General features: G+C 47.8%; 3 protein-coding genes across 4 annotated transcripts; 2 read left to right on the plus strand and 1 right to left on the minus strand.

The window, feature by feature from the left end:
* Positions 1 to 25,058: 25,058 nt before the first annotated feature.
* Atg9 (autophagy-related protein 9) lies at positions 25,059 to 81,024 on the minus strand. 2 transcript variants are annotated; one of them, XM_077657714.1, is made up of 20 exons: positions 80,771 to 81,024; positions 70,489 to 70,633; positions 69,762 to 69,805; positions 66,038 to 66,102; positions 63,481 to 63,627; positions 62,957 to 63,092; positions 61,971 to 62,073; positions 60,996 to 61,239; positions 60,657 to 60,851; positions 57,473 to 57,547; positions 56,110 to 56,395; positions 51,176 to 51,355; positions 47,182 to 47,301; positions 46,061 to 46,127; positions 43,783 to 43,874; positions 39,149 to 39,363; positions 36,555 to 36,660; positions 31,944 to 32,143; positions 28,195 to 28,211; positions 25,059 to 25,951 (listed from the first exon to the last, which is right to left on the minus strand). In XM_077657714.1, exons 2-20 carry the CDS (start codon positions 70,595 to 70,597, stop codon positions 25,896 to 25,898), a joined length of 2,457 nt encoding a protein of 818 aa, XP_077513840.1. In that variant the 5' UTR covers positions 70,598 to 70,633; positions 80,771 to 81,024; the 3' UTR covers positions 25,059 to 25,895. The 2 variants fall into 2 exon arrangements, with proteins under 2 accessions (XP_077513840.1, XP_077513841.1); XM_077657715.1 differs by lacking the exon at positions 28,195 to 28,211.
* A 147-nt stretch (positions 81,025 to 81,171) lies between these two features.
* Positions 81,172 to 98,267, plus strand: LOC144124817 (coenzyme Q-binding protein COQ10 homolog B, mitochondrial). The gene is made up of 5 exons (XM_077657716.1): positions 81,172 to 81,274; positions 81,905 to 82,078; positions 85,419 to 85,611; positions 96,819 to 96,920; positions 97,229 to 98,267. The coding sequence occupies exons 1-5, from the start codon at positions 81,216 to 81,218 to the stop codon at positions 97,394 to 97,396; spliced, it is 696 nt and encodes a 231-aa protein (XP_077513842.1). The 5' UTR covers positions 81,172 to 81,215; the 3' UTR covers positions 97,397 to 98,267.
* Positions 98,268 to 107,864: 9,597 nt separating this feature from the next.
* On the plus strand, positions 107,865 to 112,158 carry LOC144124818 (uncharacterized). Its single transcript, XM_077657717.1, has one exon. The coding sequence runs from the start codon at positions 108,043 to 108,045 to the stop codon at positions 110,182 to 110,184; it is 2,142 nt and encodes a 713-aa protein (XP_077513843.1). The 5' UTR covers positions 107,865 to 108,042; the 3' UTR covers positions 110,185 to 112,158.
* The last annotated feature ends 32,021 nt before the right edge of the window (positions 112,159 to 144,179 follow it).

Raw genomic sequence — 144,179 nt, forward strand, 5'->3', positions numbered from 1 at the left:
GAAACCAGCCAAATCGCGGCTTAAATACAGTGGATATTCCCTAGGCACCTAGCTAGGGAAACCGGTGGCTGATCAAGCGTCCAATGGGCAGACACACTCTTCATAGTCTCTTCCCTAACCCCGTGACCGCTCCGCCCCCACAAACACGTGCACAGGCGATAAGGAATCCTGGCGCCTTGAGGTCCTGGAATTGTTTCCAACCGGTTGAGCAGGTGCATAAGGTCGTTGACTTAGCAGGCAGTGACCTCCTCCGTGGGAAAGAGGCGTCCTGGAATGTGGTTTCCGATGGGTTGATGATGTGCATAAGGTCGTTGGCTTAGCAGGCGGTGATGCCCTCCGTGGGAAAGAGGCGTCCTGACGGCCCCGGGCATTCCAGAGGGTAAGATGAATCAGCCGTGTCCGCCCCCGCTTTGTCTGGCCGCACGTGCAAGCTAGCGAGGCGGGTCCGGCGCCTTTGTTCGCGTCTTTCTGCCGGTCCACGTGAGGGCGCAGTTCTGGAGCAATGCCGCATTCCATACTCCGGACGAAGGGATGAGAGGCCTTTCGTCACAGCTCGCCGTCACCAGGAGCCGTTCCTAATTCTCTTCTCAGGACGACAGCACCTTTGGGTCAAACATAGTTCGATGGCGCCTGCCGGGCTCGTGTGTTCCCGCTGTCGGGGCCTCCGATCACAACAATCCGTCCGCCGCCAAGAAGACGCCACGAAGTGGTTGCAGCTGGTCGGTGCACCACGAATGGGCGTCAGAGTCCCAGTCGGCCTCGTAGTAGTCAGTCCACTTGACCTGCACAGCTGGCAAGGGTCCTTAACGGAGCATTAGCGATACGATCTGAGCTCAGCCCCTACCTCCGGCTAGGCAGCACGCGGCCAGCCTCAGAACATTGCCAGGTCTTTAATACAGAGCAATATGGCTGCAAATTTTGGATGACTTAACCCTCGCCAACAGCTCACGCCCGGAAGTCTGCCGAACCAAAACTAGTTCCTCTTTGTTTTTTCCTTTTTTCGCAAAAGACATGCGTCTGAAATTTGGTAAGAAACTTTTTTGTTCAGCAATGAGGTAGGTACGGAGAAGGAAGAAAAAAACAAAACAAAAACCAAAAATGATACGGTAGCTTTTCTCGAGCATTAGGGCATTTTAGGCCAGATTATGCAGGAAAGCTACGACTGAGACCGTCGGCATTCCCGTTTTCCCGCCCTTTTCGGTAGCGGTAGCCCGACTGAGTCACTGGTAGAGGACCGACTACGTCCCCCACCAAACGACGGAAGGGTTCGCTAATCACGGGCATTAGCTTCATCGGAGCCTTCCTTAAACCCCCTGGCTTTCCGACACGCTGACAGGTGTCGCAGGACTTTACAAACTGCTTGACATCCCTGACGCAGCCAGGCCAATAAAACTCCTGTAGAAGCCTAGCTTTAGTTTTCTTCACTCCAAGGTGGCAAGACCAACCCCCACCATGGCACAATTTAAGGATGCCTGCGCGGTATTTCTGCGGCACCACGAGCTGATCGAACTGGACCCCCTTTGAGTCCTTGTACTCGGCGTCGCATCTGTTCCTGCCGCGAGCCTCTCCGCTCGTCTCAGAAGCATCGCCTCCTGGGTTTGCCCCTGCCCGACCCGTCGTAGGAGAGCCTTCGTTCTTCCTACGATTTACTTCAGCTGCAATCTCGCGAGCCTTCGCACGAGTGAGCGCCTGGACGGTTCGATCGTCGAAACTACGACCCCCTTCTTGGAGCATCTGCTCCGACCGATTTGAAAAGAGGTACGGAAATTTTCCCGGCAGATTCCGTGATACCGCTGCCTCCGTTTCCAGAACGCCAAACGGGCCCTCTATTCTAACTCGTGCGATCGGCAAGCATGCGCTATTCTCTTCGGCCACCTGCCTAATCCCTGCACATTCCCCAGTAAAATCAGCTACGTTCACGTACGTGGGGTGGATTAGGTCCATGGTGGCCGCGGAGTCCCTCAGAACCCGGCACGGTTTTCCATTAACCTGCATGTCTTTCAGGTATGGCTCTAGCAGGCGCATGTTCTCATCGCCCGCCTCCACCAAGGAGAGAACGATTTCCTGCTTCCTGCAAGCGTGGGCGAAGTGACCGGGCTCGTGACAACGGAAACACACTGGTTTCTTTCTGGCTTCGAAAGCCTTATCCCTCTCTTTTTCGGTCGCCCCCTTTGTGGGGTTGCTTGATTCTGCTTTGTGGCTTACGGGGGCACGCGCACCCTCTGCTATGCGCTTGGCATAGAACTCTTCTGCCAGCTCTGCTGCACTTTCTAGGGTTTTATTACCCGGCCTGTCCTGCACCCACACGCGCATTTCTTCCCTCGAAGAGCCAAAAAACTGCTCCAGGCAGATCACCTCTATTACTTTATCGTGAGTTCCGTAAGCCTGTTCTCCCCTTAGCCATTCCTTCAGGTCTGCCTTAAGGTTATACGCAAAATCCGGAAATGACTGATTAGGCTGTTTTCTGGCTTCCCTGAAGCGGCGCCGAAAGGCCTCTGCGGTCAGGCGATACTTTTTTAGGAGTGCTGCCTTTACTTTAGTATAGTCTGCCGCCTCTTCTTTTGCCAGACGAGCGAGTACTTGGGCCGCCTCACATGGAAGAATGGTCAGAAGTTTCTGCGGCCAAGACTCGGTCGGGAACTAGCAACTTTCACATGCCCGCTCAAAGTTCATGAGAAAGAGCCCTATGTCCTCTCCAAGTTTGTACGGTTGTAAGAGATCCTTTATTTTTATTTTTGATGCTGCCTGGCTTGCCACTGTGTTCGGCACCTCTAGCCTAGTGCGTTCTGCCTGTGCGGCCTGAGCTATCTGTAGATCGAGCCGTTTTTTCTCGATCTCTCTTTCCTGCTCTTCGCGCTTCCTTTGTTCCTTTTTCTCCAACTCCTCCTTAATTAGCTCCCAACATTCTACTATCTCCTCCTCGTACGCACCGAAATCCTCAATTGCCCTAATCAATTCAGGTTTTCTACGGATCGACCCACAATCAATGCCCAATTCCCCGCATACGAGAACTAGGTCTGGTTTGCGCAGCTTCTTCCAGTCCATGACTATTTAAGCAACGGCAAGTCTCTACTCACGTGGTCAGAGGAGCCCCGGCTGCCTCTTATACCAACCTTCGATTACCTAGGCTAACAAATTTCCAAAGTTGTAAAACCTGGCAATGCTCCAAGAGAAAGACCGCGCACTTACCATACCAGAGTCAGGACCAGGCGCAGACCATCCCACCGCTGCCAACTAGTTGATATGCTTGGGGTATCGGGACCGAGGTCTTCGCCGCATGACGATGAACTCTGCAGACGACGGAGGGAAGCCTTCAAAAGGGTTGGTGAACTTGAAGGTTTATTTACATATTTACAACAGAAGCAGGGAGAGCAAACGTCAGAGATGAAGTGCTACATATTTACAACAGAAGCAGGGAGACCCAAAAGTCAGAGATGGAGTGCCGTGAAACCAGCCAAATCGCGGCTTAAATACAGTGGATATTCCCTAGGCACATAGCTAGGGAAACCGGTGGCTGATCAAGCGTCGAATGGGCAGACACACTCTTCATAGTCTCTTCCCTAACCCCGTGACCGCTCCGGCCCCACAAACACGTGCACAGGCGATAAGGAATCCTGGCGCCTTGAGGTCCTAGAATTGTTTCCGACCGGTTGAGCAGGTGCATAAGGTCGTTGGCTTAGCAGGCGGTGACCCCCTCCGTGGGAAAGAGGCGTCCTGGAATGTGGTTTCTGACGGGTTGATCATGTGCATAAGGTCGTTGGCTTAGCAGGCGGTGATGCCCTCCGTGGGAAAGAGGCGTCCTGACGGCCCCGGGCATTCCAGAGGGTAAGATGAATCAGCCGTGTCCGCCCCCGCTTTGTCTGGCCGCACGTGCAAGCTAGCGAGGCGGGTCCGGCGCCTTTGTTCGCGTCTTTCTGCCGGTCCATGTGAGGGCGCAGTTCGGGAGCAATGCCGCATTCCATACTCCGGACGAAGGGATGAGAGGCCTTTCGTCACAGCTCACCGTCGCCAGGAGCCGTTCCTAATCCTCTTCTCAGGACGACAGCACCTTTGGGTCAAACATAGTTCGATGGCGCCTGCCGGGCTCGTCTGTTCCCGCTGTCGGGGCCTCCGATCACAACAGTGCATCAAGCGAGGTTAGATAAAAGATTATTGTTTCCGTCTTGAACGCTTGGTTAACGGTGATGTGCAGGGGTAAACTGCAGGGGTAGCCCACTGTGAGGGTCGTACGGGCTGGTAGACGCCTTCCTGCACTAGGACGTCGATGGCTTCTTCTATACTTTGGACAATAGAGCCACTTTAACTTGACGTGCCTAAAAAATATGGGAGTGATTTCAGCCTTGAGCTCGATGCGAACGTAAGGTCCATTGTCCTTCTCTAGTCGTTCAGCGAAAAGTTCTGGGTATTCAGAGACAGTGTTCGAGAAGGATAGCAGCACTTTGATTCGAGGTGCGTGGTTTATATACCGCAGAGTGATATTCCCAAAGCAGGAAACCAGTCTCGTCCTATCAGGCTGGTGCCATTTCCGCGAACAACGACAAGATGAAGGCGGCTGCTCTTCGTTCTGCACGAACCGATTACTTCGAATGATCCCGCATGTCTAAACGTTTCTTTATATAGAACCGCAGCTGTAGAGAACATGGCCTTATGTCTTGCCTTGACAACCGAATTAAGTTTCTCCATCGTACTCTCGCTGATGATGCTGCAGGCAGTCCTGGAGTCGGCCTGCAGTTTATCTGGACGTCCACGGAGACTGGCGGAGAAGTGACGTTGTTGGTTACAACACTTCTCTTTTTTGTGCGGTCTTGGTTCTGGCGATTAAAACTGACTGATGCTGTGAAGCTTACATCCTGAGCAGGATCAGCTAACTGCGAGATTTGTTGCTTGCGTACGCGAGAGTGCGACTTTTTACGGAAAAAGCACTTTCGATGCTGATTAGGCTTGAAAGTATTTTCTTTCGCGTCCTTCTTTATGCACGCCTTCTCGAGGTGTTCTTTGTTACCGCAGTAGTGACAGATTGCGGGGTGGTATAGGAGCAAATACATATATGTGTCGCGCTCACCGGTGCAATGCCAGCATTGCGGACTCGGAGAATGGTTGGCTGGCTTGGCTTCCTGGTGCTTGGGGTTCATTTGTCCTTGATGTTATTCAGGAGGCGAACTCGACTTTGAGCGGCGAAGCTCTTCTATCTTGGCAGCCGCTTCTTCCGCCGCACGCGCCAGTAGGATGGGGACAGCTTGAGATCCGCTTCAGCCAGGATACGTCTTTGCATAGGTTCTTCACGCAGGTTACTTAGTGGGTGGTCGCTGAGAAGACAACCTAGCCCAGCCAATCCCCAAACTGACTGTGGCGGCCCAAATGTCGGAGAGCGGCGAGGTGTATAGTTCGGTACCGATTCGCCAGGCCGCTGGTACCGCTTGTTGAATCGGAAGCATTCCATTGTGACGGAAAGTTTGCCAGCGAAGTGAGCGAATTGAGCTTGGTAATGATGTGCAGGAAGGGAACCCCAGAAAATGCGTTGTGTGCGCAGAGCGAGCGTCAGGGTATACACGCGTCGGCGCAGCATTCGCTGCAGAGGAGAGCCCGTTTCTTGTCATCAGAGTGATGTCGTTGGCAGGGGCCCCGGAAGTTTTTTCGAGTGTGTGTGTGTGTGTGTGCGGGGGGGGGGGGAGCAGGTCTCCGAGTTTTTATTTGTTTGTTTATTTATTCCATGTTTTATTTAAATGTTTAATTTATTTACTTTTTGTTTATATTTTCATACTTCGCTGTTCAAAAGTGTACTTGTAATGCATATATAACTTGAAATGGGCAACTTTATATACATAAAGATGTACACTTGAGGAGTGATTGACTGCATCAAAAAAGCTTGTTCATACTGTTTCAATGCTAATAATCATGCTCATGAACAGAGTTCAGTCAATTAACAATTTCTGCTGGCAGATGATTCGTTTAGGTTACTGAAATTAAACGTTTTAATAAAAGGCTGGGTATGAAGCGAACGAGCTCAGCCTCACTGTGATTTACATCTATAACGTCCTAAAATTGAAGCGTTTGTCAGAAATATGATCTGAGTGCGAGAAGTTGGAGACTTGGTGGGGGGGGGGGGGGCGCTGCCCCCTCTGGAGAAATGCTGGGGGAAGGGAAGCAGGCGCCCCCCCCCCCCCCCCCTTCCCTGTTCCGGAGTCCCTGGTCGTTGGCTTGGAAGTAGAACTCGAGGCGGTCTGGTAGGCTGGCCAGGCAGCTCGGCAGGCGAGAATTCGCCGATCGGAAGAAGAAGCGCTACCATGTCGACGGCGGTGTGCAGAGCTGGAGCGGATACAGCAGGAGTTTTATCAGGGACGGTCCATATATTGACTGAACTTGCGCCGCGGATCGTCGGGATCCCATCCTCGTTGTCAGTGAAGTGTTCTCCGGTCGGAGACTGCGGTAAAACTCCTTATTAGAGCGAAAACATGCAAACATGGTTGACAGTCACGTGATAAATAGGAGAGGGAGTGAATAGAGTTCAGTGTCCTCATGTAGCTGTGCCCGGAGCCGCGGAATGCGCGGGGATGAGGCGGTGAACAAATACGGTGCTCGGGCCAGACAGAAAGGCTATACGTGAAGCGGCGCTCGGAACGGCAGTAGAGCTGTATGCAGTGCGGAGCGGCAGAACCGCGATACACAGCAATATACAAATGTGCTCTCGCACAGAAAGTATTCCTGTCGTTAAAGGGGCTCTGAAAGGGGCTCAAATAAAGCTGCAGTATGCGTGGGATGTTAAAGTACGCCGATCCACGAATATTGTCCATCAAGATTTTTTTTAATGCGCTTTGTAGAAGCTGAGCTATCAGTAGTCAAGATTTTAATTTCAGCATCTTCACGCATTTCCCTCTCCTCTCTCGTCACTTTTTGCACGCCGGAAGGTCGGCGCTCCTGCGCCAGCCCCACTTCCGGGGGCGAAGCCTCCCGAGTCCTGCCGGAGCTACGCGCGGCTTATTGGCCGCGGCCACTGCAGCTGCTTGAAGTTTGAAAGAATCGAACCAATAACTGTCCCTCAACTTGTATACGCAGGTGCGAGCGGCAGAGGAGGGCGCGAGCATGAAAAAGTCGCCGGAAAGGGCTCACCAGTTTTCGCGCGTGATTGTCGGTGCTGCGTGCATAAGTGTATTATTTGGCTCAGGTGTTCATGCCAACACAATGCAGTGATTGAGTCAGTGAGAGAGTTGATGTGCTCTACTCGGAAGGTGTTTCGGAGCCCCTTTAAGCTTCATACATCCAGCTGGAATCTCTGCTTATTAGCGCTCTAAACGAGTTCCGCGAGAGGGATGACGTTTAGCTTGTAATTGCAATCACCTTGTTGAAAAGAGCGGTCGTATCACACGAATAAAGTTTGACATAGCTGCGATAGCTCCGCTATGACGTGCTTCGGCATTTCGTTATCATTGACAGGGCGCGTGCACCTAGTCTTATTGTCCTGGACTTCACTGCTCTGCGTAGGTGCTTATCGCTTGCAGATAACAAGATAACCATTTCTTGTTCCCTTTCGGCGGCTTGAGCTCGTTTTACTCCTACGGTAGATATGTATCACCCTGATCACTCTTACCATCTAGATAGTCACATGGAGTCCAAAATTCTCAATACTCAGAATCGTGTGCACATGTTTTTTTTCTATTTATTGCGCCCTATCATTCATGCCAGACACCGAACACGAAATAACTCATTAATCTGCGACTTGTGCGCTTTACACGACCGGGCCAGTCGCGTACGTGTCTATTAATATTGTCACGGACTAGACAAAAACAAAGCGGGCAGTGTGGCGCGGGCGGGAGCGCTGAGCCTGCAGCCATAAAGTTATGCCATCCCCATCAGTCATGTCGTTCTGTATTCATCGGGTTGCCGTCACGTAATATTTGAGCAACGCTAAACAAAGAAAAATGTCTAGATCTCGCCGTCGCCATTGTTTTGAACTGTTACCAACAAGTGTCTGTAGCCACGCACGGCTCGAAATATATGTTCGGCGCGTGCTCTGAAGCGAAATTTTCTTTTCATTGCAGGTTTCTTGCTGGAACGACGGTAGTGGCTGCGAGGCTGTGGTAAGCGCTTCGGAGATCTCCCGACATTTTCAGCACGAATGTGGACACCACTCGATCTGCTGCCCCAAGTGCTCGGCCACTGTCCTTTGCAGGGACGTGTGTGCTCATCTGAGATCAAACTGCAACGAGCTAATCGTGCCTGTCAAACAAGAATGCGACGGAAGGTTAAGCTGCAAGAATGGAGTAGCGTTATTGTCTTCTTTCAGGCGAGCTTTAGAACAGCAGGCTTGTGAAACGAGAACATTTCTTGAGCGGCTGTTCGTTGAAAATAGCCCATGCGACGAAAGACTGAGCGAAATTTGCCACAGCATAAACGCTTCCAGGGAAGCGCTGAAAGAAGAGCTTTCTCACGGCATAAGCAACTTAAATGACTCGCTGAAAATTGATCTGCAAGAAGCTAAACAGGATCAGAAGATTTTGGCAGTAAGTGCGCGCGAAATTGCCACTTCTAACGAAGAAATCAAGGAACGCTTAAAGACACAGATGGATGCAATCGGCAATATATCCAGCCGTACGAGTGCACTCGACAAAACTCTGAAAAGGAGTACTTCCTTTCACGCAGAGACAGGAAGCAGTGACAGTAAGTTGTTGCACATTGTGGCTGCCATAGAAAGATCCAAAGCTGAGGCAAAGGAAAATCATGAGAAGACAATGGAGTGCATTAAGAAAGTGCTCCGGCATGCTGAATTGGGTGTCTCGTATTGTGTCTTTTTTGTACCAGCTGTGAAATCGCTTCAAGAAACTGCAGTCAAAGTAGGCTACGTTCGCTTTTATAGCGCACAGACATATCTGTGTGGCTACTGCGTGTCGCCTGGACTAAGATTTCATAGGAAAGGCAGCTCTGTCTCATTGTGTGTTTGCTTGTCTCTGCACAAGGGTGACATGGACGACTTTATTCAGTGGCCATTAGAGCACAAAATAAGGCTGAGCATCATACATCCGAAAGATGGTGCGGAGCACACCATCACAGTGAAACCATACAGCTCGGCCGAGGCTCTCAAAAGGCCCCTGCGGAAGAACGTGGGAGCTTGGTTCCCTGCTCCCTCACCTGATCTGGACGATCTCATCAGAGACGGCTACGTGGAAAACGACCAACTTCGAGTCAAGTGGGAGCTACTGCCGTGACCTGCCGTAACTATACAGACCGAAACCAACAACACCTTTTGTTACTGGAGCACATTTACTAACAAGGACTCGTGTTAAGGACGTGTGAGCATACATGCAGCCAGGAGCTCCGTTATTAGCAACCGGCTCGAGACAACGCTCATGGAAGTTATGAGTCAAATGTATACATGATCTAATATGTCCTAATAAAATGTGGCCACCCTGGTGTAGTACTTGGCCACAACCTTCTGTGAACAAACCAACTAACCCTCGGCCCTCAGTCCCCAGTGGCTGCGAAGCAACTGACCAAGGCGGCGGTCAGACCTGTGGCGCATCTGAGGGTGCTAAGAATATCTTAAGACCAAAGTAATGCTCAATAGTCTAGCTGCTAAAGGGAACATTACGTAGTTCACATTGGCACCGATATGCTAGAAGTGGTAAGGGAATATATTCCTTAGGGCAGGTAGTGACAGCTGATCCGGATCATGAGAGGGAAATAACTAGAAGGATAAGAATATGGTGGAGCGCATATGGCAGGTTCTCTCAGATCATGAATGGCTGTTTACCAAGATCCCTCAAGAGAAAAGTGTACAACAGCTGTATCTTAGCGGTACTCACCTACGGGGCAGAGGCTAACGAAAAGGGTTCAACTTAAGCTAAGGACAACGCAGCGAGCCATGGAAAGAAAAATCATACATGTAACGTTAAGAGACCGGTAGCGGGCAGAGTGGGTGAAGGAATAAACGCGGGTTAATTACATTTTGGTCGAAATCAAGAGGAAGAAATAGGCTTGGGCAGGGCATGTAATGCGAAGGCAAGATAACCGCTGGTCCTTAAGGGTAACGGAGTGGATTCTAAGAGAAGGCAAGCGTAGCAGGGGGCGGCAGAAGGTTAGGTGCGCCAAGTCCACGGGCCCTTCCTGGGCGTACGCATTCAGCGTCGGCGCTCTTGCCAAAACCGGTCTGCACTGCAGGAGACGCCAGTGAGCCTCGGTGAGGCGCCGATATCTACATGTCCGTGCTAGATATTGGCGTCAGCGCACGGGCGCTCGTGTACGCTTCGGAAGAGGGGTCCGGTTTATAACAATGGAAGGATCGCGGGGCTCTCGGTGACTCTTTTCTTCATGGCTTGAGACTTTTTCAGGTTCCCCTAACTTTTCTTCGTGGTTTAAGTTGTCCTTTCATCGCCCCTCAACCCCTTCCTTTCACGGCTTGAAATTCTCTCCGTCAGCTCGAGAAGGGAAGCGAGCCAGCACAACACCCTGCAGCTGAACATGGAGATGCATGCCCCTTTTCGACGCCCGTGCCGGCGTACGCCAAGAGCGCCGACGCTGGGCGCGTACGCCTAGGAAGGGCCCTTGGAGTGGGCACTTGAGAAGTTTTCAGGCGTAGGGTGGGCGCAGCTGGCTAAGGACAGGGTACGTTAACTGGAGAGACATGGGAGAGGCCTTTGCCCTGCAGTGGGTGTAGTAAGGCTGCTGCTGCTGATGATGATGAATAAAATGAGATGAAGGTTGCAAAATACTGTCTCAGCATTTCATACGCTCTCCGAACGTTCTGGAGACGTCTTTTCTGGTTAATTCCTTTATCATAATCATGGTGATGATAAATTTTATGGCGCAAATGCATCTGTCTATATAGCCAAAGAGCGCCATGGCACAAGGTTTCTTTTCTTCTACTCAAGGTGGGGTTAAAGACACCTTCCCAAGAATTTGACCCTAAAGAAGCTGGTCACCGTCTCCCCCCCCCCAGCAATGTTTTTGTTAGGCATGGGCGCAGAAAATCAGTGGCCTCTGTTTCCACTGCTTTTTGAACGACGAAGACGTGCGAAAAGTGTGTGTTGAGAATCTTGCAAAGAGCAAAGCTGGCAGCCAGAAAGGGCTGACAGAGTCGGCGCCATGCGCTTCATTAACGGCAATTAAGCACAACGCTTTTTCCACAACTGCTATAGTGTTAGGACGCATCTCAGCGAACAGCTAGGCCAGGTAGATTGTTCTTTCGTGCTGAACGAAGTCAACTCGAATCACGACGTTCACACTCTGGGTTGGCTCTACTTAAAGACATCGGTAACGCGCAATTTCAGGCAGAAAATGAGCATCATCCGAGAACGCGGTGCCTTTCCGCTTCGCTGAGAGTTCCGACTGGAAAGCGCGCTGGCCCAACTAAATAGTTTTTGTGCTCGCCCATTTTGCCCCCAGACATCCCATTGTTTGTAAACAGCTCGAGGTAGTCGCTGTTACCCTTTATTGTAAAGCGGTTACGAACCATTTATTTGCTAGAGGTAAGGTATCTCCACTCTTTAACTTCCTTTCTCACCCCCCTCCCCCTTTCCCCTACCCTTTCGCGCCTGCAAGGAGTATATTAGCCGAAGGGAAGAGCGACAGCTGATCTCGAACGATAAAGTGAAAAGCGTTAAAGCTCAAGCTCTCTGGACTTGCCTAGGGAATGTGCTTCTACGGCCGCAATCATACTAATCGCCCAGGAGCATCCAGTCACTACCTACCAAAAATTTGATGCACTGAGGGCACATTTTCGTCACATCTCCCGGGTTCCCTCTCACTACCTTGCCAGTAATCCTACTGCCAGGCCGCGCACATCGTTTACAAACGCAACTGATGCACATTGCGCCATTCTGCCGTCCCATTTACACCCGCCTCTAGACCGTCCTCTCCACTATGGAGTCTACACCAACCCCGTGTGCTTCTTTCAACACCCGGCATCAGGAAGAAGGTCGATTTATCGCCGATAGAACTAAAACAAGTCACTCTGAGCGCCATGCAAACCGGCTGCGCGTCTACACCGATGACTCAGTGAACCCAATCAGTTCTTCGGGCTCCATGGTCATCCCCGCAAGGACTGCAGAAATCAGAGTTAGGACGGCTCACCAGACTTCTTTGACGGGCGCAGAACTAACCGCTCTTCGTGTCGCCGTTGTAATGAGCATATCAAGCAGCACAACCCCCAGCAGTGGGCTACCTGTATTTTCACCAACGGCACGACATTATTTACCAGCGGCTACCAGGAGACAGCGGCATAGCAGGCAATCACCGCACGGACGAGGTCGCGCGAACTAGTCACTACGACTGCGATTATGTGTCGATCCCTATTTCGAGAGCAGACGCAGTGGGGCAGGCTTCGTGCATTTGCGCGGGAAATAACGTTTGCCACGTAGAATTCCGGCCAATTTTTGAACTCATACACGGTTAAAATCCCTGAAGCTTCGGCTTCCACCATGCCTACCACGACATGAAGCAACTTTGCTGTGTCGCCTATGCATGGCTTGGTGTAGCTTTCATAAACACTTACTCCTATGTAATCGGCATCCATGGCTAATAGTCCTGCATCTACCATCTGCGGGTGCGACGAGACTATGGCCCACATTTCCTGTGAATTTCGTGCCCTGGAGCGTCTAGATCCACGCCCACCGACGGAAATGAAGATTATCGGCCACTGGCCCCGGCGATCGTCGGCAGTGAAGGCCTCCAAGGCACTGCTCCGCTTCTTGAGAAGTTCGGGCCTGCACGATAGTCCGTGATTGTACCGCACGCTTCCCAAACAATTAACGCAAATACATCCTGAGTATGACCTCAGGATGTCCGCGTCCGGATTTTCAGACGTCCTCAGGTTGTCTGTATTTGGTACTCAAGCAGTCCAACTGGGGTCCATTTATCCATCCGTTGCGCATACTCATGGACGTCCTGGGGGTCATGTTTGGGGACGTTTTCAGTATTACTTCTGGATTTGAATCAAGATCGTTTTTTTTCATGGGAGTGCAGTATTCAGAGCTAATGTAAGCGAAGGTAACCATAATAAGCAAAAGAACGGTTTTACCAACGGCCGCAGAGAGTAGCTCTCTATCTCGACTTTGACCTTGACCTCCGGTCAAGCAGGAAAGCGTCTGCCGGCATCGCATGCGCAGGTCACGAAAGTGGGTAGGCCGTGTGAAAGAGCGCGCGCACCCCTCGAAGACCGGCCGAGGTCTGAGCTGACCAGTATAGCCTCCCACCGCTCTATAGAGAAGGGACTGCAGGTAGTAGGTCCGCCGGTGGCGGCGCCTTTTTGCAGCTCCATAGAATGTGGTCGTATCCGGCTATCTCGCCGCATTGTTTGCAAGTCGGATTGTATTGCGCAAGATACATGTGTGCTATAGTCTCGACGGGCTAAAGAAGGCTCGCGTCTGGAGCCGACGCCACGTTACCTCCTGGCTTTTGTCGTTTTTTTTCTGGTGGCGGATAGATCCTCCTTTCCATGTTAAACTGATTGGTGTAGTGAAAGGATATGAATGCATCTCTCGTGAAATTTGGGGACTCAACAAGGCTCACTGCTCGGCTGACATAACCTCGACCAATACTGCGAGCCAACTCGTTTCTGTTCCCCGAGTGTGCCGGCACCCATATTAGTTCCACCTCTCTTTGGTCCCAGTCTTGATGTCTTAGGATTCGTTCTGCCTCCTGGGAGATCATACCCCGCGCGAAATTGTTTATAGCCACCTTGGGGTCGCTAATTAAGGTGACTGCTTTGGTGCTGGCCATTGCCATGGCGATAGCCGCCTTCTCCGCTGCCCCCGAGTCCTCGAGATGTCAGACAAATACTGCGCCATTTTCTTTCCCCCAAATAATAATTGGTTTTGGGGGAAAGGAAATGGTGCAGTATCTCTCTCATATATCGGCGGACACCTGAACATCGCCGTAAGGGAAGGGACAAAGGCGGGAGTGAAAGAAAGGAAGAGAGAGGTGCCGTAGTGGAGGACTCCGGAATAATTTCGACCACCTGGGGATCTTTAACGTGCACTGACATCGCACAGCACACGGGGGACTTTGCGTTTCGCCTCCGTTGAAACGCAGCCGCCGCGGTCGGGTTCGAACCCGGGAACTCCGGATCAGTAGTCGAGCGCCCTAACCGCTGAGCCACCGCGGCGGGTTTTCCCCCAAATAATAATAATAATAATAATTGGTTTTTGGGGAGAGGAAATGGCGCTGTATCTGTCTCATATATCGTTGGACACCTGAACCGCCAATTTTCAATTTCGCGGTGACCAGCGTTGCCCGCGCAACGCATGTAGCGCCCGTTACGTCAGCAGCGGAGGGCTATCATTGGTTCGCCATGCATGCCAAATCTTTCACACGTTACGCAACTACCATGACCCATGACCACGTCAGGAAGCTGCGCCCTCGCACCCCCTCCCTCATCCCGGGAATTAAGGTGCGAAGACGCAAAAATCCGAATTCGGAGGTAAGATAACTCAACTTCTACAAAACGCATTAAAAAATTCTTGCTTGAAGAGGTTTGTGAAGCAGCGCCCTTTAACGTCCTAGGCAAACCGCAACTTTGAACATGCCTACATACCAGTCGTTTGCACTCAGTAATGAACCGCAAGGGGGCGGAGGAAGATAAAAAATTCAGAGCGAATTTACGACTGCTTATGTACTGTGAAGGTGAAAGCATTGTGTGTCATCGTGAGCGTTCGACCTCGACGTGCCGCCGAACGCCGATTCCATAAACGCTGAACCCATAGAGGTCCGAGTGAAACATCTGGACACTTGGTTCAAATACCTGTCGCGAGCTAGCCTCCAACCTAAGAGGAGCAAGCTGTATGCAACGAGAAGTCTTACGACACCGCCCGCGATGGTGAATGAGGGAACCGTTGCCTCACAATTTCGATAAAAAAATTGGTTTTTGAGGAAAGGAAATGGCTCACTGTCTCCTACCTCGGTGGACACCTCAACCGCGCCTTAAGGGAACATGTAGAGTCTGGGAAGGCGCACAAGTGGAGGTGAATACGTAGTGGGTTTGAATCCCTGTCCCAACCTAGCTATGCAAGCTATATGCAACAAGAAATCGTACGACACTCCGGAACGCTGTACGACAAATGGCTTCTCACAATTTTGGTACGAATGTAGACAGGAAAACTCGCGCCACAATGAGGTTATCCAATGTGGTTATGTATACAGATGAACATAGGATTGTCTGAAATGACTTGTGTGCGTCTTACAGCTGCTTGATGACTTCACCCATTGTTTCTTGCCATCACTGGGATTTTCTGCACCATTGCGAGCACACAAACTAACATATACTAACGCCACCAGCTTTTCGCGTGGTGGTGGTGGTGCAAACTTTATTAGACACAAGGGAGTTTAGGACGCGCAGGTCCTCGGGCCCCGCACGGCCCCACTGCACTCAAACGTTCTTGTCCCGGAGGCTCATGACGCTGGCAGCCCGGCCTGTGGCGATGGCTTGCTTGGCCGGGTCCTCGGAGCGCAGTAGGGTCTCCCAAGCCTCCCAAGTGGTAAGGTGATCCAGGCCCCGCGGGGGGGGGGGGGGGGGGGATCTGCCGGGCAGAGGAAAAGGATATGATCGAGAGTGGCTTTGGGATGGTGGCAGAGGGTACAGGAGGGGTTTGTGTGGACTTGGTGATAGCGCGAGCGTATATAACGGGAGGGTAAGGTGCGTGTTTGGAGCCGCCTCCAAAGTGTCTGGTGATAATTGTCGAGGGAGGGATGGGGTGGGGGGTACAGCCGACGCTCGGCTTTGCATGCCTGCGTCAGTTCACTGAACGAATGCATGCGCTCCCGTGAGAACCCCAGATCGGAGGCCGCTGGTGCCCGGTTGAGAGAAACTCGGGCTAAGGCGTTGGCAGCATCGTTTCCGGGATTCCCGGAGCGGGCAGGCACCCATGTGGCGGGGCGGGTGTGCGGCGAGGGAGTTCAGTATGCGAAATGCAGGGACGTGGACTCTCCCGCGGGCGAAATTTAGTATGGTAGTTTTAGAGTGCGATAATGTATACCGGGCCTCCGCGCGCGCGTGATGGCTAGGGCAATGGCAGCCTCTTCAGCCTCCTCCGACGTGGCAGTGGGGATATGTGGAGTTGCAATCGGTTGTAGGGAGGGGTTCGGGATGGCTACAACCGCGTCCTCGTCTGTGTATGCGGCATCCACCCACACGGCATCCGTTTCCATGCCATAGTGTTTATGCAGCGCTCGTGTGCGAGCTCTGCGGCGGGGTTCGTGGTAGGTGGGGTGCATGTTTTTGGGGAGAGGTTTAATAAGTAGTTCGCGGTGAACGTGGTGGTGGACCTGGAGCTGTGTGGGATCCGTGGCTGGTATCCTGATACCGAGGGTGTGTAGGATGTGTCTGCCGGTGGTGGTTCTCGCGAGACGTTTGTATTGTGTCTGTCGGTGGGCCTCGATAAGCTCACCTATCGTGTTGTGTAGGTCTGGATGGAGGAGTTTTTCGGTTGAGGTATTTAGGGGTAGGTGTAGTGCGGTCTTAAATGCTGTTTGGATCATGGCATCCAGGGTGGAGATTTCTGTGCCCTGGAGTTTCAGGTATAGGGGAGCGTGAAGAGAAAGCGGCTGAGAACTAAGGCATGAATGAGACTACATAGGTCATGCTCCTTCATGCCACGGTGGTGTCCAGAAACTCGGCGGATTAGGTGGGATATCAAAACCGCCGTCTGCTTGAGTTTCTGGATGGTGAGAGTGTTTTTCCGTTGTTACATCCTTTATTGCTGGAGGCAGGGTACAGACTGGCGGGAAAGCCGCCGTCACGTGACACGTGGTAACACAGGGTTGCTTGGCCCCAAGATTGTCCCGCTATAACATCCGTTGTTCTGGATGTGGAGGCCGAGTACCGGGAGAGTGTGTACCTCCGGGATGTACCGGTTTCCCACTGTCACGGTTATGGGGGCTGTGGGGCGGATTATGAGGAGCTCCGACTTCTCCGGAGAACATGAGAGTCCGATACTCCGTGCATGCGTTTGGGTGAGGGTAGCTGCCGACTGCAGGGTGTTCTGTCTCCATCACTGCCATGGGTGGTCCATAGTGATATCAGCATAGAGCGTATGCCGAAGGTGAGGGATGGTTTGTAGTTTGCGGGCAAGGGGGATGAGTGTGACATTAAGAGGAAAAGGGAGAGGACAGATCCCTGGCGGATGCCAACCCCACTAAGGGTGTATGGGCGGGATGTGTGGGCACCGAAGTGAATTTCGGCCATGCGATTAGTAAGGAATGCTTAAAGGTGTACATATGTTCACCTATGTTCAAGCGCCGCCATGATCGCTTGATATGATATAGGCGATCAAAGGCCTTGGAGAGATCCAAGGCGAGGACAGCTTTTGTGTGGCCCGGTATGAGGGGTCAAAAATATCCTGTGTGAGCTGGAGCACGGCGTCCTGTGCCGATAGGTGGGGACGGAAGCCCACCATGCTGTGCGGGTAGAGGTCTTGCTCTGTCATGTGTTGGGTAAGTCGGGCGAGTGCGACATGCTCCAAAAGCTTGCCCAGGCATGATGTTAATGAGATGGGACGAAGATTTGCAGGTGTAAGGGGGTTGTGGAGCTTGGGTATGAATAAGATTTTGGCGCGACGCCAGGATTGCGGAAGGGTGCCCTCCTGCCAGCATGTGTTGAAGTACCTCGTGAGCTGGGCAATCGACTGATCGTACAAATTGCGGAGCATGCTATTGGAGATATGGTCAACTCCTGGAGTGGAGTTAGAGCGGAGAGTCAGGAGGGCCGCTCTGATTTCTGCTTGCGTAATCTCCGCGTCGAGATTGGCATTCGGGGTGCCGGCATAGGGGGGCAAGGGGTTTGAGGTACCGGGAGTTGTGTGTTCCTATGTATGTTGATGAGTGCGTCGGGAGAAAGGTCGGTCCTGTGTATAAGGCGTGTGACGTGGTGTTGTGTGGCTGTTTTTGGATTGCGTGGGGTCAATTAAGTGACGGAGGAGTTGCCAACTGCATTGGGAGGACAGATTGCCAGCCATACTATCGCAAATCTGTCCCCAGTTGGATCAGCACAGCTCCTCAGAGTGCTCAGTAATTTGTGTTTGCAGAGCGGCTACCGATTGAGCTTTTGCCCTTTCCAGCGCTATAGGATGCTATGGTGGGCCTCCCATAGGTGGGCCAGGCGAGTGTCGAGGGTGGGCGTATCAGGTGTGGTGTCAAGGGTTCGAGTGTGTGCGGAGACTTCGTTCATGAGTGATTCCACCCACTGGTCGACGTCTATAATGGGAGCGTCAAGAAGGGCCGCCCGTGCGGCGCGGGCCGCATCCCAGTTGGCGAGTTTGTGTGTTAGGTGAAGGGTCATTCTTTGTTTGTACGGTACTGTAACGGAGAGGATGTAATGATCGCTCCCTAATGTGTGATGTGTTGTGTTCCACGTAATACCCGCAAGGTCGCGGCTCAGTGTCAAGTCCGGGCTGGTGTCCGCGCTGACACTGTTGCCAATTCTCGTGGGAGTGTTAAAGTTGTGTATTGTGAGGCGGAGCTCTTGTACCAAGGATCAGAGTCGCATTCCTCGTCCCGTGGTGGTGCGGTAGCCCCAGTCAGTATGCTGACTGTTGAAGTCCCGTCCGATAATCAATGGATGCCTGCCTGCAATACGATGGAGATCGCGCACTAGCGTTTCCAATGAAGCCATCGGGTGAGACGATGGGTGGTATATATTTGCAATAAAAATAGATGGTGTGGAGTGTGCATCTGGTATGATTTCTGTGATCACGCAGGGCGTCTCGGAGGTGATCTGATGTGTTTGGTGTGCAATTGAGCGATGTATGAGTGTGGAAGCCCTGGGTGTATTCGTTACGTCCGAGTGAGCGTATGTGCAGCTGAGAAGTGTGGCAGGGGCATGTGTGTCCTGAAGGAGCAGGATGTGGGGCGTGGGAAGTGTGGGGAGGAGGAGTTGGAGGGGTGCTCGCTCGCCCCGGAAGCGGCGGCAGTTCCACTGCAGAATTGATAAGGAATTGGGTGGTCGCACCGCCATACTGTAGCTTGTGTGGGTTGGGTAGGCGGTTCTGTGGGGTAGGTGGGCGGGACTGATGGCGGTAATTGGGTAAGTGCAGCGAGGGAGGGGCCTGCTCTCTTGTTTGGAGGCGGGTGTAGTACTGTGCAAGGTTCATCTCAAGGGTGTGCACGATGAGCGTAAATGCCGCTTCAGTTTGTTGCTCTAAGTGTTGGGACAGGTGGCCGATGAGGTGATTGAATTTTGCCTCTAGACGCGCGTCCATTTCGCCGACTTTAATGTCCATGCGGGCCTCTAGGAATTAAGGGTCGGTCTTGGTGACGGGTGGTTGCTCTGTTGTGCGTTTTTTTCTTGGGTGGGGGTTTGGGAGTCCGATTGTTCAATGTTGTCAGTGGGTGTTTGAGGTAGCAGCATGGGTTGCGTGGGAGGGACTATTGGCGGAAGCGGTAGAGGTCTTCATGAGAAAGGTAAGACGACTCACCTCCTCTCGCAGGGCCTGGAGCTCCCGGTCACGGGCGTCCACCTGCTTGGGCGGGGGGGGGGGGGGGGGGGGTTGATGGCTGGCTGGTAGCTTTGAGTCTGTTGCCTGCTACTCTGTCCACCCAGGAAAGTTGTGGAGACTGTTGGTCCCGGCGGCTACGAGACGATGAGCGAGACTTGCTGGAGCGACGAACGCTGGCGCGGTCCGCGTCTCGCTCCGGTTTGCGGGAGATGTGCTGTTGCGGTGAAGCGGGCAGTGAGAGGCGTCCCCTCGCTTTGCAACCTTTAGTACACGTCATGTGGGCGCCTCCACAGAGTATGCAGGCTGGGGTGCATGTCGGGGTGTCCTCTCGGGGGAGCGGGATACCGCATCTTGAACAGTTGTGCGTACGCTGAAGGGTACACACATCTGCGCGATGCCCTGGTTTTCTAGTTTGTGCAAGCGTCCAGGTGTCCTCTATATAAAGTGCAGCTGTGGAGTCCGCCTCCGTAGGAGATGGTTCGGGGCACCGGACCCGCCCGGAAGGTGATGAGGATCGAACGGGTCTGTCCCATGCGGCGTGCATCAATGATGGGGACGCCAGGGTTGCCCGTGATTAGGTCTTCCAGAATCTGTGCTGGGGTTTCTTCCTAGTAGGCGTTAGTGATTACTCCTCTTACTGCACCATCCGGGGCGGCGATGTAGGCGGTGACGGCGTAGGCTTGGGTTCGAATGGAGATTTGATGGCGACCAGGCGTAGCGCGTCGGCTTGATGCGGGGTACTCATCGTGCAGGTATTGTTTAGGGGGTGGATACGCAAGTTGGTGGCGTCTGGGGCTTGGAGGTCCTTGGCTGCCAGGCGAAGCTGGCGCGGTTGAAGGTCGTTTAATGTAAGTCCTCCTTTTGAACGAAACACCATCTGTAGGCATCCTCAGGCAACCGCGGCTGGCGTTGCGACCTTTGCGCCGCGAGACGCGTCGCGCGCAGCTGGGACGCTTGGTGTCCGGAACCTAAAGGTCGTGAGTCGGTGGTGGCGTTCGCCTGGTCCTGGATTTTCGGTGCTCCTCTCTGACGGGCGGGTAAGCTCAGGATATGGTTCGTCCCTGGGATTATAGTGCTTTGGGTTGATGGTCTCCGATCACTTGGACCTCCAGACTGTCGATGTAGGGGAGGTCGAAGCGGCTTAGGCTTAGCGCACGGCCTAGTGCGGCAGCTGATCGACAAAGGGAGGTTTTCAGCCCGTGGGCCCAATTAGGGGGGACCGACGGCCGCCAAATTTGAACAGATGGTAGCGCTCACCTTTACGAACGGTGCAGTGAAGAGATGGGCACTGCATGGGTCGAAATCGCCGTTTGTACAGAGCCGATGCGAAGCGCGTTCGCACTCACCGGCCCCCTAGCAGTCATTTTCGCAGCGGGTCCTTAGACCTAAGATATTACTTATTTTTGGAATATGGCGGAGTGCTTGGTTTGAACCACTCTGGCACGGGTCGGCCCGGTACTGCACTGCCTCCGGGATCGGCCCGGGGCATATTAGAGCGGCGCGTCGTTGTTGTTGACCTCACACAATGGCACATACCCACAAGGGGGATTGGCCATAACCAGGCGGTGACTATTCTTTTCTTTCACTCTTCGCTCTCCTTTCCTTTACCCCTCCTACTTTCAGCACACTGCAGCGAGCGTGGCTCGGCTTGAGTCAGTAGGCAGGCCCGTGCACTTTCCTTTTCCTTCTTCCTCTCAGCAGCATCAGTCAGTTTTCTCGTATTGAGACTTGTAATGCATTTTCAATAAAACTATACACACCTGGACAGTGCTTGTTTTTGCAACTCAGAAATATTGTAACGTGCTACGATTCTCCAGCAGTCATCTGATCAATTGATACACAATAAATTTGGCACCCTGAACGGGTTACACATTTTCTGCAAAACAACATGGTTTGTCACCTGCTTTTATGACCACAAATTAGAGGAGTATGGATGCAAAACCTAGGGCAACTAGTACAGGAGGAATAACCGGGGTGGAAAACATTCAAATTAGCAGATGTCATAAGTACAGTAAAAGCTATGAATATTGAAACCACAAAAACATTGGTCGGTCATTACTCTCTGGTTCCCTTAATCTGAATGCCTAAACTGCAACAGGAATATCTAGTAGCCAGGCCTTAATGCCACTAATGCAGAAACACTCATAGCATGAGAATTCGAAGCAAGCTAGTCTAATTGTGCTGTACCCGCGTAACATTTTCCCAAAACCACATTCTTAGGCTCCAGAAGTCTACCAAGGTTTTGCGACAAAACTGCTAGGTTTCTCACGTAATTCACATCTCATTTGGCAACGCGCATGACGAAATTCAACTGCCTATGGCAAATGACTCGTAAGATTTCTCTGTTGTCTATTACTGAGACTATTGTTAGCAAATATAATTATTATTTAAGTTCGTATTTTTGTTTTCAACCCGTTATGCCTACCCTACCCTAACACATATATCGACATGTCCCCACAAAGCCCATCTAAAGCTGAGTAATGCGGCCCTCGAGCAGTGGGAGGTGAAGCTGATCAACGCACGCCTCGACAACCATGCAGGCAGCACTCCTGATTGCCAGGTCAGCAGAAAAATCCACAGCCCTAGACTGAGGGCCCACCTACATGAGCTCCAGCCACCATCCTCTTCAATAAACGTTTACTCCTCTCACAATTTTGCATATTACAGCCCAGCAGGCTGGTGAGGAAAAGTATAATAAAAAAATTCTAAGGGATCTTGAAAAAACCAACCGTGCGCAATATACGCATTTACACGGTTGTAAGCCGACCTATTCTTTTTTAATTCAAAATTTGAATGGGGGGGGGGGGGGGTCAACTTGCAATCGAAACGAAAACATCGCACTATAAGTAAAGGCGAGACAAACGAGATATCAGGCATGCTACCTCGTGGTTGCATTTTTGCTGCGCGGCTCCGTCGATCGCATCGCTCTTGGTGCTGGCCTTGAGCAGCTGCTATGGCAACGCGCAGAACTGGCATACCCTCCTCGTGCGCGCGGGCGGCGGCCGATGGCGGCTATCGATAAGAAGCAAATTGGCACCCCACACGTGGCAGCTGACTGCGGTTGCTGATAAGCGGCGGCGGCCCGATAACGCAATCGCTTTCTACGGGAAGCTCAAGTGTCCAAGTTTTCTTTTTACTTTCAAATGCGCACTCGGCGCTCAAGGGAGCGTTGATAGTTGATGGAAGGGCCGCTGTTCCAATCGAGGCAGCACCTCCGCTCGGAACGGCAGCGGTGCCGGGGTGTGTCGGTATACCCGATGAAGAGCCGACGTTATTCACGCGTAGTTTATCTTTGGCTCTGGCGCATTTGACTACTGCCAGCCACGTTTCACAAGTTTTTAATGTAGCGCTTCGTCAGTCATAATTTGTACTCCAGGTCTCGCAAGCTCGACGTTCGCAACGGGTGATACAGGTGTGGCAACTGCAGCGAGGAAAATTTTGAGCTGTTCCACGCGATGTGGCTGTTTGTGAACTGCGGGATTTCGCTGGACGACGACGTTAGGACGACGTGCTGCAGGACCGCAGCAGCGATCACGACGGCAGCTTTAGTGCGGACGATGGCGCAAATGTGGACGTGTAGTCCAGTGACCAATAAATTTTCATTTTGGAATGTGCTCACGGGCACGCCCGCGCGAGGCAGCTGATAGCGGCTGGCGATAAACAGCGGCCGCTGCATAATTCTATCGCATTCAACTATTCAAGACCAAGCTTAAACATCGGAAGTTTATTTTTCGTTTTTTTTTGGGAGGGGGGGTCGACTTACAATCGTGTCTTTCTATGGCCTCCAATTTTCTACACAGCTTTTTGCTTATTTTCAGTGTTTTCCACTTACAATTACCCTAAAGTACATTAGTGTCGAGATAAAAATATGCAATGGTATTTCATGAGAAGTATCAAACTGCATTTTTCTCAATGCATGCTTCTGAAATCTGGAGCCGTGGTTTCACAGGAGGAAGACAAGGATCCCCTAACAGGAAATTTCAATGCATACCCGAGACGCGATAGGGATCAGAAAATTAAGATTAGCCTGTATTAGTGTGTTGTGCATACAAGTGGCACCACTTGTGGAATAATTTGTCCGAAGGATATTTTTAATGCAATTCGTACTGGAAGAGTTACCAGCTACCATATTTACTTGCATGAACACACCACCAAGCCTTTTGAGAGTTTTTTTTGGGAAGACAGTAAGAGTGATGAGAAGAGCTTTAACCTTTGTTCTCGTCACTCCTACTCCACTGGAGGCTACGTTTCCCAGTGCATGCTGCAAGATGTATGCAATGCTCCACCCAGTGGCTATGATTTGTACAGCATATTACCTTGAGCCCTCAAATTGACTTGCAGAGTTTGCACCATCTGTTGCCTTTGCTGCAGGCAGCATGGAAAATGTGTCCAATCGAGAGCTCTGCGGGTCATGTTTTCTTGGAGACTTAACTTTGGACAATAAAAACCCGAGAAGTGCAGCTCAAAGAAATTTTGCACACTCAATAAATATGCCTATCCACAAATGTGCCAAATATGCTTGTTTGGTTAATTAGACTAGAAGGAATTGAGCCTTTAATATGTGTAAATTCGTTACTTTTGGTAGAGCGCCGTTTATAGATAACTGTCCTCGCGGGTCAAGAACTGTTCGGCATTTACCCTGATTAACATTTCACTTACACTCTGCAGGAGCAGCTCTCTTTTTGGTGCAGTAGTCTTTCCAGAAAGAAAAAAAAACTATGCAAGCAAGCAAACTGAACATAAATGCCTTCCTGGACACTTCGTGTTTTGTTCACTTCATACACAGCAACTGAAATTTGTATTAAAATTACATACCACTGAAATGCACATTTTTTCTTTCCAAAGAGCTAAAGCTTCTATCAAGAGCAGGAGGGCCAAAGAGATCACGCTAATATTGTAAAAATATGACCAGTGGCCACACCAAGCATGGAACCCCTGCCTCAAGACTTCTGGAAAACAAGGCTGTTTGATGCCGTTGCCAGCACCTGAAAACCAACAATGTGGAAGGCTGTAGCCAACACATTTGCTCGTCTTTATTTTTTGAAATAGCTCATTTTAAATAGCGGCGCTAGTTTACATAGGGTCCATCGCATTGCCAGTGCTTTAAAAAGCAAGGCTGTCTTTATATTAAGATCTGTGCTTGAGTAGCACGGCCACAGAGGCAAAAAGCAGTACTGCAGCTGGTTAAAAATTGCTACATTAGGAAAAAGCCCGTGCAGATCTTCCCTTTTCTCTAGCACACCATCCTCAGGAAGCACACGAAATGCTGTGCTTTGGAGGTGTTGACTGGAAAAAATAACTGCATTTCCTGCTTGCTTTGCAACAAGGCTCTGCATTGTACAAATTGCATGACCCACAACGGCGAGACTCTGGGCGTTACAAGACATTAATAACAAAAATTCCGTCAAAATGAGACTATACATAAAAGCTTTGTACAAACCAAGAGTGCTTGCACACAGTGTGTTTGCCATTGTAAACTATGCAATCAAGGCAAGACTTGCCCGAGTTCTCAAAACACATGCACAAGAAATCAGTCAGTCCATTGTGCTTGCTGTACATTGCAAATTTTTGCAAGTCCACGACTAAAATGTGAGCTAACAGGTATCTCGCTTGGCCAGCACAAATGACGAGCATTCAAAATACGAAGAAAAGAAAGTCTTTAAAACTGCCTAAAATAATTATATTGTCACTTGCATTTACAACACCGCAGTAACTCCACTATGCTTGGAGGAGGCCACAAACAATGGGTTCACATCTTCGTCTCACTGCACGAATTTGGAGTTGAAGCAGCTGCACAATGTGAAGCACTTGCCTGTTCCAGATTTGCGCACAAACTGCTGCACTCACTGAACCATGAACATGCGGGGGAACCTGACAAGGTCACTACGTGAGAAGAGTGTCTCTTTTCCCCCCAATGCCATGTGACTGAGTTCTGCCAAGCAGGTACTAAAAGATAAAGGGGGCGGGGACGGAGAGGCAGGCAGGGACATCTGCATTTTAGTATTGCTGCTTTGGCAGCAGTGCAGTTCACGCCGCAGTAACTGTCGATGGCTGTTTGGGCACACAGATGAGCAGAAGATGAGGCATCCAAATGCATGCACTCGCCGAAGCACCACAAACAGCTGACGTAAAAGCAGTCTTGGCATACGATGAGTAGCCCGACGACTCGCAGGGGAGCACATCGAAGCAGCACAACGGAGGACGACACGGCAGACTACGATGACGCGCTACAACCGCAGCCAAAGGAGCTGCGCTTTTGGCAAGCCGACGTCTCCGCAGTTTCTTGCACACTCAATTAAGTTAAGCCACCATGTCGTTGCCCAAGAAGAGGCTGGAGGCATTCGTGAAGGAGGCTGTGTTGCCGCCTTGTGACAGGAGCTGCCCTGTGAATGGCTCGCTGCCATCTGGCAAAGTGGCGGCTTGTGACGGTGGAGGCAGTGGAGGGGTGCACTTGAATTTTTCTTTTTTTTTTTTGGACTAGACCCGCACTGTCCTCTCCTGGGCAGAAGAGCCTCTTCTCCTGCTGCCGTCATCTGTCGAAAAGCGAAAGGAAGAGAAGCAACAAAGTCGCGATGCAGAAAGCTACAGTAGTTCTACGCAAGCGTAACGTAAGCATAAAATATGAATACATAAGTTTTATATTGATTTCATGTAGCTTAAAGGCATTTAAGAGGGGTCTAAGGAAGACATCAGTACATGAGAGAAGCTAAGAATAAAATAAATACCAGACAAACCTAAACGTATCTGCAAGAAACCCTACTTGTCCTATCAAATTCAAGCTGTTTGTGCAGTATGTCTCATTGGCACCTAGATAATACCACTTGCAGGGCCATGCGCACCATAGAAAAGCGGCAACCACACAGGTTATCTTCATGGAAGCAGTTAAACTCGAATTTTGTTTCAAAGTCAAAAGCATAAGTGGGAGTAAAGCAGACACATGGACCTCTTAAGCGGAGCACTCATGCAGCACGGCCAAGAGCCCCATGCCTTGCCACCCCTGTCCTCGCTTTCCTGTCCAAATGAAAAAAAAAAAAAAAACCGTGCTTCCCACAAACACAAAAGTGTGTGTTTACACATTCCATTACACGCTGCACGACCACAGAAATGAATGCATTTCCAGGGAAGGAAAGGCAAGGAAAGAAAAGTACAGTCGCCAACCAAAAATTCTGGCCCCCAATTTTTCGAACAAACCCGATTACACACCATATAAACGCGTGTAAGGGCCGGACCCGCTTACAGGCCGCAACCTGCTTTCCCGGAAGAAAATTTTAAAAAGGAAAAGAAAACTTTCCATGACGGGAATAGCCTTAGAAATGCATGCGCCGCGGCCTCCGCAATCAGCTCCGACTGCAAGCAATGGTGCGCTTGATCACGGAGGCCGCACACGCGCACAGGAGTTTCCAGGTGCCGCCCCCGATGGCACCTGAGGCCGCAGCTCATCATCATCATCGTAAACTTTTCCCTCCGCCGCGAGGTCCCGCTATCCTAGCGGCATCGATATTACCAGCTCTAGTTTTTTATGGCTGTCAAAGGCACGGGAGTTGTGGCAGCGTATTAGTGCACCATAGTTATGGCTTTCGTGTGCTTCCGCCGAGCGTTGCAATTTTAGCACAATCTTGGCACAAGCACCTTAATAACTACATGGCTGGGAGCTTGCCAGCAAGCGTGCGGCGGGAAGGAAATTCGATGCGGCCGAGAAGTGCGTCCAACAAAGGTGCAACCAAAAGTATGCATTGAGGAACACAAGCTGCAAAAAGCGCACTTTCCGAGGCAAGCCGTGCAAGTTTCCCAAACTGGAAGAGCTGCTCTGATATGTCATGGAAGTGCGGAACTACGGCTATGCGTTGACAGCGGACATGCTGCGCGGCTTCTTGTGGGATGAGCGTGCACCATAGCACAGCACCAGCTCGGAGTCTGAAGAGTTCGCGAGTGACGCTTGAACGTAGAATAAATGCCGCTCATTCTCCGATTGGTGACTTTTAACTTAAAATTTTTTTTTCGCATATCATGCGCATGGGCTGTACCCTGAAAATTGGTCTTCGAATCTGGAAAAAACACGGCCCTTACGTGCGTTTATACAATAATCGGACTTTTTCGTGCCGCCACCACTGGCCTCATCAAGCCATGTATAAGAGATGACCTGAATTTTTGGACCTCTTCATGTTTGCTGTAGCACCGCCACCAATAGTCAAGCTGCCGCATACAGTAAAACCTCGTTAATTCAAAGCTATTGGGACCATGAAAAATGTCCGAAGTGAGCGCAGCAAATAATTCCATTGTGGAAACGCACTACCATATCTTGACAAACATTGAGATTTCCAATAAAGGCCAAACGCCCTAACTCATAGCTCCTACTGATGATGACCCCCTCCTCTACCTTATTAGCAATTAGAAGTTGAAGTTAAAAAATTTTTTTTTCAGCGAAATTAAATTTTTCGAACCACTCGTCTCATCAGACCTTTTCGGGGTCCCTAGAGGGCCTAAAAAATCTGTCGGCGACTGCATTCATGTAAGCGGGCCACACAAACAGACCAGCACAAAAAGCATAAAATAATGCACACCTTGGACCCTGCTGCATTTTGCCAGATGCAGGCAACACAACTGAGCACAAGCCAGTTCAAACAGCGTGGTGGATGCGATGTCAACATACATACAGGCTGTATGCTGGCACCTCAATTTCAGCACACTGTCCTCACATAAAAGACACACACATCTGCGCATGCACAAGCAGACACAAGTACACAACACTCACTTCAAGCAAAACGTCTCAACTTACCGACGACTGACGATGTGCTACATGAGTAGAAAAAAAGAGAATTCACAAGACAGTGTCAAAATTTGTGCCAGGCATGCCAGTCGTCATCAGCCACACAAAACAAAAAGCAGAAAAAAAAGAGAAAGGGCTCTGGCTAAGTGACCCATAGCTCCAGCATCCCTAAATGCTCGGTTCAAGCAAAGGCGCAGACCATGCAGCAGTTAGCAAAGTCCCGCTCATGTGGGGCTAGCTCCCGAGCAAGAAAGCAGCCATATCTCTAATGCACACAGCAACTGTGAATGCTACATCATTTCCTCACAAATTTTTGGCTAAACTCAATCCAGTTCTGATCATTTGAATGCCGAACTATTCCCATGTCTCCAATCCCGCACAAATGAACAGAGGTTGATAAAGACATCCCAAAGACAAGGTACGTCGCCAAAGCCGGACCCTCTTTACTATAGCTGTTTTATTTGAAAGAAATCTTTACTATAATTGAAAAAAAAATGCACAGTTGTCTATGAGAGGTGAAATGGGACCGCAGTTTTATATCCGAGTTTCCGAGTTGACTATGCAATGGATGTACTATTTACATAATAAATGCACCTGCTACTTTTGCTATCGAAATAAACAAATTTTTTTCTACAACGACGCGTCATAAAAGTGGCCCTGTTTTCATTCTGCGAGAAATGTTACTGAGACCATGCTGTCAGGTGGCACTTTGGTGTTGATGAAGTGTGCGTGCGCTCCTGTCACTGGAATAAGTAGTGGTACATCATATGTGCTTTGAAATCGATGCTTTGGACAACAGGCCAGAAATACAGCTGCTCCGCGCCATCAAATAAGTTTTGCGATGCGTGGTACAAGCATGCCAACGATGAGTCATTCTGTTCAGATGTCAGCTAGGACTGTGCTGCCTAGAACAATGCAGCAGTGAGCAAATTTTGCCTCCAAGAACTGTGAGAGCGTTCAAGGATTCACATGCCGAGCACCTAAATGTCACCACAAACATGGCTAAACTAGATAAATGTGCACCGATCTCAGCCTTATAATGTTGCTATTTGGCTAACTGCTTGTACTCTCTCCCGCACAATCCCATTGTTTGAAAAGTAAAAATCAAATGAATACGAGCAACATACATGACATGAGAGTCTATGGAGTGGAATATAATATCACTGAACATCACAAGTGCTTGACTATCTTTCCCTTCTCGCATGGCAGCGCTTATATGGCAAGGAGTAACAGAGCTCAACAGTCGCATGAATACAAAGACAAAGCATTTCTATTGGAACAGGTAATTAATATAGAGTGCCTTATTTCAGTACGTGTTTTGCAAGTATCATTCAAATTACGTTATGCATGAGAATGAAGTCACTGTCTGATAATTACAATGATAAAGAAATTTTCACTCCATCTAAACTACTTGCATAAGCCTATCTACACTTATGCGCAGTTATTTGCACTGTTTCGCAGGAACAAAATTGCAGCTTGCACTCAAGCATGTTGCAAAACTAACTGCAGAACCTCCTAAATTTTGGTGGTGAGCACATAATCCTCCTGTCGCATATCCAAATTGTCAGTTTCAATGAGCAACACTCATGTTTAGAGTCATTCGTGCTGAGTAGCTGGATTAACTTCACTGACACTGGCTGCAGAAAGTAATCTCGCATTTAGTCAGACGAACTCGATCCACTTGGCTGAAACTCTGCTCACTGTACATGTGAAGAGTCAGCTTCCCTGCGAGATAAAAATTCCTGCACAATGCTGGTGTTACCTTGCTTATAGAGAATAGTTCGGAGCAGTGGTGGCATCACCTATCCAAACCAGTTATATGCGCTCATCTGTGGACACTCCTGCCAGGCAGTACACTGCACTTAATCCACCTACTTCTATACCCAAGGACACTACAGAACCAAACCGTGTCCCCTCTCTTCAGGCAGGTCAGTGCGAAAAGTATGTGTGCCTCTGCGTGGGCTTAGAAAATGTTAGCACAGCATCTAAAATATTGTCCCGCACTTTGTCCTGTCTCTATCTAAGGAAGCACCTGTCATGTAAGACAGGCATAGCGGCTTCGACTGAGAAAAACAGAGGAGGAAAGAAAGCGCATGCGTAAGACATCGCTGAAAAAAAGGGCACTTTTTTCCCCTGCGCAGCACCAAGTATCCACAGTGACATTTTCTTTGCGAGGCTAAACGCACCTGGTGGAAGTCACACTAAACTTGCCTGCCTGACGCCCGTATAACTACATCTCTTCAGCGTCAATAGCCAGTGATGCACACATTGGTTAAAAAATTAACTAAAAACAAAATGCAGTTAGTCAAGTGCAACTCAATAAATATATCAGGCCTGTGAGCGTGGTGCAAGGCAAACGCATGCAAGATCCTGTAACAAGGGTTGTGTGCCAGTCCCTTGTTTTCCAACAATCCGTGCTTACTGCACAAAGCACTTGCTGATCTACTTTACTGTGCAAAATTGGAGCATTTTTTTAGGCAGTATATCACTCATCCATTGCAGAGGGCATGTTTTCTTTGGTAGAAAACCCTCAGTAAACTTGGAAACTAACCGCCGCGGTGTGCCTTTCCGCAAGCACTGCTAACTGCCGATCCACATTGGCGGAGTGACGGTGCTGACCCCTGTAGGTTGATCCCGCAGCGAATTGGGAGCACTGAAACAGCTGTTCCAAAATGGTAAGAGCCTGCCTGGCATCCTTCATGGTGCGGCACGGTAGCAATGGAGCCCCCTCCCAAGCGGCTACATCGTGTGTGAGGAAGCTTCACCAGACAAAAAGGCATGTGATAGGTGTGCAGTTTCCATGTAATGGAAGAACAATGTGGATGGAAGTGAGGGAAACATGCAGCGGAGTGAAATAAGTGCCTGAAACAGTGCGCAGCTAGGTTCGGTTGGCTGGCTGATGTGCAGCTGAGAGCCGTTGTCACTGCAGGATGGCGTGAAGCTCAAAAAAGCGAAACTGAAACTAGGCAGTGACGATTCTCAGAGTAAGAGCCACCCGTTTTTCATCAAATGGGGCTAGAGTAGGGCTACTCCGAAGACAGACCGCTGCGCCGGTCATGCCAGGGCACGGCCTCCCTTCGGCAGCCCATTCAGATCGCCAGATTCAAAACTCGCAGCATCCAAATTAGCGAGCATCCGACGTCATGGACTTCAATGAACGTTGGTTGGGCCAGCAGTTCGAATAATTCGGATCTGCGGATTATTGGGAGTTGAATAAAAGAGCTTTTACTGTGTCTCTAAGGGAAGTTTGTTAGGCCTGAACCAATTCTTCGTATATGCGGGTCACCGCATGAATGAGGGATGCATAATCAGGTTTCCACAGCATAATGTTTCTTCTCCCCGGAGGCCACGGCCTTACTAAGAGTCCTTCCTCACAAATGTAATGCCTGTGCGTTCGCTACAGCCAAGTCCTATTTTTGCTGCCATTGTTCTATAGCTATAATGTGCATCACTTTGGCCATAATGCCTTCATTTCTACTAAGAGAGCGTTCATTACAAATTGGTCTATCATAAGTGGGGCAAGTTGCACCTCGCAAGCCGTAGGATCTCAGACACCAATAAACAGAGCCTGTTTCATCATTCATCAAACAGAGCCTTCATCATTAAGATGAAGTTGCAGTGTGAAAAAAAAAAATGCACTAGAAAAGTTGCTACATGCTGACACTTGTTTCAGGTCCCAAGTAGAACCACTACAAGTGCTCCTCACTACTAACAGTGAGCGAGTGAAATGGTAACCAGTGAGGATGCCCTCTTCTTACCATGGCCTGTGCAGGGGAGGAGGTGCCTGGTGTTGGCTGGGCCTCGCGGGGGCACCCTCCTCGCCGCTTCCCTCCTGGGGGGACTCCAGGATGTGGGGCAGCCCCTGCCAGACCAGCCGAGAGTGCGACTCTGGGTCCAGGAGAGTGGGCGTCGGCCCCGTGGCACGCACCGATGTGCCTCGCAGGTGTCGCTGGTGCAGCTTTAGGAAGGAGAAAACATGTGCAAGAAACAAACATGAACAGAAGAATGGAGGAAAAAAAAATTGTGCCACAGAACTGTTGCCAAGAACTGCAATTGGATGCTAGACGCGGCTCTTTGCACCATCGCTGTGGCACAGTTGGTACGCGCGGCTTCTTTTAGACGCAAAAGGTGTCAGTTCACGCCCCCTTGCTCACTTGCTTTCTTATGCTCAGAATTAACTGAAAATTGTCAATTCTTCTGGATGTGTGTTACCTTTGAGGGCAGATACTGAAATGCTACTCAACTAATATCTCTTCTTAGAAACCTGCAAGATAGGCTGCGAGGGGCAATCAGAAGTTGTGCTGCGCCTTTAAGGGCGGACACTGGTCTTTGGGACCAAAAAATGAACCAAAAATTAATTTTTTAAAAATGACATTTTTGGAGCCTATAGGTATTATTCTTCAACTCCACCAGTTTTCTCTCCCAGGAAATCGGTAATTTGACCATAATATTAAATTTAGATCACTGTGTGGGCTCAATTTGTGCAGGAGCAGGCGATTTAACAACATTAAAATTTTGGACACCTGGCTGTCTTAGTACGTGAATATCTGAACGTCTAGGACAGATAGACATGTCATATTGTTTGCTAAGGGAAGCTGAAGGCATAATGTATGCAATAATTGAAGCACAATTGTTCAATCACGCTTCAAGAATTTATAATTTTGCAAAGTTTATCTATGCACGATATTCACATTTTGAATGCTGCTATTCTAAGTGCTGTAAAATTACTAATGAGGGTGAAATGAAAAAACTGCTTTGATTATTGCACTCTTTACTCACCATACTATGTAGCCATGGGTTAAAAATTATTTTTTATTGACCAATTTTTTTTTGTACAGAGGTACTAATAAATGAATAATTAAAATAAATATCCTAGGAACTAACAAATTAATTAAAAAAGCAATTTAATATTTCAAATCAGTATAAAAAACTGAGTAAGGTATTACAGTTTAATTTGGATTGGATTAAAAATAAGGAAAAAAGGTCTAAGACCAGTGTCCCCCCTTAAAAGAACCAAGCTGCACATGTCTGCCAGTGCTCTATTTACTCCCTTGAACTGCTGCAACAGTTTGCAAGAATGCCATTCTTTCTTGATGGCTTTACCCAGCTTAGTTGGCTCCTGCTATGCTTGACAGAAAAGTATTCAGACTCATGTAGTTCTGCAAGTTCAGCAAATTGCAAGGTCCTGTCGAGGAAAAGCCTGTCAGCTTTTCTCAGATAGGGAGCTCAAAAGAAGAGGATCAGCAGAGAGGCAATAGATACCATATTAAATTGAGTGATTTGGGCACCTCTAATTCATTAGCTGGGTTTACAAAAAAAAAAGCTTTCACTTGCAAATTTTAAGCTTCCTGCTGTGTTAGACCACCAGCATGCACGTGGGTGCACGCAAGGCAGGCTTGGAAAGATTGGCGTGGCCGTGTCGCCTAGTGCGGCTGCGGAATGTGCGAGTGGGAAAGGGACGAATTGCAGCTCTTACCTGGCCCGCTCGCGCTGGCTTTCGCTTTCCCAGACGAACAACAGTTGCATGCACACCGGAATCCGAATCTACCGAACAGTTTGCTATTTGGTTTGCCACTAGTCAGATGGGTCGCACATGAGGGCACGATTTTATCGCCTGTATCTCCATTTACCTCTGACTGCTGGCTTCGCAACTGTATAGTGGCGTGTTTATTGCTTTGAACTGCGCATGCGCAGTCATGCCATCCCAGGGGTGGGGACAGCATAACGTGAGGTGCGGCAGGAGTAGGTATGAGTCTCATTTGGAGTCTTTTTTTTTTTCAAAGGGAGAGGGGGTCAACGAGGGGTGCAAGTTGGAGGTGGCAATCTACAGCACATATTGTGTATTATCACATACAGTCAAACCTCGATATATCGAACACGGATATATCGAATCATTGCGTATATCAAACACTTTCTATATCACGTGGAAAATCGCATGCATTTTTAATTTTTTATTTCGAACAGTGCCAGATGTAAAATTGGATATATCGAACTCCGCCGCCCCAGACCAAGTGCGCTGTGTTGACAGGAGGCAAGCTTTCCCGCAACACCCTCGAAGATAGCGGCGGTGTGATGGGCGTTCCCGACTGCTGCATACAATAGCTGCCCACATCGATCGCGCCGAGGGCGCCATCTGAACGTAGCGGCGTACGCACGCGGCGGCTTCGCGTGGCTTGGCTAGTTTGACAACGTCAACGACACATGCGTCTCGGTGCCGCCACTTGTGCTACGCCAGTCGTTATCGTGTGTGGCTTAGGCCTGTCGTGGCGTGGTTGGTGTGATGGCTGCAAACGCGAAGAAGCGGACGTCCCTGACATTTGCTGCGAAATTGGAAGCAATACAGCGCGTTGAAAATGGCGAAAAAAAGTCAAGCGTCGTCGAAGCTTTCAACATTCCAAGGAGCACTTTGAGCACTCTGCTTAAAAACAAGACTGATATAAAGGCCAAGGCAGAAAAAAACCAGCACTCAGGCGCGCGGCGGGTGCGCAAAGCTGCCTTTGAAGACGTCGAGAAAGAGCTTTACAAATGGTTTATCGACGTAAGGGCCCGGAATATTCCTTTATCGGGGCCAATGCTACAACAGAAGGTCAAGAACTTTGCGTTCGTTCTCAACGCCGAGAACTTCAATGCCAGCAGCGGTTGGCTGCAACGTTTTAAGGCCCGCTTTAACATTGTTAGTAAGACAGTCTCAGGGGAAAGTGAGGACGCCAATGAAGGCGAGATCAAGAAGTGGCTTGAACAAGAGTGGCCTCAGGTTCTCGCCAAGTATGAGCCCAATCAGATATTTAATGCTGATGAAATGGGCCTGTTCTGGCAAATGCTTCCACGACAAACGCTCGACACCCACGGAGACAAGTGCCACGGCAGCAAGCAAGGCAAGGCTTGTATCACAGTTCTGTTGGCTGCCAATATGGATGGAAGCACGAAGCTGCGGCCACTTGTTGCAGGCAAGTTCCAAACCTCGAGGTGCGTGTGCAACTGCCCCAGCCTTCCGGTTACATATGCCTGGAACAAGAAATCGTGGATGACTCGGGATATATTCCAAAAATGGTTGAAGGCATGGGACTCTGAGCTGGCGCGTCAAGGCCGGACGGTTTGCCTCATCGTTGACAATTGCACAGCCCAACACACCGATGTCCAGCTGAGCAATACTGAAATTATTTTTTTGCCGCCGAACACGACGTCTAAGCTGCAGCCATTGGACCAGGGCATTATTCGCGCTTTCAAGTCCATTTATCAACGTCGGCTCATCGACATTTTGCTGATAAAGCTGCGGATGGGCCAAGAGCTAAAGATTGACCTTTTGGGTGCCATTCAAATGCTGAAAGCCTCGTGGGACAGCGTCAAGCAGTTTACAATAGTTCACTGCTTACGGCATGCGGGTTTCGTGAGCTGCATTGAAGAAGCTTCCGAGGAAGCAACCGAAGATTTGGCGTTGGACGGCACAGAGGAAGAATGCCAGCTCGAAGAAACCTCGAGCCAGTTGGAGCGCTTTCTCGGTGCTGAGCCGCACAGCATATGCATTGACGACTTCGTTGGCGGTGACGACAGCACCGGAACAGTGGTGGAGTTAACAGATGTGGAGATCACGGCAGAAGTTACTGCTGAGCAGCCAAACGAAGACGCTGCCAAGGTTGATCCCGCAAACGCTGATGTTGCCCCGCTCCCGACTGCAACTGAGGCTGTAGCTGCCTTGGCCCTTGTACGCCGCTACTGCGGCGCAATAGAAGGCACGGGACTATCTCTTGTGGACCGTTTGGACTGTGTTGAGGACGCCGTGGTCAAGCACGCAGTTGCCAATATGAAGCAGGCTACGCTGCTACAGTACTTTCAGCCCACGAAATAAATACTTTGTTTGAAGCTTCAAGTGAGCATCTATTGCGACACGATTCGTTCATTGATTGATTTATGCTAGTTTTTGACGTGTTTTCTACGTGATTTTATATATCGAATTCTGGCTATATCGAACTATTTTGCGATCACCGCGCTGTTCGATATATATCGTGGTTCGACTGTATATATAGAGTTTTTTTTAGGATGCGCTCACAAAATTTTCGGGTAATTTGCGCACCCCCTTTTTCTGAAGCCTTAATTTAAAGAAAAAAGTGCACAAATTACAAATGGTAAATGCAGCTATGTGTACATGTGTCCACAGCAAAGTTTGCAAAGCTCTGGGTAAAGCTTGTGGAGTTTGCTACAACAACTGGAGCGGTGCACGGCGGAGTGCAAGGCCATACACATGACATGGGTAAGAAAGCATTTTAATGCCCTCAGTTCAACGCTATTCAACAGGAGAAGAATGAAGATGCCTTACGGTTGGTATACAAAGTTGCACTTGTGAACAAGGCAGAAAAGAGAAGTTCACCCACCTCGTGCATGTAGAGGGTGCTGAAGCTCATGTTGGCTGCAGTGGATTCCAGGGACACCTCGGCACCCACCACGGACGAACTGTACGGGTCATTGTTGACGCAGATGCTGCAAGGGGGCATGACGAAAGGCAACCGCATTCATGGCTAGGTCATTTACAAAACTAATCAAGGACTGTGGTGACAGTACACATTCTCTGGCTAAAGGAAGACACAGGTATAGCCACAAGACTGTTTGCTTTAGAACTTGTTCACTTCTTCGCGGTTTGTCACGTGCTGTTGGCCGCTTCGCCGCAGAGAAGTGAACAGCCTCGTGGATACACCGTAAAAAGATGCGCAAAATACGAAGTTTTATTCTAGACTTCAGCATGTCAAATTTCCACCTTGCATTATATGCGGATCCAAACAATTTTCGGCCGCAATCCGCAGTTCTGGTTTCGTTACTGTCAAATGCAGTTACCATCACGCTTTGAGTGAAAGGAGGCACTACCTAGCGGTGACGTAGGTTGGCAGTTTTGATTTCGACACGTGGTCACTATGCTGACTTGCCCTCGCGACGCCCAGGACTATCGCACCTCCCATGGTATCGGGACCGCGAAAGCAGTCCTTGGCTGCCTTTAAAAGGAAAGTAATCGTAGCTGCGGAACAGCATCAAGCGCTGCTACATGGTCTGGATGAGGTAGAGAGAGCCTGCCGTTACTGCCGCCAGACACGGGCCTCTCTAGCCACGCTGTGCAGTTGGATGACGGACGCTTAGGCTAGCATTACCGAGGAGCTCAAGGGTTGTAACTTCAAGAAATGCGGGATATAAAATGCACTCGACGGTACCGAAGACGTGTTTTTGTAGAAAGATATCGCTGAAAGGGGCTTTTTGCAAGACAATACACCAAACGGCGACGACATCACTAAAGCACTGACTACGCACTTGCGAAACCTGCGTGCCCACGCGCGCGCATGTATGCAAGCGGTCTGCGCATGCTCATGGCACGGGACACGAGTAGGCGCGATCGCGGTGCCAGATGTGTATCTTCTAGATATATGGCACCCCCGTTACATGAGTGTCGTATCCGGCGTGCCGGCATACACAAATCTGAGTATGTTCGGCTTTTGCGACTTTTGGAACGTTTTCAAGCTGTCAGCCTTAGTCACATTATATGTGGAAGAAAACTTCTTTTCCGTTTTTGCTATCCCCAAATAACACCTCATATTATATGCCAGTCCATATTATATGCAGGCTTTTACGGTAACCCCTAGTGTTATGTGCTGCTAAGCTCTCACAAGCACTTTTGTCCACTCTATTTACTGTCAATAAACCCCCTTTCCGCAGTCGACAGCCGAACCTTGCTATGAAAACATGGCTGCAACCAATTACTAGCGAGATCGTGTTGCAATGTGCTTGTCTCAATGCTTCAAAGAGGAACGCTGAAGCCACAAAGGATGCGTCTTCATCTGGAGCGGGCCAAGAGGCACGTGGCTCGCACATTCAGACTATCCTGTGCCCATTATAGTAAACGACATGGCCTTCACAAACTGCCCCGATGGCCGCCCATGCATGTGCTCATTGGTGATTTGGCTGCCAATAGATCTTACGCTGATTGCAACACAGTCAACCACACATCTCTGTGGCAATTAACAGGCCCACAATCTTTGCACAAGAAATCATTTTAGCTGGGCAAGGCAGTGTGCCTTTTTTCATAAACACTCACATGTGCGCCGCCTTGCTGGGGTATCTGCTTGCTACCGCATTCGCTTTTGCATAGGTGGTTTCGGTGCAGGCTCTAAGCATGACTGCTAACTGTAAACATGTTCAGGAAGTCATTACACAGCAGCCAGCGCAAACTGAGCACAGCCTCTCTCTCGCCTGCCCTCACCGTCCGTCCCCTCCTCCTCCTCCACTTTCCACCTTACGCTTCTGCCTTTCTCTCTTCCACCCCATCTTCCACCTTCGCATTACGCCGCTGTGGCAGGTCCTCCAGCTTTTCATTCTCTCCCAACCTGCCACAGTGACAGTGGCTGTGGTTAAGGCAATCTGCTTCTGATTGCGGGCACCCGGGTTCGAACCAGGCCACGGTGGCCATGTTTCGAAGGAGGTGAAATGCATCGCATCTGTGTGCTATGCGATGTCAGTACATGTTGAAGATCCCAACGTGACCAAAGTTATTCCACAGCTCTCCAATATGGCACACCTTCCTCGTCTCCGCCCTCCCTTCCCTCGTGGCGCAGTTGAGGTGTCCACCTAGAAGTGATACAGTTATGCTACTGCAGCTTTAGTTCCCTCATAACTAAGCTTCATTCTCGCCTAACCTTAATCTTTTTCCATGCCCTTCACTTTGCTACAGATCTGCCAGTTATGCCGACGACAACGTGCAAGCTAAGAACGGGTGCCTGAGAGCTGCACTCTCATAAATCTAACAAAATCTATTTGCTGAAGAATCGGAAATGCATTCAGACAAATTTACTTATGGCAACATGCTAATGCTTAGTGCTTGCGTTGCACACAGCGTTACTGGTGATGGTCGTGTCAGCATAGTGCGGGCTGTGCGCTACCAAGGTGTAAATGCATCCAAACCGATCACAGCGAGACCAAACTGACCCACCTGTTGAGCAGACTGGTGTGGTTGGGCGTAGCGAGGGGTCCCTCAGCTCGCGAGATGCCACCGCGGATGCGCTCGCCAGCTGCCGCTCCCTGTGCAGCCGCAGTCGTTGAGCCCAAGTCACTGCGCACCATGAGGCGCGATGCTGCCAGACCTGCGCCGATCTCACCACCCAGGGCCCCGTTGTTCCGAAGCACACTTGACACCAGTTCCGAGTACTGCACAGAGGTGGGAGGCACGACATCAAGGCACATGAGAGATAACTACATGGCACGCTCTGTCACCAGGTATGCTGATCGACAATGGTCCAAGCTGGAAGTGTATTGCAAAACTGACATTTCTGGACATTCAACGTGCACCTCCATTGTATAGTCACAAAATATGTTATACAGTCTTTGCGTTGTACAATAACTAAGCTCGTATTGTATTTCCTTGCAATTTGGTTCGACTCAGGTTATGAATGCATAGACTATCCTGGCTTCCTAAATGTGTGATGCTATGTACAATGTATGTGTGATGCTATGTATAATGTAATTTTTTACATTGTTTACACACTCGCACAGATGTATATAATGTACATCATGTGCGGGTTTTGCAACACTCCCTTATAAAAATAACTGGTTTTTGGGGAAGGAAATGGGGGGTATATTAAGGGAATGGATAAAGGAGGGAGTGAAAGAAGAAAGGAAGAAAGAGGTGCCGTAGTGGAGGGCTCCGGAATAATTTCGACCACCTGGGGATCTTTAATGTGCACTGACATCGCACAGCACAAGGGCGCCCTGGCGTTTTGCCTCCATAAAAACGCAGCCGCCGCGGTCAGGTTCGAACCCGGGAGCTGCGGATCAGTAGCCGAGCGCCCTAACCACTGAGCCACCGCGGCGGGTGCCTTTTAAAGTGCTAAAGGAGCTCATACCACAGAAGAAGAAAATCCTTATTCCAATGCTCGACTATTGCAAAAAAAAAAAAACTATGCTAAAAACCGAGACCAATGCATACACTGACGTTACTTAAAAGGCAATGCTTCCGATGCACACCCCACAACGCAGCGAAGCAAGGACTCCAATAGATTAACACACGCAGTCTCCCACAGAGCAGCAGCCCCCATCACCGCTGTGCCATCACTACTCAGAGTGTTGAGCTCCCCAGTACGTGTCCATTTGCCCTTCTCTGCTTTCCCTACTCCACACAACTCTTTTAGCGCCTTCTCTTTCTCAACGATCACACATGCATCCACAATTAAAACGCACTAAAACTGGCATTTGGCACAGGATAGCCTTAGTTGCTTATGTGCCATATAACAGAACACAATATCTTTCTCAATGACCCGTACCACCTTCTTTCCATATCCACAGCTACCTTCTCTTTTCCGCTTGCTCACTGCGTGTGTTGCCCCGAAATCATCGAAAACCTGGCTTCTCCTACTAGCTCGAAAGCCTGGTGACGAAGGTTTCTTTAGCTGCTTTGAACAGCTCGGAGAAAAAACAGTTCACATAATGTACAGTCGCCGATCAATTTTTTGGACTCGAAGGGACCCGAAAAATCGTCCGAATAATCAAACAGTCCGAAAAAATCGAGAAGTACAAATAAAATCACATTATTAAGATGAAATTGGCTTAAAAATGTCACTGATTTTACCTTGTGGAAAATTTCTCTTGCTGGCAACGATTTGCGCCTGTATTTGCGCCAAAGTTGTGCTTTCACAGTACACGCTAGACTGCAAGGTCACCGCGTTTAGTTGGAATACTTCCCACGCTTCTCTGACGGACCCGGCGGGGCCATTTTGTCCACAACCCGAGTGTGCACAACACCGTTCGTTAAACACACGCAGCAAGATAAAGCACTTTTCTTTCAAAGTGGCGGAACCGCCGGACGCAATCACAAAACGGCGAACGGATGTAACTTTGTGAAGACTGAGCGCCACTCGGTCGACGCGGTCAGAGAAACCCAAGTGAAGAAACGGCGATTGGCGAACATATGAGACCCGCCGCGGTGGTTCGGTGGTTAGGGCGAGGCTCGGCTACTGATCTGGAGTACCCGCGTTGGAACCCGACCATGGTGGCCGCGTTTCGATGGAGGCAAAACGCAATGGTGCCTGTGTGCTGTGCGATGTCAGTGCACGTTAAAGATCCCCAGGTGGTCAAAATTATTCCAGAGTCCTCCACTACGGCACCTCTCTCTTCCTTTCTTCTCTCAGTCCCTCCTTTATCCTTTCCCGCCGAGATGAGAGATAGCTCCTGCACAATTTGCTTCCCCCAAAAACCAATTTTCAACGTATGGGCGGTATGGGACAAGCGATAACTGCCCGCGACAACGTCGGCGACAAAAGCAAGTTGACGGTGATGACAATCGGGCTGCCATCTCGAAGTGTCAGAGAGCGCAGGGACCTCTACTGGCAACAATGAGGTACCGAAAGTATGTCAAGCCAATCCAACTGCAGCGTAAATCCACCTCAATCCAAGATGGCTCCTTTTGCGCCGGCGAAAAGCCGATAAGATGGACAATTCTGGCCTGCAGGAGACAAATTAGTCCGAAAAATTGAACTTTCAGACTTTTGAAGTTCGAAATATCCATCGCGAATATGTATGTATGCGCTTCTATGGGGTGATTGACGGTGCCTCATCGAGGTCTGAAATATCCTACAAAGCAATTTATTGGAGTCTGAATTACCTGTCGGCTACTGTATATGCATACTTTGGCACTGAATACAGCATAACCCCCACAGACACATTTGCCGTAAGACAGCGGAAAGAAAACTTGCCAGCCGAAAAATGCAGTACCCAAGAAGTGCGCATGACACAAACAAAAACAAAAATGCGCATTGTTCTCTGCCATTTCTTTTTGAACTTTTAGTAAGGGCAGCATGCTTCTCTGGAATTTGGAAGTTTTTGTGGCTCTGGCCATCGTTCCCATGCACAAACTGTCCTAAACACCGTGCAATTGCCTCAGTCTCAGATGCCAGAGCAGATGTTGGCGGAAAGTGGCCAACAGTGAAAAAGGGGGCACAGGTACCATAAAAACCGGATTATAGGTCGAACTTTTTCTCAGAAAACCATAGTGAAAAGTCGACCCCCGTCTTTTATACCGGTCATTGGCGGAAAAACTACGGAAGTCTTGCAACAATGGGCGGCTGAACTCAACAGCGTCCCTTCATCACCATCGCCATCAGCAGCAGTGCCGCCATTTTGCGTTTCCGTAGTTGCAAACATGGTTGCAAAGCTGTTTCGGTTAGAGGCTGCTTTTTCATTTTGTTTCAAAATGAGCGGAAGCCGACGGCAATTCACCGCGGTGCCGTCGCCTTTAAGAAAAACGCGATTGAGTACGTGGAAGCCCACGGCAACCTGGCGGCACAGCGCGAATTTGGAGTATCCGGAAAGAGCATTCAGTACTGGCGGAGGCACAAGCTGCGCATTACAACTTGCAGCAACCAGAAGAAAACATTTCGTGGGCGGACCGACCGCAGCATATCCAGAATTAGAAGGAAAGGTTGCGCTGTGCTGCGTGCAAGATCGCTGCCTGTGACTGCTGAATACATCCCCGTGAAAGCGGTAGAGATCGCGCTTGCCTCTAGACTCATCGAGGGCGCAATTCAAGGGCGTGCTATTCTGAATGCGGCGATTCGTGAAGAGGAAGGGCTTTGCTTTACGGCGCCGTACTTCTGTGTTCCAGAAACAAACACGCGGGTCGATGGGCGCACGATACTGTTAAAAAATTGGCCGGGTGTACATACGAGCAGCATTTAAATGAAAATAAGTACTGTCATCATTTTGCAACCTGTCAAGTCGCATTTGTTTCAAGGTAAGGGTATCTTTCGGTACTTTTTGCATTGAAAAAGATTTTTTTCATTTTTAGAATTGGTTAGTTGGGGGGTCGACCTATATTCCAGTCCGACTTATAGTCCGGTTTTTACGGTACGTGCTTCTGTGCAGTGCTTGCAGCAGCTGCTTCGATGCTACACAATCCTGATCTAGTGAAACGCACAAATCAGTTTATAAGCTGCAGGTGACAAGACAAACGCGAGTGACAGGAACAAGCTTCAGTAATAACTGAAGAAAGTGCAACTTGTATAGTGTGACCCGCGCGGCATAGTTTCGTTTTTGCACCTGCCGTTGTTTGAACTCGTGCTACAACAGCAATGGAACTGCCCCAACAAGATTCAGCTGCCTGTAAGTGTGCTTGGCGTCTATTGGCTGCAACACGCTAGAAGCCATTGGCGGCCGAGTGCAGCTTTGGCTGGCCTGACTGCATCATTCGGGGCGTGCAAAGCGTGAGCTGTCAAAATGCCACACAGTGTAAGGCAGCAGCAGCACCAGGGGCCATTTGCGATGTAGCATGCGAGAACGCTGCCACAGTTGAGACGTTACAGCTGAGTGTATTGCATGGGTATCAATAGGAGCCTAGACGGGAGTGGCTCACAAAAACCTAACTGCCTGGAATACGCATCACAAGGGGACATAACAGCAGGGTTCTACTGTATAACGCAAGCTGCGTTTGGAAGCAATTCTTTGATGTCTCCCGTGGAACGCGGCAGATTCGTTGTTCTCCGGTAGAGATTTAAAACCTTCTGGCGCAGAAAGCTAGGGGCCTTATACATTGGACACAATAACACTTAAAACTCTTTTTGCAATTCAACAACTTACCCCAACGTTGATGCCCGACAGCGAGTTCAGAGAGTTGAACAGGACATTGTCCTCTTGACAAAGGGTCGGCAGACGTGCAGCTTCGGAGCACACTGCACAAGCAAAAGGAATGCGAGACTGTGCAAGAGGTTGCAGGGCTGAGCTCCCTTTGGGAACACAATAAGGCTGAACAGACAAAACAGGAGCACAGAGGAAACAGGCATGACAAACAAAAGCACTGTTTCTTTGTCTGTGCACCTGTCTAAGTAGTTTACAGCCAAATCCTATTTGGGCTATGTACCAGCTAGCCTAGCAATGAGTGCTACTTCAATGCATTTGGAAAAGGACTCCAGCCTTACCTCCCCAATGTGACTGCACGGTTAGCATGATATTAGTCTCATCAGTGCGAGTTTGGAAAAGAGTTCAGCCATGATAATCATGCAAATTTTGTTCTGCGATGTGTAGATAGCTGCCCACACAAGTGCATAAAGAGTCTTCCCACAACCATTGTACAATTCGAATTAAAATTAAGATAAAATTTGAGTCACAGAAACTACACTACAATGTAATCCACTTATAATGATACCAGGCATAACAATATACTGCCTATAATGATGAAATCCTTTAGACTTACCAATTCTCCCATTGCCCCTATGCAAAAATAAACCGTACATAACTATACAATTATCGGCGAAATAACGGATACAACGATAAAATGCTGGCCGCCCGAATGATGTTTACCACCAAAATTTGTCTGAAAGTTTGATAGAAAAAAAAATTTTTTGAAGCGAATGACGTAAAAACAGTGAACAAACTGGTGTGACGAAATCTGAGAGGAAGGAGCTTGCTTGGCCGCTGCCGCGCAATGCTGTCTCGCACGAACAAATTGCCGCCCGAGATGGACGAGAATTTACTTTAATTAAAGCATTCCCTTTCCCTTTTCTTGCACGTTCCCCTTCCCCCATTTCACACTGTATGCAGCACAGTCCTTAGCAGCGCACCAAGATGCTGTGCACCAATAACATCGCGGTGTATTCATCTTCTGACGGGAGTTTCGGAGGGTGTGGGGTGGCTTACTCCGCGAACTTGGCAGAGCGCCAAGACGTTGCGCTCTCGACAGAAGCACTCTTGGTGGTGGCTACATGCATGGGGTAATACCTACATGAATGGAGGAATAGATGGGTGTGTTCTTTCTGCTTTTTTTTCCAGTCCACATATAATGATAATCAAGTTATATTGATTGGATTTTCCGGCTTTCTCAATATCGTTATAAGTGGTTATAAGTGGAATTTTTCAATGCCTATCTATGGTGTCAGACGCTCGCTAATTCGGAGGCTATGGGATCTCAGACCCATCAATTCAAGGCCAACGTCCTGGTATGACAGGCTCGCCAAGAGACAGTCCCCCCCCCCCCCCCCCCGAGTTCCATGCCAGTCACTCGTGCCCAGACAACCCCACCTCCATGAACCGTCAGACTGCTTAGCTTCGGTTTCGCTTTTGCACTTAAGCCCAGGCTGCAGCAATGGTGGCTCAACCAGACAGCTTCAGCCAGCCAATTTAATCCAGCCAAGCACAGTTCCGGACACGCTCACTGGCTGGCATGTTGCAGGAGTTTCCCCCCTACTTTCTCATTGCTTCAGCTCTTCCTTTGTGCCAGAACAGCGCATTATGGCAGCTGGCTCTGAATTATGTAGGCACTGAAAACGGGTGTATTTTGATGCACCCTCGCAAGTTCCTGCACCATGGCGGCACTATCAGACAATTTCTCAAAAACTATGCGTGTCCTGTACTCCACACTTCACTTGTCAGTGGACAAGAAGCTCACCAATTAGAATTAGACGAAATGGAAAAATCAATATTTTTATCAGTTTTCAGCTCCAAAGACACGTGTCCTCCCTTAATATCTTTCATGTTGCCGTGAAGTGGGGTGTAAAAGTTCAAATTTACGAGTTCATTGCAGCTAATGAATAGTTTTTCAGACCTATACCACACAAGTATAAATGGCCATCAGCTGAACAGTTGATGGCCCAAGGGTAATTATGCATGGCAAGTGCCTTCAAGATACCACTGTGTGCACCTGACATCCCACTTGCAAGCACTCATCACTCATCTCTGTCCTGTCGTTTGCGCTGTAGTTATGGATCATCGTAAACACCAACTCGCCCAACAAATGCTTTTGTCATCACATCAAGTTCAGGTGCACTCAGCAGCCAAGTAATGATTATGAAAGCAAGAGAGATTGAGAGGAAGAAAAATAATCAGAACAAATAAAAGGTGTCAGAAAGAGTGCACCACTGACCGCGGTCCTTGAGGTTGCTGATGAAGGCAGTGGACCCCTCGGGTGGTACCCAATTGGGATTGGTGAGCTGGAGAATGATGAATAAACAATGCACCAGTGTCAGCAATGGGATTCTATACCAACCCAAGCTGAGTGGAATTGACAAAGAATAAAGAACAAAGAAGCCATGCGACAACCTTGCCAGCATGCACTATCAGCAACAAATGAAACGCAAACAAGAAAACTGAGGTGGCAACACAAAAACACGAACGTATCTCCTGGAGAGGAAATGCAAGCGAGGTTGATTAACAGTTCTGAAGAAGAGTCCTTACGCTCTGTAAGTGATATTGAAATGCGCTAGTATTACGCTTCCCCTGGCTCAAATCTTATTTTGCTGTTCGTGTCTCAGTTGTCTTGTTCGCGTTTCATTTTTTGCTGATAGTCCATCACTGTCTCCTGTGTCCCAGTTCCCCGAACATCACTCTTTGAAAAGCATGTGCGAAGTGAAGACATGGCAGGGGTAACATTATCACGTGTTCTCTAAGGAGAAAGTCAAACAAGAGATGTGGGCAAAATGACTCCTGGCACTCAAGTTGTGCCACTCACGAATGACCTCTGCCTAAACAGGGTTCAGCTACAAGCAAATGATGCATTCCTCGTTTTCCATTTTCTTGTCTTCAACTGCTCGGTCAGTTTTTCCCCCTCAATGTGCTTCAACCAGCAGGGCCTCATTTCTGTCAGCATATCATATGGGATACCTTTTTTCAGTAACAGCGCAACACCTCCCTCAACTCAACATCTCCCTACATTGCCCAATCGAGCCTCTCGCACGGGCCTTTCTTAATCTATGCGAAAGGTGGTGCCCAGGTGGAAGTGACGTTGTAACGGGTGATCAAATGGAACCACGAACAAATTAATTGAGTGTTAGAATTTACATCGCTGTGCCAAGACAGTGACCGCTGACACACACATTTCAATACCTCAGTCCATACCTCCTTGCCGGCTTGGTTACACACACGTAACAGAGCGCAAACACTTTTGGCTGGCACAGGCAAATGCACCCTATGAATATTTTCCATGCGAGCTGTTGGCTGTTGACCAAGGTCAAGTCGAAGAGGCACAGCCACGTGATGAGGACCCACCGTGAAGTGCATAAGGGACAATTCCGTCTTGCCGTGCTGGGCCTGCTGGTGCTCGGGCTGCTCCTCTGGGACCATCCTGCTTTGATGGTCCTCGTCATCCCCGCCATCGCCAGGCCGCCACTGCGCAGGACCAAGGAAGAGGACAGGCCACATTTATCAACTCTGACGCACAGATTGCAAGGTGTATTTGTGTACACGACCTTCACATAGCGGCGTACCAAGCGCGAGACTTCCCCAAGCTGAATGAAAACGATGGCATGATGACAGCTACTAAGCCTGGACCGTTGAAGAGTGCATAAGGTACTATAACTTTACAGCAGTGTCTGTTTGGTGCATGATTCTTGGTCTTGCGTTATCGTTGGCACAACACAAAGGAGAAAAGAGGAGGAAAGAGTGGCACCGCAAGCCGAGCCATGGATTGTGGTGCCCTCTGTATGCAGCTATGTGAACTAGTTCCTGCACCATTCGTGCATCCAGCCCCGCATTGCACGAGCGCAGTAACCTGCGGGCAGCTTTTGTTTTCTATGATGACAATATGCAAAGTCAACCGCTTGCACAAGCAATGTTCGATTGCTGATGCATGTAAGAAAGAGCCAAAATGAATTACAGTATAATCTCAATGACATGACACTATAAATACTAGTGTCATCCAAAACGAGCAAAATCTCTTTGCTGAAGCACAGGAAATGCAGCCATACACATCTGTTTACGACTAACCGGATTTATTTTTGGCCCCAGAGCCACAGCTGACTACTCGCGATCACGGTGTCGGCGGTGTATTGGCCGTGCTGAGTGCTCGAGGATGCGGTCGTGACTCATGCATTTATATTAATCCGTAGTGGCACTGAAGAATGTTTGGAAAGTGTACACCCGTATAGTCTATTCACTCAGACATCTAGTCACTAAGCAACAGTGTTGACTATTCTTCCCTGTTCTTCAATTTTGATGCGCTAAATCTGCATGACATTGTACACAATGAACTCCGGCCGGGGAATTTTATAAATTTTAATCATCCCAAAATTCATATGAACCGCATACGTAACATCAGGATTGACACTGCAAGGAGAAAAGTCACTAGCCAAGCCACCAGGCACAAAAATGAAAGTAAACAGTGCTTGAAGAGTGAACTAGAAACTAGAATGCAAGCCAAATAAGAATATCTAAGGTATTCATGATTTTGTCAAAAGTTTTTTTGTTCTGGCAATACTGCAATTTAGCACCAGGACACCTTATCAAACACTGCGGAATGTTTCGCATGCCGCGCTGCCTTGTCAAAACCAACGCGACATACATCTGCGCATCAGCACTTTTTCAATCTCTGCACGACACGTGTCGTCTGCGCCAGTGCAAACCTTTTCAAACGCCATGCTATTGATGCCGGAAGCACTCCGGGGCTACTAACATCATCAGCGCACATGTTAGTTTACAAACGTCAAAAGCGTACATAAACGTTGCCGTATTTTTTTCTCTAATTTCACTCTGCCACTGGTGTAGCTGGAGCATCTTAGAACTTTCTTGTAACATAATGTGCCTAGAAAATTCGTTGTAATCAAGGGCTTCTCTCTGGCTTTCCAATGTTGAAAGTTGGCAGTTGTGCTAGACACAAACGAATACTGACAACCACTAAAAAAAAAACTAAAACGGAAACTAAAACTACAGTAAAACCTCGTTAATTCGAACTCGAGGGGGACCGGAAAATTGTTCGAATTAACCGGAGTTTGAATTAACGAGCGGGCGCTAAAAAAAGCGGCCATCACGCCCGGCAGCATGGGCCGAAGCTAAAACAGGCATATCTGAGATCGTTATCTCTTACTAAGCGCTACTACACATTTGCGGCGGGCGATTGCGCGAATTAAAATCATAGAGCCCGAATGTCGAAGGAAATAAAGTTAATTTGTTTATGCGGTTGGAGCTAACATCAAAATGCATTCGCGTAAGCAGCAAGCTTAATGATTAAATATGACACTATGCTTCAAAAACATGCTTATTAACAGCAGATTGGCAAAGCATATCAAAGAGAAAAATAATCGGTGATGCGCATTTGTTTTCGTTTTCTTTGCCGTGACTCGACAAGCATCGCCTGCAACTTGCCCAACAGCTCCAACGCAGCGTCCGAATTATCATCGGCGGAGAAGTAGCGCGCAGCCAGATCGAGTGCTGACGCTGTTTCACATGCACTCGGGGGTGGCAATGGATCGTCGCCTCCGTCGGACTCGTCGTCGCTGTCAGCTGTGCTCGCCGCGCCGGAGTTGTGCGGTATCTGGTCACCGCAGGCCGCTTCAATAATCTCGGCATCGCTTAACGGCCCCGATGTCTCCACGCCGCTGTCAGCGTCTACGAAGCTCTGGAAGTCAACACCCTCCGATAAAGCAGCGTAGGCAGGGTGCAGCGCGACGGAGTCATCACACTGAGCATCCAGCTCAGCCGTGCTGCAGGCTTCTGGGCCTTCAATGAAGCCGCACTTTCGATAACAGTTCGCGACTGTGTCCGCCTTGACAGCATTCCACGATGTTGCCAGCATGTGGCAGGCTCCGAGGAGATTGACGTCGTACGATTTGCCGCTGTCCATACACACAAGAATCCGCTCTAGGAGGTGGCGCCTGTACAGTGTTTTGAGGTTTTTAATAACCCCAAGGTCCATAGGCTGCAGCACAGCCGTAGTGTTTTTCGGCAGAAATGCCAGACGGATCGCCTTCAGTCCGCTGATGTCGCAATGGGCTGAACAGTTGTCGACGAACAACAGAACATTCCTGTTCTGTGCCGCGAACTTCCTGTCGAGTGTGCGCAGCCAATCCGTGAAAATTGCTCGCGTCATTCACGACTTTCTGTTGAAAGTATAATCAACAGGGAGAGTTTTTAGCCCTTTAAAGCAGCGAGGCTTCGCTGCTTTGCCTATAACTAGCAAGCGGCACCGTTCCGTGCCAGTCGCCTTTGCGCACACCAACACTGTCACTCTTTCCTTGCTTCTCTTCCCGCCTGAACACGTGTCGCCTTTGTAACTGACAGTCTTGTTCGGCAGCAACTTAAAATAAAGCGCGGTTTCATCTGCATTGAACACATCGCTGAGCGAGTAATCGGCAAGGTAGTCCTTTAGTTGACCTGTTGCAACGGCTTGCGCCGGAGCCACCGTGGCCGGAGCATAGGCGGCGCCCGCGGTAGGGTGGCTACCCGCGTGACCGCGCGTCAGCCAAAAATAGACAAGCCAATGCTTCGACGCTCCGGCAGCGAAAACCTGCTACGGCATGCACCGGAGGGTTGGTTCGGGCAACGAAATTCACGTCTCACCTCGTGCGTGCTGACATGCGTGCTGGCTTATTTTTTTTCTCATCATTCTGCATTTTTTTAAAATTTTCAGCGCATTGTATTTGCTACGAGGTGACTTCTATATGCGAGGAGCAATGCCAGCCATCGGCGCCTAGTTTGAATTAACCGACGTGGATACCGGCATATTCGAATTATCGGGAGTTTTGACCCATTGAAATACACAGGGCTTTGCCGGGACCCGGCCGTCAGTTCGAATTAACCGGAAGTTCGAATTAAGCGATTTCGAATTAACGAGGTTTTACTGTAATAACAAGCAGGGACTACTTTACACTGTTTAGGAAGATAGGGAGTGGTTCGGCTCCATAGCTTCAGGTTCAAAGCCAAGAAAAAGTTGTTGTGGAGTATAAGCACTGCGTGCTACCTGACATGTGAGTAACTACAGGAAGCACTGCACCAGAATCTCCTTCATAACGCAAAACAAGTGCAAAAATGGGGAAAGAATAATAAAAATAAATTAACAGAAAAAGCATCAAACACTAAGCATGGGGTTTCAGACAATGTTTAAGCTGAAACAGAACAGCATAGATGCACAAGATACACAGAACAAGCATTACAGTCTGTACATGTCAGGTGCCAAAGAGCAGGCTCTGAACACCGGAAATTTGCTGCAACATTTTCATGCATTTGAGGCAATCCACAGAATGAGAGCGAATAGTACCAAAGGCCTCACCTCTGGGCTCCCATGCTTGCGCACATCCATGAGGGCGAAAGAGCAGACGTCTCCAACGCCCACCACCTCCACAGTGAAGTTGCGCAGAAAGTCCACCAGCTCCAGGGCACGGTGCCGAAGGGCAAATATGAGCACCAGCGGTGTCACCACGGGGCTCAGCACCTCCTCAATAATGCGCACCTGGTTAATGGGCAGAAGAAGGATGCACGACCTGTCTTGAAACCACTGCATCAATGAGCAATGTTCCATGCCGCAACCTAAAATTTCTTGAACTATAAATCCCTTCTTTGGGAGCTTCAGCACTGCACCAGCTTGAAAACTTAGTCTACAGTAAAAGCTCGTTAATTCGAACCGCAAGGGGACGCCATCTCAGTTCGAATTAAACGAAGTTCGTACTAACGAAAGCAATGAAGAAAAACAGGACACCGCGACCAGGAAGCAGCAGGGCATGGCGCCAGTTCAATTTAATGTTTGAAAAAATCCGTAATTGTGGTCTGCTTTTTTTCTTTGAAGGCAACAGCAAGCACTTTTTGCTCTAAAGAGCGAATGTTGCGGAAGGCTTCCTCTTCGCTTTCTTCAAAACTGAAGAACAGGCGGGCGGCATAAAGTCCGGCCATGACTTCCGCAGCGGAGGGCCGCACCGGTGCCTCGTCGTCTTCCTCGTCGTCGTCACTGGCAGCGACAGGCTCTATGTTTTTAACTTGGGAAATGATGTCCTCGTCTGTGGTCACACCACAGACAACTGCGCTCGCATCCACGTCTACGTAGTCGGCAAAGGAAACGTCTTTCAGAACGTCCGACATGGGAGCGGTGACGCTAATGACGCAGTCTCCGTGCGCAGGTGGCTCGTCCATGTGCTCGCCTTGCGTGGTGAAGCCACAGTGGCGATAGCAATTGGCTATTGTAGCCCCTGTCACTTGTTCCCAAGCACGCACAAGCATATGCAGTGCACTCAAGAGCGTCACTTCGTAATTCTGGCATAGAATAATTCTTTCTAGTATGTGGCGCTGATAAAATGTCGTCAAATTTTTTATAATGCCCTGGTCCATGGGCTGCAGCACTGCCGTTGTGATGGCTGGAAGAAAGGCCAACTCAACGGCATTCGTTTGAACTTCAATCTTGTGCGCAGAGCAGTTATCGGCAAGAAGAAGCATTTTGCGGCCACAGCGCTCGAACTTCTTGTCTACCTTCATGAGCCACTGCTTAAACAACTCTCCAGTCATCCAAGCCTTCCTGTTTGCCGCGTAGTCTGTTGGGAGGGACCTGATGTTCTTGAAGCAGCGAGGATTGCTCGACTTTCCTACCACGAACAGCGGTAGCTTTTCACTTCCGGTCATATTTGCCGCAACCATCACCGTTACTCGCTCTTTGCTTCGTTTACCACCCGTACACTTGTCACCTTTGTACGTGATCGTTTTGGCGGGCAGTAACTTGAAAAATAAGCCTGTCTCATCAGCATTAAAAATGTCCTGCGGAGAGTACTTCCGTTGGTAGCCTTGTAGGACCTCGGAGCGCCAACTTTCACATGTTTCCAAGTTAACAGCCTTCATCTCCCCTGACACCGCACGAAACACAAGGTCGTACCTTTCACGGAAGCGGTGGAGCCACCCATCTGAAGCTGCGAAGTCGTCGTAGCCCAGCCGCAGGGCGAAGTCCGCTGCCTTCGCCAATATGACGGGGCCACTCAGCGGTATGTCCTGAGCACGCATCTCCTTAATCCAGAGGAGAAGCGCTTTTTCGAGGTCGGGGTACTTTGCCAGCCGCATCCTCTTCCTTTCGCTGGCAACTTCTGCCTCTAAGGCGTCTTCAATCGCCCTCTTATTTTTTATGTAAGTGGACAGCGTGCTCTTCGGTATTCCATGCTTCTTGGCGATTTCTTCTTTCGACAAGACTCCGGCATCCACTTCCCGTAAGATGTCGCATTTATCCTTCAGTGTTTTGGCGCAGTATTTACCGCGGGCGCACGCCATTCTGAAACCGCACGTCAGCACGGCAAAGCACACCACCAAGGCCTAACTTTTCAAGTGATCCGCACAACAAAGGTCGTAAGCGAGCCGAAAACCAGAAAACTCGAGGCTGCCGAAAGCGGCCGAGACCACCGCGAGTTCAGGACAAAGACGTTGACGAAGGCTCCTCCTATTCGTTCAATTCTCGAGTGCTAGCGGAGCTGCGATGTACTGGATTCGCTGTATTTTTTGTGCTGGTTGCGCCATCCATCGGTTAACAACTGCAGCTACAGTCGAGTGCTAGCGGAGCTGCGATGTACTGGATTCGCTGTATTTTTTGTGCTGGTTGCGCCATCCATCGGTTAACAACTGCAGCTACAGTCGAGTGCTAGCGGAGCTGCGATGTACTGGATTCGCTGTATTTTTTGTGCTGGTTGCGCCATCCATCGGTTAACAACTGCAGCTACAGTCGAGTGCTAGCGGAGCTGCGATGTACTGGATTCGCTGTATTTTTTGTGCTGGTTGCGCCATCCATCGGTTAACAACTGCAGCTACAGTCGTGTGCTAGCGGAGCTGCGATGTACTGGATTCGCTGTATTTTTTGTGCTGGTTGCGCCATCCATCGGTTAACAACTGCAGCTACAGTCGAGTGCTAGCGGAGCTGCGATGTACTGGATTCGCTGTATTTTTTGTGCTGGTTGCGCCATCCATCGGTTAACAACTGCAGCTACAGTCGAGTGCTAGCGGAGCTGCGATGTACTGGATTCGCTGTATTTTTTGTGCTGGTTGCGCCATCCATCGGTTAACAACTGCAGCTACAGTCGAGTGCTAGAGGAGCTGCGATGTACTGGATTCGCTGTATTTTTTGTGCTGGTTGCGCCATCCATCGGTTAACTGCAGCTATATGACAAGATTCTTAGGCCTCTGAGATCGGCGGCTCAAAACCGGAAACTGCAGTTCTCGGAGGTAGAGAGAGGGCGTAGCTGTTGCCACAGCTGCCACCCCTTGCCCTCCAGCCTCTGCGCCGGGTGCTGGCACCGGTTTTACCCGCTTTTACCTTCTCTCCCCCATTTTGGAGGCAACTCAGCCGCTGCAGCCTCGCGACAAGGCCTGCTCTGGCCATGTGCCAGGCGGCACGCCGCCCAGGCGCGGCGGCTCGTAGTTCGAATTAACCGTGGCAGAACCAACTCACGTTCGAATTAACGGGCTTTTTTATACATGGACTTCTATGGAGCTAGGCCGGACCAAGTAGTACGGTTCGAATTATCCCGAAATTCGAATTACTGAAGTTCGAATTAACGAGCTTTTACTTGGAAGAAGGAGTTTCACACCGTGGGCATCAACGCCCCCTGCGAGATTCGCAAAATGACCCCTTCTTTTGCACTGCGTCAATGCTACGTCTACAAATTTCCTCTCCACTTCATTTGGCACAAAAATTGACTGTAGCTAAAACTAAAGCTAAGACTGTGTTGAGCGTTTTCTGGTGTACGATGGTGTGTAGATGGTGCAGAGTGTTTGCGAAAACCAGCCACCACTGCACCCACGCGCAACATCAGCATGATCTTCTGCTAAAGGTTGTTACCAGTTAGCACTCAGAAAAGGGAGTCCTTACAAAACCCAAGTGCTGCAGATACAGAAATGACCATATCTGCAGGTAGAGATTTCGTGCCTGGCTGCTATGTGGCCCATAATTAAAAGCGACACTTCACCACATGATGCACTTTGCCTAAATGTGTGGTACCCGACCACCCTGCAGACTGCGGTGCACAAAGAAGTACCAACCAGCATCAAAACTTTGCCAGGCCAACGGTGACTTGTGAATTCTGCTTCCACAGCATATCCCAAAACTTTGTTTTGCAGCTGTCATCTACCATATAAACGTGTGTAAGGGCCGCACTTTTTTTCCCAGATTCGAGGCCCAATTTTCGGGGTGCGGCACATACACGCGATGTGCGAAAAAAAAATTTGTTAAGTAGAAACACTCCAATTATGGAATTATCGGCATTTATTCTACGTTCAATCATCACTCGCACAGTCTCCTGACTCTGAGCTGGTGCTGTGCTCTGGTGCACGCTCATCCCATAAGATGTCGCGCAGCATGTCCGTTGTCAACGCGTAGCTGTTGTCCCACACTTGCACGGCTTGCCTCGGAAAGCACGCTTGATCCTCAATGCATCCTTTTGGTTGCACCATCGTCGAACGCACCTCTCGGCACGTCAATTTCCTGCCTGCCCACACTTGCCGTGTAGCTATTAAGGTGCTTGCCCGTTGTGCTAAAACTGCAACGCTCGGTGGCAGCACACGAAAGCCACGACTACGGTGAACTAGCACACTATGCAACTCCCGTGCCTTTTACAGCCATAAAAAGCTGGAGATGGCGATACTGATGCCGATATGGATAGCGGGAACTCACGGCGGAGGGGGGAACTCACGGCGGAGGGAAAAGTTTATGATGATGATGACCTGCGGTCTCAGGCGCCATGCGTGGGCGGCACCTGGAAGCTCCTGTGCGCGTGTGTGGCCTACGTGATGAAGCGCATCGTTGCTCGCAGCCGAAGCTGACCACGGAGGCAGGCCACGGCCTGTGCATTCTGAAGGTTACCCCTGCGTGGGTGGCGGAAAGTTTGGGTGCGGTCTTTACACAAATCTTTTTTTGTTAATCTTTCCTTCAGGAAAACAGGGTGCAGCCCTTACACACGTTGATACGCCATAGTATGACCAGTCCACTTACTGCAAACATCCGGATACAACGAACAAACAGCACGTGACTGTCGTGTTTATTAAAGCGGGCTCGGCTGTATATAATGAAACAGACTGCTAAAAGCAATCAACAATATTAGTCCAAAAATAGAGTGAGTAAAGGAATGCTGGGGGTTTATGTTTTTTTTTTTGTGATTTAAGTGCTCAGAGAACCTCAAAAAGCAATCCAAGGTACTTAGCAGTTCCACAGTAAACAGTTTGAAAACCCTTATGTCCTAGAGCACTCACGGCCTTGTACTGGAAGAGGTGTGCAAACTCGTCCCGCACGACTGTCGTGTGACAAAGGCCTTTCCAGTGATCGGGCATGTAGTGGATCTGTGCCAGAATGTTGGTCATGAGTCGCTCGGGGCGCCACACCAGGTGCTCGTCGGGGATGAGGGCTCGTGCACCTGCCACCACCACACCCAGCACTGTGATGACACTGAGCACGTGCTCCACAGCGAGAACGTCCTCATCAATCACCGTCAGAAGAAGCAGCACCGCCAGCAGTGAGCCCGCAAAGAACGTCACATTCCTGCAAGCAGAGGAAACCGAAAGAGAAGCTGGATGCTGGTTGCAGGCCGACACAAGTGTGTACAGTCACAGACAGGTTCTTTGGACTCTGGATATTTCAAACCTGCACGATGTTTCAGACTGCTGAACAGTCACGCACCTGTGTACACATTCATGATAGACTGAAGTCCATAAATGGCTTCTCCAACTATGAATTTGTCGTGAGTGAACACTGTTGCTGCGGTCAGTACAGTTTGCACTGCCGTGGAAGGTGTGCCATCTTGCATTCAAATGGATGCAATGTGCAGGCGGCTTGGCTTGAACAGGCCTGGCAATTCAGGTGCCTCACTGTTTGCATTTGAGGTAACAGTATGCTGCTCTTCTTGAGGTACTATTAGCGGCACAAAGCTGAAGAAAAGCTTGGGGGCCTTCCTAACCACACTCTTAAACAAAAAAGTGCGATGGCATTCAGGTTACCTGCTATGGTGTCTAGAATGAGTGTCTAGTTCTTCTGATCTGGTTTATGGGGTTTAACGCCCAGAAGCGACTTGGGCTATGAGGGACGCCATAGTGAAAGGCTCCGGATAGTTTCGATCACCTCGGGCGGGTAACTATTTTCCTGCCAAAACTCAGGTTGCAAGCAGTTCCACTGCCCTTATATGGTATGCATGAGGTATCCTCTTCTAGAATGTTCCAGTACCTTCCATTGATTAGCATATGGGATTATACTAATCTGACCCACTACAGTAAACAGATTTTTCGAACTCCCAAAACAAACTTCACTGAGGAACTGCATGCAGCTCACAGGAAAGTGTATATATTCAAGACAGATATTTTGGACACTTTGTAGTCCAAGAGTTCGACTTTTCGGACTGAATTAGATGTTGCAACACTGGAGATCACATTTGCGACGGCTCTTGGTAGCTGGAATAGAATTTTGGTGTAACCTTAGAGCAATTTTATCAAAAACCATGAATTTGTAGCAGCATGTTGCAGGCTTAGCGCAGCAGTGCAGGTTGGCGCAAGTGGCGCAGCATTCCCACCACTGCATCCAGATCAGCCTACGCCAGAAGAGATCCCACCAATAGCGCCCACTCACTTTGCGAGGATGATCACGATGTGAGAGGAGAAGATGCTCATGTACTGGCAGGCGGGTCGGTAGCCACGGCACAACCTGGGATACATTCGTGAGGCAAGATCACACAAGCTGAACAGTGCAATGACATCTTTTCATAACACTTAATACAGTAAAATCTCATTATTACGAGTGTCAGGATGTCGAAAAATTATCGAATCATTAATGAATTGAATTACAGAGTGCAAATTATTCAACGACCTTAAAATAAACTGGCCAGAACCGGTTGCATCACAGTAAATTCATTCGGCGATAGACTGGGAAATGGTCGCCTCCAAAGCAGTAAGGGCCTCCTTGACGTCCTTCACGGTGCAACAAGCAGCTGTGTCGCGTGTGAGGTGGCTTCACCACACAAACTTCAAACGGCACATTACAAGCACGTAGTTTCGGCATAATGGAAGAATGTGGATAGAAGCGTGGCAAACTCTCAACTAGGATCGTGTGACTGGCCGATGTGTGGCCAACAGCTGCTGTTACCACGGACAGGTGCGAACACGGTGGATGTGAAGTGGTCGGAATATTGACAGAGATGCGGCCATCCATTTTTCACCACGCCTGCCACTGCACACACGTCAGAGGTGCACGGTAGGCTCTGTCTGCAGCATGCAATTCAGGTTTGAATAAGCCCATCTGCACAATCGCTTGCTGTGCCAGTAATACCTAAACACGGCCGCTCTTTAGAAGCTCAATCAAATTAACTGGTGTGAGACCTGCAATGTCCAAATTAGCTAACGTATGATAACATTGAAATATAGTAATCCCTTGTTATAACGAAATCGCTTTACTCGAAATATTGCTTTATTCGAAATTGCTTCTGGTCCAGACCTAAACACATGCATTTTAAGCTGCATTACTCGAAGCGCACGAAGAGCCTGACCCGCTTAGAGCGATGTGGCGAGTGGAGGCATCGCCGCCAAGGCGGCAACCCTATTGTGCATGCAGCATCAAATTAATACCGCCGACGAATTAGTCTCATGCAGGCACAGAACAGGCCACAAATGTACCAAACCTACGACCGATGACCTGCCTAGTAGTAAGTACCAAGCAAGTGCCAAGTACTCCCATCTGTTTAAAGCGGATGCGAACGGAAGTGCGCCCGAACCAGTCACAACAGCATCACTGGTGTCCCTTGTGATAGAATATAAATGAAAATAAAATTTTCGTGATGCTTTGCGATGCCGGAAAACGACGGTCTCTTGGATGCCGAAAAGTGGCCAAAAGACCGCGGGCAGACTTGCGCTGTAGCATTCCATGGGGTGCGCTAGGTGAGCAAAATTTTACCGTTCTAAAGAACATTTCTGGCGCTGAAACGTGCCAAAAAGCACAAAAGAAGTGTCCCTCCGATTATGATGAGCCCATGCACACTTGCGAATCACGAGCGAGGTGAGCTTTCAGCAACGAACTGAGCTGCTCCCTGGCTGCCGTAGTCGGCACTAAGCCTAACCGTTTCATATCGGCCAAAGCAGACGAAACTCCCGAAAGCGAGCGAACGTCATTCCCAAGAGTTTTCACTTCAAACGAGAAGGCAACCCGCAGGTCGCGCTTGCATATGCGAACAACGGTGTTGTCGAGCTGCTGCCTGGTCGCAAGAGACTGCTGGTCACAAGCCCATTAACATGTTCGACGCGAGGAGCTACGTTAACAAATCGGGAAGACGACTTTGCAGAAGCCGGTCTAGAGATTTGCTTGCCGCTCGTCATAATCGCCCTGTATCGCAGTAAAAGACCGCCCCTAGCTTTGTTGCACTTTTCACAATGTAAATCGACAGATAACTTGGCGAAAACACGAAAAATCCGAGCGTCGCCAGCGGCAAGTCAGGTTGTCAACATGGCGGGCCAACGCAACCACGGTGTTTCCCCGGCGATCTTCTCGAGCCGGTTATGCTCGATTCGCGCTATCCGACCAGACAAATGGTCTAAATGTGTGGTAGGGTCATTGAATTTTGTTCCTAGACATCTGTCAATGGCGCGGACGCGATGCTGCGCGAACACCGACACTTGAACCGTAGAATTAGCACAGTGTCGTTGACAACGGTGCGCCGAAAAACTCGCCCAAAAACTTCGTTGCAAACTTCACGGCTACACACCTCGGGGAAAAAAAAAAACTGCCCAGCAATCATGCGAATCCCCTACTGCAAAACGGTTAAGTTTTCACGATCGCGCTGCGTACCTACAATGAGCGGCTAATCGTTTGAGCACAGCAAACACAACCTCAGATTCGAGCCACGGAATTTCCGTGACCCCCCCATGAAAGCGGCCACTGCCTTCGCGATTCGAAATACCCCGAAGGTTGAATGCATGGGCGGCGACCGCAGCCTCGTGCAATGCTTGGTCAGATTAGAGCAGGGGTTGCACGCACCCAGTAATTGAGCTTAAAACAGCGAAAGCTCAATGCCTTTCTTGCACCTGAATAAAGTTTTGCTTCACTGAATACATTCTCTTTTGATTTCCTCGCCGCTGCGGCGCGATTAAAGCTCGACTGCTTTAGATTTTCTCGGGTGGTTGCTTATATCGAATTACTGCTAATAACGAATTTTTTCGCCGTCCTGCTGACTTCGTTATAACAAGGGATTACTGTACATGGGCATCAGCCGGGTCCATACTGGTAGTTTTCAACCAAGCAAGAATAGTCGAAAAGAGATGGCTTTGAACACTAAACTGAGTGCAAACTATTTCACAATTTCCCCTTCTTTTTTGCTTTTATGAGGTTCAGCGTCCCACAAAAGACTGGCTACTCTGGCTAAGAGGGATGTTGTAGTAAAGGGCTCAGAGTAATTTCGATCACCTGGGGTTCTTTAACATGCACTGACATCACAAAACATGGGCCTCTAGCATTTTGCATCCATCAGAAATGTGACCGCCAAGGCTGGGATTAAACACGCTTCTTTCGAGTCAGTAGCCTAGCACCATAACCACTGAGTCACTGCAGGCGGCTCATTTCACAATTTCTAAAATAAAACCATGACAGAGATGGCAGCAGTTATTACAAGAAATCTCATGTTCTTTAGAGCACATAACAGAACAAATAAAACATTACTTGTTTTTTGTAACTGACTGCAACAGCAATGTAAGAAAAGGATTGCATTACTACTCTGTCTACAGCACAAGAACTGGAAATACCCGTCAAGGAGGAAAACACGACTGTTCACCTGGTGTTGAGTTCATGGTCGAGCTCGTTGAAGTGGCGAAGGAAGAGGCGCCCATAGGGAGACCAGGTGCGCAGGCCCAGCACGCCCGGCTCGCGCTTGATGAGGTCAGTGTAGCTGTAGAAGAAGTACATCACCTGGAAGGCCAGCACCAGGGGCGTCAGCACCAGGTTCACCAGGCCCACCAAGAGGATGCGCCTGCGTGGCACACCAAGCCAGAGAGCATTAAAAGGCACGTTGCAGTGCCATCATTCTTCTCTGGCGATTTCCAGAAGAACCTGTCCCGGCCGTGCCATTACCACAGCCTAGGGAATGTGACGCAAAACGAAAGAGGAGAATCACCTGGAGAGCTGTTGCGCGAGCAACTCCCGGTGGGCGGGCCGCTTGTACTCCTCACGCAGGTGCCATGTGTTCTCGAATGGGGCCCCCGGGAACCAGAAGAGGATGAGTTCCAGGTTGTACTTGAGCCCCTGGGTCAGGTACACCACGGGCCCCAGTACGGGCAGGGTGAAGTGCAGGGGCAGCACGTCCTTGTTCACTAGGGCCACCATGTAATTCTTGTAGCGGAGGATGCGGTTGTAGATGTCTGCACAGGCAGGGATCCACTGAATAAAAATCTGCTCGAGAAAGGCTCCCCTTTGTTGGTTTAAAAACTTGGAGCAGGACAATAAAACAAAGAGGAGACTGACAATGTTTACGCCACGTTGCGTAATGCAAGAACTCAGCGACAGATGTTACACTGTGCTACATAACAACCCCATCCACCTTTCCACACAATACCACCACTGCAGTGCCCCTTTTGTTCTGTGCCATGGTAAATCATCTTCTCCCTTTGTGTAGCGTTGCAGCTGTGAACCCTCACCCTTTGCACTGCATTGCAGCTGCTGGATCTCTCACCCCTCTGCAATACAGTGCTTCCCTCTTGTTCTCACCACCCCACACTGTGAAGCACTTTCTCCCCCCTAATCCTGCTCCTCTCCTACCCCCCCCTGCTTCAATGTGTGTGGACACCAACATCAATGTCACAGATCCAGAGGTTTCGTTGCTACACCTCATGCCAGGTCACACTGTCCAGGTCACTCTACACAGGAGCACTAACAGCTATCAGAAGAGTCAAACTAAGTCAGCCACCAAAGGCAGCACGCTATGGCATATGCACTGTGCATACAAGTCTTGCATTACGAATGCCCCCGTGAACTGTTGAAAACTTATGTTGTGTTACCGTTGGGAAGACCCCACACTCACACAAAATGCTTGAAATAACTCAGTGCTACAAGGATAGAAAAGGGGGACGGTGTACTCAGTGCTGGGCCTCACCAAGCTCAGTCAGCTCCTGCTTGTGGATGCACATCTGCTGCTCCTTCTGCACCTCAAGAACTCGCCTCTGCACCTCATGCCAGGTCATGTTGTCCAGGTCGCTCTGCACAGCAGCAGCAGCAGCAGAGCGACACAAAGTGAGCTACATACAGGCAACCAACAAAGGCCAGAGGAAGGAATGGAAAGAACAGGCAGATGAAATACTTACTGACCCTCCAAAAGCTTCTTTTGCCATCACAACCTTCCTGTGGAAGGTGGCAAGACACTCTTACCTACACTGAATTTGCAAAACATTTCGAAGCATGCACAAGGGACGCTGGAGGCATTTCGTTTCAAGGAACTGAACACATGGAGCAGATGAAAAACAATTAGTGCGTCTCCGAGCACCACCTTTCCCCTACTGCCACAACCCGTGATCAAAGCTGACGGGGCCGAGCACGAAACACAGCCTGGAGATGTCATACTTGTGGCTTCTCTGCACAGTGACTTGCAATATAAAACAACCTGCACCAAGGATGACACGCAGAATACCTGGCCCAGCACGTGGATTCCATACAAATCCAACTAGGCACACCGGGCCACCATAGCACACTACTACCTTTTCTGCTTCGTTCTTTTTTTGAGCAGCAAGGGGACTAGAACTACCTACCCCACTAGATCGTCAACATCGCTTCATCGTCTACTTTTTCAAGAATGTGTTGCATATCACCTTCAAAGCTAAATTATTGTCGCCGTTTGTTTGCTCTTTTCAATAAAATCCCATCCTTTATGTAATACCCCCGACAAAAGGCAAGAAAGCTTAAACTGAGACAGCCACATTATTGAGTGCTATCAAACTGCAAGTTATTTTTCTTAGCACAGATCATTCAGCTTGGCAGGCAAGAAGTCATGGTGTAAAGCAGGACCCGCAAGATCTCACAAAACAGTCACTGAGCATCGCCAAGGAGTGTGATAATATGGGAGGAGGAAGAGCAAGGCACACTCACAGCAGAGATGTGCAGGGCGTGCACATAGAAGGCGCGTATCTCGAGGAACTGGACGAGGTGGCAGGCGACTCGGATGGCCCGGAACACCCAATATAGCCAGGCCACCACCAGGCTCAGCCACGTGAAGAACCCAAAGCTGCACACACCAGCAGGATAGATATCACAGAAGAGACGTAAATGGCTTCATATGCCTCTTATGCCACTGGCTTGATAAAGAGAGCCAACTATGCCAGCTCGGGTGAGCAGTTACAGTGTACTCTAGTTTATTCAAACTTCCTGTTTACTTCAAACTGGCACTTAAGATTCCACTGACACCAAGTTTATTGAAATAAATTTTCATATAGTATATAATGCTGGCCTTGTGTGATGAGACGGTAGCACCAGACCCCGATGTGCACAAGCAACAGGAACGGCACAGGCTTTACATTCTTTCCCTGTCTGTGGCGACATGTGACAACAAGAGCCCTACGTGCAAGAAGCAAAGCAAATTTCCCTTGAAAAGGTGAGAGAGAAGAGGACCAGACCTGGCGATGCACTGCCCGCAAGGGATGACCACATCATTCACGGTGACCTTGGTGCCATTGTGGGGCGGCGGCACGTTTTTGAACAGCACCTGGTAGTCCACGCATTTGATGAGGAACGTCGAGAACAGCACCACAAACAGGAACTTGCTGCACAGGGACAGGAGAGAACACGGCGACACTGCAGCTAAACCATGCATCGCATAGCACCAACAATTTGCACTATAATGCACAGTCTGCTCTAAAAAAAAATTGCGAGAATTAGCTTGCGACCGAGCTACTCAATCTCAAGCAGCACATCACAATTCTGGCAAGCACCAAACAAACAGTTGCTCCACACAGTTTATAGGCCCAAGTGAACGTGGCATTGAAGAGGAGCACAGAGGACAACACGACAGCCAGCGACTGACTGGTGCCTAGAGTGAACTCATCCGACTTTATAAAGAGTGAACACTTTGAGGGCTTTAAAACTTTCGAAACTGGAAGCGCTTCAACGCCGGCAGCATGACAGCGCTAAGGACAGAATTCATTATTACAGCGCAAAGACGGCACAGAACAAGAAGGGGACACAACAGCACTGTGTGTCCCCTTCTGTTGTGTCCCAGCGCTGTTGTGTCCCCTTCTTGTTTTGTGCCGTCTTTGCGCTGTAATAATGAATGTAGGTAACCAACTCGCCCAAAATGTTGTATTAAGGACAGAAAACAAAACCCATTTAACTGACAGTGAAATTGCAGTGCAAGCCAGGGATTCAGAGGTGTGTTCAGGTCTCTTCCACAATGTTGGCACAAAGACAACTGGACAACGGAAGAAACACTTTGATACTGGTGCTTCTAGCAGCTGGCTGATTTTATTGGAGAACAGGCGACTAAATACAAGAGGATGAAAACGCCCACAAAAAGAAATGCAAGGCAGATATGATGCCACTGAAACACGGGTCGTCTAGCACGGTAGACGATTTTTCCAAGAAAGAGAGATATATCAATAATTGCCTCAAGCAGTTGTGCCCGTTTTTGGGAATGATGAATGCGTAGCGGTGAAGACTTAGGCCACTTTTCGAGCTGTACAAAACCTGACGGTCAGTTTTTTACATTTTGCACAATGCACGGCTAGGTGGCTGCCTGTGCCACGCCGTACAAACCGTGGGTAACCATCTTCAAGTCAGTCAAGCGTTCCACTGTATTCAATGGTGATGATTTGGTTTGAATGACACAATGACAGCCGGGCCAGAGTGCCATGGCTAACTCACTTTCAGCCTGAATGAAGATGGGGTCAAAGACCTGCAAAGCATCAGGCCAGGCGAAAGCTTGCACCCTTCGGAAAGCTGGTTCTCGCTTGATTGGGGAGTCTGACTGCACTTGCGCAATCCTCAGCATAAAATTATAACGCATAAAGAGCGCCTAATATGTCACGTTACACTACAAAATCTAGCTACCTCTTCCTTTCACGAGAGTGCCTTCTTCAGTTGAACTTCCCAACTGTTCAGTCCCGAACTGAGTGCATTGGATTGGTCACTGCTTCCGTTTTGGCCATCTATTTTCGTGTTATTTTGATTTGCTACTCCTGTCCCTTACGTAACGCCCCACCTGAGGCCTTCACAGGTGTTTAATTGATGGCGCTACTGATAACGACAAGATCACAATCATGCGAGGGTCAGTCAGGCGAGAAACCCTGGATCAATTTTGGCTAGCCAGAGGGCATTGGATAATGGTGCCTTCTGCCCAGCATAGGCTACTTTAGCACTTAGTTTGAGTGCCACCGCTGTTGCAAGAAAATGAGCCCACCAGTCTTGTGCCAGACAGATCTACCGTGACAAGTTCTCTTGTTTGGCGTGCAGCACAGCAGCAATTTCAGGATTTCTAAAGATAAAAAATTATAGCATGTGCAGACCCCCTAGCAGAAGTAAAGCAAACAGCCAGTGGACCCATATGAACACCCTACATGGTGAACATTGTTTTCTTAGTTGTTTTTTTATTTGGACTTCCTCCGATCGTATGAGCCATTACAGTCAAAAAGATGTACCGTATTTATTACAATCTAGGCCGATAGTTTTTTTTTAAAAACACGAGGTATGAAATTCTTAGGTCAGCTTAGTTTCGACGATTTTGTCGCTGTATTGATAAAATATGATGACAACGTATAAAACAGAAAAAAAATGCATGCAGGTGGTGCCCCCACGAACCGCCAGCAGAAGCCAGCACTTTAGCTGTTACTGTCAGTAGCCTACGCTGATAAAGGCAATATAGGGTACTAGAAAAGCGCATATGAGCACTGGCTGCCATTTTCACCGCCTTTCCTCTTCATGTGGTGGCGTGGGCACGTGATACGAAGGTCGGCGATGACGCAGGTGAGTGAGCGGAAGCAGACTCGCGGAAATAAGTGCCGTTTTGCATGCCGTTCGTTCTCAATTGTTTTTTTCGGCCATCTTACATTCGAGGAAAGTTTTTTTTTTATTTGTTCAACTTTCGGGTGTCGGCTCAGAATCAAGGCCGGCCTAGATTCGAGTAAATACGGTATGCGTAAGACACGGACGCGAGATACATATCCAGAGGTGGGCACTCACACAAGCTCCAAGATTTCATGGAGCATCATGCAGGCGAGTCCATGGTTCTGATGGTACTGGTAGACGTGCAGCACATTGTCAAGGGGCACACAGACACTGCAGGTTTGGCTGGAAGGCAAACTCCTCATGCCATCCATTCACCATACAAAACAAGTCTGCATTGCATGTGGATAAGCTCCCAACTAAAACCTATTACAGCCTGGAAGAAATCAAGCGCAAGAGAAATGTTCAAAAAGGACAGCTGTGCACCACAGACAAGTGCTTTAGAGCTCCATGAAAACATTAAACGGGGCATGGTAACGTCAGTGCAACTCAACGAAGCACTCGTTAATCTTGGTGAATGCAGTTAAACTCTCTCAAACAAGATGCATTTGTTTTTAAATACCGTATATATACGATTGTAAGTCAACCTATTTTTCAAAATTCGAAAATTCGAAGTGAGGTGGTCGACTTAAAATCAGAACCAGAGCATTGCACCATAAATAAAGGCTAGACAAACGAGATATCAGGCATGCTACAGCATGGTTGATTTTTTACTGCGTGGCTCCGTTGCATCGCTCTTGGTGCTGGCCTTGAGCAGCTGCTATGTCAACGCACAGAACCGGCATCCCCACCCCGTGCAAGACGGCCAATGGTGGCTGTCGATATGCAACAAACCGGCACCAGCCCACCCCCCACAGGTAGCCGCGGATTGGGTCTGCTGATAAGCAGTGGGGGCGCGATAACACATTCACTTTCTACTCTTTTTACTTTTAACCGCGCACTCTGAGCACAAGGAAGCGTTGACAGTTGATGGAAGGACCACTGTTCCAATTGCGGCGGCACCCCCACTCGGAACAGCAGTGGCGCCAGAAAGTGTCGATAGCCGACGGAAGAGCCTACTCCGCTCATGCATAGTTTCTCTCTGGCTCTGACGCATTTGACTACTGCCGGCCGCGTTTCACAAGTTTTTAATGTAGTGCTTTATCATTAGTGCTCCGGGTCCGGTAAGCGACCGGCGCTTGTTCACAGCTGCATTCAAGATGGCTATCATTCTTTAAGCCGAAGAAACGAAATGCGCGCAGGGCCGCAAGTTCAACGTCTGCAACGGTGACAGATGTGGCAGCTGCAGCGAGGCAAAATTTTCAGCTGTTCCACGCGATGGCGTGATGTGGCTGTTTGCGAAGTGCGGGATTTCGCTGCACGACGATGCTAGAACGACGAGCTGTGAGACCGCAGCAGCGATCACGACGGCAGCACTAATGAGGAGGATGGCGCAAGTGTGGACGAGTAGTCCAGTGACTAATAATTTTTCGTTTTGGAATGTGCCCACGGGCACTCCCGCGCGCGGCAGCCGATAGCAGCTGGCGATAAGAGGAGGCCGCAGGATATAGCTATCGTGTTCTATTAAAGGCCAAGTATAAACGACCTCCAAGTTTTTTTGTTTTTTTTTTCAGAAATGTGATGTGGGGGTCGACTTACATTCGAGTCGACTTACAATCATGTAAATAGGGTAAACATGGAAGCTTTTTACATTCTCAATCTGGCTTGCATGCCCAAAAATGTTGGTCAGCAGAGAGTTCAGCACCTTGAGCAGATCGAACATTTACTACACTAAAATCTTGACATGATCCCAGTTGATACGAATTCATAAAATGCCCTGGCTAGAGTGCATTATGTGCAATGTAAAGAAATTCGGATGTTACAAATAACCACATGCCCCACTGCAGATGATACAAACGTGCGCGAGCAGCGACTGCACCTTTGAGCACTAAGTACTTGCTGCCTGCACATCGCCGATTCAGATCACCAGTCGCGTGATGCGCACAGTGAGTAGTAACCAGCAACGTATGACCCACACATCGCCGTGATTGCCAGACACTTGGCTGTATCTAAACCCCATCAGCCGAAAACAGACCTTTGAAAATTCTGTATACGAAGTTTTTCGATGATACGAACACTTCTTGTGACCCCGTGAGATTCATATCATCGAGATTCTACTGTAGCTGGAAATGTGTGAAACGTGTCTGGATTTTGTGCATCCTTGGAGCACTGTATATGCATATCACCCTCAGGCGCTGTTGTCCACGTATGTGAACATGACCTGAATGCTATCCATTTCTCCTATTTAAGGCGCAATTTCCATGAATGTGAATGCAATGAGATCTGCAAAGTCTGAAAGATATCATGCATAAAAGATATCAAATCAGGTATGCAAAATGAATGTGGGAATCCACTTATATTTAAATTGATGGCTCAGTGTTTTACTGTAGCCCTGATGTGGCTCGGGCGAGTGTCAATTTTCGTTTAAAGCATAAATACACTTTTCGTACCGTGCCTATTCAGCATGGGTCACCGGTCACAGATGTTGTGCGCCATTATTAATGCTACTAATGAACTTTCGACATATGCTATCAGTTATGTAGGCCAAGAAGTCCAACTTTCAGTCTTGAAGTAATTTGTAACTATGAAGTGGTGATTTTCAGCACAGGACTGAAGAGCGCAGTGCACAACTCTTATTCTTAGCATGGGAGACCCAGATATCTAGACTCTTTTGTAAACCACCTCAGTTTTGTGTTTTTTTTTTAGCCTGTGTGATAATTTTTCATAATGCTAGTAGTAGCATTACGCCTTAGGATAATGTCAGATAATCTGGTTTCAGTTTTCACAATTACTCATGAATCAGCCTAAAACATCAAATGGTGTCCGACGGAGAGCATTGCTTCCTATCTGCCACCCAATATACTAATTTTTTGTGCCACCCAAAATGTAACAGTGATGTTTGCAGTTCTATGACCACTATTTGCCATCTGTCTGAAATGTGTGGTCAAGGCTTTGTGTTGCCATCTCTACAGATACAGCCATCCTGCCCGGAAAAAAACCGATCTTTTTGTAGTGCGAGGTATTCATCAGTGAAACATTGAAACTTTCAGGTGCCTTATGCAATAAAACAAGGAATGTTTTGTATATTTCAGAATTCCTGGACCATTTCTTCTTTTTATGCTATAGGCCTAATGTCAAATATTTAGCAGAATGTTCGCCAAATTTTGTATTAGACAAATAATTTCACATTACTGCCTAATATTTCTACCTCATTCTATTCTTCATTTTGACGTGCTGCATGCTAATGTAAGTAAATTTCTTCAGTCCAGTCAAAATAATAAAAAGAACCTACAAAAAATGCCCATTTTACCCATGGAACATAAAGAGCTGACTAAAATGTGCTGATTTGTTTAGCTAACGAAATATGACAGGAATGAGGTCAAAAGTACAACTGAGACCTTGAAAACAGAGCCAAGTCATCACGTAGATAATGTAGATATAAGAGGACCCGCAGAACTTGCATAGTAATTCGCCAAGGGTGGTTGGAATATTTCTCTGCAATCCTGGGATGCTCCTTACAACAATCTGAAATAATGAAAATTTTCCCTCCACCAGATCTCGACTCAAGCCTGGAGAGGATATCGAGAGCTCCTGGAGAGCCTCGCTAGTTACAGAATATGCAACCAGGTGCAATTCCAAATACAGCTCTAAAATTCTCATGCTCAAGAGAAGCACGTGTTAGTAACTTAGCATTCAAATGCTGACCATGCTCATGGAGACAAAAGTAGAATTTGTATTCGGTGATGATTTGAGGATAGTGGGATCTGCATCAAGCAACTTTTGATTTTCAAATTGAAGCACTAAAGCATAAAAGGCCGAGTTTCTGTATTCACAACCATGCAAAAGAAAATAAAAAGGATATCCTTGTGAAGAAAGAGTCTAGGTCTTCCACATGGTTCCATCTTGCTGCAAATGGAAAAGAAAGAAAAAGAAAATGGTCAGGTGGCTACACAAATTCACCATTTCCCAAAGCCAAGCCAAACATGATTATGTTGCTTTTCTCTGGAGCATAAAGCATGCTAATGTTATAGCAACATGCAATACGGACACAGAAAACAAAATCAAAGGAGGAGAGATTTGGTGCCTTTGGGTGTAGTGCCTTTGAAGGTGGAATTTCGGCTTCTCTAATCACAAATATTAAACGATCTGAGAAATTATAAAAAGAAAAGTTATGCAACATCACTGTCTCATTAACAGCTACGAAAGCAGTGAGTGAGGAGCATTGTGGCCCACATGAGGCTGCAAATTCCAACTGCAGCGCACTTCTCTGGCTTCCCAAACTCTGCTGTTACCAAACCCCCGTGGCGACTTCCCTGAGCACTAGAAAGAGCAATTACTGTTTAATGGAGAAATATTAAAAATAAAAAAAAACTGTCCCACAATTTTTAGAGCTTTAACTATGAAAGAAGATCCAACACCATTTTGCAACTGAAAAGCCCAACAAAGGAAGGAAAAAGATGACACAGGCGTGTCAATATATTTTTTTTTTTACCTCCATTCATCTGTTCCTACAGTTGAATGTCATTTGCTATGTACCAAGTAGCCTCGTTTTCGTACAGCATCAAGGCCTGCGTCATGCATAAACTCACTGCGGCTGCTGTCGGGGACTGTGTGGATGAGCAGGCTGCTCTCGTGCGGCCCTTCCGGTTCGGTGTCGTCCGACGGCAGCGCCCGGTAGGCCGTCTGCAGGCTGGCCATCTTGGCACTGCTGCTGCCACTGCTGCTGCTGCCCACCTGTCAGAAGATTCATCATCCTTGATCCACAGCTACACTGCACTGGAAGGGGCTCTGGATGTGGTCAACTAACCAGCGTCCTCCAAAAGACACCAAAATCTCTGCGCATGAGCATTTTGGCACATACATTCTCGCTTATGATAAAACAAGGCTGCCATAACCAGTAGCTGTACCCATAGCCTCGTGCTCAACAGACAGAGCCACTCGCGATGAGTGAAAGACATGATGTAGTGATTTCTAGAATGCTTCTCTTGCAGGCATACTTTTAGCAGTTAATTCAAGCATCTAAAAAAAAAACAAAACAAAACTACTACAAAGCATGCACCACCCTTCCTTTGATTTCTATTGCAGGTTTTCTAGTATCAATTAAAGTGCCTCCGCTGCCATCTAATTTGTACAAGGCCAAGTGAGGCAGAGAGGAACATTCAGCATGTGACTGCACTGACATGGATTTCAGCTCCGACTTGCTCTATATTTGTAAGTTATTCCTTCTCTTCCTACTTTCCCTGTCCTATATGAATCCCGAGTACTTGTGCCTGATTATCGCCCAGCAAATAAACCAAGCTTTGGCTTGCTTACACCTATGATGGTAATTAACAATGCAGCCCACACAGTCACCTCTCAAGAAGTGAAAGATTAGTGCAAAAGGAAACTGTCCCCACTAAAGCACACATGACAGAGCTCATTTCATTCATTAACTACAGACGGAAACAAACTACTAATTAAAATACAGCTTCTTACATATGGATATGTATAATGGAAGTTTAAAGTTGACGTGAAGAGAACAAGAAATCTCTCTCTTTTTTTGCGGGGGGGGGGGCCTGTCATTCTTTCGCTGCCATGCCATCACCAGCAAGATTACGTCATAGTGTGCAGAGTGCAAAGCTTGCTCGCAATCCTGAATGGCGCTTCTATGGATATGAGGAACCTGAGAGTGCTAGTAAACTTTTTAGCTCAAGCAAAAAAAGTTATTGTCCAAATTTCCAGGGCGGTGCAGCCGCCCCCTTTTGCCCCCCATCCGGACGCCCATGGTCTCAAGCAGTTCACACTGATGCTTGAAAAAGAATATGCATTGAAGATGTAGAAAAAAAAATCCGTGAAAAAGAACACTCAACTCGAAAATAGTGCAAGGCAAATTGCCTTACAGCACAGTACTCTAACTTCCTGCACCTACTGCTTTAGCCCTAAGCAACAATCAGCACAAAAACAATATAGTTTGCTGCCATTTGTATGCATCTTGTAATAATGTGCATTCTTTTGTAATGACGCATTTCCGACGCTGAAAATGCAATTTAAGCTGAAACAAGCCCAGTTTAAGCGCCCAGTTTAAGCAACAAATGCAGGACAACAAGAAAAATATATAGACAGCTGCTTGTTTCAAAATTAATCATCAAGTACAAATGTCTAGAAATAACTTGCATTGCCTGCAAGCTCAAAAAATCGGAGTGAACAAGTTACCCGCTTCTATAACATCTTTTTATAAAACAACAAATTTACTGCACAAAATGATGACTTCACACCGAAAATTACAAGAAAGCACTGAAACAATGTCTACAGTTGCTTATAACTTAAATCCCCGCTATTTAATTATACATAAATTTCAAATGGGAATGCTTCCAGATAATTTTATTGTCTCAAATGAACGAGGTTCCACTATTCAGCCAAGCAGTCACTGGCTCATTGTTTGAAGCCTTAGCTCTAATCATAGATTATCACACAAGCATTGTTCTCAGCAAAGTCCCCATCAAAATGAAAGGTCCCTTCTGCAGCAACAAAGGATCCAAGTGGTTCAATGCTATGCACTGATAGTGCACGCACAAGACCGCATAATGCATTCAGCACATCGCATCCAAATGCCATTTTCCATGATATCACTTTTACCCAGTCATGTCTTTACTTGAGCAATCATTCTCTGAAGCAGTTCTCTGCAGTGCTGCCAATGCTATCACATGCGCAAAGGCTGCCATTAGCCGTGCCCTTGTGTAGCATCACACTTGTGTAAAGCGGCTGAAAAGTGTGCAGCAATAATAATAATAATAATAAAAAAAGATTACACAGCCGCTGATGGTTTCCAGGTAATGTGCTCATAAGCACCTGGTTTGCGCGTCGCCCTATGTCGCCCTACTTGCGCAACTGCACTGCTTTTAAAACCTAGCAGCTGTGACTAAGTGCCGCTTTGTCTGCAAGGGAGTGCACCACTCAAGCACACTACGCAAGTCTGCAGCACTCTTGCAACATGAGCTCAATTAGGAACTCGGCTGGCATAACATGCGAAATGATAAGAGAGCACTTTTTGTACTGCAGCAGGGTTTAGGAATGGACTAGGAAGGTGCAAGAACACAGAAGTTTGCTTCTTCCGTTAATATGGCACAAATGCAAGGAGCATTTTAAACCTGAAGTTCGCACATAATGAGCATTTTATACAGTACAAGTTGCTATAAACCGCTTCCAACAGAGTGAGGTACAGTGGCAGGCTAGTTAGTCCCCGAAATTAATGTAGCTTTGGAACACAGCAGTGCTCGCAGAGGTGTCACTTGTAGGTTTAATATTAAATTCAATATGACTCCAGCCCCGTTGACCCATTGTCATTATAAACACGTTGCACCAAGCATTGGCTTCCAGTCAACTTGCCCAGAAAGGTATGTTTAGCTAATGAAATGGGCCTGCTTTATAAGCACAAGATGTTATGCCAAACATTCCTGGCCTATGCTTAGTGGTAGTAGTAGTACAGTCAACACCAAGAATTCGCACATGCACTTGGTGAAGTGCAAGTGGATGCAAGAGGAGGAAGTGTTAGGATGGGCACAGCGAAAGGCGCGCCACATATGCAGATGGTAAGCCACTTGCACGCTCCGAGAGGAGGAGCGAGTCAGCATTCTGCATGCCTCACTTATGTTAGAGCCGCCAGCAGCACATCAATGATGTTACGGGGGGGCCATGAATACACCTGGGGCAAAATGCAGCACTCGGAACGCTCCATGTATGCAGAAACCCAGAACCACAAATGTACGGCAGGTCGAACAGAGGACAAACGCTGCTGGGATGCTGCCCACAAACGCGCTGCACAACAAGGTGCTCAAGTGTGTGTCAACACATTTCTCGTGCATTAAAGCACTCACAACAACCTCCCCAAAAATAAGTGTAATCCTCACACACCCATGTGTGGCAGCAGCAGTCAAAGCAAATGCAACAATTCCAAAAGCACAATCTGAACAAGACAGCATTGATAATCTGCATTATTTAATTCTTTTAGTACGTACTGTCTTATATTGTGATCAATTCTGTCAATACGAACTGCAAACAACGCTGCAGTGAATTGAAATGGAGCATTGAAAATTTGTCAAAACTGTTATGGCTACAACTGCACTGCGGACATTTTCGGATGCATGCTCAGAAAAACCTACTCTGCAGCCTGAATAAATCAGTGCTAGACTTTATGCACACTGCCACTGCTGAAAGATCTTGCCAAGTTTGAATGCAAAAATGCATGCACTTGTACAAGCAGATGGAAGATGTGCTGCAGTGCAACAAGCATTGAAAGCTGCAACCTTCTAACCTGCTGAAAACACTGCATGGATGTGTACTACATTTATAAACACTAGCCCTCAAGTAACATATCCGTTCACACATTTTCAACATTTGAAAAGACTAGTTATCGTGGAAACTAGCACATTATTTTTCCATCATTACTGCCAAACCACGAAATCAAGAGAAACTGCATCCTCGGCTCAAGCACCATCTCAATCTCTGTGCACAAGCCAATAATACCCTCTAAAAAAATTGGTCTGTCTGCTCAGAACACATCCATGGCCACCAAATGAACTCTTTGAAACTCAAGCAGCGCATTCAAATACGCATCAAGTGACGCTTCTACTGGCATTAATGGAGGAAAAAAAGTTTGTGCCTTTGTGTGTCACTAGTCCGTTTCATCGCCAATGCTTTGACTATTCAGGCAACAAACATCAGGGCTGCTGAAGCCCTCACAGGAACATTTGATATTTAATAAAAGGACACAGAAAAAGAATAGCGCACAATACGCGAGTGCACACTTCAGCTGATGCTCTTGCTTACTGCAGCAACAGAACTACAGTTTGGGTTCCTTTTGTCAACACAAGTGCAAATGCACATCTTATGCGAAGTTGCCATTCCCTTCCTTTTGTACCACTGCTTATCCCTTGCTCTGTTCTGTCACAGAGGTCTCTGCAACCATTTTCACAAGCTGAATGTTTGCAAAATGCCATAATCACAGAGTTTGCGCTTCCCGGGGCAAATACCGTTCAGACAGGCTACCATCACCTATCGAAGCTGAGCTGTTGTTGATATGATAAGTGAATATATTTTTTCTGGACCTGCCACTGCTGGCACAGCAAGAACAGCAAAAATTACTTGCATTACACACACCCCAATATGCCACATCTTATCAGAGACAGATTAAAACTGCCATACCAAAGGGTCATTCATACTCATACACTTCTATGTTTGGCCTGTGTATACAATTCTACTAATATTGTCTTTCTGAAATGTGACTCCACCTTACTGTCCAAGATAAATAAACAAAATCCCCTTTATAACCTTACATCAAACCTGCCAGACTGCTCGGATATTGTTACATCTGCACCAAAGAGAGTGGAACCACCTGTTGTGATAGTGACAAGTACTCAGCAGCACTGCCCAGCAAATGCAATCCGGTAAATACTAGGAAAGGAAGATAAAAATAAGAACTCCAACTCCACCTACAAGGGACATCTAACAATACATTCCAATAGAGTTAGTGACTATGCAATTGCCGTTTATTGCCAATAAATGAGGGTAAGATCACTGTCAAATTCTGTTGTGTTCACACTTTACAATGGAGGCCAAAACTGCACGCACAGTGCCCTGCGTCAGCAGAAGTCGTGGCTCTCATCAGGTTAATTAAAGGGACATCCTACAGACTTTTATATACTACACCCCTTGTCCATCAATCTATATACTACACCCCTTGTCCATCAATCTAAACAGCCTTGCCCAAATGAGTGAACACTCGGCTATGACGTTCAGAAATACAGCAGAACAATTTAAAGGAATTTTTTTGTACGATAGTGTCATTTTCTCAGTGGTAAATGTGCCTGCAGACCCTGACATCAAGGACACGATATAAAGCTAGTACAGTAACTCAATGCAACTTTATGCACACCACAACTGCCCCGCCGCCAAAGAGATGTGCACTGGCTGTAATGAGCGGGACATTTACAAAGGTATGTATATCTTGTTGTATATCTAAGGAGGTTTTAAAAACACTATCAATAATGAAGAATATGTTCGTATTTATAGAAGATACCAGCAATCAAACTGTGGCAGTTTGCCTTTCTGTAAAAATTAGAAGACTATGAAAAAGCATGGTTAACCATGCAAGAAACGCAAGAAACGATATTCATGCACAGATTGACGCTGGTTTCCAAGTTGACACAATATTTTTAGATTTTTCTAAAGCATTTGATCGCGTTCCACACCAAAGGTTGTTGCTTAAACTTTCCCAACTGAACATTCACCCTAATATTATTGCATGGATAGCAGATTTTCTCTCATCTAGAATTCAGTTCACATCAGTTAACAACTCTAACTCATGTTACGCTAATGTTACGTCTGGAGTTCCACAAGGCAGTGTACCGGGACCTTTACTTTTCCTTATCTATATTAATGACTTACCCAATTGCGTGACGTCCAGAATCAGACTATTTGCTGACGATTGTGTGCTTTATCGACGTATAACCTGTAACACTGACAGCCAGCCACTGCAGTCTGATCTTGAAGCGATAAGCACATGGTGTTCTAATTGGTTAATGCCTTTAAATCTTTCCAAAACTAAGCTCATGTCTTTCACTAACAAGCCACGTATTCCTACCGCCTACTTTCTTGATAACAATAGTGTAGAATTCACCACAAGTTACAAGTATCTTGGCATTAACCTACAATCCGACTTATCATGGAATCATCATATTAATCTCACTCTTGCCTCCGCTAACCGTACTTTCAGACTTCTCAAACATAATTTAAAAGAGGCCGCGACACATGTAAAAAAACTAGCGTACACCACATTAATCCGTCCGAAACTCGAATACGCCTCTGCCATTTGGGATCCTCATCAGAATTATATCATCAGTAACATCGAAGCCCTGCAAAACCGTGCTGCGCGATTCATCTTTTCTGATTATTCATGTTACACCAGCGTCACCTCATTGAAGACTAAAGCCGAGTTAGATAACTTAGCACTGCGCCGAAAAATTTCACTTTTCCACAAGCTTTATCACCATCCTTCCCTTCATGATGAATTCTTTCAGCCACCGCTATCATCCTTACAAAGTTAAACGCATTAACTGCCAGTCATTCCATTATGCCTATTCTTTTTTACCACGCACAATAACCGAATGGAACGCTTTGCCATCAGAAATTGCCACTGAATCTGATCTAAATAAATTCCAACATCTTATGCACTCATGTTTCAACAACTAAAAAGGTATTTTTTGAGCGTTCTTTTCTTCCGCCTTGTCTTCTTTTTATTTTTATTTTTTGTACTTCAGCGCACCTTTTTCAGTGTTGTCTTTTTCTTTTTCTAGCGGTGCTGTTATTTATGCTCAAATTTTGCTGTTATGTGCATTGTTGCGACCCTTTCTGTGAATGCCTATTTATGATAAATATTTTGTGATTTCTATTTTATTTTAGTGCAATATCTTTAACCTTATAACAATGCTTTGTACTTACTCCCCCCCCCCCCCCCCCCCCCCCATGTAATACCCTCAAATGAGGGCCTTTGGGGGTATTTTGAATAAATAAATAAATAAATAAATAAATAAACTGACTAGTTGCAAGAGAAAAAATTATGGCACCTTAATCTTCTTCCAGAAAAAAATAACCAAAACAGAGCTATGTACTGCACTCAGTCCTATTCACAGAGGAGTATATCAACTCTAGTGGATGTACCAGATTACTTGGACAGTCACAAACCTGTAACATAGCCCGGTGCAACGATCGGCTCTATCTGACCTTCTTTGTCAATATAAAATGTATATTCCTGCCAAAATCTAGAGTTCTGGTCTGCACTATTGTCATCAAAGGGAAAGATCTACAAGAATGTGCCAACATTCCTCTATTCGTCTCCGGCCATAGGCGCCACGAAAACCTGCTTCATTTGACGGCAGCAGTGAGAGGTTGAACATCCAACTGGTTACACCACTTCTTGAAACTGCTTTTAGCAACACGAGGAACATGAACATTTAACACTACAGTCATCAGCGAACTACCTCGACATCTGTACATTGAGCCAATGCACCCCCAAAGAGTTGTCCAAATGTAAACTACGCTTCCTGACAACCCCCCACCCCCACCCCAATTTCTTTGATAACATTCACTATCAGTAAATATGAAAGCCCCAGACACAGTCATGCATACAGTGTGGTGCATTATGAATGGGGCCCTAGGCTTTCAGGTTTTCTTTTTTCTGAAATTCAAGAGGAAGTAAAAATCGGGCACTGTTCTTTTAACCAAAAATGGGGCAAGAATCTCGTTTACTTTTAGATTATTTGTAAGGTAAATAGAATTAACCATTAGCTGTTACTCTGTAGTGAGATAAAAATACGTTATGCGAACGAACTAGAAAAGTTGTAGGTTGCACCCACAAAACATTCACCAGTGCATATGTTCCAAATGGCCCCCTTTTGTTATTTTCAATAATTTTGCTTTGCTAGACTTGTGGTCTGCATTCATATCATTTTCGTGTGCATTGCACATACTATAATGGGTGATGTTAAACTGTTGACTTCAAAAAGATTCGTTAAAATATCGTAGCCCTATGTTCAGTGGGATTCTTTTCTAAGGGGAAAGGTTTGACTGTCCGCGAGTAAATACTTTCCTTGAGTAGCAAGGGCTCAAACAGACGTTGATTACTTTGTTAAAAATTAACTGCAGAGACCTTTCTTACATAGGTCAGGGGTAGCCATTGGTTTTCAAAACGGTGCCTCAGTAGAGAAATGCACCTCAGCACAGCTGTTTTTGCATGGTAGCAGGGTTTAACCTAGCCTTCATAAAACGTGTTCAAGGTGTGCAGTTAGGAAATAATCAGATTCCAACTGAAAACACAGGGCCCTACACATGACAAATGCTCTCTGCCCAACTTTTATGCTTGCATTTAAGCTACCTGTCATGCAGCAGTAAAAAAAAAAAAACCCTTCTGCATTTACGGTAAATGGGGCCCTACGCAGCCCATTTAATACGTATCTAACAAGGACTGCCCTATGCATGAAATTCAACTAAATACAGTGGTCTAATGGTACACAACATTTTCATCAAATAATCTAATCCTAAACTAAATAAGTGACTTCGGGATACTGCACCTTGTCCTTCAAGCACCTGAGGAACTGAGCTGAGGTCTGAAACTAGGCATGGATCTTTACCTCGACCCTGCCTGCTGGCGCGGGGGGGTGTCAATGGGCGCTCAGCAAAACAGAACCGAAGAGGGGTTGTTGCCCCCAGTAAGCACATGCAAGGCTGAGCTCGGGGCCCCGGAAGCCGTGACTTGCGATTTCGGGAACTGAAAAGTGGGAACGACGGGCTCACAATGTCACAACGACGCGTCGTAAATAACCGTGCACCGGGCAAACGAAACTAACAGGTTTGCCCGTCTTTTGTGCCAGACGCACTGCAAAACGCGCCGAAGGCCGAAAATATCGCATTGTAATGCAGGCCAGGCACAGTGGACAAGCGAACGAGGTCTTTCCGCGTTGCCTCAAGTAATCCCAGTCCCCCTAACCCCTCCCCTCTTTTTTTTTTTCGTAATTACCGCGACGGCGCCCGCAGCTCAAGGACGCCTGCGCGTGGGAGTGAACAAGGCTATTGTATTTCGCCCCCAAGGTTTTCGGGGAAGCCCTTCTATTGACGCGTCACGGCTGCTCTTCGCCCCGCACTTTTACTGGTGGAAAAAGCGCCGGACCCCAGCCCAAGGGTCCGTGGAAGAGCTAGGGATCGAGTTTTGAGCGCGCGAAAAACGTGTGAGCAAAGGCAAAGGGGAAAAAAAAAAAAGTGGTAGAAACGCGCAGCGCGGCAGCCGGAAGGCTTTCTGAACCACCTGCACATTTGTCTCGCCAAGCGGGTTCCAGGTGGTGCGTGCGCTGGTAGTGCCCGCCTGGGTGGTGGTACGGTGGTACCGCCACCACAGCCTGGCACCATTCACACCTGTCACTCGCTTTATCATCGCCGTGTGGTGGTGTTTTCCATGTGACTCACGTAACACCGTCACGAGCGGATGCGCGTTCAATGAACGCACGCGCGGTTGTAGTTACTCGATCGAGTCGGTCGAACGCGCGCGAGCCGGAAGAAAGGATTTCAAAGGAAAGCGAAGCAAAAAACAACGCGGGCTGAAGAACACCGCGCCGAGCCTGCCAACCAGGCGCGGTTTATAAAAGCGAAGGCCAGATCCGCGAAAAGAGAACAAGCGTTGTCTGCGCCGACGTTTTGAGATGTGTGCCCAGCTAGCGCACGGTGCGGCGCGGCCGTACTACAAACGCGCCCGCGATCAACAGCAGCACTGCTTCTGACTGACCGCGAAAAAAAATAATCGCGCGCTTCAACATGAGGGCGCGAGCGCGCGGATCGCTAGGGTTGGACCCAAACCGCTAAAAATAGGAGTCTTTTCTCGGGCGCATTCGTTGTGCGGGGAAACGCAGCGTACACACAAGACACGCGGGCGAGCAAGGACATCGCGCGACCACCACTGATGGGCAACTTGACAGGAGCGCGCCACAAACGAGCTATTGCTGCTGCTATCGCAGCACCTATGTGTACTCGTTTCGCTCGGACCCTTTGTTGCCGCGCTCTGTAAACGCGCTCGCGTTAGGAGATAACTCGAGACTAGTAAACGCAGCACTAAGCCGGCCGTTGGTAACGGACGCGCCCGGGCTTGCCATCGAGTTTGCGCCAGCGGACATTTCGCAAGCGAAACGGTCTGGTATAGTACTCCATCTGTCGTGTGCGTCGTCGTCGTGACCGCGTACAAACGTGCAAAAAATGGGTGACACAGGGGGGTCGAACTTTTGTAAACGGAAGGTATTACGCACGGTATTAAAGGGTGGGTCAAGCAACGAGAACGGGACATGGGTTACTTACGTGCGGAGGTTTCGATCAGCTGATGGAGGCGATACCCGCTGCATCATCCGTCGTGCCCGCCTCGTGCGTATCCATTCCTCGCACACCACCGTCGCTATGAGGCACTGGACTTCGGTGCCACCACAATGAACATAGCTGCGAAAAATGTGGGGTGCGTCGGAAGCGAGCGCACAAATCCGTGCGCTCGGAAAGACTCAGCGACTCAGCAGCAGGCGCTCCTAGCACGGTCAGCCACAAGCCGAAATGGCCCTTTTGCTTTTTTTTTGTCATGCAAGGAAGCAATACAAAAGCTCCGCAGAATAAACATGAACTATTTGTTGCTAGCAAGCCACAATATTTTGCTAAAATTTACATTATAAAATATTGTTTACATTTATGGCAGATTTTTAAAAGTTAATTTTTAATAAAAAGAAGTATATTGTTGCGAGTCTGTTCTCTCCGGCTGATGGCTGCCTTGGGGGTTTTGCGCTGCTCGAAACCATGCACGAAACTCGATGGATTTCGGTGCGTAACCTTTAATACTGTGTACTCTTTTAATTAAATTGACAAGAAATTAGCTTTGTAATCAAAGGAGGCACAACTTGACCGGTGTTTTGCGATGTGCGGGAAGCACCGTCAGAAAAAGAAAAAGCTCCAAGCGCATCATTGCATGTTCACATTGGAAAGTCAAATCCGCCTTCACTCTGTTTTCTCGCTCAGGTTCATTCTTTCGCTTTTATTTAATTTCCTCTTGCAAGCCTTTGTATGTCAGTGCCTGACATACATGCATGCACGCTCTCCTTGTTTTGGACGAAGACGAAACTGCGTCAGCTGATCACGCGCTTTGGTCGAGGCCGAATGAATGAAACTGGTTTCTGTAAAACTCCTATTTTTATTCGTCGTAACCTCTGCTGTCGGCGGTGGAATTGGCGAGTCGGAGTTCCACTCGTTGTTGTCCTTCTGAACTCGAGTCTTCTAAGCTGTTCTCGCTCGAGGACGTATCTTTAACGTCATGTCAGCGCCAAAGGTCGCGCGTGGCAGCGCGCCTCCGATGAAGCGCAGTGTAAGTAGAGCGCGCGCGGGACATTTCTGCCCTTCGCGCCATGCTTATCCTCTTGAGGGCAACAACAACAACATTTGCGCCAACTGGTGCAGCGGCCTTGCCATGGTGTCGGCGCGGAACAAGGTTCCCTGCGACGCAGCAGCTTCTCACGTGCCCGGCGGCATCAGCCAACACGGCAGTGGAGTCTGGGTGCGGACTTTTTTTCGACTCGTGAAACCCTCGGGCGGTGGCAATACGCTTCACTACTCGGAGCGGAAGCTTCTCGGGTGAGTTGATCGCTTTCCTTCCTGATACGTCATGCACAGGTCAGCTGATGGCTAGTTGTGCAACCTCCGAGTTCGTCCCCTGCAGAGGTGCGAAAAGGGTTTGGCGGCTTGCCTCTCGCGCAGTTGCGTAAGATGGGCCGAGGCGTAGTATGCACTTGCTGCGTATCTGCTGGCTAGGAAAAATCACTCGCGACGATGTGACAGATCTGGCGCCTGCAGCACGCCTACATACGAACATCGAAATGCAGCGGTTATCTTTCTTCAGTAGTATTAAACATATGTTGCTACATTTTAAACGCTGTGGCAAGGAAAGCATTTAGTGCGGCATAGTAGAGATACATCCAGACAATGCATGCTTAGATGAAAAGCCTGAACTACGATTGCCAGTCACACGATGTGCTTAACAGAAATTTAGGATATCATCAAATAGCAAGAGTAACTTCCTATTACTTGCTTACTTACGGCCATACCAACCTTTTATTATTACCTTCCACCTCAGCGCACCAAAGCTAATTCCTAAGTTTGATAATTTAGTCATGTAACATGGTTAGTCGCATTGGTCACGTAAGCAGCCCTCCATTGCAGCTAACGAGTTACAGCTGACACATTGCATTTGGTGATGCCTCTGTGTGATTTGTGAATCTCAGTGGCATAGACTCACTCTGTCATGTGTGTTTGTTTCTAACGCAGTGCTGAAAGCTTACATATAAAAATATGCATGTTCCACGCAGTCATCAGGCAGAGGCTAACTGTTCTTTTCACAGCAAGATCCAGCATACGGCTTTTTAAGCCCCTAGCAGACATTTTTTTTTTTAATGGCACCAAATGGTCATTTAGTCCCCGTGCTGCCATCTGTTGGCAAAAAAAAAAAAAATGTTTTGGGTGAGCCCTACCCACCTTAAACCAGACACAAAGTGCGAGAAAACACATCGTATACACGTGGCAAGCTAGACTCGTCATGAGCCAGAAATGACAGTCGACTTATGACAAGCCTGGCTTGTCCAAGTCTGCTGGGGGGTTAAATAAGTACCGAGTAGGAATTTCCTTGTTTTTGTTTTTTTTTTCTTTGACATGTAGTTGTTGGCCAGAAAATCACACTATGGAGTTGCTGCTGTGTGTGATGTGCAGTTAAGCATGGAGAAAGAAGGATGGCCCATGTTGGTATTAAGCTGTGGAACAAGCTTCCAAGTGAACTCAAACACAGTAAAACTCTTCCTGAGTCATTGAAGAAATATTATAAACAATGAGTGAAGCCAGCGTTTTTTCTTTTCATGTATTTTTGTGTGTTTGTATGCGTTTGTAAAAGAGGCTTGGTGCTCTGAATATTGTTGCTCTATGTACCCATTTATGTATTTCTAATTTCATGAGCTTTTATATGTATGTAATTAATTTTAGTTATGCCTGCAATTTTCTTTTAAACTGAATTGCATGGATCCCAACTAGCTTTTAGCTAGGGATCCAGATGTTTTCACAAGCATGCCTTGTATGATTGTTGAGAAATAAAATTGAATCAATCAATCAATCAATATCACCGTTGTTTTAATTCTGGGCACAGTGTGATGTAGCCCAGTACCAAAGCTTATGTGGTGGTCAGTCATGTCGGCCTTCATGGCTCTTGACATGTCAGGTGTGTGATGTGCAGTTAAGCATATCACCATTGCTTTAATTCTGGGCACAGTGTGATGCAGCCAGGTACCAAAGTATATGTAGTGGTAAGTCATGTGGGCCTGCAAACCTCTTGACATGTCAGGGACACTTCAGTTTCTTAAATTAATGGCCAGGAGTGTACCACTCGTTGATGTCATCACTCATTAATGCATGTCTCACAGGCTGGTACATGTCACTCTCTGTTTTGAGTCTAACTCCAGTTTGCTGTGCTGGCTCCTATAGCTACAGTACATGGTGGCGCACTTTAGAGTAGGTTAATGTCGCTACCTGTGAAATGAGGGTAGATTTCAAGCTGTGTGATATAAATACCGTGTGGAAGGCATCTATGCTGGCATGGAGCTTTGAAGTGACGGCAGCCACGTGGTTTTATTTCTGTAGTAGTAAAAAAATAGAATTATGCAGATGCCTTGGTGTCATAATTTCATATTGATATGCACTCCAGTGTTTACAAATTGATGGCCATGTTCAGTGCACACTATTTTTCTGCCTCAGATTATCTTCCCTTTCAAAGCCTTAGTTGCTTGCCTGCCTGCACACTGTCACTGCTAGAGGGCGATCTGTTTGAGTGCTGCCAAGTCCCAGCACAGTAGGTCAAGGACAACCTCTGTGGAGCACTTGCATCTACTGGATTTTCCGTTTTGACAAGTCTTTGGATTTTATGAAGCAGCATTAAGAGAATTGCATGGAGCTTCAGTGTGAGAAAAAAAAGGCATAATTGCAGTTTGAGTTTCCCATCTAAAAGTGCTTGCAACTATAAGAATGATCAGTGAAGAAAAAAAAAACTATGGGGATGCTTAAGTCAGCTTAAGAGTTGAATGCAATAGTATAGATTTCACGTTTGTCACAGCTGCTGTTGGAACTTCTGTGTTTTGCATCAGTTTCTTTGCAATTGTCGGTCCATCAACCGTCATATTCCTACTGCTGGCTGCAATAGCAGATATCCACTATGCAGTGATAATGCTGGCATTTGCATTATCACAATTTTTTTTCACTTTTTTTTTTCTTCTGAGATTGCTATCTAGAAACTAGGTTGCTCACCACCTGGTGGGTCGGTGGTGATCGCGTCGCAAGGTCATGTAACCTCTCTCGACTAGTGAGCAAATTTTGTCACATCGAATGGTGGATTTTGCTCCTGATGTAAACTCTAATGCTATCGCATTAAAGTAATGCATATTTTTTATATTGCTAGCTTTCATTGCAAAGAATGTCCTTAGAGTTTGGCGTACCACTGTGCTGAGATCTTATCTGCCGGAATTGCCATGCCAGAGCTGCTGAGGCAAGAAACAGACATTGACAGGTCATAACATGGTACTTGTAAAGATATCTAGCCTTCCTGCTGCCATTCAAGTCTCCATCCGTGATGATATGTGGTCATCCTTTTGGGCTTGTGCCTGTGGACAGTTCAGGGTCCTTGGTTGATATGTAAACTGCAGGGCACGTCCTTTTTTTGTGCATGCTACACAGTGACCAACCTGCAGTGGATCATCTGCTGCTACCGTGAACGAAACTTGAGGCATGTGAGAGCTGAACACAATCCTCGCTTGCTTCTGTTGCATTGTGCATACCGAAAACAGTGCTCTGCTACTCTGTGCTGTCCTCTAAGTGTGAGCTTCCCGCTGAGATGTTTGATTTTGCATTTCTTTTGCTCCCCCTTTTTGCACTAATGCGGCAGGTACTCAGCAGACCAGATGTTTGAGGTGGTCTCTCGGGTGGAGTTCTACCGAGACTTTGTGCCCTGGTGCACCCAGTCACGTGTGACGGCCCGGTCGCCCAAGGCGCTGACAGCCTACATGCAAGTGGGATTCCCTCCCATCGTCGAGAGCTACGTCTCACATGTCACCATGGTGCGGCCAACCCTTGTCAAGGTGCGTGGTGCCACTGATCTCTTTTGGTCACTGTTGGCCAGCTTTGTCTTTTAATTTTTCTTTTGAGCACTAAGGAAAGCCTATTTGAGCTTGGTGCCGACTGGCATGCCTTATTGCCACAAGCTCATAATAAATGCAGCATTGTCACACTCAAGTCCCACGGGGTCGCTTGCAGGTAGTGCCCCTGTCGTGGCAGCTGAGCTCTAGCTGATTCATTCTGTTCATTTTAATGCGATAGCGTTAGTAGGCCCATGAAGGCAAAAGTTGTCCGGCAGCATCAGCATCTATGTGAAGCCTTCACCTGCTAGGTGATGTTTAAGGATATTTGCCTCTCTCTACCTGTCAACCATTCCTCTCTCCATTTGTTGGGGGAGAGAAGGGAGGTGCAGGACAAAGAATGACTCAGCAGAAATGAAAATTACTAAGAAGTAAATTACCCCGACAACAGCAGGCCTAAGTGTAAAATATACAGCCACCTGAAGAGCTATCTGCTAAATGAAGCTTGGAGGAGCTATTCCTTCTGGCATTGATCAGCAGGAGCAACCTAGGTCTCATAGGCTCCAGTGGCTGTGTTTGAAACAGCCACCTGCCAGTGCTAAGAGGCATCGCTTAACCACCGCGCTGGTACAGGCATGAGGACTTGCCGCAATCTATGAATGTGACACATTTATGTAGTTTGCATAGTCGGAATTGGCATTGAGATATATTGGGGAGTGAAAGACAATGAACTGAGAATTGGATTTGAACCAGAGCAGGAATAGATTGGCGAGTGCAGAAGCATGCGATCTCATTTCTTCCTCATCAATCCAGTTGATCGCCCCTAATTTTTTTGTCATTCGCCTCACCAGGCGACTGATCTGAGTAGTTGCAGGGGTGTGGATTGCCTCGAGGCAGTGATGATGGGGGAACAAAGGTTCAGAGTGAAGCAGGATTAAAATAGAATTCTTGCATTGTGCCTGTCCTATTCTTTTGATCATTTTGGCTGCGTTGTCATGGCAAGCGCTCGGGAGGGCACTAGTTCATACTGATCACGATAGTACACCTAAATCGAATGTATGAGACTTTTATGTTGGTTGAGTGTATTCACCGGTGATTGCCTGCATAGCACCATTAATGAGAGCAGTGGCATATAAGGCATTCTGCAGAGAGTAACTGTGAGGTCATTTTTATAATTAATTGGAGGAAATGCATGCAGAAAGAAGGCTGGGCCATGAACTAGAGTTGTTTTGAAATGTACAAAAAGACGAGGACTTAAAAGGACAGAGTAGCATCCTTTTATTAAGTAAATCTTTCTTTATGCAACATCCTATATACTATAGGTATGCCATAAATTACTGCTTTTTAAGCTAAGCAAACTAAACCTTGATCCGAGGATTTTTCCTGGCTCGAATATTTCCTTTGCAACCACTCTCAATTCGTAACTGCTAACAATGCTATCTCCCCATCAACCCCCGTCAGTTCTGGAGTGCCACAGGGATCTGTTTTAGGCCCTATTTTCTTATTTATATTAACAACCTACCTAGTTGCATATCCTCAAACATACACTTATTCGCTAATGACTGCATAATTTATCGCGAAATTAGCGACACTAACGATGTGTGCACTCTACAAAACGATCTCTCTTCTATATCAGCATGGTGCAACTTCGGCTAATGGAACTTAACTCTTCTAAATGTAAAGTTTTACGTGTCTCCCGCACATCATCTACTACCGGTGCATATTATCTAAATAATACCATACTCGAGGCCGTCACGTCATATCGCTACCTCGGAGTTCATATATCTTCCTCTCTAAATTGGTCGCTCCATATTTACGCCATAATTAACAATGCTAATAGCATGCTAGGCTACCTGCGCCGGAATTTCTCCAATTCCCCTACCTCCCTATAACTCATGGTAGGTGTATAAAACCCTTGTCCATAGCAAACTAGAATACGCATGTGCAATTTGGGACCCCAGCTACGCAAATTCAATTAATGTGCTCGAGCATGTGCAAAATAACGCCGCCTCCTACTTAACGTTAAAGGGACCCAGAACGGGGGTTTCAATAAAGGTGCGATATGTCTGGGAAGTTAAATGATGACGGTTCATAATTATCCTCCAGCAAGAATTATTTTAATGTGTTTTGTGGAAGCTGAGTTATATGCAGACAAATTGAGCTTCCGCGTCTTCGTGCCTTTCCCTCTCTCGCATGCTCCTCGCTCCTCCGCCGGCTCCGCTCACTCGGCCCCTCCCCTAGCTCCCCCAGCTGTTGTGGTGCATGCAGAGTGGCCGCGGCCACGGTAGCGCGTGACGTCTGAAAGAATTCGGCGCTGTGAACCAATGATTACCCCCCGGCTGCTGACGTCATTTGCAAGACGTGACGTCGTCTGCCAAGTTTTCGCTCAAAAGGCGGACACCGCGCGTCACCGCGAGGTGCGAAAGCGGGAATTTAAAAAAAATTATTGTAAATTTCCTGCTCGCTTTTGAGGTCTCGTACGCGGCATGAACGCTCGGTGGCCTGTACTCTACATAGTGCAAACATTTTAAAGCCAAGCTCAAACAACCCTTTCTGTGGCCCTTTAATCGTACTGCAAGTATCACCTCCATGAAAAATACACTTAAGCTTCTACCTTCAGCCTCCCATCGAAAATTTTCACGGTTATGTTTATTTCATAAAATTTTTTACAACTGCCCCAATCTGGTGTTGAAATTATATCTCCTCCGTCTTTCATCTCTCCACGGCTAGATCACGTTCACAAAATCGGCATACGAAACAAAAGCTTGTTCACAGTCGTTCATTCCCTGTACATCAGCAGATTGCAGCCACCTTCCAGGATCGACAACCTGCATTCAAGACAACCTGCACTTCCGTAAACTAAGGCTCACAACAGATGTACTTATTATTCTCCTTTTACCTTTGTTTACCTTAGTTATCTTTGTTTGTTCTCTTATCTTGCTCTTGCAGCTTATGCTTACTTCTTTACTGAATTGTATAACCAGGAACATGACGCTTGTATGTTGAATTTTTGTTTTTGTTCTCCTTGTATAATTTGTAACCACTCCCCTCTGAAATGCCTTTGGCCCTGAGGGTATAAATAATAAATAAATAAATAAAATACTATGCTATGCTTTACTACAGTACAGTACAGTACAGTCGGATACAACAAGTCTGCAGTGAAGCTCTGCTAGGGTGTCTAGAAGGGGAGGTGTGAAAACTGGCCAGGAAGGCCGGGCTCCATTTGCGTAAATGCCGCGCTGCGGCGCTCTTGTCAGGGGCGCTGTCAGCACGCGGCGCATCTGCTTGCGTGCGGAGGGACTGGACTGCAGTGGAAACATGCTTTACCTAATGCTCAAAGTTTCAACAGCCAGCGCAGTTCTTAAGTCATCGCGAAGCTTATATTACGCAACTGCTATCATGTGGTTTGCGAGTATGGGGTAACACAACAGTATATTTGGGGACCTGTGCGAACTTTAAGCAATTTTTCAGGTGGCCTAAAGCAGGCACGCATTTTATGCACGTTTTTTAAAGCCAGTGCGATTTCTTGCAGCTTTTCTAGGGTAGAATGCGTTTTGCACCATTATATATGCAATATTTTTTTTTTCTCCTAGGTGAATGCGATAGTAATAAAGCAAGGCTCATCCAGGAAGTTTATTCCGGCATCTCTTTTTTGCGTTTCTATCTGGGAAAGCATCATTAAACCATCACACAGGCCTTGGTGAGAGATTTCAAGTCTCTCCAAGCACTTAATCCCCGAAAATCCGCTGGCCCTGCTGTGGGGTGCCTCGTGCAGCTGACGTAAATGAAACTAAGCTTGTCTAACTTCCTGTTCTTCTTTTTTCGACTGAATGTCACGTCGAAAATGAAAGAGGCCTGATGGAAATACGCTGCACTTTACTTAGGCTTTTTCTTCTTGCCGATCGAACAAAACAATCTTCTGGAAAAAAAAAAAGGTGGAATCTCAGTTCCGACATACTCTACAGTTTAGTGTGAAACTGCACTTGTGTTCTTGTATGTCGGAATAGACCAGCGTTCCGATGGACGCAGCAGGTTGTATATGAGGTGCTCGGCTGAATTGCTGCCAACCGTTTCCTCAACATCTATTGCCTCTGCACAGTTCCTGCGAACATGATGATCATGCTGGTTCTGTGCGCTTCTTCTTTGACGGAACAGTTCTGCGAGTTGCTTGTCCGCCTCTTCCTGTCCATTGGCAATGTTTTAGAAACGTACTTCGGCAGATTCTTAAAGAGGGCAGGCCCGCCTCTTCCTGTCCATCGGCAATGTTTTAGAAATGTACTTCGGCAGATTCTTAAAGAGGGCAGGCCCGCCTCTTCCTGTCCATCGGCAATGTTTTAGAAATGTACTTCGGCAGATTCTTAAAGAGGGCAGGCCTGCCTCTTCCTGTCCATCGGCAATGTTTTAGAAATGTACTTCGGCAGATTCTTAAAGAGGGCAAGCCCGCCTCTTCCTGTCCATCGGCAATGTTTTAGAAATGTACTTCGGCAGATTCTTAAAGAGGGCAGGCCCGCCTCTTCCTGTCCATCGGCAATGTTTTAGAAATGTACTTCGGCAGATTCTTAAAGAGGGCAGGCCCGCCTCTTCCTGTCGATCGGCAATGTTTTAGAAATGTACTTCGGCAGATTCTTAAAGAGGGCAGGCCCGCCTCTTCCTGTCCATCGGCAATGTTTTAGAAATGTACTTTGGCAGATTCTTAAAGAGGGCAGGCCCGCCTCTTCCTGTCCATCGGCAATGTTTTAGAAATGTACTTCGGCAGATTCTTAAAGAGGGCAGGCCCGCCTCTTCCTGTCGATCGGCAATGTTTTAGAAATGTACTTCGGCAGATTCTTAAAGAGGGCAGGCCCGCCTCTTCCTGTCCATCGGCAATGTTTTAGAAATGTACTTCGGCAGATTCTTAAAGAGGGCAGGCCCGCCTCTTCCTGTCCATCGGCAATGTTTTAGAAATGTACTTCGGCAGATTCTTAAAAGAGGGCAGGCCCGCCTCTTCCTGTCCATCGGCAATGTTTTAGAAATGTACTTCGGCAGATTCTTAAAGAGGGCAGGCCCGCCTCTTCCTGTCCATCGGCAATGTTTTAGAAATGTACTTCGGCAGATTCTTAAAGAGGGCAGGCCCGCCTCTTCCTGTCCATCGGCAATGTTTTAGAAATGTACTTCGGCAGATTCTTAAAGAGGGCAGGCCCGCCTCTTCCTGTCCATCGGCAATGTTTTAGAAATGTACTTCGGCAGATTCTTAAAGAGGGCAGGCCCGCCTCTTCCTGTCCATCGGCAATGTTTTAGAAATGTACTTCGGCAGATTCTTAAAGAGGGCAGGCCCGCCTCTTCCTGTCCATTGGCAATGTTTTAGAAATGTACTTCGGCAGATTCTTAAAGAGGGCAGGCCCGCCTCTTCCTGTCGATCGGCAATGTTTTAGAAATGTACTTCGGCAGATTCTTAAAGAGGGCAGGCCCGCCTCTTCCTGTCCATCGGCAATGTTTTAGAAATGTTCTTCGGCAGATTCTTAAAGAGGGCAGGCCCGCCTCTTCCTGTCCATCGGCAATGTTTTAGAAATGTACTTCGGCAGATTCTTAAAGAGGGCAGGCCCGCCTCTTCCTGTCCATCGGCAATGTTTTAGAAATGTACTTTGGCAGATTCTTAAAGAGGGCAGGCCCGCCTCTTCCTGTCCATCGGCAATGTTTTAGAAATGTACTTCGGCAGATTCTTAAAGAGGGCAGGCCCGCCTCTTCCTGTCCATCGGCAATGTTTTAGAAATGTACTTCGGCAGATTCTTAAAGAGGGCAGGCCCGCCTCTTCCTGTCCATCGGCAATGTTTTAGAAATGTACTTCGGCAGATTCTTAAAGAGGGCAGGCCCGCCTCTTCCTGTCCATTGGCAACGTTTTAGAAATGTACTTCGGCAGATTCTTAAAGAGGGCAGGCCCGCCTCTTCCTGTCCATCGGCAATGTTTTATAAATGTACTTCGGCAGATTCTTAAAGAGGGCAGGCCCGCCTCTTCCTGTCCATCGGCAATGTTTTATAAATGTACTTCGGCAGATTCTTAAAGAGGGCAGGCCCGCCTCTTCCTGTCCATCGGCAATGTCTTAGAAATGTACTTCGGCAGATTCTTAAAGAGGGCAGGCCCGCCTCTTCCTGTCCATCGGCAATGTTTTAGAAATGTACTTCGGCAGGTTCTTAGAGGGTAGGCACGCATCATGTCCTAAAACTGGAACGTTGCGCTGGATCACTAGCTCAGTGCCGTTCACAATGTGCAGGAATTTTTGTCGGATATACCTGTTGACAGACAAGAAAAGCAAGAAAAATCAGCGCTTGGAAGATTGCTGCCATCACACCATGAGCACAGAGTTGAGAGATGTGCAGCCCGCCATTATAACTTCAGCTTTAGCGATCTTCAGGACGTTGTTTTTTGTTACACCAGTTTTCTCAAAGCATCAACATGTGTAGAAATGCTAAACGTTCGTAACTTGCGTCAGACCGTCTTTCACAGACAAGTGAATTCTCCTGCAGCGAATTGTCGGCTCTACGAATAGCGGCGCTTACTTCAAGAAGAGATTAGGGCAAGCCAGCGGACGGAAAATTGACACTTTTTTTGAGCAAGATATATAACCTGATTCGCACCCGGGAACAAAGCACCATCTCTGAACCTTTTTCTTAGACGTAGATGGCATTCTGCCAGCATGCAGCAAGCATAAAGAAGCACGACACGCAGCAAACCGCACTGAAACACACAGCGGCGAACCACGCCAAACCGCGCACAGACTGCCTTCACTCCGTAGTCTCCTCCGGAACGCTGACGGTGCCTCAGACTGCCCTGTTTGGCCCTAGCGGCGTTCACTCAAACGGGGCCACTTCTGTCTATGGGGAGCGCGCCGCGTTTTTCACACCTCCCCTTCTAGACACCGTAGCTCTGCCGTCCACATTCAGCCGTCGTACACAGAATTCCTCCACGATGAGAAAGTAGTCCGCTGCTTAAATGCCTCTTGTTACCTGAACAGGAAGCTTTTCACGAGAAAAAATTGAGCTCTAGAGTTTTGATACGGGGATTGTTTGATATAGTCAAACATGAAAAAGCTGATTTCGTTCACTGTTGCGATTGGCCAGCGGAGTAATACAGTACGCCACGGACTGCACCTAAGTGCTACAAACTATTGTTCATTTAAGTTGTATCGTACTATATACATATATATATACTATACATGCATGCATTGCCTATCAATTTTTCTGCATTGGTATTTTCACCTGTAGCATATATTTGGTGAATCCTTAACCCAACTCCCCACGCTTTTGCCACATCACATAACATGATGTTATGCTCTGTAATAAAGCAGCATTGTACGGCTTCTGATGGTAGTGTGTGATTAGGTAACATTAGGTGCACATTGGCTAACAAACATATTGTCGGTTCTGGACAAAATACTTACATTGCAGTCACTTTTGAAGTGAGCAGAGTGAAATTTAAGCAGCACTTGTGTGCGGCTATAGTTCTCCTAAGGCTGTATGAGAGGACTGTGCCTCCAAGTAATGGCCGTAGGCTAGTGCTAAAAAATTTAAAGCTTAAGGTTTTTCTGCTTAAGTGGACGTGTAGCCGTGTAAAATAGCACTTATCAAACAAAGACAATTTCTCCTTCAATGACTGCTTCCATTTTGACAAAATACACGAGATATCACAGCACCTCGCCAGTTAGCCTTTTTAATCTTTACTTACGACACAGTCATGAATGGTGGTTTGATGTTTAGATTTGCTGCGAAGCGCAGCTTGCCATAAAGTTGCTTGGCATATCTCTTAGACTGCCATGCTAGATAAGCGGACAGCAGCATTACAGGGTTCCGTTGGTGCGTTTTAGTTTTTTTCAGCTGTTTAACCTTTTGCGGTCATGAAGCCTCAGCCACTGCAAAGTTGTTGTCAGGAAGTATTTTGCAAATTTCAGGCACCATGAAAGGAGCCCACTGGTGTATTAAAATGCTTAGTAGTACATTTCTTTGTGCCTTGTGTCTTTCAGTCTTTAAGCAGTGCTTCATTTTAATCTGCACGAAAGCACTAAGAGCACCAGTGTGTTTGCTACACATCTCTCAATAAAACACCTTCTCATTCCTGTCGCCGCTAGCTTCACTGGAGTTGCCAGGTTATCTTTCTGCATCCTCTGGTGGAGGAAAATAATTGTATTTCTCGCTAAAATGTTACTGAACTTCTCGGACTTGGTATCCTAAAATGTGAGCATCAGAACTACTGGCATTGATTGGCTGCCTTGCCAGAATTTACCAATTGATTCTGTGCTTCCGTGTGGGGGAGGAATATCACAACTCTAAAAAGTGCACATCGCAAGAGAGAATGGATGGGGCCGCATCTGATGTCTTTGATGTCAGGCGGGGCCCGAGTAATGACTGCAAAGGATTAGGATGGCTTCCAGCGTCGTGAGAAGCATGGCGACGAATGTGGCAGTGAGTTTCATGGCCTTTGAGGCTCAGTGCTCGGACTACAGACCGCACAAACTGTTAAGGATTGATGGTGACGTTGATTACGGCTACTCCCTTTGTAAGGAGTAGGCTGTAGAGCGCACTGTGCGGCCAAGCCAAAACAATGAAAAGGAGCAAAAAAAGAAACTACATGAAACGAAATTAATCTGTTTGCCCACAGCACAAATTCACTGTGGCCATACTTTACGAGCACCTGCAAAGTACAGAATGCATGCTTAGAAACCTTGCTTTCATTATGAAGGTTGGTTTTACATGTCTTGCTCTGAAAGGTCGGGTGGAGCTCCTTATTAGTTACTTCGTACCTAAGGAGAAGCCTAATTTAAGGGAGTAAGTGGGTGTGTTTAGTGCTTGCTTTATTTGTGTGTAACATTTATTTTTATTCATCAAAACCCTATTATTTTTTTATTGCCAGGTGATACCGCAATCTAAGAGAAAGATGTCCACCTAACTGTGTTTAAATAACATTTCACAGAGAAATATTTAGTGGACTGCTGCACGAGTTGGGCAACGTGGGTGAGCATAACTGGAGCAGACCACAAAAATTCTCTGCTGGGACTTTTTTTTTGTAGCAGGATTGTGTTACATATTTGCATCTGTCTATTGTGAAGCACTCTGTAATGCTTCCTGTTTTTGTAAATGGTGGCTTAGTTGGAAGATATATTTTGGGACACCTTGAGGCACTTAGGGTTGCTCTTGCTGTGGCTGCTGCTGCTGCAAAAAAAAAAGCAACCGTGATTTGCACTACTTGCATCTTGTCGTAATGAATGGTGTATGCAGTACCAGGTTCAGGATATCTGAACACTCATTACTACAAGCACATCATAAAGGCCATTGCCTGCTTTGTAATGAACTATGCATTTACAGTCGAAGCTAATTATAGCAAACTTGGTTAGATTGAATTTTCTTTTATATCGAATAATTTCTGAGTATCGTAAAGCTACATCGTGAATCTGTAGGAAAATGTACGGTTACTTCATACAAAAATTAGTCATCACATCCGATAGACTGAACTTCGGGCAACACCGGGTGATTCAGGAAGCTGGCTTTTCCTCAACATATCTCCCGTGGTTAGCTTCCCTGCAGGTCCGATCGAAATTCGTACAACTCCGTTCGACTGAGAAAATTGATAAGGTGGCAGTTGCATGTTGGCAGCACATGAAATACAAAATAGAGCGACAGCACACAGGGACAAGCAAGAACAAACATGACTGCTGGTGTGCGTCCTCACTTGTCCCTGTGTGCTGTTGTGTATGTCAAGAAGCTGGCTGTCCCTCAGCACATTTCTAAAGGTTGGCATTCCCGCATGGACTTGCGACCCTATATTGGTGCTGTGTAGCTTGCGGAGACCGATGACGACCTGGATTTTCCGTGAAATATGTGGTGGGCGTTGCGCCAGTTGTGCCTGCGTTGTCACATTGTGCCTGTGTTCACACATATGGTGCGTCGTGCGGCCATTGGCAATTTCACTTGGTTTTACTGTCAGTGCGTGCGCGCGATGGCAGCCGCGAAAGCGCAGAACCTCCCCTTCTCTCTGAATTATCAAGCAAGTTGAACGAGGTGAGAAGAGATCCAAAGTTGCTCGCCACCAACATGGATAGATCGATGAAGCTTTGAGCCCTCGTGATCGGAAAATGGCTGGAATGCTTGCAGGACGTGCTTTAGTTTTGGTGACCTAGAGGTCCAGTCGAAGAACGTGGATGACTGCAATCTTTTTGTCCAGTGGCTGAAGTCTTGGAACGACGACCTGCTAGTCTAAAAGATTGCTATGTGCCTATTGCTGAAGCATTAGTTCCAGCAACATTGCACTTTACTTCCTGCCACCGAACGCAGCGTTGATGCTTCAACCCTTGGACTAGGGGATAATCTGTGCTGTGAAAGTTGGTTTTGAACGGTTCCTGCAGTACCCGAGGACTGGAAGAGCCCTAAAAATCGACCTCTCTGGCACTGTGTCTATGCTGAGTGGGTCGCGGAATGATATCAAAAACGAAATTACACATATCTGCTTCCTACATTATGGTCTCTTGTTTTCCCGGAGATGACGAAGCAAATTCTTTGCTGGGTGAGCTCGATGAAGCCGTCGCAGTTCTTGATGATTTGTGGAACCAGTTGTCATAATTTCCTGGTTCTTTGTCTCCGCGGACGACAACGTTGAGACTGTGGGAAAGCTCGTGAGCAATGACATCATTGCGGACTTTGCAGATAACCAGGGCACTTACTGATGCTAATTGTGATTAGGACTTGATAGAACCTGTGCCCACATGCTTCGACATGCTCCATGCGCTCAGCATGGTTCGTCGCCACTGCGCGTCAGTAGAAGGCTGCGGTCGCAGCTGTTCGGAGTCCATGGATTACATTGAAAAATGTGTTCTTTCCAAGGCAATGAAAATGAAGAAACGTAAAAAATTCATGACTATTTCACTCAGTAATCTGCGGGCAGTAGGCGGCTGTTAAAGAAATACTTTTTTTTCCCATCTCAATGCGTTTGTATGTTGCTAAATTTATTGTTACTTTTATATCGAATTGAAACTTATATCAAACTCGTAGGCATTTTTTCGAGAGATCGATATATGCGGGTTCGACTGTATGCGCACGTGACTTGTACTGCTTACTTTACTGGACGTATATGGTTTCAGAGCCCGAAAACAGCAACATGTCTGTTGTGTGATGCATTGATCGCCTCCATTGAGCTCGTAAAACAAAGGAAGTTTGACATTTACTTGTTGTGGTTTGTGACATTGCAGTCTGTGTGCTCCGATGGGCGTCTATTCAACCACCTGGAAACCATCTGGAGGTTCGAGCCTGGCCTCGAGGACAACCCCAAGACTTGCACACTGGATTTCAAGGCAGGCTTCCTTTTTCTATGACTGTTTTACTTTGTAACAAAGTTAGTGTCACATTAGAATCGGGGGAAAGCTATAGCCATTTCTGTACCCCTGTATTGCTTTTTTCATTTTAGTCGTAATGTGGAAAGTGTAAATTTGATTTCTCAGTATCAATTTTTGGACACTTTGCCAATGCTTGTCACCATTTTGACATTCAGCATATCTGATAGCGTTACTTTTTGGGCACTTTCGTGCAACAAAATATGTATGCAGTGTTCCTTTAACCACAGCTGTTGCTTCCACATTGCTCAGGTTGCCTTTGTGTGCAGGTGTCGTTTGAGTTCCGTTCTCGGCTGCACTCACACCTGGCGCACATGTTCCTGGATGAAGTGGTACGGCAAATGACACGTGCCTTTCTCAACCGGGCAGCCACCCTGTACGGCAAGCAGTCCATCCCAGGCCGGAGTGGCAAGGTGCTGCCCTCTGGTGCCCCCTGACGCCGGCCCCCCAAGTAGCCTTGTCTTGACACATGTGGACTGCTTCAATGTCCCATAGCCCCCCTCACCTCCACATTTTTCTCGCATGTGTTGCCCCAATTTTTTGTTCAGTCTAGAGCCGCCATGTTTTGTGAATATCATTTCTCTAGTGTGCAGTCCATTTGCCAGGTGGCACTCCACTCACTAGGGGCAACTGAGCATGCATGGAAGGTGAGGGGGTGTTTTATTGTTTGAAGATGCCGGCAACAAGCAGAGAAGTTACGGAGCAGCCATCAGCCGGAGGACAGCAGAACTGTGCGGTCATACGTGGAGTTTTGCATCACGAATTAGCCAGAAGATGGAAACAGGCCTAGTGGTGGTGATCTCTGCAGTGGCCCCCAAATGTCCTTGCGTGCTATCCAGCACTGCCCAAGGAGCTTTTCAGTTGTAAATGAAGCCAAACTGCTAAAGAGCAGCATTGTGAAGTGATCCTCTTGGACGAATTAAAATTTCAATGATATTTGAGCAGTGTCGGCTTAAGTGAGCGTAGTATTTATATTTAATGCAGTAGTTCACTATTTTTATTTTATCAGCTAGTGGCTTTTCTAGGTTGGTGTTTTTTGTACTTCGAGTAGTTCAGACAAAGGAACAAAGGGGGAAATGTATTTGTGCTGTCAGCAATCCAGGGTGACTAGTTTTGTAGTTAATTTTACAATTGCTCTTCGTGGGTGATACTGAACGCTGCGCAAGCATGTCACACAGGGCTTTGGCAGAGCTCATCTTTGTTCTTAAAAATTCTCCAATTGTTGAATGCACTCTTTGCTGAGCTCTGGGAAGAATTTTTATTTTTGTTTGACACTTACCGGAAATAAAGTATTGCCTGTTTTTCTGACTGATTCTTTGTAATTTCAAGAGGTGACCTTGCCTAATATGGCTGCTGCTAAAGTGCAGGCTAATTTTCAATTATTTGTGAATGAAATTGTCTTACTACTGTGCAGTTTAGTGTCTTGCTTATTGCTACTATCCGTTCTTTGTTTTGCGCAAAAAGGTAAGTGCATTTTGCCTTCACGTACGTCTAGAGGCCTGTGTACTGTGCGATGTTGGTGCATGTTAAAGAACCCCAGGTGGTCGAAATTTCTGGAGCCTTCCACTATGGCGTGCATCCCTCACAGCTTGAGTCACTTTGGGACGTTAAACCTCCATGAAATATAAATGACAGAGGATAAACTGTGGTCAGGATTGCAGGCCTGTTACGCATTAATGAGAATCTCTAGATGAGTGTCTGGAATCAATTATAAAGCAGTACAATTTCCGAGCACCAAGGAAGGCAGACCACGGGAAGAAACATAGCTCTGGTGCTACTTCCTGCAATCCTTGTCTTTTCTTTTTGTACTCTGAACGTGCATGGCCAATACCAACTAGCCCGAATTTTTGTTTAGCGATATATGTTTTGAGTAAACTACCAGTGCCAGGTGGCCCCTTGAGAGAACAAAACAGGGTTTGAGTCAGTTCAGAAAACTTGTAAACAGATGTTATATATATATTGGGATAAAAATTAGTGGCAATGAGAGATAGGTAAATGTGGATGCTTTTGCAAATTGGCAGCCCTGCTATAGCAGGATGCAAGTTAAAAAAAATTGGTGGTGGCAACAGTAGCTCATGGCCCACAGTGTGCTTAAGTGATCACGCCTGTAATCGCAAGCAACTTATGTTTCACTGTATTGTTTAAAAAGTCTCGGGCATCAAAATTTTTGTGCTCGTACTTTGATCTTGTGATCAGAAAGAGTTGAGCAGCAGACTATTTAATGTGTTGTAAAGGAACAGTGGGCAGAGCTTTACTGCGGACTTGAGCCGTACACGACTAGAGTTTCAAATAATGCTCCACCTAAATAGGTTTTGAACCAAATTTTTGTTTGCACGTGTTATTTTAAAAGCTGTGCAAGACATTACTATAAAAGATCAACCATGGTATTCTCCTATGACTGCTAAATAATTTATAATTGGATTTCTTCTTAATGCTGTTTTGGTTTCAGCGATGTTGCATCATATATACAATTAATAACAGGAGGGCCCCCTGACAGTTTCTGCTTTGGGATCTCCTTTTGTAATAATTTATGTACCTCATAAATGTCCTTTTCTTCAATAAAAACTGTAAAACCGTGATATGTAACGTGCATATAGGTTGCATGAGGCAGAAAAAAAAATTGGCGGAACGATCAGACGTGATTCGACAACTCTGCAACAGCAGTTTGATTTACCCTCAACGATTACATTGATACTATTACTCTAAGCACGGGCTTCACATGTGCAACAAAATTTTTGTAGCGTGTGAAGGTGGGTGGAGGAGGGGAGAGGGTCGTGGTGGATGAGTGGGTAGCCCCCTATCCAGGGGTGATGCCTGGAGGTCAGTTTGCTTTCCTATTGCATCTTTGAATTAATTTTACCATCTCTTTTTTGTTCCGCTGTTTGCGTGGACTTCTTTTGGGTGAAGGTAAGGTGGGTGGTGCTTCTGGATAATAAAGTTGGGGGAGTGGGTATGAAAAGTGTTCCTGGAGGGTGAAGATCAGTGGGTTTGTAGAGTGGGGCAGAGGATCATGGGTGGCTGGAGGCTTATTGGGTTGGGGTGACGCTAGCACTGCTTTTGCAGTAAAACACATTATAATTGCTGTCATAGTTTTAATTCACTACAATGCCTAAGCCAGCCTTGACAACAAACGACGTATCAATAGTTGCATTGCCATTTTTTTTTTCATACTTTACATAACGTGAACACACTTTACATGTCGCAGCCATCATTCGGTTCGTGAAACCGAAACAGCATGCGAAAAGAAATTCAACTGTAAATTATTTAGCGGCTGTAAACGAACACCTTGTGGTGATCCATCCATTCTAACGTCTTGTGCAAATTATTGCAGAGAAGAAAACATGCAACTAAAATTGGGTGTCTATAGTCCTTTACGCAATATGAACGTGGCATACCTTCGAAGTGCATGCAACGATGAAGTTTGAATCTAATGTTATAAAAGAAGGCAATACACGTGTCCTTAATAAATCCAGGAGCCCATCCATAATCTTGAAAGGCACTTATGAATGTATGCCAAAGAAAAGATGCAACCTGAGGAAAAATTTTTAAAATGTACGCCGTGGTGGCTCAGTGGTTAGGGTGCTTGACTACTGATCTGGACTACCCGGGTTCGAACCCGACCGCGGTGGCCGCGTTTCGATGGAGGCGAAACGCAAAGGCGCCCGTGTGCTGTGCACGTTAAAGATCCCCAGGTGGTCCATATTATTCCGGAGCCCTCCACTACGGCACCTCTTCCTTCCTTTCTTCTTTCACTCCCTTCTTTGCCCCTCCCTTAAAGCGCGTGTCCCCTGAGATGTGAGACAGATACTGCGCCATTTCCTTTCAAAATAACCAATCCTTGTGCTGTAAAAGCAGAAAACTTAATGACACAATGTCTGTCTATCTGGTAGGAGAGTCGATTATCTTGCATGTTTCGTCAGTTTCCAGTGCAGTTATGTCAAGATACATATTCTTAGTTGCTGCTTTCTGCAGAAAACCGAAACCTTGGTGTATTTCGTTCATACACAATCTACGAGTAGAATATGCATGCTGACTGAGTGCTGTTGAGAGTGTTTAAAAAGATGTTGCTCTTATAACCCCCCCCCCCCCCTCCCCCGAGTTTGAAGTTGCAAGTCAATTTTCGTTTTACAGAAAGTACAGCTTGTCTCAGTTTCTTTGGTATTGTTTAGTGGTTCACTAGCAGCCAGTCTTCCAAAGGTAATTGAAGGGCTGGGGCCCTTAACAAAGCCTTCTACACTTATGTGGTGTCTCAGACCAAATGAAGAAAGTAGGAAAAGGGCTAGTCCTAAACTATTTGGAAGGCACTACTTGAGTGTGGACATAAATGAAAAGTTTCTTACAAATAAATTGAAATAAAATTGAAATAAATCGAAAATTCTTCAAATAAATAAAAATTAGTGTGCTGCTTCTGCAAATTGCAGCACACCATTGTGTAGTCTGAGCTTTATGTACCTCAGCAAAGACTTGCATAGTGCTTGTTGTGGTGCCTGTGTAGTGACCAATTCACACAAGCTTTACCTGATTTCTTGGGTCTGCTGCAGGCTGCCTGGAAGAGTTGAAGTTCTAAGAAATACAGATATTCATGATGAAAACAAAACTACTGTACATTCTTGTGTAAGGGCCATACCTGTATATGGGCTGCACCCCGATTTGGACTAGATAACTGAGGAAAAAAAAATGCGGTTATACTTTTTTTTTAAATTCGTGCATGGGCCGCACCTTCAAACTTCAGACCCGAAAGTAAAACAAAGTGCTGCCCTTACACGAGTTTATATGGCACATGGAAGTAGCCATCTTACTGCTGGCCTGATCAATGTGGCACTGGTAGTGTTTTAAATGGTACAGATTTATGTGTAGGTGTGTCCACAGTAAACAGGCAGTAGAGCTTTAGCCACACCGGCATAGAATGCAGTGGCATGTGGTTTGATTGTTCATTGAATGCCATTTCAACAAAATTTTGCATTGAATTGGTTTTTATTGAGTAAGCATATTTATGAAAACACTTTCTTTAAATTTTCAAATTACTTTCAGTTCAAAGCTACATATTTCAACAGTGAAACTTCTTCCTAATACTGCCATACATGCATGACCTTTGCCACAAATGAAGGTAAGAAAATGGATGCCATATGACTAACGAGTGTTGCATTTGGGTAATGGGTTGTATGAAGAATGACACTCTTGCCTTGCGGGAAACCGGACATTTTCGTACATACTTAGCGAATTCACTGTCATGGATCACTGGTGGCTTATGTCCTGCATGCGAGCCATGAATGCCGAGTTACATGATGAAGCCATATGGGACAGCTCGGGAAGCACTAAGCGCCTAGGAAAACCCCACATGCAAGGTTGCTAATGCCATTTGTTCACAGCCCAAAAAAGGTGGTCTTGCTGCACCCAAAAAATTCAAGGGTAGACTTTAGGTGGAAAATCACTGCTGCAATGAATGTGTCGAAGCTACAGTGCCTTTATAGTGGCAACATCATATCAGTGGTTGCAAATTCTGTGGTGAGAAAATGCTCTTCTGCCACTGTCATGTGTAGATAACTGAAACTTAAAGGGGTGGAAACAAAATTTCGAATGCAAACTAAATGATTTGTTTCATGGGTGTAAGGAGATGCTTTCTAGCAAGTTTCAGTTGCAGGCATTAGATGGAACGTGATTTAATGTGATTTTGAATGTCGTCCGAAAGGCCGCTCAGCATTTCAACGAACATCAAGTGACACCAAGGAGCGGTTGCCTCAATTATTGTGATGACATCGAATCCAGTGGTTGTTCTCAGGAACAAAAGCTTGTCGGTGAAGCCAACATCATCAGTATTGCAGTAGTTCAGGTTAGCCGGTCGACAGTGACGTCAAGGTGCCCTTCAGCACTGGTGCCGACTGAGACCGAAACTGCCGATTAAAAAATTGTTTGTAATCACTTATTAGTGAGCTTTCCAAGCTCATTTTAATGCAATAGCACTAAGGCTCCCCTCCTGCAGAAAATCCGGCGTCATCATGAGCATTGTCATCGGCGTTGAGAGCGAAAAGCCCTCAGAGAAGCAACCTAGGTATGCGACCTTGTGACGTTGTCACAACCTCCTCACTGGATTGTGAGCAAACTGACCACTGTGGCAGGTGGAAGTTCAATTAATGATTAGTCGCACAAGCCCTGCCAATGGCACGACCATCGCAGGGCAATGGTGCATCGCTTAAATGCTGCACCACTGTGCCAGCAATAGTGTGAGATTCTCAAATTTCTGTGAATGTATAGTCAAGAATGACCAACTCTGCATATATGGGCATTAATCCATTAACACTATTGTGTTATACCCTTAAGGCAGAACTTAAGTGTTTCCTCCCACTTTCCAAATTTACTAGGCCCATAAGCCTCTTTCAAGGCTGTTTTTGCCTTGAAAGAGGCTCATGCGCCTAGTAAATTGACAGCCAAAATCTTTGTGTCTGCCCCTTTAAAGAAAATCAGTGTTTAATTTTTCGAAGTTCAAGATAAGAAATAAGCCTTTCAGCCCCAAGAGACTGTGATGATATTGTAAGCTAAAATGTCCGACATGCGTTTGCAGATGCTTGTTTTGCTGAAAATTTGGACCTTTTGCAGTTATGCATATTGAGTGAAAAAGCTGTATTATCAACAGCCGGGTTAACTACTGTTTCTTGGCTACCCGTTGCATTGAACTGGTTTGTGGGCAAGTGCTGCTATTAAGGTCAGTTTAATTTAGCTTTGTCTGATAGTTAGCAACTTGGCAGTGTACAATGCTTGCCTCACGGCATTGGTATCCATTTATGCGTTGCATATTGCAATCACTCAGTTCAGCCCTTGGGCGCGGCCGGGCAGCCACCAAACCACGTGACGTGACGTCACGACAGCCGGAGGAAAAGCTGGGCCCCAACTCGCGCGCGGCCGCAGCCACCACCTGACTCCCGCTCCTCCCGCTAGGGGCGCTGCGCTGGCGCATGACGTCACGGAGGAAAAGCTGGGCCCCAACTCGCGCGCGGCCGCAGCCGCCACCTGACTCCCGCTCCTCCCGCTAGGGGCGCTGCGCTATGATTGACGTCACGGCATATGTATAAAAGAGCTGCGCTCCTTCGCCGGGAGTCTCTTATACCCCTGTCACACGGGCATTTCGAGGGCCCTCGAACCGATAGTCTATCGACTCAAAGGCGATCGAGCGCTGCTACACGGGCAGTTTTAATGGCGATCGAGTCAATAGCCTATCGAGTCAATGGAGCAGCACGGAACACCATCGAGATATGCAACGCATTCTTGGCTTAACCAAGCTAAGCCTGGCCATTTTTTTACATGGGCATTCTCGCCACCAGTTCAGTTGGCTGTCAGTTGAACTGGACGGCAATCCTGACAAAATATTAACGATGCCACTGTGGGTCCTTTGATCGAAAGCCCACTTGGGTGTGCAGTCATGGTAGTTAAATATAACAGCTACCTCAAGCCCTTTCACCTCAATTTTGCAAGCAGTCATGCAAAAAAAAAGTTTTGGGTGAAAACTGGGAGAGAGGAAAAACTATAGAAAGCATTCCAATAACTCGGAAGGAATAGTTGGATATAATGCAGTGCTAGTTAAAAGAAAGAACTAAAAGAATAAAGGAGGAGGAGGAAAGGTCTTCCTGGTTGTTAGCCTAGCATGCTACTCCAGGTGAGGGTGAAAGAGAAAGAATAAAGGATTTCAATATTATACAAGGGACGTCCCAAAAGCAAGTTTCGTCAATTTTTTGAAAGAGAAGATGGTATACCAGTTGAAACGAACAATTTCCATAAGAATCCACACTCGTTGCTGGTTCAACAATGGAAAAGTGTCAGCAGAGGAGCATTGACGCATGCACAGAGCGCTGAAGAAGAGAGAGTAGCAGCAAACCGTTGCGACCGAGGTTATTCGAGTACAAATCACGATGGCAGACAGACGTGTGCTGACAACGTGGTCGCCAATGGAAGTGCATGTGTTATACGGTTTGGGCACATGGGACTAGTGTGTTCTGCCACCCATGAACGCCTACAGATCGTATATAGTGAAGATGTCATGTCTCATCAAATGTTTTGTCGCCGAATTCAAAGCGTCACCCTCTGCAGGAAATGTTACGGCCACGTTGTTGTGGGATGCGAAAGGCGTGATTATCCTTTATTTCTTCTATGAAGGGACCATTAATGCGGCATGCTACTGCGACACCCTCACCAAACTCAGGTCCTCCATTCGAAAAAAGAGGCCATAGCTCTTGAGTGAAGACGTTGTGCTCTTAGACAACAATGCAAAATTACACACAGCAAGGCTTACACGAGATCACATTCGTCGCATCGTATGGCGGAGATTGGATCACCTGGCCTACAGCCCTGATCTTGCCCCATCTGACTTTCACCTGTTCCCTGCATTGAAAGCTGCACTCTCAGGACGTCACTTCCAAAACAATGCTGAGGTGGAGCAGACCGTCCGACAGTTACTTGCATCGCAGGGCAGCGAATTTTACGATTGGTTTCTTCAAACTGATTGCATGCTATGACAAATGTCTCAATGTCGGTGACGACTATGTCAAAAATAGTGCAAGCTGTTATAGTTCATTATGCCATGGTGTAATTTTTCTTTGGCAGTGAAGTTTCCGTGTGAAAATAAATGACAAAACTTACTTTCGGAATGTCCCTTGTATATAAGCTTAATGTTTATTACTTGTGGCATGCGTACATAGAAAAGTTGTGAATGATTGGGTTGAGGCAACTGGACTTCTTTTGACAAAATTGCATCGGGTAAAATTCCCTGAACCAAAATATGCTCAGCATGGGTAAGGAGTTATGCTCAATTTCTGAGGCATTGCAGTGGTGCAAAGAAAGGTGAGCATGTATTGGTTGTGAACGGAAGATGGTGACACAGACAGGTCAGGAGCAGAAATGACAATGAAAGTTGGAAATGCATGCGACTGTGCTGTGATCGAAGTGCTTTTGGTATGCAGCTACGTTTTCAACCTGATTTTTGGGGCTGTACATCAAACCTTGGCATTCACTTGATCGTATAAGTATGCGCCTTTAGAAAAGAGCCAAGCAACAAAAGTTACAAGGTTTTTATGCTCTGTGAATGCGAAAGCATCCTTTCACCTAAAGGCTGTCACCATAAAGGCTTTTACCTGGAAGGCATTTCTCTTAAGGCATGTGACATCAATGCCTTTATTACTGACATTCCCATTACGACCCTCATCATTATTTATTATAATAAAGTCCTTTATCATTTCACAACTACCACTAATTACGACTATTATAACTATATATCTCTATCACTAACTACTGTCTCATCTTAGAGTGAGAAACCCTTTAATGAAAAAACAGAATTTAGCCGGCGTTTAAAAATCACTGGCATGCTACTCTGCGTGGGGATGAAAATTTTGGAGATAAACATGAAAGCAGAGTGGTGCACTAAAGGTTAAAGGAAAAAAAAGAAAGAGAAGATAAAATGTGGCCATTAAATGCGCACTAATTAGGTGCATCAGCGAGAAATGATATAACATATGCAATATGCAAACAAACAGTTCATTGCATATGTCTGTTGCCTTTAGGCAGGCTAGGGGTCCTAACGCACTGTCCATTGTTGGAGGTACTGGGGAGAGCTTCTCCATGCAATGTCCATAGTACGCACACTTGTCAGCATACGCAGGACACTCAAGCGGGATACGTTCGAGTTTCGATCGAGCCGCAGCTGTCACAAAGCGGAGTTCATTTGACCGAAACGGTATCGTAAGCAGTTTGTAAATGCGGCGTTCAGGCGAAGTCGGTGAAAAAAAAGTGTCTCGAAATGGCGAGAAATTCTAGGTGGGAGACTTGATCTGAGATGCGGGGCGAATGAGTAAAGGAATTGGTAGTGATGTGCCGACAAGCTGCAGAGCCGATACGCACCAGCTTTCATGAAGAAAGTCCGAATGTATCTCCGATGTTGTTGGCCTTTATGGGCCGCTTCAATGCTTTTCCATTGGCCAGGATGCCACTCTTTCATTGCCTATGAACACCCATTACTACCTTATGGTCTACTGTCGACAGCATGCGAGACCACGGTGACGTCTTGAGGCTACGTGCTTCGCCTCACGTAACGTCGGCCGAAAATTCCTAGCTGGGTGAAGAGTGTGCGGTGGGTAGAGGAGAGTCAGATTTTCGGGCAGGCACGCGCCGCCTTTGTGGCTGTCCTCATAAAGAGAGAATAAATGAAACGAATAAAATGCAGCAACGAGAACTCCACATACACTCGCTCACCTAGCTAGGATGCAGGCGTAACACGGACTGCATAATTTGGAAACTACCTCCTCCTCAGGGTCTTAAGAAAGAGCTCGACAAAATTTTGATAGGGCCTGAAATGTTTTGGATGGCAGCCGCCACGCCTCGACTGCCCTTCGCTCCGTCACTGCCGAAAAGGAAGGAAGGAAGGAAGGAAGGCCTCAGACGTTGCTGGCACATACCCACTACGGGGGAGTGGCCAAGACACAGGCGGTTAACTGCCGAAAACTGATGGTCTTGACATCTTTATCCTTGCCATATCGCTGCGTGCGCTCGTGTTTTGCCAGCATTATTAACGTATTTATGAGCCTCTGTACAGGAACAAACAAATGACATAACGCAGTAACCGCGTGGGTGTGCAACACTAATTTGTTATCGCTTGGTCGAGCCGTTAACTAACAGCCAACAGCGCTCGTTCCTGCTCGTTTATATACATCGTCTTGTTCTCGGCTGATTACTGAACAACCTCATTTAGCATCATATTTGAAGCGTGGCTACGCTCAAACCATGCTAAAACCAGCTAGAACGCCCACTCGAACTTGTAGGAGAAAATGAATAGCATCGCAGAAAGACAAGCTACGATGATCCAAGCCGATCCGAGTGAAATACTTGACGGCGGCAGCTGTCGTATCCAAGCCAAGCCGAGCTTGTTGTCATGCCTTCTCGTATCCCACGTGCGTTTGAAGTGAGCAGACAAGCATAGAAATACAAGTATGTGCTTGCATCGGACCACTCGCATCTCTCACGTGCCACTCATTGTCAGGAGCTGCGCAAGTACTAAGTGACCTGTCGCGGACGACACACTGTTGGCCCTGATCTGCATGCTGCAATGAATACATCAGTGGAGCTGCGGACCTTGCATGCATCCGGTGATCCCCAAACGTTTCCAAATGGCCAAGCAGAAGAAACCGACGTGATTCTCGTTGTCAACGTAGTCTGCAATGAAGGTGGGCTTAATGATAGCGAGCCTATGGTGAGCGACGATTTAAACAATGGAGTGCAGGCACTACATAACGCAAGCGTATCGGATTTGGTGCCTTCAGCCGCGTTTCTAGAGGTTCAGGCTTCTCTTGTGCGCGAAAGTACTGGAGCGCCTTTGAAGTCTGAGGTAAGCAGCTCTTCGCTGGCAGATGCAGAGACGTCTGCGCAGCCCGCTTCCGACGAGCCTGTGCGTGCTTTCGCGATGGACACTTCGCCCGTTGAGGTTTCCCAGGCGGACCTTTCGGCGGAGCTGGGAGCGATCGGTGAAATTGCAGCTAACGATGCCGCCGAGGCTTTACCTAAGCGACCAAACCTGTCGTCTCCACCACAACGCCACGACGGTGCTGGAGATGAAGCGTCCGAAAACTGCAGCGCGGAGCAAACCGCGTCAGATGTTGTGGGCCACCTTTTAAAGTGCGTCGAAAACGGTGGCGAAGATGACGATGTGATCGTGGTGTCGACCGCTGACATCGACCAGCAGTCGCAGTCTGTCGGTACCAAACAAGCAGGCGCGGGCTCCCCACCCATGTGCTCTTCGCACAAAGCGCAGATCGTCCCTTACCGCGTAAACGAACAGGACACTTCCGACAGTTCGTCCTCGTCATCCTCGGACAGTGACGATGATGTCGTCGTTACGACGGTGGTGCGGCGTCGCACGCCGAAAGGCGACTCCGATTGCTCGGAGGGTGACGACGCCCGGCCGGCGCCTACCAAGCGTCGCGGACCGGGTGGCAAGCCGCCAGGTTCTCGCAGCGCCGGCCTGAAGACCCCCGGAGAGCTGGACATCGACGACTTGCCTCCGATTGAAGACCTGCACATCACCCTGCCGAGCAAGGACCTCAGCCAGGCCGGCCGTGTACGGCACGCCGTCGACCAGCTGCTAGTTGTGGAGAGCGAACCGGGGAAGCCAGTGCTCGACTTGGACTCGGTGTTGTTCCGCGCAGACGGCACGGCCCTGGGACGCGTTTTCGACGTTCTGGGGCCCGTCGCCGCTCCGTACTACACGGTGCGCTTCAACTCTGCCGAGGATTTAGCCGAACGCGGGCTGGAGCCGGGCGAACCCCTGCTGTACGCGCCGCTGCACGCAGACGTGACGCAGTACGTGCTGGAGTCGGAAATACGCAAGCAGCGTGGCTCGGACGCCTCGTGGGAGAACAACAACGAGCCGCCGCTCGAGCATCTGGACTTCTCGGACGACGAGCAAGAACGCGAGATGCGCAAGCAGCTGCGTGCCGCCAGAAGTGGTGGCAGTGGTCCCGCGCCTGGTGCTTCTGCCGGCGGCGTCGGGGACGGTTCAGGTGGCGACGAGCGGCAACACGCTTCCCGAGGCAGGGGCAGGGGAGGTGTTTCGAGGGGTGGCCGGAACAGAGATCAGGAGCAGAGGCAGCTTCCGGAGGTGGCCAACAGTGTTATGCGGCCACGCATGGAGGGGCCTCCAAAGCGTGGGCATTTCCAGGACAGTAACAGGCCGCAGTGGCCCCCATCGCAGGGCCCACAGCAGCGCTGGCCCTGCAGTCCAGCAGCAATAAGATTTCAACCGAACGTGCCTCCACCTCAGAGTCCTCAGACTCCGCCATGGACTGCGAGCCCGCGCGGTAACAATGGCATGCCAAGTGTCTGGAACACTCCGCCACCACCTATGGCTGCAGGAGCATTGTCGCCGTCCTGGCAGCAGAATAGGCCGTTTTTTAACCAGCCACCCATGTTTCCAAATCTGAGGACTCCACCTCCAAACTTTGGAAGGCTGGTGACACGGATGATGATGCCACCACCTCGGCCCCCCCAAGGGCTTTTCCCGGCCCACAGCGAGTTGTGTGTCAGCCCTCCTGTTGTAACTTCTGGTGGCCAGCAAGCTGCTGCAATGAATTTCCTCCACCAGAGTCCTTTGCCGTCACCTGTCTACAACAGTGCGGGCCAGAGGGTGCCCTTGTACGACCCTGTGCCGGACCTTAATCGCATTCTGACCAGTCCACCGCCTTCAGTGCAGTGAAAGTAGCGGTAGCAGGTTCCAGAATGTGGGGTGTTGCTTGCATAGAGCTTGGACACATTTTTTAGACTTTTTTTGTAGTAATGTTTTTTTCACACTGAAATCTGATATCTGTGTGATGCTCCATGGATTTTCACATATGTACGGCATCCAGCTATTTGTTTGCAGTGGAGTGGAAGGTATGAGTGCAAGGTAGTGCCTCGACAAGCATGAAGGTCAGTCACGTACGTCTAGAACTTACTGCTCTGCACTCACAGCTTTCACTGCACTGTCAAGCTGCAAGGTGTAGTGTTGTACTGGATATGGGGATACTGTATGCCTGAGTTGATAACTGTGTGTGTGATCATTTCATATTTGACTGTACGTTAGAAGCGTGATCCTCAAGGTGCACACAAACACGAGCTCTGTGAAGGGGAACATGCAGGCCTATGGCAGGTGGTGTCGTTCACAACAAATGGCAAAGCATTGCAGCTAGTCCTGGAATGGAAGCAGTGACAGCAAGGTTGTTCTTCCTGCTGAGGCGACCCACCATGGGCACCTTGAAAAGTGCAGCATTATGGCTATTTGCAGTAATACAGAGTGAAGCTCTGGCATGCAATGCTAGCATGAACACAGAAAAGACCTCCCACAGTGGATCTGTGGCTCGGTTTAGCTGCAGGGCCCAAGATCACAGCTTCATATGTTCGCTGCGATGGCTGCATTTTAGTGAAGGTGAAGTGAAAAAAAAAAATGCACATGCTGTGCAATGTCAGTGCACATTAAAGTCAAATTCAGGCGGGAGCTAACCATTACAATGACCCTTGTAGGCCACTTTTAGCTTTGGGAGGTTAAAACGCGCATACCATACCACATTACATACAAAAAAAAATGGAGCTGGTGCTGGTAGAAAGCGACACGGCACTGCTTTCTCCATGTCTCTCCAGGACCTGCCAGAATGCTTTACCACTGGTTGGGGACGCAGCTGCCTGGAACGCTCATGCATGTTTCATTTTGCAGAGCTCATGTTTGTGCTGTGCTCACTTGCCCACCACATATTGTAACAAGTGTCAAGTGCATATTTTTTTTTAACAAAGAAGGCATTGCGTATTGCATTGGACATAGTCGAGCACAGTGTGCTAGCCTTACCTTCGACTTGAGCATGAATAAACCAATTCTTGTCCACGCAAAGTAGAGGAGTTTCGCTTTGCATACAGGTGCTGGTGTTATGCAGCACAGCACTGTGCTTTGTAAAGGGGTCAGTTTGTCTTGGCATCCCTGCTTTTACTGCCACAAGTTTTCAATAACTTGAAGAAACAGTAAAAGACATATTTGGTCCCTTATGATAGCCTACATCTGCTGTTGTGCAGGTGAAGTTAACAAATTTACACTGAGATGCATGACAAACTTGATCCTGAAGTTTTTTGCCAGCATGAGCCAATTAGGTCGGCTATAGGCCAGAGGTCTGTTCTAATGCTCTCCAGTTATTCCTATCCTGTGTCAGTGGCGGTTACCCTGCCCCAGTGAACTTCATACTGTTATTACAGAGGGACGAGACTAAAGTATCCTCCTCCTCACAACAAATTAAATCAACAAGAAGCAGTTTACTGCAGGAAGCTGCAAACCGGAACCTTCCCCAATTTACACATCCTTAGCAAAATGTTCCCGAACCAATACAGGGACATCTGCCCATGGTGCGGTGCAACACCCACCCTATACCATGTTACTTGGGAATGTGACAAAAATAAAGCATTCCATGGCTCAGAAAATCCGAGTGCGGAGCAGTGGGAGAGTGTGCTCTCCAGCGGCAGCCCAATCCTCCAAAGAGGATTGGGCTGCCTCCAAAGAGGATTGGTCATCCATGCCCAGCGAGCGGCCAAACTCAGCGGTGCCCTGGAATAGGGGCGCCGACCTCTGCAAGACGGAGGGAGACATCTACTTGAAGATGAAGACCTCTGTCTGACCGAAACACCTTGTTAGAGCATTAAAGTGTATCCTATCCTATCCTATGTCTGTACTCATCTTTAGGCTGCCGATGGCTCTGATTTCCCTCCTGTGGAATCGATCCACTCGCTGACCCAAACAAACCACTGGTGATCGGTTTGTCGCCTTAAATTTTTTACACCAAGCGCCCTATATTCGTTTTGATTTCCGCTAGGATATGAACTAGATTATGTTCTATTATCCATGTTGCCTTCTTTATCTATTTGAAGGTTACTCCCTACCATTTCCATTTCGGTACCACGCATTGCTGACCTCAAGACCACTTAAAGCCTTCTTTTTTTGTTTCAAACCGTAAATGCTTCAGCTCCTGTGGTGAGTACTGGTGGCATACAACTTTCATACAGGCTGTTTCATCGAAGTCCCCAAGTAATAGTTAAAAATCGCCTCTTTGAGGTATACCGTTGCCTTTGCTTGATAGCAATACTATAAAAAAATACTCATAACATAAGTATGTTATTACAATGGGAACAGGCGAATTGTAGATTTTTTTTTGCTCGGCTAGTAAGCTGAGTAATTGATATGTTTTAGATGTTGCGGAAGATTTGTAGATAGCTCTTATAATGGACAAACTGTTTTTGTTCTCACATTTTAGAAATTCTGAAGTAGCTGCCAGCTAGGAATCCTATTGTTGCAACCAGGCACTTAGCTAATAGAATAGCTAAGTGAATTCTGGTAATTCAGTTAACAAAAACTGATCCAGCTAAAGTAGTAGGGAAAATTTTCGAATGGAATGCAAGACACTATTAGTTTGCATGTATAAAAAGAAAAAAATCCACAGGGGTCTGTCTGGTTGGGAAAGGAATTTAAAAGGCTCAATAAGGCAAGCTGCAACTCGGCCGCAGTCAGACCTGATGAAGGAACCAAATAAGTTCCAAAACGTCGTGTTATCACATTTTTGGTCGGCATTCTTTTAACCCTTAATTTAAATGCATGGGTCACCATGTGGAAGCAGCTTAAATAATTTATAATTGAATTTTGTAGCGAAAGCTACACTAGGCTAGTAGAAGCGAGCTTTGCCGTGCCTGTCCGAGGCCACAGCTGCGAATGCACCGTGACCATGGCACCAGCTGCGTTATTCCACAGGTGTTCCGCCATTGCGTCGCGCCGGTCTCCACTGTTGCGCCCCTTACGGCGCGGTTAAGGCGTCTACCATGATGTGAAAGTTACTGCGCCATTTCCTTTCCTGAACAAAATTGACTGTGGTTTAGCTCTGGTTAACCCTAGCTGAATTGCGAAAGCTTCGTTTCGTCGGCACGTCGTCTACGCAGCGTCTCATTTCGACGCTCTCGAGAGCTCAAACCGGTCTCTTCCGCAGTTGGAGTCACTCCGGGCCGTGGCACGACTTCTAGCCGCATCTTCGTTGCGACGCTTCTCGAGTCGTGCGGCGCGTTCTTCTGGCCTCTCTTGAGCGCGTTGTCTCTTCCTCGCTTCGTTCTGTCATTGCTGCACCTCCGCGCTCTCATAACGACAATACACTGAGGCAAAGCGCATATATATATATATACCCCCCGCGAGGCGACACCTCCTCTCCCTCTACCCCAGCGGAGCACACTGATGCGCCGCGGCAGCGGCTACAGTGCTCTAGAATATGGGTAGTGGGTTCAGGGAGCGGCCAGCGGTGACGACTTGTGTCGACGATACCAGATGGCGCCACCAGAGCATGGGCTGTATGAAATGCGGCGCGCCGCGCCTTGGATGCGCGCTGTGCATAGAATCGTCTTGAAATAAGCAAGGCTCTGTCTTTTAAAACAGGTCCTACAAATAGGTGAAGCTGTACACAGATATTGTCGGCGAATAAAGAAAATTAGATGTAGTAGTAGCCAACAGCCGATAGCGCGGTGGTGCGGACGAGCGGCCCCGTTAATGCTTCGCAACGCTGATCGTGCTCTTTTGCAGGTACGGCTCCCATATTTCAACGTTAGTGCATACTAGTATTATCGCCACCAATAGGAAAGGCTGAGTACAGGGAGAGGAGCAAACATTCTATCGATCATCGGGGTTATCCAGCGGCCAACTCGAAGCTGTCGGCAAACGTGGCCGAGTGTACTCCAGCTTGAGCCATCGGAAGTGTTTTAGTAGAGGGGCGGGGCAACAAGAAATTGGAATAAAAAAAAAAACGCTTCACTTAGAGACCGTTGTGTGTACAGCGTACTATATGTGAATGCGATAATTTTAAGTGTGGTATGCATGCCTCTGTTTTGTAAAAAGGAAAGGAACGCCGACCAAAGGTTGTTGTTAAAAAAGACGTTCTGGCTTCCCTATGGAAGCCTTGATAACTCTGATCAAGGCTTCCGTAGGGAAGCCGAAAAGTCTTTTTTTCTAACAACCTTTGGTCGGCGTTCCTTTCCTTTTTACATGAATCTTCTACCTGACCGGACGAGTTTTCGTCGAACTTTAGATTTCATGCCCCTGTTTTAATTGTTGTTTTGATGCATGCATTTTTTTCATCAAAACGAAGGGTCAATTGCCGCCGATGTATAAACGCTGATGAATGCAAGACAAGATAAAATAACTTTTATAAAACAAAGCACTCCTTTATTGCAGCGCTCCAACTACGCACAGTGTGAGACATATTCTTGAATTTCTCAAAGGAATGCCGTGTTTTCTTGTTTGCACAGTACATTTAGCCGCGCGACTATGAGCACTTATTTGCCCATCCTTAGCATGAAGCTTCTTTTTCCTGCGAGCTTCTCGCGACTCATTGATTGATTTAACATAAAAATGCAGCCTTGTCAAAACATAAAACTTGAGAATGCTGACTGTGAGCGCTTCTGAGTGCTGGCTGCACCCTACACCACATGAAATCTGAGATTTTCCCAGCACCATAACATCTACTATGCTGTTACTGCACAGCTTTTCCTGACTAAAAAAAGTTATGAAAAGGTTTTCCAGCCTTCTCACCATCAAAAAAAGCACACGAGACGGGTAGAGCAACCCTCCTTTGTCACAAATTGCAGTAAACTCACTGCAAACTCTCTGGCTCCACGCATTGATTTTCGCCCATTCTTAGCTTGCAGTACACAGTACCACTGTAATCAGGTATGCGATGGCAGCTCCAGTATTCTGAAGGAACATCCAGTTTAGAAAAATCGTCCGGCACCGATGCTTCGCCAACTTCACAAGGGTCTTGGTCGTTCGCCAACACGCTACTCTCAGTGTCAATGCCCGGACACCTCGATTCCTTGTTAACGTCGGAAGCATTACTTTGTGGTCTTTTCGCTTCATTAGGATATGTCCTTGTGCTTTTCCTCTTTCTAGGTGGTCTCTGTAGCGGTGTTTTCTTTGACAGATAGCTGGGCAGCAAAGTTGGCACCGCATCGGGTAAAAGTGCCGGCTTTCCACGCGGGATGCGGACTTCTTTGCCGTCAATGATGTGTATAAAGTCCCTCACAATGCATGATGGCTCGAAATGTAGCTCACACAGCAGTTTTCGTCCAAAACCTTATCTTTTCGATGAAGGTTGCGTTCCCACTGCTTCCGTCGGTTCTCATCCTTTGGCACAGCGAAGAGCGACGGCTGATCGCCTTTCGTCCACTGGTACCCCGTTTTGCACCCGGGAGCAAAACAATGCCGTTGACGCCGACGATTCGGCATGACCGTAGTCTTAACGCCGCGAACTCACAAAGAGGAAAAATGCACCGCACAAAAAGCAACAAACAGCTGCAGGCAGCTTGGCGGGACTGCTAGCCGCGCGCGCGGGCGCGCCGAGCCTACAGCCCACGCTACAACAGCGCCACCGCTTACATCCGGGACCTGTCGACACTCGCCGCCTCACTGCATCGCATGGAGCGCGCCGGCTCCTGAACCCACTACCCATATTCTAGAGCACTGTACAGCGGCGTCGACGGCGGCGCCATCCGTTGTAGCGCGGCTGCAGTGTTGCTAGGCAACAGCGGCTCAAGGTCGTTCGTCGGCCACGGCATACGGCTGAAGTGCGACCACGCGACGAGCCGAAATGGCTCGCTGGTTGGCGTAGTGTTGCTTTCCCAACAAAACCAAACAAAACAAGTGAGCCGCCACGGTGGCTCAGTGGTTAGGGCGCTCGGCTACTGATCCGGAGTACCCGGGTTTGAACCCGACCGCGGCGGCTGCGTTTCAGCGGAGGCGAAGCGCAAAGGCGCCCGTGTGCTGTGCGATGTCAGTGCACGTTAAAGATCCCCAGGCGGTCGAAATTATTCCGGAGCCCTCCACTACGGCACCTCTTTCTTCCTTTCTTCTCTCAGTCCCTCCTTCATCCCTTCCCTTACGGCGCGGTTCAGGTGTCCGTCGATATCTGAGACAGGTACTGCGCCATTTCCTTTCCCCAACAACCAATTTCATTTCAGACGTCGGCGTTCTCAGTGGTTAGGGCGCTCGGCTACTGATCCGGAGTTCCCGGGATCGAACCCGACCGCGGCGGCTGCGTTCTTATGGAGGCAAAACGCTAAGGGCTCATTCACACTTGAGAGTCGCAGAGGTCGCGCGACTGTTTTGGTCGAAAAGCGACAGCCGCAAACGGTCGCGTTGGTCGAAAAGCGACAGTCGTGGGCCAGTCGCTCGCTGCTCGGTTTTGCAGCCTCGCGACAGCGAGTCGCAAACCGCTGAACCAATCAGCGAGCGAGCCGCCCTTTCGGCAACGACGTCCTTGGCTGCCGTAGTCGTCGCTAAGCATAGCCACTTTCACATCGATGCCGCAGCTGAGGGCGTTTCGGAACTGACCAGCGCTGTAATCAAGATGCTACTCTCGTCACGGCTTTATTGTGAACCCCGTCTCATGACAATATAAAAATATGCTCGATTTCCGCGACGCCTTCAGCAGCGGAGAAAGCAGACGCCAGGCGATCGAGCCACTTTGGGCAACAGCAGCAAAGCGGCTATGAGAAGAAATTTGCTTGTATCCAGCAGCTCGGTATTGGCCAACAACCCTCAAAATTGATTCATTTTTGAATTTATACTTCCAGAGCATGATATGAACGCGAGCAAACAACATACTAGCGCATTTTTCTGACGCTAGCGCCCTGCATGCAGGCTGGCTGACATGCCGCGGTGCACATTGCCGCTATATCTTCCTCTTCGCTCAGGTCGTCGCAGGACATTGCTAATATCGAGGGTCCAGATCACTTTCGAGGGCCAAGCGCGAGCGCAGGAGACGCGGCCAAAGCAGACGAAACTCTCGAAAGCGCGCGAACGGCGTCATTCCCAAGAGTTCTCGTTTCAAACGAAAATCAAACGAGAAGGCGACCCGCAGGTCGCCCTTGGAAGTGTGAACATCGGTGTTGTCGAACTGTGGTGTAGTCGCAGGCGACAGCTCATCTTTGCAGATAAATCACTGATGGCCTCTTACATGCTGTATTCTACTTCCTTGTTTTTCTTCACATTTTAAATTTGTTTAGATATGGCACATTTCGAGATGTTATGATGCCGTCTGTTCATTTTTGGTTGTCTTTTTTTAGTTGTATTCCTATTTGCTCAATATGTGCACATATTCATTTTCTTTTTTGCATAATATGCATGTACTGGTGTGCCTAATGACATTGCTTTATGTGTAATTGTTTTGTACACATTCTGTGATTCACCGTGCTGCCTGAACAACCAACAAGCACTCTGTGCTTAGTTAGGTTGGGCAGGAAAACACATGTGCTAAACAAAGATGAATAAATATTGATTTGATTTGATTTGCTGGACCCGCCGCGGTGGCTCAGTGGTTAGCGCGCTCGACTACTGATCCGGAGTTCCCGGGCTCGAACCCGACCGCAGCGGCTGCGTTTTTATAAAAAGGAGGAAAAACGCTAAGGCGCCCGTGTGCTGTGCGATGTCAGTGCACGTTAAAGATCCCCAGGTGGTCGAAATTATTCCGGAGCCCTCCACTACGGCACCTCTTTCTTCCTTTCTTCTTTCACTCCCTCCTTTATCCCTTCCCTTACGGCGCGGTTCAGGTGTCCGCCGATATGTGAGACAGATACTGCGCCATTTCCTTTCCCCCAAAACCAATTATTTACGCCGGCGTTCATTGGCGTTGACAACGTTGTAGAGGCCGTTGATTATCATGAAAGGAAAGGCGCACAACTGGCTCCCTGGGTCAGTGGACACCTCAAACTCGCTTTCGGCGTGGCGTTGGTGCCCAACTGCAAAAACCTGCTTTGATTGCGTTCCGTACACTGGATAGGCAGCGCGCCCACCCTGCCAGGTGGCAGTTAATCGTTGATCGCGAGAGATTGGTCACCGAATGAACGCTGCGGCGTATTGCTGCAGTGCCGCGTGTCTGCCACAACGTTGTCAGCAATAATGCATGTAGCCAACATATCGCTCTCACCACCCCCACGTACATAAAAGCGCGATTGAGGCGTCCACGGACCCAGGGAGCCAGTTATGCGTCCTCCCTTTCCTCAAAATCATCGTTGTTTAGAACGTTGTCAATCCTAAAGCCAATGAACACAAAGAACGCAGACAGCTTTCGCTTTGTATATCCTTGATTAGCTGAGCTGATCCACATTCATTTTAATTATCTTCTACTCGCGGATGTGTCTCAGTGGCTAGCCGTTCAGCTGTTGTTCCTAAGGTGGCGAGTTCGATTTCGGCCACAGCGACCGTATTTCGATGAAGGCGAATTACAAGAGCGCGTGGCTAATCATCTTGCAGTCAACTGCAGTCCATTTCTTTCGCTTCACCTCGGTATTGCGAGTGATACAGCTGCTCTCAAACATGCCTCTTAATAATAATAATAATAATTGGTTTTTGGGGAAAGGAAATGGCGAAGTATCTGTCTCATATATCGTTGGAGAGATACTGCGCCATTTCCTCTTCAAATAATCAATCGAAGAGGCCCACGAAGAGATAGCGGATGACGAGCTCGAAAACGCGGCCTCTCAGTCCACGTAGACGCTGCTTGAAAAACCCAACCGAAGGTGGATGCAGCACTTCGATGATATTTTCGCTAGGGCTTATAGCAGACAGCAGCTATTAAACACGACCACACACGGCCGCTGCAAAAGAAGTTCTTTCGTTACGATGTTCTCAACTGGCTGCCGCCTATAGTTGCAGCAGCGGCTGCGATGTCATTCTACGGCTGATGTCGTCTTTTCCTCGGTGGATCGCGAACACCACGAAGCCATTTTTCATGCCGGTTTGTGCATTAAAATTTGCAGCAACCGGGGATAACGCGGCACTAAAAAATGAAAGTGGATTAGCTCAGCTAATCCAGGACACACAAAGCGAAAGATGTAGGCGTTCACTGTGTTCGTTGGCGTTGACAATGTTCAAGACGGCGATGGCTTTGAGCAAAGGAAGGGCGCATAACTGGCTCCCTGGATATGCGGACGCCGTGTGCCGTGCGATGTCAGTGCACGTTAAAGATCCCCACGTGGTCGAAATTATTCCGGAGCCCTCCACTACGGCACATCTTTCTTCCTTTCTTCTTTCACCTTATCCCTTACCTTACGGCGCGTTTCAGGTGTCCAACGATGTATGGGACAGATACTGCGCCATTTCCTTTCCCCCAAACCCAATTATTATTATGCTTTGATATATGTGGCGGTGGTGAGAGAGATGTGGCCTGAATGCATTAGCGCTGACAGCGTTGTGGCTAACATGCGGCACTGCAGCAATAGCTAGGCCGCAGCGTTCGTATGGTGATCAATCTCTCGCGATCAACCATTAACTGCATGCCACCTCCCAGGGTGGCAGGGAGGGCGCGCTGCCTATCCAGTGTGCGCAACGCAACCAAAGCAGGCTTTTGCAGTTGGACACCAACGCCACGTACATGAAAACGAGATTGAGGTCTCCACTGATCCACGGAGCCGGTTGTGCGCCTTTTCGTGAAAATGAACGGCCTTTGCAAAGTTGTCAACGCCAATGAACTTTATGAACGCCGTCGACTCACTTGCTTTGTTTGGTTTTTAAGGAAAGGAACTGGCACAGTAACCGTCTCACATATCTCGGTGGACACCCGAACCGCGCCGTAAAGGAAGAGATAAAGGAAGGAGCGAAAGAAGAAAAAGAAAACTGAAAATTTAAAGTTGGATTTTGAAGAAAGGCGCGGTGCTGCGCAGCGGTGCAGCACTTGTGGTTCGGTGCTACTAGTGGCGCATGCGCTGTAGTGACTAGGGAGAGAGAGAAATATCCGCGGCGAAGCGCGCGTTGTGACGTCATGTGCCTCCTCGGAGCACCGCCACGGCGAAATCATAAGTTCGCTACCAGTGAAGCTTTCGCTTAAGAACGTATAGCTCACAACTCAATAGCCTGCACATGGCGACGACGAAAAACGAAAACGCAAGCAAAGCGATCCTCTCGCGTGCTTTTGCCGGGCAACGGGCCAATCAACGTAAAGAAAAGCGCCGAGTAGAGAGGCGGGCGAGGAGGATGTGCGAAGGTCTGCGGCGCGGCTGCTAAGTTCATAAAGAGGCGGTACTTTCGAATCAAGGTACTTCAGGCTTACAGGTTCCGGTGGCACCATCCACCAGCCCGGTCAGTAACGAGCTCTAATTTGTCGTTCCTCTGTGTGTTGGTTGGCGGTGGCTGTGACGGCGGCGTCATGTTCTGTGTAGCCCGTGCTGGCACCGTCCCTTCTTCATCGGCACTTGGCGAGCGTGGTTACATTATAAGCGGCAAAGAAGTCAGGGAGCGCTGTCAGCTGTGAAGAAAAGCTAGGTGGTCGATGAGGTACGCTCCCCAAGACTCATATGCATGTAAGGGTCCTTGAGCCGTCTTATAATACGTACGCATTTCCTGCCGTGCATTTCATGCTTACATCTACTATCGGCTATTAGGAAACCCAACCTGTAGTTTGCTGCGCAACGATAGCTGCGTGCTCCTCCCCCACGTTATAAGATATAAAGATGGGGACACAGCGGCCTGCTCCGGTCTCAGATAAAGTTCATAGTTCATAGTAAGGGGCTTTACCGCTAGGTGGCTGGAGCCACCGCCCGATTTAAAGGGTCCAGCCCCACCCATCCATCCATCCATCCGTCCGTCCGTCCGTCCGTCCGTCCGTCCGTCCGTCCGTCCGTCCGTCCGTCCATCCATCCATCCATCCATCCATCCATCCATCCATCCATCCATCCATCCATCCATCCATCCATCCATCCATCCATCCATCCATCCATCCATCCATGTCAGTAAATTGAAATGTTTTTTAGAGTAGAATGCGATTGTTATCGGGTCCCGTTTCAAAATTCGCATACTAATAATTACTAACGTACGCATCAGTACAGAAAGACACTTCCCGAAGTCGAAGACCACAACGCATTCAGTAGGTCCCCTTTTTATTCGATTCGAACCAACGAGCCTTCGTAGCGTGTTCTGCGCGTGCTCGCCTCCCTATCTGAAAGACACCGGTTCGATTCTCGGTATCTCCATAAGCTTTTGAAGCAAAAGCTTCACTACGCTTGCTAAAGCCGATAAGCCGATTTCGCCATGCTTTGCCGGGTGACCTTCAAGTGAGCCAGAGGTCAAGTGTGGCTATAGGTGGACCACATATGTGGCATACATATACATATGTGGTCCACTATGGTGTCGCACTACTTGACATCTGAAGTTTCGATTCGCCGGTAGAGGGCGGTAGAATACGCCGCAGCGTTCAATCAGGGGGGAGGAAAGCGCGAGCCACTTCTGTTCCGGCTAATTGAAAAACCTCTGCTGAAGCCGGAACTCCGTTGTGAACGTAACTGAAGGAGGAATTGGCGCTAGAGTTTGTAGTAAAGAACATGATGTGGGGCCGTATTACGCAACTGTCACAAATTCTGTCAAAAGTTATTGACAGTGACGTCAAAATGAGGAAACGATTAGACGTCACCGCTTGACGCAACGAGGAATCAGCCAATTACAGCAGGGCGGCGCCCCTAGAGCATTTATTTGCACGGCGAGGGGCCGTTAGCTAAATTTTTGTAAATAGACGAGAAATATGCAGCGATCAAAATAACTAATATTTTACTTTGCCAAAACATCGTGTTCAAAGTTCAAAATAATTAAGCAAAACAAAAAGCGTTCGAAGGTGTACTTTTAAATTTGTTTTTAAATTTACTTTTGCTGCCGCGGGGATGCGCTGACGGCGGTAAAACGTCAAGCCGCTTTGTACGAAAGCAGCCGATTCCACGCCGTGTTATTTTTTGCGCGGCGTCTGAAAAGAAGCAACTGTGCTGTTGACCTAAGTGCGCAGAAAAATTTGAACGAATGTAGTGAAGGCTACGCGCCTGCCGAGCGAACTTGCAAGAAGCACTTGGTACGAAATCGACGAAGACAACTTGTTGAAGTCTGTGTTTTTCGGCTCTTTCGATCGATTTCAAAATGCCGAAAGGTGAGGTGTTGCAGTATGTGATGTGTGGTTGTCTGTTTCTTTTCCCTTGGAAAACAGAAGACGACCACGAAGTGCGATTTGCTGGGAAAAATAAAGTGCCTTGCCAGCATAAGTGTGTTTTATTTATATACCTGTGGCACAGAGGTGACCGCGGGAACTCACCCCTTCTGCGCGCTAACTTTGCAGATTGCCTCCAACACCTGCCGCATGCATTTGCTTACCATCGGTTGTGCGATGCCGACGTGCGCCTCGTAACCAACGGCAGCTTGAAAGCCGCCGGTAGCAAATAACCCCGGTGCACACAGCACCTGCCGCCGCACCGACAGCGCACTCGCACGCAAATTTAATTCCTCCCAGTTCATCGTGGACTTCGTCGCGCAGCCACTCCATAGTCTGCTTCTCCAGTCGAAAAAGGCGTATGTTCAAACGTGTCTTCGTGCGCTCTCCTTCGCCGTTGCTCGCGCCGGCGCAGCCGCTTCAGTCGTATGGCCGCGTACACCGCCGCCATTTTCTGTCAAAAACGCAATGGTCAAATTGACCGCCTCGAGGCTGCCACAAAAAACTGTCAATTAGCGCATGAATAATTAGGTGTGCAACGTCACCACTTCTGCCACATCCTTGGCGTAATCTGCAGCCACCCATGACGCAAAAAAACAAAATGGCCGCCGGCCACGACCGACCAATAGGAGCGAGGCTTATTGACACCTTATTGACATGTTTTTGACAATTTTCCTAATTGACAGTTGCGTAATCCGGCCCCTGACCTCAAGGAGGTATTGAAAGAAGAAACGGTGTCTCGCTCTCTCTCTCACTCTCTATCCATTTTGAATTTCTGAGCCGCGCAGCCATAGCAGCCGCCATGCATCTTTTGCGTGTGTTTCGCGAACTCCGCCTGTCACGGGTTATCTCGGGCGCGGTCGCCTGCTTTGCGGCGCCGGTCAGACACTTTGGCGTCGTGTTTTAAAGCGAAAGCTTTACTGGCCGCGAACTTGCGATTTCGCCATGGCCGCACTCCGAGGAGGCACATGACGTCACAACGCGCGCCTCACATATCTCGGTGGACGCCCGAACCGCGCTTTCTTTCTCTCCCTCCTTTACCTCTTCCTTTACCGGGCGGCTCGGGTGTCCACCGAGATATGCGAGACGGTTACTGTGCTTTGCGCGCTCGCCGCGCCATCTGTCATGACGTCACACCGCGCGGCTCGCCGCCGCCGCCTTTGGTATGACGTCACACCGCGTTCCTCGTCGTAGCGCTCGCCTCCGCTCGCTTCGCCAGCTGCGTCGCATGCCTGATAACATGTGGGAGGATTGAAAAGGAGAGCTCGCGTGCGCCAAAACCACAGCTGTGTCGTCTTTAATGCGACAACAACATAGCTAGACTACCAGGCTAACCTGGATTCGCAATCAAGATTAACCAAGTCTAACCATTCTATGCCTTAGCTTTCGCTACGTATATCCTGGCATAGCCGAGCTAAGCTACTGCCAATTTTTTTCATGTGCTGGTGATTTCGGTGCCGCGACAACTGCGGTGGTGTTTGGTTTTGTGCGCGTGAGCTTCGGAACTGCGAAGGGTGCAGCGAGACCGGCCGCACTGATACGACGGGAACCGCTACGTGCGCTCGGTTTCTCGGGAGCCACCGCTCATTTCGGCGCCGTAGATCATGAACAATGATTTAGTCACTGCTGTTGACGAAGCAGAGATCGGCTTTTGTCCGCGAGAGTCTGAACATCGGGGGGCCGATTATGCGACTGCATGTTAACTGAATTTTATTGCAGCCGCATATATAAGCATTGAGAGTGAAAGTCATTGCGTGATAGCGGTTTGCTTTCACGCGTTTACGTAAACAATAATTTTTTTACAGTTGGTTATGATGGAGAGTACATCATGCATGCATTAAATTGCGTTCACACACTGTGCACAGAAATGATCCTTCTGTATTGAATGAAAATTACGCAGGAATGATCGTATATGTATTGCGTGAATGATGCGCGAAATGATGTACATAAATTGTCAGTTGCACCGCTTGAGATAAACTTAACACCTGTGGTGTGTCGACACCTATTACCTGCACTGTACGGAATGCTGTAAAGTAGAGATGTAAGGTATTTGGAGAAGTATCTCTTTTTGACTGAAAGTAACTAATAGGATATATATGTGTCAATAACGCCATGAAAAATGTTCTCTGTTCTACATAAATTGCTGAAGCGCTGCGGTTATTATTGTTTACCAGCACCTCAATCAATTTTAACATGCCACAACAGCAAAGAAAGGGTGTGCGAACCCCCCCCGCGCCCGCCTGTTGGGGTCGTCCATTGTCATGGAGATAACGCGCACACCAAGCGCTATGAACGCAACTGAAGGAGGAATTGGCGCTACCGTAATTCGTGGCCACTTGGAGGTATACGAAGTTTTACCCCTCCCCTGGTTCAATGGGTGACCAACATCTCAATGGTTCAATGGGTGACCAACATGGGTGAACCATCAAAGTAACTGCCACCTGCATGAAAGGTTTACAGGGTGGGCGTGCTGACTTCCAGTGTGCGGAACACACTCAAGTGACGACGCAAGTGTTGTTGGCCCAATCAGTCGTATTTCCTTCTACGCTTGTAGTTCGAGAGATAGACGACATATGCGCAGCCATTCTGCACACTCGGTGACCGAAGGGACGAGGAGACCGGCTTATCGTTGTGGTAGAAACATTACCCCTCCTCGCTTACTTCATGTTGCGATGGTTGCCAAGAAAACTAGAAGACGTTCGTCTTCGTTCTGAGGAGCCTACAGAACATTAGTTCTTCACTTTGTAATCACGACAGAGGTGGCGCACTCTTCCAGAAATGAATCAATGGTGACGTCAGCGCTTGCAGCGTAAAATGCATCAGCTGACGCATTCCTTTCGTTTGGAAGGGCGATTTGCAAGCCGTAGTTCTCAAGAGGCGTCAGAGTATCATAACTATATCTCGAGGATCCTCACGTTCATGTGGCTATCTTTCTCTGGTGTCCGTTGATAAAGGCGCTGCCATCAACTACAACAAGGCAGCATGCTCGCCTACTGCTCCTGTAGACAGGTGCTTAGAGCACGGCCGCATCGCAGGGCTCTTTCATACTGGCGGTTTTCAAAACCAGTTGTTGCAGTTGCGTCGTGGCCGTCCAGGAACACGCGATGAAGCTCCAGTATAAGCCACTTAGCATTTATGGTCCGCCTTGCCTGCCTTTTCGTCACAGTCTTATTATTCTTATATCGACGCATTCTGACCGTCTGGCACAGCGAGCGCAGAGCAATTCACGCTAACGAACGCCAAGCTGAGCCGCGATCGTCGTGCGAAGTGCTTTACCAAGTTCGTCTCTCGTGTGGCCTGGAGGATGCTCGCATCGCGCAGTACTTCTCTGTGCCAAAGCGCCCACTGCAACCAAGGAGAAAGCGAAAAATTATATTCTCGCTTCACTATACGGCCCCTGATCTTCTGAGAAGCATTAGCCCTAGCCATCCTGCGTGTTTTCGTAAAAGCGACGATCAAGCTCCTGTGGCTTATTACTATCAGATTTTTGTGCAAAGTCGCTTGTCAGCCCTGGTGGGTACGACGGCTTGGCAGCCTGATTTAAGCGCTGCTTGTTGCCCTTGGTGACTCCTTGTGGACCGGCTACGTCAGGCTTGCAGTTCTTGTCATATTTGGAACGGATATGTGCCTTTCTAACATCACAGCAGGCACGCAAAGAGGATATATTTTTTTTCGAGGAGGAAAGGGGGGGGGGGCGAGGCTTTGCAATGCGTTTTCCGAAAATTTAGTCGTTTCGTGTGCGCGTAAGCTATGTGTATCCAGTTCAGATTTTGGCTGCGTTTTTATGGAGGAAAAACGCTAAGGCGTCCGTGTGCTCTGCGATGTCAGTGCACGTTAAAGATCCCCAGGTGGTCGAAATTATTCCGGAGCCCTCCACTACGGCACCTCTTTCTTCCTTTCTTCTTTCACTCTCTCCTTTATCCCTTCCCTCACAGCGCGGTTCAGGTGTCCAACGATATATGAGACAGATACTGCGCCATTTCCTTTCCCCCCAAAAACCAATTATTATTATTATTAACGGCGCGGTTCAGGTGTCCAACGATATATGAGACAGATACTGCGCCATTTCCTTTCCCCAAAAACCAATTATTATTATTATTATTATTATTCTTTCCAGCCTCACCTTTCTAGATGCTGGTAACATTGTACGTTTCTCCTTGTACATTTCTCAGTATCTGCTCCATTTTGCAGCAACACATATCAGACGTGACAATCCTCACGACTGCGAGCCCTCATGAGGGCGTCCTCACACTCACCTCATGAGGATATCACTTGGTGAAGCGAGAGTGAGGGAGGATCGGCGCATGAAAATTCGTGAGGACAACGGTGAGGGAGGAAACACATGATGAGGTGAGGGTGAGGGAGGACAAAAGGCACGCTCTGAGGGTGAGGGTAGGGGACCGAACCGCACTCTGGGCTAACGCTTCTTATTTGTGCAGCCCGCACGAACAGATGCAGTCAGTCTTCGATGGGAAAAGAAAAACGCAAGAAACAGCGAAGATAGGGAAACGAAAGCCATAGAACAGTCGGCACACTTGGTGAACGAAGGTTTACGATAGACGACCCTCTCAATAACCACCCACTCAACAACGAGCCGCCGGGCTGGGACGCGTTTTTCTCTTCGAAGTGGCCGCCGCTTTGCGACTTCGAGTGGGTGTCCATGCATATTACCTTACACCGTGCTGAAATGTAGCGGTCCCCATGGGCCGGCAGCTGCACGGGGGCTTCAGGAGGGAGGAGTCGAAAGTAGAATTTCGCAGCTTTTACCTCTGCTCTTGTTTTCTCCGCTCTTCCGTTGGATTTCGCGGAACTAGGTTTCTCCGTGCACATGAAACTTGGAACAATCCCGGAGCAGTCCGCATAAGTGGCATCGGCGATGAACAACGCAACTGAAACGTGCTTTTGTCTCCATAACTAGAGCTCATCATCAACATTGTCACGCGTGTTACAAAAGTGCTCTTCGTCGAACGACCCTTACTGAAGTGATCTTTACTCAGATCTTCGACCTCTCGTCACCTTTGTTTCCCCTTGTGCGGTGGTTTGTGTGTTTGTTTTCTAGAAGTAACGGCACAGTGCGAAGAGACTTAACGTTCTTCGCTCTGGTGCTAACCCGAGATCGGTCTTCGCCAGCGGCGCCATCGGGACAACTTCGACAGAGAAAAGATCTAGTCCGCGAGAAACAGACGGACCGGACCTCATCCGCCCGTCCAGAAAGCAAAGACGGCACACAAGAACAGCAAAGAAGGATCCTTGTGTTGTGCATCCTGTTTAACGGCTCTTCGTGTGTCTGTGGCCTCAAGAGTTTGATAGCTTGCATTGCATATTTGTAAAATAACGAGTCTTATTGTGCTCGTTGTCGCACCAATGTTCATATTGTTGCACGAATCAATCATCGGTTGTACTACTGGACAGGCAAAGTCGCGAAGGCAACAACAACAACAGCCAAAGCTATAGAGAGCCGAGACACGTCGTTTTCTCTCCTTAAGTTTCTGAATGTAGGTCCCAGTAAGTTTTCTCTTAAAAGTAATTAAAGTAGTAACACCCGCTGCTTTTTGCATATTGTTAACATAACTGGGAAGCTACAATGTTCGAGCGTTACTGAAAAGATATTCTTTGGTGACTTCGATTTTGCTACGCTTGCACCAATCGCGGATTTTTGAAACATATTGGCCCGGCTGATGGCGTCTGGTTTCCGCAGCGAGTCCGCAGGGTCTTAAAAAAATATTTTTTTATCATGAAACGAAAAATTTGTGAGGCGACAAGATAAAATTATGCGATTATACGCTGCTTATGTGGTCGTCCCTGCTTTGTCTAAGCAAGCGTTCTGGGATTTCTTTGCGTTCTTTTGTTTTTATGCATCTTTTATTTGGAGTTAATGCGCTATGAATGAAGGGAGCGTTCAGTTTTGTAAGCGGAGAAGCGAGCATCGCTGCGGAGCAGGTATTCCGCATTCAGGCCAGGTTTCAAGCACAGCGTTCTCAAGTTGCAAAGAAGCTGCATGAGTGAGCCAGCTGTCGTTCGTGGCGTTCAGGAAAATCTGAGTGCGCAGGTGCGTGCGCTTTTTTTTTTCAGCGGTATTATGGAAGAAAAGGAATCGGGAACAACCTAGCGAGCGGACAATGCGACATAGGGTGAAGTAGTGCGCGACAATCATTGCACTGTCGTGGTAATAAATAAAAACTGCCAGAGTCTAGCGCTGTGGATTGAAAACGTGGTCTTCATCACCTTCCATCCTTGTGCGCGGAAGAGCCATTAGGCGAGCATACAGCAAGCCTCACAAAATGGCAGGAAACTAGTATGAATAAAATTCAGTTATAAGACCCAATGCTATCGCAATGTCATCGGGAAATTGTAAATAAGCGACCCACAAAATTTCCTTGTTCAGAGCCTTTCTACAATTTGCACTTAGTTTAAGTACTGTGCTAAATTCTATTGCATTTTTTGCTAAATATACCAGGCGTATATTAGTTTTTGTACACAGACAAAACAACGCGCTGACCTATTTTTGCAGTGCGAAGCCAATGAAATGTTATAAGCGCAGGAGGGCAGATGTACGCACGCAGTGCGTTCCAGCGTTAAAGCGCGCGCACACACACACACACACACACACACACACACACACACACACACACACACACACACACACACACACACACACACACACACACACACACACACACACACACACACACACACACACACACACACACACACACACACACACACACACACACACACACACACACACACACACACACACACACACACACACACACACACACACACACACACACACACACACGCGCGCGCGCGCACGCACGTGCACACACACATACACACATGCACGCACGCCCACCACGAACAGCATCTAGCCTCTCGTACAAGAGTCTTCAGGGCTTGCCTTATATGTTTATTACTCAGTAATATCGCCAGAACTTGCTTACTAGAAAAATAACTCTAGCTGTAAAGAAACTATTAATGAGAGTGAGGTAATGTTGACACTGTGAGGGCGAGGATGAGGGAAGGCCAGCAAGTTTTCCGAAGGGAGGGTGAGGAAGGGCCGGATAAATTTTCCAAATGAGGGTGAGGGTGAGGCAGCAAAGGCATAAATGAGGGCAATTTTCCAGCTCTGAGGGCTATTAATGGCTCGTTCGCTGGTGGCAATAATGGTGGCCATGTTGATGTAATAGCGGTCGCCCTAACCGGAGGGTGGCAACCACGAGAAAGGAGGAGGGGGAGGCGGGTCACATCGACGTCACTCTTAACGCCACTAGCAAGCGGCATGGCAATGCACCCTGCTCAGTGATACCAACCGAGTGATGTCACGTGTGACAGTCTAGTTTTTTTCCCTCATATCTCCTCCTACCGCTTTGCCGACCCCCCGAAACACATGCAACGATTTCGTCTTTCAGAATTCGCCGTTGGTCCAACTATACCGGCTAGTCCAACACCGCGAACGTGCATCTCTTGCCACTTCCCAGACCACAAGGCTTGCTGCATGGCTTCCAAGGAGTGGGAGAGCAGGGGTACCTAGAAGAACGAGTGTCCGCACCAAAAATTAGAAGTGGTCTTAAAAGCAAACCTGTGCATGTCGCTCTCAAATTCTTTGCCGCAATATATCGTGAAATGAAACCACCTCCACAGATGTCGCTGAGTCAAGTCTTTGACTGCAAAGAATTTGTAATTTATTTCATTCTATGGACACTGGATACGCGCTAGACAGGCTCCTCCACGCGGCTTTCCTCTGGCGATAGGCCTTTTCGCATTCTTCATTCTACCAGCTCGAAGGAGTCTTATCTTCAATGACCACCGAGTGGTGACCACTGATAACCGAGTGGCGGCTAACACGGAAATTAGTACGTGAGGACCCTGGTCAGATTTATCCGAGGGTAGAAGAGACGAGACGGCCTCACCTAGAAGTTTCTTGAACAGTGTAAAAAAAATAAAACTGGTTGTTGGGGAAAGGAAATGGCGCAGTATCTGTCTCCCTACTCGGCGGACACCTGAACCGCGCCGAATGAGCAGTGTAATATTGTCAATATTTTGTGCAGAACCAGCAGGCCTAAGCGGTCTGCACGCAATAGTGAAACTGATTGGGTAGTGGTCACTTGATGAGACCACTGACATGTGGCCGGAGCTGAACGTTGGTTTCTTAACCAAAGCCACCAGCGTGGCGCACGAGCTTCGTGCCTCGTGCGCATCGCCTTGGGAGAGTGTGTGTGTGTGTAAATATTTTGATAGCTCTTTCAAATATTTTCATGCTTGCTTTTCGGAATGGTGGCCATTCACACCCGGAAACATCGTTTCCTGAAGACACCTTTCCATCCCACAATTCTTCAGGACTTCAGGCAAGATCACACCTCTTGCTCTAGGAAGTACGTGACACCGGCATCTCCAGTTTTGTCAACTGGATGGAACAGGGGGAGATGGAGGGCAAGAGGGCTGCCACGACTGCCAAGTGGGAGAGAGAGGGTGATAAAGTCTAGATGTGGCATTCAAGCGCGGAAGTTCACCTCGCCTGAAACCGTCGAGCAAAATTACGAGGGCACTTGGAACAATACACTTGAATGCGAAAGCATTGTGACAACGTAGTTGAGAAGTTGATTAAAAATTTCTTTCTAATGACACACGCACCCAGCACCCAGTCGTAAGGAAACGCGCACACAATTTTCAGCTTAAGTCGCAAGAAACTATGCGCTTTTGTTGCCTATGGGTTGCATGCTCACCGCGCAATCTGAAGATTATTCTTTGAAATCCCCGGTCCTTCAGAAGTATATTTCTTAGGTGAAGACGTCAATATCTCAGTCTATTGCTGACGTCATAGCAGAAAATGGCGATATCTCTGTGCGGCTTTCGGACCGCTGATGCTGGTCAACGCGCCCAGTTTCGTTACCGGTGCGCGAAATTTCAGCGCTTTAAAATGTCATCACTCACGCTTGGAAAGCGGTAACCATCGCGACACTCAACCTACCGAAGGATTTTTAGGCGTTAAACAAAACTACACAACAGTCTCCAAAAAAACTGACACTCACGCTAGCAGTGCTTGATAAACTTTGAGAAGATATATTTGAGACGAACACGTATCTCTAAAACTGCAACGGCTATTGCTACTGAAGCGTCCATGGCGCCACGTTAATTGCCGGCAGCGGACTTGTAACAATGGGTCGTGGAGGGAATTGCAGTGCATTGTCCGCCTCGTATACAAACACAAAATGCAATAACCAACAGCATTCTTGCTCTTAAAAAAAAATCCCCACACAATATGTCCGCACAACATATTTCCGTAGGGCTTACCGCTGCTTGCCGCTGAACGCCAAATTCGCTTAGCGAACCTTGATGTTAACAGAGGTAGCGGAGGCTGCTCGTCCAGAGGGCGCACTGAAAAGCAGCGCGATACTCCAACAGGCTACTTTCTTCAAGGCAGGGCGGCTTTGAAGAGAACGTGTAATTCATGCAAATATAGACACGGAACGCTAGAACTCTCAATGTAGGGCTCTACAATCTGTCCACTGGATGCTTCATATCAGCTTGCATTTTATCCTTGAAAAACTGTATTCACAAAAAGTCAGAAGAGTATCCACTTTAAATGTTTGATGGCTCAGCGCAGAACTTCTTTCGGGCTGAAACGCTAGCCGTGTAAAGTCGCCAAAAATCCAGAACAGAAAATGAAGACTGCGTCTCAAGAAACTGATAGACTACATAAACGAAAACCATGCAACTTTTGGAGAGGTCCTTTTGAGGAAGGGCTTCGAAAAAGGGCAATATTAGTCCAGGAAGGTAAGCGGCGCATGAGGGAACCTACCCCAAGAAGCTATGCAAAGACGACATAAATGCACAGACACTATCTAAGGGATACCATGTAACCACGAGATCATGGCTAATGGTGAGTGCAGAGAGAGTTTTCTGAATAAAAGGCGCAAAGCTACCAGTGACATCCAAGCACTCCTAAATAAATCGATTCAGGGCGTAGCATTTTTCAACTCCGAAGCGAGGACACAACACATCTAAGATTAATCGCACATACTGATATATCGGATTCCCTCCCCCACTCCCAACCTCAAACTTGAGCAGGAATATGTCGTATATATACGTGGGAACAAAGCATCTGTAAATGTACTGGAGATTAGACGAAAACTATTCTGTGCATTGCAGTTACAAATTAGACATGCTGATGTTTTTCGATATAAAAAAACGATATGCGCCCACTAACATTCACTTGTCCAGCGGCGACGCCACATCGCAGTATTCGATGGAGTATTCCGCTTTGTGGTAAGGGCAGTCGAAAGCGTTTGAAAACTCTTCCATGTTGAGCAATGGGAGGAAACAGAACACTCTGGAGGCAAGGTTCTGTTGCTCGCTTCTCACGCTGCACGACAGAAGGCAGAAGCGCCGGAAGAACGTCTTCTGAGCCAAAACCCAATAACTGTCGTAGTTGGCGGCAGCCCGGCTCGGCTCGTATGCTGCTTTGAGCGCGTTGAATGAACTGCGAACGCTTTGGGTCCAGATGTAGACGTCCCGAGGCTCCCACTTGCCAAGGCTGTCGATGCTCACATTGAGGGCCGTGCGGGCAAGAACATCCAGGCACTCGTAAAAAGAGAAGAGGGCAACCCTTTCTTCCGGTGACCATACGGCCGACGCATTGATCGGAATCACTGCGCGCAGAAGAGCTCTTGCGAGCAGAACGCCAAGGGTGCCCATGACATATTCCGGCGGAACGCCCTCCGCATACAAGACGGGCTCCTGGCGCATTGACGCTGGGGCGACGATGCTGTTGGACTGATCGTGATAGAGCACATCGCTGCTCATGAGGAAAGCGTCGTCGATTTCGCGCTCATGAGGAGCCGGGGGTTCTTCCAGAAAGATCAGCTGCTGCCGCTTCTTCATTTGGAGGAAGAAACCCGGAAAGCTGCTAGTCTTGGACACTGCTCCGAGGTCGGCCTCGTCAAACGGAGTCTGCGAGTAGACGTTAAAAGGGTAAAGGGAGACACTCTGGAGAGTTTTGTCAGCTTTATGTCTCATGAACACCGTCATCCATGAGAACGCGCTTGGAATTGAGACAGAGTCGAGCACCTTGGAGAATATCGGGTAGATGGCAGTGTCCCCGCTCGGTTCTCTGAAGAGCTGGGATGCGATGATACCCCTGGTGTTTCGCATGACCGACTGAGTTGCCCGTAAGCATGAGGACACTATGCTTTCGGTGTCGTTAGAGCTGACTCGGCGCAGGTAGTCGAACTGAAATCCATCCAGCAGGATCTGGACGAATAAGTAGACCACTCCGTCTTTGCCGAGGACTCTGAAAAAGCTGAGCAGCAGTTGAATCAGGTCCACGCTGTCAATGGATATCATGGACTCTGTATTCACTTGGTGCTGTTGCGGGAGCTCGGCATTTATAACGTCGAGCCATTCGTTAAGACGGATATCCGCAGTCAGGTCCCCCAGGATGGCAATGCTTTGGCGTTGCTCCCGACGTTCCCATGCCATGTATTTCCGCAACTTCTGCTCTATATCTAAGATGGCGGTGACATTAATGGGATGGCCGAGCATGCCTGAGACCTCACCCATCAGCTGTATCAAGTAGTTCTTCAGGGACATTGTGTGCTTCGCGTTCATCTTGCGCGACAACGTCTGTCCGCGCAAAAGTCGCAGAGATACAGCCTCGGGAAACCTGTTCAGGCTGATGTCCAGCACCGTTTGGATGCCTCGCGCCAGCGACAACTGCACGATGTACCTGACAACTTGGGGAAAAGTGCTCATATTGAGCAACTTTCTGCCATAGCCGCGGAAGGGGAGCAGGGCCTCGCTCACAGACGCAGTTCCCATCCTCACGAAGCGCTCACAAGACTCGTAGAACTTGGCCACCTTGTAGAGAGCGAATGAGGCTGGCTTGGCACTGTTCATGCCGCTCAGCGTGTAGTTGATAAGTCGCATGAGTTCTCTTCTCTCGTAGCGAAGGAAGGCTACAGGATTTCCGCTGGATGCTGCAGTCTTCTGTTGCCAGCGGAGACAGACGTGGCCGTAGAAGTCCTGACATGGGTCCGCGTGTGGGTTGATCAGCAGGTCTAAATCCCGGAAAGCCCGCTTGCAGGACTCACTGGTGCAGTCGCCGATACGCGGGCCTTGGCGCGCTTGGCCACCGTGCAAGAGCAGCAAAGCTACGATGCCGATAAAGCTGGCCGCTACGGCCAGGACGATCAGGCAAGTGATGGAATCGTCGCGGTTCAGCACAGTCTCGGTTATGGCCGAGATCTCCCGGATCATGGTGATTCCAACTGCGAAACACAAATGGCAGTAAACGGTAACTCATATGTACCATTGGGAGCCCGGTGCAGGAAAGGAATCACGCCTCAATTTTCAGTGCCTGAAAAATTTTATGGCTCTTTTTAGTGGCAACAGGTCGTAGTACTTTTTGTGGAACATCAACTTATAAGTTTCTTGTTCGGAGTAGCTTTTTAGAAAGTAGTCAAGGCAAGGGAAACGAAGGGCTCGTTATGACATACGTATCAAGGAAACAAATAGCCACCGGATAAAGGAGCATAGGGGAATGTTTCTATTTTTTCTTCAATTTGTGTTGATCATTGGGAGATTAACAGTGTAATTATTCATCGCTCAATTATCACTGATTAGAAAGCAGAAGGAAAACAACAAGTCGGCGCCGGTTGACAGGAAATCGCGACCTCCGAAATTCGCGTCCGGTTGTTCACATTTTGCGGAGAAGCTGTCCTTCAGAGACAGCTGTCCTTCAGATGTTTTGTTTGAGGTGGATCTTTTCGCTTCGAAATTTTTTTTATTTCGGCAGACTATTTTTTTACAAATCACAGATCCAGTGTTGTACTTATAGTCACTTAGAGTTAACCTTTTCTGCAGTGAACCTACCAGTATAAAAAACACAAATGGTCGTTAACTGATGGTAAAGCATTTACAGCCTCACGGCTGTGTTGAAAGATTCAGAGAGAGCCGTCAGGGGCGCAAATTTCAGAGAGAGGCGGTACTTGCTCACCGCTGTCGCTTCATACACTTGCACTGAAGCCCGACCTGCTTAGCACGAACCTCGTCCGAGATGGCAGCTCTAGGGTAGCCCCCTTTGACGAAGAAGCCGTGGTCTGTGTGAACGCTCGTATGTGTGTGTGTGTGAACGCGTTCACACAGACCACGGATTCTTCGAATTGAGAGGATTTTATAGATTTTAGTAAACGCGCTAATGATACTGAAAAGCAGCGAAAACTTCTAGATGTTTTTTTAAGACGTTTAGTGCGTTTTTTTTAAATATTCCCAATTAGTTAGCTGCTTCCTCGGATTCCAGCCTGCATCGTTCATAGGAATCTTAGTTTTTTTTTTACAGAGTGAATTGCGTCGTAATCACCATCAGCATGCAGTGTAGTAGGATGTATTAATTATTGACAACAGTATTCAGCACGTTATTCAGGCTGATAGTCTTACACTGGTAGTCAGACGGACAGAACTTCCGTCCCAGAACTTTTCGGGATTGGCGTGGCATGCGAAAGGGAATCGGTACATTCACCTCACGCTGGTGGAAAGTTTAGAAATTTCACTTCCTTACTTTATGCTTGTTGGATCCAATTGAGTAGAACAATTTTTAAAAGTGGGTGACAATTGGAAGATTTTTGTCACGAATTCATTCGGAAGAAATATGCCGTTAAAAGGAGCAAACAAACTCAGAATATTTTACGTAGGCTTTCGAAGATAAGTATGAGCATTTCTTTGCACTGGTTAGTTTGTTATGGGTGCAACGTGAAAAATGAGTGTGCCTTTCCGGTACCTTTTTGAAAATGCACTTCACAGAATAGAACTTATGGACTCTGCCGTGTGAAGCTCGTTTCCCTTGCTGCTTTATGACTATTCCTGGAACATGCACTTAATGTCGAAGCATATTAAAACTACGCGAGAGTTGAACCTCGTCCACCACTCACATCGAACGGACGACCTTCTTCGGGTCGTTTCAACGTTCACCGCCGCGGCACAGGAAGGTTGACCCTCTGGGTGGAGCGAGACCTGCGAAGTATGCCAGGTAGTTCGCGGAATGTTGAGGAGGCTTCGCGCGTACCGGTTTTGGACGGTGTGTAACCGGGCACCCCGCTCGGTTGCTTGCGCAGTGTCCCGCGGGCTACTCGTTAGTGAAGCGACCCTATTCGCGTTGCTTTGCTTATACAGTACCGGTACATATACACAGCGGTCCTTGTGGAGTACTAACTCTAATATCCATGATATACGGGAACATTTAATGATGTTAAGAGTTTACAGACTTAAGAGTTAATTTTATTCGCATGGCGAAACAGGCATAAATTCAATGGCATTAGTATTATTGTCATTAGCGACCTACTGAGTTCGCCACAATGGATTCCACCAAGCTTTGCACACTTTTATGCCCACTCAAAGGAAAATAATACAACTTCGTACGTAACAACTCCCTAACCAATATTAAATTGGGAGACAAGAGAAATGAAACGAGCGGCTTGTTACGATATACATGACAAAAAGTGGCCCTCACGGTGGCTCAGTGTTTACGGCGCTCGGCTGCCGACCGGCAATACGTGCGTTCGATGCCGGCCGTGGCGTTCAGATTTTGACAGGGGCGAGATTCCTGAGCTCCGTCTACTCTGTGATGTCAGTGCACGTTAAAGAACACCAGCTGGCCGAAATTTCTGGAGCCCTTTGAAACGGCGTCTCTCGTAGCCTGAGTTGCTTTGGGATGTTTAACTCCATTAACCATGCTTGAAGGAAGCGAAGAGTCATGGAATTCAGGGAGCATAGGGAATGGTTTTCTAAATTTTTGGTGTTGGTCATTTGGAGAACAATAGGTTAAATGTCTTAAAGATAGGCGATAAGAAAAGGGAAGAAAAAAAAACAGCCGCATGACACCGGTGCGATCGGAACCCACGCCCTCCCAATTTGACACCAGGTGCTGTAGCAACTCAGCTACAGTGCCGGCTTGGCAATCTTGCGTTTTAGGGGGTGTTAATGTGTAGTGTAACCGAACCTTGAGAGCGTTCACCAACTTCACCCTCGATCCATTGCGCCGAACGCAGTATATCCTGTATTACCGCCAGTGCCACGTAGGAACGTCATCGTACGTTGAGGGCGGAGGCTGTGCGGCAACCCTCTTATGCTTCCTAAGGCATCAAGACTGCAAGAACCGAGAAACTCCATAGCAGACAAGGGAAAAGAAAAGAGAGATTTGTTATGTCATACATGACGGAAGCCAACAGCCAGTTAAAGCAACGAATATAGAAGATTTAAAAAAAAATTTTGTGTTTATCAATGCGATAATAATAGGGTAATTATGCTAAACGTTAAAATTAGAAAGGAGAAAAATCCCACAACCCCCGAATTTCGCGTCCTGTGCTCCGCAACCTGGTCTAGGGCGACGGATCTTTTGCTTTCGGGGGTGTGATGTGTAGCGTAAGGAGTCAAAACACCCGCTATCCTCCCATTAAAATGAAAAGTGCGTGCATGGCTAATTAGGCGCCAGAAAAATGCAAAAACCTTTGTCTGAGGCTGTAATATTTCAGGCAAACAGAAAATTTACTGAAAATGCAGCGTAGCCATTACAGAGGTCGGGTTTAAATTTTACTTGCTCTTTCTAGGTTAATTCATCCTCACCTGTACACATTTGCAATAGGGCTGACTAGTGGCGACGTGTTACGACGAAACAAATCAATGGCCTATGGAACCTTGGAAAGGCGTGCGCGGACGCCTTGCAAATCTTTTGCGGTTACGCTATGGAGTTCAGACAACGTGCGCCACCTGGCGCAGCACGTTGTTTCGGTAAAGTTTAAGAAGGCTTCAAGGGCTTGCCCAGGGAAAGGACAAGAACCGTAGTAACCAAGTCACATGCTATCTCATATTTGCTCACAAGACGCATTTTCACTTAAGCACAGTGTACAGTCTTTACGCTACCACAATGGTCATATATAGCAGGAAAAAGGAAACCGGAGTTATGGCGGGCATTGTGAAGGTATGATGGTTGGCTGTATTTTAAAGCGAATTAGCTCCTATGAGCAAACGATCGGTGGCGTTTGGCGGCGGCCTGGAAATTTGGCTGGTGTCCAGGTCATTTTTTTCTTTTGTCCCCTACCACTCATTTAAATGATTACGTATGACGACGCTGCTACTGAAGCTGGGCACTAAAATGTGAGCCGTTCGCGACACACTCCAACGGCGTCCGCTTATATTTAGACTCTGTCAGTGCGAAATAAATGGCAGCACTCACAGGTGACCAGGGAATTTTCGATGTCGAGGTAGAGGGGATGACGCCGCCGGGCTCCTCGTGTTCTTCCTGGGCGCCGCCAACCACATGAAGCGAAGGAGACCGTTGCGACAGGGTTGGGGTGACTAGTGATGCCGGCGTTGGCGAGGAGGGCGGGCCCCTTGATGCGTCCAGGTCCCCTAAAGAACATACTAAGGTCGTCGTGGCCTGACTGACGGTTGCACTTGGGTCTTGGTGGTCGCTCTCGCCGATGGTATCCGTGGCGCTGCGGGCCTGCTTTCCGCCTCGGCCCGATGGGCTGCCGGCTGCGGCATCATGAAACGAACAGTCGTCATGGTAATTATTTCGATGACCGTTTTCTGAGCGCCTATTTCAACTGTGCAGCCAATTATTTCGATTGCTGTGAAGTAGCGCGCGCGTATAATTGCAAACAACTCTAATGCGATGTCTTCGCGTTGGGCTTTCATATCAGTTTTGCCTGCTGCACGTTACTGCGTAGAAGCGCAAAATGTTTCTCGCCTGTCATGTCCGTGTTACCTGGGAACGCATGAGGATCTCAACGCAGGGTTCGAGGCTCTGAACTCGTGCTCAGAAGCCCAGCGATAAAGCCAAACATTCTTCAGTGAATGCTTCGCTTTGTATAAGATATAAGTTTGAATAATTCTAAAATCTGATACTAAAAGCGTTATAGATATACCGAACCCTCCTACGTTTTCTGGTCAACTCCCGAGGATGTGTTAACAATCTGTAACGTTAAACATGCCTATGCGGGTTGAAGTTATAGTACTTCCACAGATTTGAAACTTGTCGCTCATTTGGTCTCTGACGCTGCCATTCATTTGTTTTGAACCGGAATTTGGCCTCCGTTTCGGAAGTTCGCAAAGAACATCCCAATTTTCAGGAAAGGGGACAGAAATATAAATATTGCTAAGTGACGGCAAGGCGATGAAGGGGGAACATGAAGGCTGGTGATGGCATGATTTGAATGGCGCTGACCGGCTGGCACGAGTGCTCCCACCCGCGCCCTGCACAGTTTGTTGTCTTCTAGACCGCCACACGACCCGGGGCCATCGAGCGGTCTACCTGATCATGAACTAGAATAATGACACGGACGATGAAACACTGCACGTGGCGATGAGTGTGATGAAAGAGATGAACAGAGAAGAGATGAAAGACTTGCCATCACGATGGATGAGATGAGCAGATGACGAGTGCAGGAACTACAGATGAGTTTTATTTTTTTTTCCTTTGGTAAAAGCAATGAACATTTATTTGCCAAACATTAGAAATCATTCCACAAATTTTGACTTGTTCAATTCTCAGTTTCGGTTCAGTTCTAAACCGCCTACGGACGTACCACTTCTTTCACAAGCTGACCATATCAGACTGTCTCTTGATACTGGTAACCATTTCCCAAAGGCGTTTCACGCTAATAAACACAGCATGCTATTTGTCAAACACGAAACATATGGCATAACTGTGCCAGCATTAACGTTTCTGATATGTTACTTATCCTACCAAAAACAGAGGGTTCATCTTGGTGGTGTCTGCTTTTTTTTTCACATTTGTATCGATGATGTTCCAGCATAACCCCTCCCATTGTGTTTTAAGACATTGATGGCAGAATTATTATATTGTACAGTACATCGATTGGCAACATAATTTATAAATAAGTACACCTCACGATGAAGTAATAAAATCAGGTCGTGATAACAATTTAATATTATTGCTTAAAAGACTAAGTTCATCGTTTTCAGGTCCGGTAAAAAAATCTTACCTGTAAAGAATGTTTCACGCCCAAATTACACTTTACTCTCCCGTGTTACCATGCGTACTTTTGCAGTATTCAACTTGACGCACATATCATATTTAATTCGAACATTAGTTATCTGAAGAAAAAAAAATTTTATAAGCACACTTATCAAGACGCGGGCATTTTTTTTTATAACATGCGGTATCGTCTTCCTGCTTTGGCTTAGTTCTTTGTGATCACACGTATAGGACTGTTGCTTAATCCGGCCGTATGATCACAAACATTCCTTCGCGCTCTAAGAGAAGTTCTCTGCCTCACGAAAATAATGTCTGTTCATCATTTATTCCTTCGTCATCTTCTCAACAATCAAGTACCGTAGAAATGAATCGATCTCAACCGCTTAAGGAATCACAATAGAGGTAGTTTTGTTACAATTAACATCTTTCTACGACCAAATGTTCACACCGATTATGACCAGTAAAGTTTCGGAGTACTTTGCTATTGCCATTGAAATCACTTCAGACTTTTATTAGATTGAGACTGTTGTTGAAAAATTATACTTTTGAGAAGCAAAAGGTTTATGTTCTTTTTTGCGTTCTTTTGATGAATAATCCTAATGTCTCCTGTATAATTATAGAACGTGCAGTTTTGGTTGTATTTTTGTGTATTTATCCAATTGTAGCCCTAAAACAGTAAACCGACAATAAAACCATATTCTGTATATTACTACGTATCCTTTCTTTACGTGTATTCCATAAACTGATTCGTTCGAAATACGGCAAACATTTTCTTTTCGACAATTTTGATGATGGGGAAAAATGAATTTGTATTGCGCAATGGTATCTGTAGCGAAAGAGCGCCATGGCACAGCGTATTTTTCGCCTGCACAAGGTTGCGTCCAAGACCCATTTCCCAAGCATTTCACATTAGATAAACCGAGCAGCAGACTAGAAATGGCTTCTGCACTCTGTATCCCCGGTGGATATCCAACGGAACTGGGGAAGGGGATGCTGCCACCACTAGGCCACCGCTGCGCTGCTTCGCCAAATTTTAGTCCTCAAACTTCCTGAAGGAGGGCAGATTTCCTCGAATGCGACATAACTGCTTTAGATGCAGTAGAAAAAGTTTCCTAACCGAGAAATTGCCATTAGCGGGGGATGAGCTGATAGCTTAGGCTTATGACAAACCTGTCATGTAAAGGAAGCCAATACTCGTCAAAGCCATGAAAGTACCGGGGAAATTTTTTTTTAATTTGCCGCGATGATCAACGAGAAGTTGACAGTGTAATAGTCTTAACTGAAAGAATGTTTGGAGAGTAATTCTTAAAACCATTACATGCTGCCAGTGCGAACCGAAGCTGCGACATCCATATTCCGCATACAGTGCTCTACCAGCAGAGATATGGCGTCGGCTGTCCGGCCTTCTACTTTCGAGTTCATTCATGCGTTAGCATTAGAAAGGTCTGTGCAAGCGGAATGCCGACGCCATCTGTCAGTAGCCAGTGTGGTGCGTACTGGGCAATATTCTTTCTTATTTCTTTTTAACTTCCCTCACTAATTCATTTCAGTAGCCAGAGTGGTAGGTAGCAACCTACCCATCGGGCCACGAACGAACTTAGTATACTATGTATACGAACTTAGCTTCATGCATGACGTTCCACCCTGAAGAGGCCGCGGAAGTTGTGTGCTCGCAAAACCATATTACTTCGCCACGTATCAATCGGTCCTCTCGAAGCCTGGACCAGTCATTTATAGCTTACTTTTGACATTCAATATTTCCATTCAGAACGAGAAGCACACATTGTGGAACAATGAAGGTTGGCACGTCCCTCCATGAAAAGTAATTATTTTCTAGCTGTGCCTGCGATTAAGGGGAGAAAAGTAGCCGATGGGTGCGCTTAGTGTTCAATCCGGTTGCGTAAGCGAGAAGCTTGAAACAGATAAAGCTTGCCACGCTTTCGCAAAAGAATGCACGGTGCTGAGTGCGTTCCGTAGCTGCGCAGTTTCGAAATCAAAGCGTTCTCGCTTTTGCGGACGAAAATTGCCGCACGTCTCCCGGAATAGTGCATTCCGATCGGGATGCACCACCTGAATTTTGTCGAAAATGCCCCTCGAACTGAAAAATTACAACCCGCGAAAATTTCTTCAACTAAAACTCATTAACTTTAATTATAACATTTTTTTCTAGAGAATTTGGCAGACGTTCACTTCTATAAAAGTTTTCAACAAGTGTCATCCTTAAGGAAAATGTAAACGCATAAATAATTTACTGCCTTAGAATACACGTAGAAACGTGACTAAGTGTTTACCAGAGGCCTCGTTTAGATCGTGAAGGTAATTTCGCGGGTTTAATTTAAAAAAAAAACATGTGCAAATGCTTTTTTAGCGGCGCCCTGACTCAAAAGACCGGCAGCAGGTTGGAACCATCTCCAGCATGGCTGGTACATTTGGCCCTCAGGCAAGCAGATTACTGTTAATAAATCATGTATTTTTACGCGCCAATGCCTGGGGAGGAGCTTTGACTGAAAGAGGATGGATGATGGTAGTTGTACATCTTCTTATCTGATTGCGCGAAAATCAAGGACAACGCATATATACAAGACGATACTTGTTACTTGTTTTTTGCATGTGTGTTTCCTTGCTTCAGACATCATCGCCGTATTGTGGTTAATAAACATCAGTTAAGAATCAGCGCGGGTGCTCTGTGCGCCTTCTGTGAACTCCGTGTTTTTAGCTATCCTATTACATGACGAGCTGGCATAAGGCAGGTGCTGGTGGAGTGCTCGGTTAAGTAAGGTTAGGCCAGTGTCGAACCCACGACCTCATCTGGAGTAGCAGAATTAACGAAAGAGCTAGTGATACCCGCACTGGTTTTGAGGAGTATTTGCGACGACCACCGTACGCTACATTTTGAAGAGGGTGAACTGCGTCGTATTGATCGTCAGCGTTTACTGTGGCCTGGAAATATCATTACCGAGAAGGTTATTCAGCATGTTATCCAGAATAACGGTGATACCCAGGTAGTCCGAGGAGGAGAACATTTATTCTGGTGCTTGTGGGCATTGTCGTTGGTTGGGAATGGGGCTGGATATATTCGTCCCTCGCCATTCAACGTGTTGCAGCTCGTGGAAATTGCAGTTTGGGTATTGGTTATTGCCTTTTTGCCCTGCAGCATTTTGTTGAGCAAACCAATATTTAAATACGAATGTAGTGCATAAAGTGTGTGGCAATTTTTATTTCTGAGAATACCTTTTATTCCACATTCATTCTGAAGAGAACTGCCGTGTAGCTGAGGTTATAAAGGCAAACATTTCTATAGCCTTTTAAGCATAATTTCTAGTATTGCAATGCCAGTAATGCGCACTACTTCAGTAAAACAATGTCTCTGATCCTCAACTTTTGTGTCACAACAAAGGCAACTAATCAGAGAGTCACTTTTCCAGTACCGTTCTGATACTGCATAGGAGACCTTATAATGCAACTGGTGTTTTCAGCCCCGCTAAACTCCTTTGTTTTAGAAAGTTGTGTCTTTTCGCGCCAGGTGGAAATAGCATGGTAGCCCGCGTCAGTTGAACCACGTGCACCACTCACATCGAACGGACGACCTTCGTTGGGTCTTGTCGGTGTTCGAAGCGGCGTCACTCGAAGGATGACCCTGCAGATTGACCGAGACCTGCGAAATACGCCAAAAAGTACGCGCAGTGACGAAGTTCC

This window comes from Amblyomma americanum, chromosome 3 (genome assembly GCF_052857255.1).
Source record: "Amblyomma americanum isolate KBUSLIRL-KWMA chromosome 3, ASM5285725v1, whole genome shotgun sequence".
NCBI lineage: Eukaryota > Metazoa > Arthropoda > Arachnida > Ixodida > Ixodidae > Amblyomma > Amblyomma americanum.

What these genes read in the sequence shown, in the direction of transcription:
- Atg9 (XM_077657714.1), bottom strand. Translation starts at nt 70,597, where the DNA reads ATGGCCAGCCTGCAGACGGCCTACCGGGCGCTGCCGTCGGACGACACC. An exon ending in TAGACTCTTTCTTCACAAGG is followed by an intron (nt 66,103 to 69,761) that starts ATATCCTTTTTA and finishes AATGTGCTGCAC; the next exon opens with GTCTACCAGTACCATCAGAA. An exon ending in ACGCCCTGCACATCTCTGCT is followed by an intron (nt 62,074 to 62,956) that starts GTGAGTGTGCCT and finishes GCTGCTGTGCAG; the next exon opens with AGCGACCTGGACAACATGAC.
- LOC144124817 (XM_077657716.1), top strand. Translation starts at nt 81,216, where the DNA reads ATGGCTGCCTTGGGGGTTTTGCGCTGCTCGAAACCATGCACGAAACTC. An exon ending in ACGAAACTCGATGGATTTCG is followed by an intron (nt 81,275 to 81,904) that starts GTGCGTAACCTT and finishes CAACTGGTGCAG; the next exon opens with CGGCCTTGCCATGGTGTCGG. An exon ending in TGCGGCCAACCCTTGTCAAG is followed by an intron (nt 85,612 to 96,818) that starts GTGCGTGGTGCC and finishes GTGACATTGCAG; the next exon opens with TCTGTGTGCTCCGATGGGCG.
- LOC144124818 (XM_077657717.1), top strand. Translation starts at nt 108,043, where the DNA reads ATGAATACATCAGTGGAGCTGCGGACCTTGCATGCATCCGGTGATCCC.